Source organism: Sesamum indicum, linkage group LG11 (genome assembly GCF_026168435.1).
Source record: "Sesamum indicum cultivar Baizhima isolate 11 linkage group LG11, ASM2616843v1, whole genome shotgun sequence".
Lineage (NCBI taxonomy): Eukaryota > Viridiplantae > Streptophyta > Magnoliopsida > Lamiales > Pedaliaceae > Sesamum > Sesamum indicum.
This window is the reverse complement of record NC_142667.1, coordinates 11,219,801-11,361,679: the sequence shown is the minus strand read 5'-3', so window position 1 is coordinate 11,361,679 and position 141,879 is coordinate 11,219,801. Positions and strand designations below refer to the sequence as shown.

At 34.9% G+C, this 141,879-nt stretch overlaps 15 protein-coding genes, 1 long non-coding RNA gene and 2 other non-coding genes across 31 annotated transcripts; 10 read left to right on the top strand and 8 right to left on the bottom strand.

Annotated features, from left to right (window-relative positions):
- Positions 1-6,893: 6,893 nt before the first annotated feature.
- On the bottom strand, positions 6,894-12,854 carry LOC105173688 (uncharacterized). Of its 7 annotated transcripts, XR_016062867.1 has the most exons (8): positions 12,549-12,852; positions 12,288-12,426; positions 11,945-12,180; positions 11,655-11,867; positions 9,127-9,306; positions 8,624-8,695; positions 8,388-8,505; positions 6,894-7,487 (listed from the first exon to the last, which is right to left on the bottom strand). XR_016062867.1 is itself a non-coding variant. In XM_088875719.1 (6 exons), the coding sequence occupies exons 3-6, from the start codon at positions 11,975-11,977 to the stop codon at positions 7,434-7,436; spliced, it is 372 nt and encodes a 123-aa protein (XP_088731845.1). In that variant the 5' UTR covers positions 11,978-12,180; positions 12,288-12,426; positions 12,549-12,852; the 3' UTR covers positions 6,894-7,433. The 7 variants fall into 7 exon arrangements, 3 of the variants coding, with proteins under 3 accessions (XP_088731845.1, XP_088731847.1, XP_088731846.1); XR_016062865.1 differs by lacking the exon at positions 9,127-9,306 and having other exon boundaries at positions 11,681-11,867; positions 12,549-12,854; XR_016062864.1 differs by lacking the exon at positions 9,127-9,306 and having other exon boundaries at positions 12,549-12,853.
- Positions 12,855-15,037: 2,183 nt separating this feature from the next.
- LOC105173687 (uncharacterized) lies at positions 15,038-18,678 on the top strand. 5 transcript variants are annotated; one of them, XR_848779.3, is made up of 4 exons: positions 15,038-17,165; positions 17,239-17,337; positions 17,696-17,824; positions 17,905-18,678. It is a non-coding gene; the product is annotated as an uncharacterized LOC105173687 (long non-coding RNA). The 5 variants fall into 5 exon arrangements; XR_016062710.1 differs by having other exon boundaries at positions 17,239-17,824; XR_016062709.1 differs by having other exon boundaries at positions 15,038-17,337.
- Positions 18,679-24,979: 6,301 nt separating this feature from the next.
- LOC148785099 (uncharacterized) lies at positions 24,980-25,432 on the top strand. Its single transcript, XM_088875223.1, has one exon. It carries the CDS (start codon positions 24,980-24,982, stop codon positions 25,430-25,432), a length of 453 nt encoding a protein of 150 aa, XP_088731349.1.
- An 11,144-nt stretch (positions 25,433-36,576) lies between these two features.
- Positions 36,577-39,239, top strand: LOC105173685 (guanine nucleotide-binding protein subunit gamma 3). 2 transcript variants are annotated; one of them, XM_011095532.3, is made up of 5 exons: positions 36,577-37,710; positions 38,140-38,192; positions 38,355-38,399; positions 38,482-38,529; positions 38,885-39,239. In XM_011095532.3, exons 1-5 carry the CDS (start codon positions 37,567-37,569, stop codon positions 39,207-39,209), a joined length of 615 nt encoding a protein of 204 aa, XP_011093834.2. In that variant the 5' UTR covers positions 36,577-37,566; the 3' UTR covers positions 39,210-39,239. The 2 variants fall into 2 exon arrangements, with proteins under 2 accessions (XP_011093834.2, XP_011093835.2); XM_011095533.3 differs by having other exon boundaries at positions 36,579-37,710; positions 38,485-38,529.
- A 326-nt stretch (positions 39,240-39,565) lies between these two features.
- Positions 39,566-43,324, bottom strand: LOC105173686 (subtilisin-like protease SBT1.8). Its single transcript, XM_011095536.3, has 2 exons — positions 41,568-43,324; positions 39,566-40,480 (listed from the first exon to the last, which is right to left on the bottom strand). Exons 1-2 carry the CDS (start codon positions 43,180-43,182, stop codon positions 39,819-39,821), a joined length of 2,277 nt encoding a protein of 758 aa, XP_011093838.2. The 5' UTR covers positions 43,183-43,324; the 3' UTR covers positions 39,566-39,818.
- An 8,398-nt stretch (positions 43,325-51,722) lies between these two features.
- TRNAS-GCU (transfer RNA serine (anticodon GCU)) lies at positions 51,723-51,804 on the top strand. The gene has a single exon. It is a non-coding gene; the product is annotated as a tRNA-Ser (tRNA).
- Positions 51,805-52,609: 805 nt separating this feature from the next.
- On the bottom strand, positions 52,610-55,467 carry LOC105173683 (RING-box protein 1a). The gene is made up of 5 exons (XM_011095531.3): positions 55,201-55,467; positions 55,016-55,066; positions 54,882-54,941; positions 53,070-53,141; positions 52,610-52,985 (listed from the first exon to the last, which is right to left on the bottom strand). The coding sequence occupies exons 1-5, from the start codon at positions 55,355-55,357 to the stop codon at positions 52,948-52,950; spliced, it is 378 nt and encodes a 125-aa protein (XP_011093833.1). The 5' UTR covers positions 55,358-55,467; the 3' UTR covers positions 52,610-52,947.
- A 2,354-nt stretch (positions 55,468-57,821) lies between these two features.
- LOC105173830 (serine/threonine-protein kinase RIPK) lies at positions 57,822-60,834 on the bottom strand. Its single transcript, XM_011095710.3, has 5 exons — positions 60,254-60,834; positions 60,005-60,140; positions 58,945-59,081; positions 58,733-58,856; positions 57,822-58,547 (listed from the first exon to the last, which is right to left on the bottom strand). Exons 1-5 carry the CDS (start codon positions 60,650-60,652, stop codon positions 58,021-58,023), a joined length of 1,323 nt encoding a protein of 440 aa, XP_011094012.2. The 5' UTR covers positions 60,653-60,834; the 3' UTR covers positions 57,822-58,020.
- Positions 60,835-68,695: 7,861 nt separating this feature from the next.
- On the top strand, positions 68,696-68,802 carry LOC148785098 (U6 spliceosomal RNA). The gene has a single exon (XR_016062965.1). It is a non-coding gene; the product is annotated as a U6 spliceosomal RNA (small nuclear RNA).
- Positions 68,803-76,799: 7,997 nt separating this feature from the next.
- Positions 76,800-80,360, top strand: LOC105173682 (vanillin synthase, chloroplastic). The gene is made up of 8 exons (XM_011095530.3): positions 76,800-77,059; positions 77,158-77,279; positions 78,131-78,246; positions 78,521-78,594; positions 78,708-78,972; positions 79,394-79,525; positions 79,734-79,869; positions 80,067-80,360. The coding sequence occupies exons 1-8, from the start codon at positions 76,863-76,865 to the stop codon at positions 80,102-80,104; spliced, it is 1,080 nt and encodes a 359-aa protein (XP_011093832.1). The 5' UTR covers positions 76,800-76,862; the 3' UTR covers positions 80,105-80,360.
- A 1,472-nt stretch (positions 80,361-81,832) lies between these two features.
- FIP1 (FRIGIDA interacting protein 1) lies at positions 81,833-96,719 on the top strand. The gene is made up of 14 exons (XM_088875528.1): positions 81,833-82,216; positions 83,351-83,442; positions 83,530-83,634; positions 85,722-85,771; positions 86,709-86,775; positions 88,995-89,067; positions 89,877-89,932; positions 90,330-90,426; positions 91,948-92,032; positions 92,316-92,378; positions 94,812-94,871; positions 95,816-95,908; positions 96,222-96,284; positions 96,365-96,719. Exons 1-14 carry the CDS (start codon positions 82,161-82,163, stop codon positions 96,482-96,484), a joined length of 1,080 nt encoding a protein of 359 aa, XP_088731654.1. The 5' UTR covers positions 81,833-82,160; the 3' UTR covers positions 96,485-96,719.
- Positions 96,720-98,091: 1,372 nt separating this feature from the next.
- Positions 98,092-107,311, bottom strand: LOC105173680 (tubulin-tyrosine ligase). 2 transcript variants are annotated; one of them, XM_011095527.3, is made up of 15 exons: positions 106,943-107,311; positions 106,453-106,698; positions 105,934-106,058; positions 105,614-105,830; positions 105,372-105,497; positions 105,042-105,298; positions 101,474-101,581; positions 101,089-101,230; positions 100,841-101,006; positions 100,337-100,494; positions 99,909-100,232; positions 99,679-99,753; positions 99,270-99,339; positions 99,011-99,168; positions 98,092-98,328 (listed from the first exon to the last, which is right to left on the bottom strand). In XM_011095527.3, the coding sequence occupies exons 1-15, from the start codon at positions 107,216-107,218 to the stop codon at positions 98,179-98,181; spliced, it is 2,598 nt and encodes an 865-aa protein (XP_011093829.1). In that variant the 5' UTR covers positions 107,219-107,311; the 3' UTR covers positions 98,092-98,178. The 2 variants fall into 2 exon arrangements, with proteins under 2 accessions (XP_011093829.1, XP_011093830.1); XM_011095528.3 differs by having other exon boundaries at positions 106,894-107,034.
- A 1,336-nt stretch (positions 107,312-108,647) lies between these two features.
- LOC105173679 (uncharacterized) lies at positions 108,648-110,869 on the top strand. Of its 2 annotated transcripts, none has more exons than XM_011095525.2 (2): positions 108,648-108,738; positions 109,680-110,869. In XM_011095525.2, exon 2 carries the CDS (start codon positions 109,708-109,710, stop codon positions 110,581-110,583), a length of 876 nt encoding a protein of 291 aa, XP_011093827.1. In that variant the 5' UTR covers positions 108,648-108,738; positions 109,680-109,707; the 3' UTR covers positions 110,584-110,869. The 2 variants fall into 2 exon arrangements, with proteins under 2 accessions (XP_011093827.1, XP_088731911.1); XM_088875785.1 differs by having other exon boundaries at positions 108,667-108,738; positions 109,687-110,869.
- A 1,918-nt stretch (positions 110,870-112,787) lies between these two features.
- On the top strand, positions 112,788-113,830 carry LOC105173678 (Putative membrane lipoprotein). The gene has a single exon (XM_011095524.3). The coding sequence runs from the start codon at positions 112,982-112,984 to the stop codon at positions 113,600-113,602; it is 621 nt and encodes a 206-aa protein (XP_011093826.1). The 5' UTR covers positions 112,788-112,981; the 3' UTR covers positions 113,603-113,830.
- A 4,509-nt stretch (positions 113,831-118,339) lies between these two features.
- On the top strand, positions 118,340-126,190 carry LOC105173829 (O-fucosyltransferase family protein). Its single transcript, XM_020697881.2, has 9 exons — positions 118,340-119,069; positions 120,509-120,694; positions 120,789-120,861; positions 120,947-121,017; positions 121,107-121,195; positions 121,498-121,630; positions 121,887-122,119; positions 124,925-125,401; positions 125,528-126,190. Exons 1-9 carry the CDS (start codon positions 118,554-118,556, stop codon positions 125,727-125,729), a joined length of 1,980 nt encoding a protein of 659 aa, XP_020553540.1. The 5' UTR covers positions 118,340-118,553; the 3' UTR covers positions 125,730-126,190.
- A 1,163-nt stretch (positions 126,191-127,353) lies between these two features.
- Positions 127,354-130,540, bottom strand: LOC105173677 (MOB kinase activator-like 1A). The gene is made up of 7 exons (XM_011095522.3): positions 130,378-130,540; positions 129,917-129,965; positions 129,572-129,680; positions 128,615-128,708; positions 128,074-128,207; positions 127,825-127,988; positions 127,354-127,637 (listed from the first exon to the last, which is right to left on the bottom strand). Exons 1-7 carry the CDS (start codon positions 130,401-130,403, stop codon positions 127,566-127,568), a joined length of 648 nt encoding a protein of 215 aa, XP_011093824.1. The 5' UTR covers positions 130,404-130,540; the 3' UTR covers positions 127,354-127,565.
- A 3,218-nt stretch (positions 130,541-133,758) lies between these two features.
- On the bottom strand, positions 133,759-134,247 carry LOC148785097 (uncharacterized). Its single transcript, XM_088875222.1, has one exon. The coding sequence runs from the start codon at positions 134,245-134,247 to the stop codon at positions 133,759-133,761; it is 489 nt and encodes a 162-aa protein (XP_088731348.1).
- A 2,402-nt stretch (positions 134,248-136,649) lies between these two features.
- LOC105173676 (MOB kinase activator-like 1A) lies at positions 136,650-139,638 on the bottom strand. Its single transcript, XM_088875261.1, has 7 exons — positions 139,393-139,638; positions 138,961-139,013; positions 138,671-138,779; positions 138,004-138,097; positions 137,576-137,709; positions 137,320-137,483; positions 136,650-137,092 (listed from the first exon to the last, which is right to left on the bottom strand). The coding sequence occupies exons 1-7, from the start codon at positions 139,412-139,414 to the stop codon at positions 137,021-137,023; spliced, it is 648 nt and encodes a 215-aa protein (XP_088731387.1). The 5' UTR covers positions 139,415-139,638; the 3' UTR covers positions 136,650-137,020.
- Between the last annotated feature and the right edge of the window lie 2,241 nt (positions 139,639-141,879).

Sequence of the window (141,879 nt, the reverse complement as noted above, 5' to 3'; positions counted from 1 at the left end):
CCATAATTCCCTTCAACATGCCCCAACTTAATGGAGACGTGAGCATCAAGTGGTCATTTTTATCAAATGTTTAACGACAAGACGAAAAGTGAGAAATATCGTAAGTTGACCTTAAAATGAGAATCTTATAATTATTGGACCCAAAAGTGAACAAAGGCTAAATTATGGAACAGAAAGTAAGATTTCATGTGAGAGGCACATTCCTCTTTTCCCTCCAAAATGAGCACTTAATGGCCACGGCCCACGTGAGTCTCACGTGGCCATTTACTCAATTATTTAACAACAATACTAAAAGTAAGAAAAAATATAAGATATTGTCCTTAAAGTGATGTTTTTGTAATCATTGAGATTAAAAGTAAGCATGACCTAAGTTATGGGACTGCAACTAACATTATTTCTTAGGTTAGTTTTTGGAAAAATGTGAAATCACTAAACTACAAAAATACATAAATTTAATTTTTTTATGGTAAATTAATACTATATTTATATTTGTTACTTAATATAAAAATACTAATATTAATTTTAGGGCAAAAGACAATTTTCGTCCCACAGTTATAGGCCATTTTCGTTTTAGTCCCGTAAGTATCTAGGGTTTCAATTTGGTCCCGTAAAACTGAAAAATTCGCAATTTCAGTCCAAATTTCGCCGGAAAATTTTGTGGGTCGCCGAAAAAAGTCACATGCGATGCATGTGACTTTTAAAATTGGGGGCTCGATCCTGATTGGCTGGAGAAACTGATGTGGCGCATACGTGCAAATTAAAAAAAAAACGACTGACGTGGATTTTTAATCCACGTCAGCTGCTGACTCGGATTTAAACACAACATCTGGCAAAGATTTTCCCTAATTCTCCTAATTCTTTGAAACCCGCCCCCTAATTCCTTCAAACCCGATTCCTAATTCACCCAATTCTTTCGAACTCGAGCCCTAATTTCCCTAATCTCCTTTGAACCCAAGCTGCGAAAACCTATCTACTCCCCACCATTTGTGAAGACGAACAAGATCAAGCCACTTTGGAGTGAAAATGGTGTTCGTTCGGCAGGATAGGCATATGAATATGCCTCCTCATCAATACCGTAAGTATTCTCCATTTTCACTCCTCGTTTTTTATAGAGATAAATTGACCCTTGCCGGGTTTTGTTAATTGTTGTTTATGTGGACCCTTGCCAGGTTATTTTTGTTTATTATCTTTTTTGTGGACCCTTATCGGGTTTTTTATTATTGGTGTTTTGTCATTGTCGGCCGACTGTCGAGCATGGTGCTTTTATTTGTTTGTTTTATGCTTTTAATGGTGTGGTCCCCTACAACTGAACCTGCTTTTGTTGCTTTGTGTTTTTTTTGTGCTTAAACAGACCCCGACACTGATTCCATAACACTATCTCTACATTATAATGGTGTGGCTAGACATATACCTGAAGCTGTGTATGTGGGGGGTAGGGTGTCTAAATACGATTATGTATCACCCCAAGAGATCAATATTGAAACTCTAAACCTGTTTTGTGATAGTCTTGGGTTAGGGAAGGATAGGGCATTTTACATAATTGTGAATAAAGGCTTTAAGTTGTTGATTGATAATAATGATATGAAGAGGGCATGGAGGAGAATTAGGAAGAATGATAGAGAGATGATGATTTATGTTGAAGTTATGGTGGGTGAAGGGGCTGTTGAGATGGTTGAGGAGGGTGAAGGGGTTGCACAGATGGTTGAGAAGGGAACAGGGGTTGCTGAAACTGAAATGGGGGAGGGGGGTGAGGAGCCCTTTACTTTTTTGGGGGCTGAAGTGAATGAAGGTGAGGGTGAGGGTGCTGAAGGTGAGGGTGCGGGTGCTGAAGGTGAGGGTGAGGGTGTTGAGGGAGATGACTTGGTAGATAGCGATTATGAGGGGGTTGAGGGTGAATTAGAAGTTGGTGGTGAAAATGTGGGGGTTGAAAGGGAAAGTGGGAGGGTGGAAGGGGAAAATGATAGTGATGAAGATGATGGGGAGTCTAGTGAAGAAGTTGATGTGGTGGATAATGACAGGGAATTAGATGAGAAAAGGGATTCAGATGGGGATGGTGAGGGACCTTCACATCCACTTTTCAATGTAGATGAAACATATAACCCCACATTTGAAATTGGCATGTTGTTTAGCACTAAAAAAGAATGCAAAAAGGCCTTGCAATCACATGCAATCAAGTCAAAAAGAACATTGAAATTTACAAAAAATGATAAAAGAAGGATCTATGCTGAATGTGGGGATGCTGATTGTCAATGGAAGCTGCATGCAATTAAAGTAAAGGATGAGGAGACTTTTCAAATCAATCTACTACAATCTCACCACTCATGCCCACAAATCTTTGATGTGAAAAATATGAAGAGCAATTGGTTGAAGGATAGGTATTTGTAGAAATTTAAATCAGATCCAAAAAGAAATGTGAAAGGGTGGAGAGTGGATGTAATAAATGAACTAAGGGTTAATGTGTCAAAATCTCAAGCATATAGAGCAAAAAAGGCTGCATTGAAAGAAATTGAGGGTGCTCCTGAATGGCAATATAGTAGATTGTGGGATTATGCTGAGGAGATAAGAAGAACAAATCCTGGTTCTACAGTTGTTTTGGGGACAGAAGATAATATGACGGAAACAAGGTTTAGCAGGATTTATGTAGGTTTTGCGGCCTTAAAAAGAGGGTGGAAAGCTGGTTGTAGGCCTATAATTGGGGTGGATGGGTGTCAATTGAAGGGGCCTCATGGGGGTATTTTGCTCACTACAGTTGGAGTAGATCCGAACAACAACCTGTTCCCTATTTGTTATGCAGTTGTGGATAAAGAGTGTAGGGAGACTTGGGAATGGTTCTTAATAATTCTGAAGCATGATTTGAACATAGTTAGAGATTTTGAATACACTTTCATGTCGGATAAACAGAAGGGACTTATGCAAGCTTTGGGAGATGTCTTTGCTGGGAGTGACCACAGATTTTGTGTACGACACCTTAATAACAATTTTAAGAATGCTGGTTTTAGGGGACAGAGACTGAAAAATGCTTTATGGAATGCTGCTAGAGCTTGTACCGTAACTGAGTGGAAGAAATGTATGGAAGACCTGAAAAAATTGTCTGAAGCTGCACATGATTGGTTGAATGATAAACCTCCAACACAATGGTCTAGATCTCATTTCAGTGAAATTAACACGTGTGACATGCTTTTGAATAATGTGTGTGAGGCATTTAATGGTTGTATAATTGATGCAAGAGAAAAACCCATTCTAACTATGTTAGAATGGATAAGAGAATATCTCATGCGGCGGATGCAAGAGAACAGAAATAAGTGTGCTGCTAAGTGGAAGAAAAGATTGTGCCCAAAAATTCAGAAAATCCTACAAAAACAAATAAATAAGATTTCTGATTGTATACTAATTAAGGCCGATGATCAACATTATCAAGTTTCTTGTTTTGATGGGAGTCAACATGCCGTGGACTTGGGGTCTAGAAGTTGCAGCTGTAGGAGATGGCAATTGTCGGGCATTCCTTGCAAACATGGTTGTTGTGCTATATACTTTCAGAAGCTTGATCCTGTAGACTATGTAAATGAATGCTATAGTGTTGAAACTTACAAGAAAGTTTATGCACCTGCAATACTACCAATGAGCCATGAAACACTATGGCATGAGACTAGCATCATACCACCTCTACCCCCAAATTTTGGTAGAGGTCCAGGGAGACCGAAAAAGGCTAGAAGAAGAGAGAGCGATGAGCCTCCATCCAAAAAGAAAAAGAAGACAGCACAGGTGCAGAAGATAAGAAGGAATCAAAAGATGGTGCATTGTAGGACATGCGGGGGGCTGGACACAACAGTACCAACTGTCCTCAAAGAATGCAAACTGAGAGTCAACAGGTACTTTATTTGTTTTTTTATTTGTAACTATTTCATTTTACACACATGTATTCTAATTTTCAGCTTTGCATGACAGGATCAAGCTTCTCATGAGGTTGGACATACTCAAACTGAACAGCACGAAAGAGCGACGAAAAAGGTACTTTCTATTATTTGTATTTAATGCTGTATCATCAAGTTTATATTACATATAATAATGCTGCTGGTACTTTGTATTAGGCTGGAAAAAGAAAGGCAACTGAACCTACAACTGAACCTGAAATTGAACAACTGGGACAGGCTACATCAAGTGTAAGTGCACTTTTACATGAAGTTATATTGTTACAATTAAAGAAAATGAATTTACATGTAAGTGCAGTTTTACATGATGATTATAGGGATCTCGACATACAAATATTCTCCCACCATTGCAAGTGCAAGATGAAGATGAGCAACCTGAAGCATGCTTGACTCAAGATCAGATGCAACCTGCACCTGCATCTGTACCCCCTCTACCAGTGTTCATGCCTGGACCATCGATGTTTGAGCAATTACACATGAACAATCCAGGGACAACTTTGCAATCAAGAGTCACAATCCGTGCACCTCCATCTTTTAGAGGAAGACAAATATTGCCGTCATTTTCTACGAGGCCACAAACTGAAACAAGTGAAGCAATATTGAAAGAAGGAGGACAAAAGTTTCTAAAGTTAAACAAGTGATGTATATGACGATGTTTTGTTGTCTAGTGGTGTATATGACGATGTTTTTGACAATGGTTGTATTTTGTTCAACGTTATATACAATTTCAGATTTTTGCTTGCGACAATGTCAGTATTTTGTTGTCTAGTGGTGTATATGACGATGTTTTTGACAATCCAATTATCGCAATGACAATGACAATGACAGTATTTTCATTATGTCCATTTCGTACAATTTTGCTATCGCAATGTTTTGATGTTTTGATGTTTTCGCTATCGCAATTTTAATTAGGAAATTAAAATTGGAGAAATTGCATTTTCAACAGACAGGCCTTTTTCAGCCTTTTCATTTCATTCCAAAACAAAAGCTTACATTTCATTACAAACTTTACAACCAAACTAAACCAAAAAAAAAAAAAAAAAATTAAAAAACAACAGAGAGAGCCCATCATCATCAACTTTCTCATAAATCGGTTGCTCGTGCGCAAGGCTTCAACATCTCCTTCCAAAGCGTTGATTTTTCTTAACAATCCGGGAATAATCACCCTAGCTCTTTCACACATTGGTGGGTCCTCCCATAAAAAAAACCTACACCCTCCTCTCTGCCAAAATGGAAAACCAAAATATTATTTTCAAAACTAAAACTTTAAATTAAATTAGGAAATTTACCTTGTAATTTCGACATGAAAGAAACCTCCTCCCCGGATTGCCGTTCGTCCATGACATGCGCATCACAGCTGCCACTCCACAGTTGCATTCCGTCGATCTTGTTACAGTAGACATTGCTCTTCAATTTTGTTGGGTGTTTTAGGGTTCTTCTTGATTTTGGGGGAAATGGGTGAAAATGGTGAAGACGCTGCAATGTAAGAGAGAAATCCCGTCTGTTTGTGTTGTTCTTGTGTTTAAATCCGAGTCAGCAGCTGACGTGGATTAAAAATCCACGTCAGTCTTTTTTTTTTTTAATTTACACGTATGCGCCACATATGCGCCACATCAGTTTCTCCAACCAATCAGGATCGAGCCCCCAATTTTAAAAGTCACATGCATCGCATGTGACTTTTTCCGGCAACCCACAAAATTTTCCGGCGAAATTTGGACTGAAATTACGAATTTTTCAGTTTTACGGGACCAAATTGAAAACCTAGATACTTACGGGACTAAAACGAAAATGGCCTATAACTGTGGGACGAAAATTGTCTTTTGCCCTTAATTTTATATAAATAGTACGTATATATATATCATTATATATTATGTATATATATCAAATAAAATAATAAAATACTCAGAAATGTCTACTTTTAAAATAAAAAAACATTACATCATTAGTTGTCAATGACAAATTATACAGAATTATACTAGTTTCAAGATTGTGTCGGTTGGGAATATTTAATCAAAATTGAGACAAAATATTTGGTAACAACAAGAGGCATTCTGCATTCATTGTTCTCCCCAAAACAAGAACCTGTTTCGATGCCTTCACAGCGTATACGCGAAAGCAAAATCTACCCAAAATTTTTTGCCCAATACTGTGATAAACGAGGATGATAGTACCCTTGAATTGTAAATTGGTAAAATTGAAATATTACTTTATCAAATTGTGATTAACGTGATTTCATAAGTGATCATTGTTTCCAACAATAGCATCCATAAAAAATTTCAATATGCAAAGAGCTTAAGAAGAAATAACGATATATAGTTGTTTTATGTTTTTTTGTTCCCCAATTTTCGCAACTGGTCCATAGATACAAAAAAATAACATTAACAGAATAAATTTTAAATTTAAAAAAGAAAAAAAAACACAAATAGGCATAGGACAATTTTATCTTCAACAGCTGTTGGCAAATGGGGTTGGCGGGAAATTAGTTGCAAACTTGGAATAACAGCTATCACATGTCTAGCAGATATTTTTAGATTCTTTTGAAAGATTTTTTGTCCATAAAAAGCCTCAAAGATCCATTGATATTTTAGGTAATATTAGTGCCTTCTGCATCTGTCCTTTTCACTGCTACTTCCTCAAGCAGAAACCATCATCTGTTATGCTTTGCTTTCAATCATTTCTCCAACCATTCCCATTCCTCCCCCCCCCCCCCCCCCCACTCCAAGTTTGGGGGGTTGGGGAGGTGATTGGTGGTGTATGGTTTGAACATGAAGCAACTACAGAATCCTTAAATCAGCTAAGTGTTTGAAGTGCATGTACCCTATGTATTGCAAGTTTGTGTTGGCTGCAGAATTTCTACAACCAAAAAAAGAAGAGAAATTCTATGCTACTTGCTTGGGTATTGAACAAGTAGCTACATAAGCTGTTGTATGCGTTCCTGAGAATATATTAAATGAGGTACTGAAATTACAACAAATATATATATATATATATATTTTAAATCTAATAATACACAACTTCGAACATGACAATAGGTTCAATAGAGTACATATCACCACATATGATTCAATAACACACAACTCCGGTGGACAATGTTAGTACCTGATAGTCATAAAACAACTTTAATAAATGTCATGTATTTAGTTATTCTCCATACTTATTCGCCCGAACCATTTGGTACTATCAGAAGATCTCATAATACATGAACTCAACAATCTTCCACAGGATAAACAACATGCATACCATCTGATGCTTTCAGGCTTTCATATATCTTGGCTCATACTTAGATATCAGTATCTGGAGATTGTAGATGACAATATTTGCATTTAAAGTTAGTCTGCCACTGGAAAAGCAATCCAATTTTGTTGCCGAGACGATAGCACTTGATATTTACAAGGTAGGGACCAAGCTCAACATGGTTGTCTTCCCCTCCCACATAGAAGCAGAGAGTATAAATTGCAATTTCAAACTAAGGGCTCACTCCAATCAATGTGCTTGAGACAGATTTCAGAAACCATTCCATTCAAACTGAATAGTAAGTACTTGTGTCTCTGAATCGGGCTGCAAGAGTAAGAGAAAATTGAATTCAAAAGCTCACATGAGTACTAAAGTTAGCAAGGGAGAAGATGAAAACATTAAGGTAATATCCTCAGTTTAACACCTCATTTGCAGAAAAAGAAAGAAGCAAGAATTAGAGCCTTGGATGATACTAGACATAAAGTACATGGAATAGGTATAGTTCATTTCAGAGATTGAAATAAGGCCAGCTACTGGATAAAGATAACATTTCAACTACTAATTACAGGAACATTTCAAAGCAGTACCAGACAGTCACCTGGAATGCATGGAGTCTAGAAACCGAGAAATGCAAAACACAACAGAACAGAGCTTCTCCAAAGAACAAAAGGAATAAAAAATGTTGAATTTAAATTTTCAGACAAGTTCAACTTTTATGAGGATGCAAATAGGTCTCTATACTAATGCATGAAAGTGTATTTCAAATTGATTTATATCAACTGGTTTTCCATTTTTTAGTAAAGAACTACCCAGTATAAAATCTGAAAAGTATTAATTCGTTACAGGTTATTTAAGAAAAAAGCCACAATTCTTTCCAAATAGGTTGAAGATTGTACAAGTACAAGTCAAAACCTTGAGTGAATCAAGCAGTATGCATAGGAAAAGCAAAATACAATTTTCCTTCATATTTGTCTCAAGTAGAATGCTGAGAAAATAAATTACTTGTCTAAAGTTGAATGCTCCAATCTTCTATATGGGATGCCCATAAATTGTTGTCCGATTTCCAAAAATGACAATTTTCTTTACCAAGCACCTATCACTAACTTTTGAGGGAAGAAATGGTAAAGATAACCAAAACTTCCTCTTCTTCAATTCCATACAAATTAAAAGTGAGAGGCCGCATTCTGATAGAGTAGGATAGAGGATGACTGGAACACCAAATACCTCGAGAAGATTTCTTCCATATGTGTGGCCGATACCAGATCAAAATCTGGAAATCCTAAAATTTGTCATACGTCGTATTATTTGAGTACTTTAAGTGACTTGGTTAAATTGTAAATTGCTGCATTATAAGGGAAAAGATGTTATGTATCAAGAGGACACTAAATTGGAGATGGTTCCACCGTATCCATGACCTACTTAAGCAAACAAATTTGGCAAGTGCAAGTAAAGTCACTAACCATAACGCCACGCCTTGGAGGAAAAACATAGCCTTGATAGTCCACCCTCCCCTTTGCCTCTTCTAGATAGAACTGCAAAAAATGTACATACCAGTAATTAATTGCTAAAAAGGGTCTGGGATTCCGCACATAAAGCAACAGAAATTAGAACAATGAGAAACCAAATGGAACTAGGAAATGTTGCATGCAATTTGCTCATTGATACTGGACTTATATTTGGTGTAAAGCGTGGATCAAACACTAATCTTTAACTTGAAATGGTGAAATGAAATAATTTTGGTTACAGCATTCATGCGTTACATGGGTTAATGTTAACAAAGTGTAACTCAGGGAATTTAAAAATCAACTATTAGCAGCAAATAGAAATTAATAGTCTTTCATGTCTTTTGCCGCAACAACAGAAACTTATATATCCGACTCTTCAGAAACTAGGAAATCAGTGACATATTTCTCCACATTTACTACGCATTCAGGATACTCGTTGCATTAGGGTTAAGTTTTACCTTGTAAATCCATTTGCATCCAGTGGCCTTTTTGTTTGGAGGTAATTCTATAATCTTCTTCCAGGTTTTGTTCCTTTCAAGAGCATTGATTTCATCCTTCATGGCTTCCTCCATTGTGGTAGGTTTTTAGCTTCTGTGAAGTCCTTAGCACAGAATAGATGATCTCGATGCAACTCAAAACTACAGGGATTTGTGGGTTCAATGCGAAAATTGTTATGGATTAAATTATAAGAAATTTTTGAAATCAAAAATGAATATTTGTGAACAATGTGGATATCATTTGAAAATGAGTAGTTCAGAAAGAATCGAAGTTTCGATCGACCCCGGTACTTGGGATCCTATGGATGAAGACATGGTCTCTCTGGATCCCATTGAATTTCATTCGGAGGAGGAGCCTTATAAAGATCGTATTGATTCTTATCAAAGCAAGACAGGATTAACTGAGGCTGTTCAAACAGGCGTAGGTCAACTAAATGGTATTCCCGTAGCAATTGCGGTTATGGATTTTGAGTTTATGGGGGGTAGTATGGGATCCGTAGTCAGGGAGAAAATTACCCGTTTGATTGAGTACGCTACCAATCAATTTCTACCTCTTATTATAGTGTGCGCTTCGGGGGGGGCGCGCATGCAAGAAGGAAGTTTGAGCTTGATGCAAATGGCTAAAATATCGTCTGCCTTATATGATTATCAATCAAATAAAAAGTTATTTTATGTATCAATCCTTACATCTCCTACTACTGGTGGGGTAACTGCTAGTTTTGGTATGTTGGGAGATATCATTATTGCCGAACCCAATTCCTACATTGCATTTGCGGGTAAAAGAGTAATTGAACAAACATTGAATAAAACAGTACCCGAAGGTTTACAAGCGGCTGAATATTTATTCGAGAAGGGCTTATTTGACCTAATCGTACCACGTAATCTTTTAAAAAGCATTCTGAGTGAGTTATTTAATCTCCACGCCTTCTTTCCTTTGAATTCCAATTCAAGTAGAGCACACTAAGTTCAATTATTTTATTTGTAGCAAACAAGTAGTTAGCTTATCGGAATCAAAGTAAATAAGAATGGAGTTTTCTTTGGTGACCTAAGATCTAATTGTAGAAAGAATCAAAAGTTGCGGATAACTCTTTTTTTTTTACCTAGATTCCCGATTACTAATTAAGAGATCTCTATCAACAAGATAAAAGCGTGAGTTCTTCCTTTCGTGAAAGTAGGCAAATAAAACGAATTTCGTCTTACGTATATGATTATAATCAAATTTAAATATAGAAAAGATAGATATATAGTTTTGTATTTTTCTCCATCTCCCGAAAATCCCATTTTCACTCAAAATCCCGGTTGTGTCGCATTCTAACGAATCTTTCGATAATTTGTAAGAAACTCTTTCTTTATTAAATTAGAAGACAAGAACAAAACAGAAAGAAATGAAGAAAAATAATAAAGTTGATTATCATACGTATCTTTCATGTAGAAAGATGAATAAGTCCATTTATTTAGTTCTACATTCCTTGGACTTATTCTATATACTCACTTAGATATATAGATACTTATATCTCTAATAAGAATTTTCAAATTGAATTAATTAATAATAACTACGAATTCATAATAATTACAATTCTTAATTATAATTAGTATAAAATATTAAAAAAAAATAATAACAGGTACAAATAGTAAATCGAGGTACCCATTTTATGACAACTTTCAATTTTCCCTCTATTTTTGTGCCTTTAGTAGGCCTAGTATTTCCGGCAATTGCAATGGCTTCTTTATTTCTTCATGTTCAAAAAAACAAGATTGTTTAGATCTGAGAGGACCCAATCTCATCCGTTTTTTTGAAACTTAGACTTATAGCATAACACAGATATTTATTTCGGGAAATGAAATATGGTATAACATGTGATTTCCGCCGAACATAAAGGAAAAAGCTCTTATGCCTGCAGAAAATGATCTATGGGTAAATGAATTCTAGCTAGTTTCAAATAGATCAGGATCGCTGGATGCCTAGAAAATGTAAAGTTGGTGGATCTATATGTATATCAATATGTATATTGGGATCATATGAAGGGTATGTTATTATTTTAGATCTAACCAATTGGATGAATTACTCCTAAAGGTTCACATCAAACTAGTGCTAGTTCACATCAAACTAGTGCTAGTTGATGATAGTTCCTTCGGAAACAAAAAAAGTAAAGTCAAAATAATTTGGGGTATTCTCTCAATTCCAATAAAATGCAATCGGATCAAGTATGAGTTGGCGATCAGAACATATATGGATAGAACTTATAAAGGGGTCTCGAAAACTAAGTAATTTTTGCTGGGCCCTTATCGTTTTTTTAGGTTCATTAGGATTCTTATTGGTTGGAACTTCCAGTTATCTTGGTAGAAATTTGATATCTTTCGTTCCGTCTCAGCAAATCATTTTTTTTCCACAAGGGATCGTGATGTCTTTCTACGGGATCGCGGGTATATATATATATATATATATATATATATATATATATACACACACACAAACTAAACGCCCTCACCTGTTTTCGGCACAGTGTGCACCGACCTTTTGATTCTCTGTCGCTGCTCCAAATCCTTGCAAAATTAATACTGTGTTCTACAAGTCTCTGCTCATTGGAGACAGAACCTGAAGAAGAAATCGTTGTTGATGTGATAATGGCTCTGTGCTGCTTATGAGATTCTGTTGCATCAACTTCATTCAAAGAAGATACATGTCTTTGGCCTGAGGGAACCTGTGGAAACAACAAATTCACATGGCACAATGTAGTGCTTTATCAAATCAAACAGTAATTTGTTGGGATCTACAGACCTGTTTCATATAGGTCTGGTGTGCTTTCCACATCTTACGCACAACTGAGCAGACTCTAACTGCTTGTGGCTGTCCTTCCTCTGATACTTGTTCTGTATTGCACTTTATCACTCAAACAAAGCTTTCACCTCTCCTAAAGCTTTTCAGATGGATAATTAAATGAGAAGGGCTTCTTCCCATGGCACATCCCACATTATCTTGCAGGGCTTCTTATCCATCTTATCAGGGGCCACACACTACCCCATACAAGAAAGAACGCATCTCAATGTGAAATTAGAAACTATTATTCTAAGCAAAGGAGAGGATATGCTAAAGAATGAACAGAAATGCATCCAGCGATTACCTGCAGCAGCATGGCTCACCATTAGTCACTAAGACAATCCGGTGATAGGATACAATAAAATGCTCTTCATAGCAATCTGACCAGGCAAATTTTGATGGCTCTTTGAATATTTCGGTACATCCAAAATTCCGACTTGCTTCTGCAAGGTAAAGTATCATCTGAAACAGAAATTCCGACTCGCCAAGAGCCTTTTTTGTTTTTTTTTTTTTTCTAATGGGCTTTTCTTCTATTCGAATATGAAGCAAGAGTACATATAATTACCTTCAATATACAAATCTCATGAAAAGACGATCAAATGGATAGAGGACAACATTCGGAGTCTCCAGCTTTTGTTGCCGGCGGGTTTCGTAGATCTTGAGCTCAAGTCTCGAATAAGCATGGGGTCGTGGCCAGGAACAGCCTGCAACTAGTCGAGGCGATCGCGCAGCTCCATGATTTCGCCGACGCAGCCACCGTCTTCTATGACGGTGAGGCTGTGGAACTAGAGTTAGAGTTTGGATGGGAGGAACAACATGATTATGATTTTTCTTTAACGATTGTTCGAGCGACAGAGAATTGAGAATTAGGGTTTGGAAGTTGGGTAAATTGGGGATTGCTGACTCATCCAGACACATCATCCTGACTGCTGACTCACAACCAACACGTCATCCCTTTTCTTGACTCACCTACGACACGTCATCCTATATGCTGACTCATCCATGCCACGTACTCCTCCACGATCACTCTTCCACACTAGTGACTCACCACAGACACGTCATCCCTGCTGACTCATCACCGACACAGCATCCGCCAAGCTGCCTCACCACCGACACGTCATCCAATTTGCTCACTCACCGGCAACACGTCATCCTCAGCGAAGACACGTCATCCGTAAAGCTGACTCATCAAGGACTCGTCATCCGCTTTGCTGAGTCAGTACTGGCACGTCATCTTCATTGCTGACTCATCAGGGAAACGTCATCACAAATGCTGACTCATCGTGCGACACGTCATGGCTCCTGCTGACTCGTCAAGGACACGTCATCGAAGCCGCTGACTCATCTGTAGCACGTCATTGTGCCTGCTGACTCGGAGAGGACACGTCATAAGCCTTGCAGACACGTCATACGAAGTGCTGACTCATCAGAGGAACGTCATCATGCACACGTCATCCCGTCTGCTGAGTCATCAGGACAAGTCATACCACGTGCTGACTCATCACGCACACGTCATCAACAATGCTGACTCGTCCGGGACACATCATCCCCGCGACGACACGTCATCCGCACTGCGGACACGTCATCCACCGTGCTGACTCATCAAGAACACGTCATCAGCGATGCTGACTCATCAAGACCACGGCATCCACGATGCTGACTCATTGACGACACGTCATCCACGATGCTGACTCATCAGGACCACGTCATCCACGATGCAGACTCACTGTCGACACGTCACCCGAGGTGCTGACTCATTGTCGACACGTCATCCAAGGTGCTGACTCATTATGCACACATCATCCACACTGCTGACTCATCTTTACACATCACCCACAAGGCTGACTCATCATTACACGTCATCCATGGTGCTGACTCATCATGCACACGTCATCCACACTGCTGACTCATCTTCACACATCATCCACAACGCTGACTCGTCATGTACACGTCATCCAAGGTGCTGACTCATCAACACCACGTCATCCACGATGCAGACTCATTATCGACACGTCATCCATGGTGCTGACTCATCATGCACACGTCATCCACACTGCTGACTCATCTTCACACATCATCCACAATGCTGACTCGTCGTGTACATGTCATCAGGAATGCTGACTCATCACGAACACGTCATCCACGATGCTGACTTATCAAGGACACGTCATCCACGATGCTGACTCATTGACGACACGTCATCCAAGGTGCTGACTCATCATGCACACGTCATCCACACTGCTGACTCATCATACACACGTCATCCACACCGCTGACTCATCTTTAAATGTCATCCAGTGATGCTGACTCATCATGTACACGTCATCCACGATGCTGACTCGTTGCTGACACGTCATCCACGGTGCTGACTCATTACCCACACGTCATCCACAGTGCTGACTCATCACGAACACGTCATCCACACTGCTGACTCATCATGCACACGTCATCCACACTGCTGACTCGTCTTTACACATCATCGACAACGCTGACTCATCTTTACACGTCATCCACGCTGCTGACTCATCATGAACACGTGTTCCACCTCGATGACTCATTTGTGACACGTCATCCTTCCTGCTGAGTCATCATGGACACGTCATACTCGCTTCTGACACATCATGCATATGTCATCGGCGTAGCTGACTCGTCTTGACACGTCATCCTCCCTACTGAGTCATCAATGACACGTCGTACGTGCTGATGAGTCACCATGGACTCGTCACCCATCCTGCTGACACATCCGCACACGTCATGCTCCCTGCTGACTCGTCATGGACACGTCATTTGGGGTGCTGACTCATCGGCAATGAGTCATCAGCTGCGGTGACTCATCCGTCACACGTCATTCTGCCTGCTGACTAACCTGAGACACGTCATCCGCAGTGTTGACTCACCAGGGACACGTCTTCTTTCCTGATGACTCACTAGTGACACGTCATCCGTACTGCTGACTCACCCACTACACGGCATCCTGACTGCTGACTGATAAATGACACGTCATCTGATGTTGAGTCATCAGCCACGTCAAAGGCATTTGAAGAGTCTCCGGCCACTTCATTTCTACGCGGCTGAAACAATCAGCCTCCTCACCTTCTTGGTCGTCGCAGCCTCCACATAGCCGGCGGCTTTCGACGATCTTGAGTTGTGATTCGCCGAGAACGACAGTGTCATGTCAGCAGTCGAGGCCGATCGCGTTGCTTGGAGATGTTGTGGAAGAAGTCAAACCGTAGAATGATTTTCTCTGCAGGTATCCTTTTCGCTTGCGGGTGGAAAAATCAGGGATGGTGGGGAATTGGAATTTTCATCATTCTGTATTCTCAATTCTGCTTCGTGGTCTGAGAACGAATTAGGTTTGAAGTTTGGGGAAATTGGAGTATATGCTTTTTCCGGCAGTCTCGAAGTTTGCCTCAACTTATATTTCCTACTCAAAGCTCTTGTCACACCTATCTCGAACCAAATCCATAAACCAAGGCCTACAAATCCATGCCCATCTAATCAAACTTCGATTGTCCCATGACCTGAAGCATAGGAACCATTTGATAAATTTCTATTCCAAGTGTACAGTTTTTTCTGATGCCCGCAAGCTGATTGAAGAAAGTCACAACCAGATTTGGTTTCTTGGTCCTCTTGATATCTGGGTATGCTCAGAATGGACTTGGGGAAGAGGCCCTTTTGGCTTTTCAGGAGATGCATGTATTGGGTGTTAAGTGTATGACTTTACCTTCCCCAGCGTGCTCAAGGCCTGCTCGAGTAGAAAGAATTTTATGCTAGGGACACAAGTTCATGGGATTATAGTGGTAACTGGATTTCAGTCTGATGTTTTTGTTGCAAATACTTTGGTGGTTATGTACGCAAAATGTGGTCATTTTCCAGACTCGAGGAGGTGGTTTGAGGATATCCCAGAAAGGGATGTGAGCTTTCTTCAAAAGTTTAGGGGTTGTGGTACCATTTTTTTGTTTTGTTTTGGTTAAAAAGGTTTTGATGTCTATTAATGTTTTCATTGTGGGGTAAAATGCAATTAGCCCCTGCTAATTAGAGAGTAATGTAGAAAGTGAAGGAGCTGCATAGGCTATATTTTCTTGCAGATTTTGTAGATAATCACCATATGAGAAAGTGTGATTGAGTTTGCTAAACACTGGATCTAAGGCAACTATAATTCTTCAAATCGAAGAGCAACATAAAATTTGGTATGAACTGAGTGAAGACATTTGATTTCAATTTTAACTTTTATGTAAATTCAGTATTCAGTTCAATTTTGCTTTTTAGTTGTACTCAGTTTTATTTGGTTCTATACAGTATTTTGTATTGAGTTGGTTGCAAAATTCTAGATTCACTTAATGTATGCATGTGAACATCATTTAAGTCATCTTTAAAACTTGTGCTAGAAGGGAAAAATATGTGAGAGATGACTCATATGGAGACATCTCCAGGGTGATTGTAGACATGGTCTGCTAGATATCAAATTCAAGCTCATACTCCTGCCTGAGTTCATAAAAGGATCTATGAATTTTCAAAGCAAATGCCTAAAATATTTCATTTTCAATAGCTTCCCCACAAATGCCTAAAGAACATCCTCGCAGTATTTGACATTGATTGGGAGCCTCACACTTCAAGCTACCACTTAAATGGTGAACTATTCTTTCTTACATTTTTGCTTCACTTCTCAACCATTTAGTTCGGATGATAACCTTTCAATCCCTAAGACGACAAACAAAGGGGGATATGATCCTTCTAGCCACGGTTATCTGTGCAGAAGCTTTTGAGATCCTCCTAATTAAGTTGGTTGTATCCTATTAGACTGTGGCACTAGGGATATCCTTCTACTTAAACTGTCATCAAAGAGTAATCACTTCTTCCCTCCTCCACCTGAAGTGTGAATTGAAAGTGAAAATGACAAAATGTGGTCCGTGCTGTTATAATGTCCGTCCTCTCTTCCAGGTGCCTTCTTCAAGTGCTTGCCAATGTCCTGTTTGTTCAAAAGGAAAAATACTAGGGAAAAGATTGAACTTGCTGAAAAAATATATTATGTTCCTTGGTTTGAATTGCAAATAAATCCAAACCCATCTTTCGTGATAGATAAATGCTGAGATTTCAGTTTGAGGATTTCGCTAACCATAATGTGTTTGAGCTGCCGGCCAGATATGGCACTACCCATTTGGTCTTTAACTATGATATACAGGTAATGTGTAAGTTGACGCAGATATTGTTTCATGATTCTGCCTATGCTGTAACTATCGATCCTTCTTATGCAGGGGACAGCATCTATCGTGCTTGCTGGGCTTGTTGATTCGCTTACGCTGCTTGGCGGTACCTTGGCTGACCACAGATTCTTGTTCTTTGGTGCTGGAGAAGTACCTCTCTACTCTTGATTTTCTCTTTTTCGTCCTCTAACTTCTAGCGGCTATGGAAGGAGGAATAATCAACATGACATAGAGCGGGCTAACCTGTTGATGATCTGATGAATATCTTAGGCAAATGAGGCACTAATGACTAATAAGTTTGCTTCTCAGAAAGATGAAGATTGCACTCTCCTTCCTATCTCCTTATTTCTTGTAATATCCACTCTAAGACCGAAAATCCATAATAAGTTCCAACCAACTTGGGCAAACGAAAATCTAATAAATAAATATGTGGAAAAACACGACCCGTTTCCCCTAGATTGACATACCCTCATTTTAGTACTAATAATGACTGTTTTCTGCATAACAGTGGAAGCTTTGACTGGTCAATTAACACACGAACACTGTCATAAGGGAATGATTTATCCTCCTTTGTTCAATATAAGAAAGATCTCTGCTCATATTGCTGCAAATGTAGCTGGTAAAGCATATGAACTCGGTTTGTAGCCCACCCTTTTACTATATATTTATCGACTCAAGACGTTTATTTTCTTTCTGACAAGGTGTTTGTATCGTTAGGTCTGACAACACGGCTGCCTCAACCTGCTGACTTGGTTAAGTATGCTGAAAGCTGCACGTACACTCCAAGTTACAGAAGTTACCGATTAAGCTCCTGCTCATGATGTGCCTTGTTTTGAGCATGTTTGCTAACATTATGTATAATGTGTCTATATATGTGTGCCATAAGCTTCATCATGTTGTAAAATTTGTTCAGTAGGAATCCTGTTAGAGCATGTAGTTTTCCATATTGGTCGCAAAGAGTTGATAACGGCTGAAGAGTTGGTTGTGGTGTTTAGTTATAGTTTGCAAAACGAATGTTTTACATCTTTGCATGGGGTGGAGTCTTGCGCTGGATTGAAGAATACTGGAACAGGATAGGAAGGAAAGAAAACAGAAGAAGCATATGAATAATTTTGTATACCAAGAATTTCATTGTGTTCGTTTGACTTGTGAAGAAATTCTTGCTGAAGATCACTCTGCTTCAGCTCCAGCTACTCCTGCACCTTACACAGAAAGAAGACGCCTTTTCTCCGGCACGACATCACTTTTATATTTTCTGCTCTGTAAGTGAAATAGCAATTTCTTCCTGTGTAATTAGTGTTGTTCACCTTTTAGCACTTCTTGTAATAGTTTAACACTTTTTTTAGGTAGCAGCAGTTAGAAAGTAGTTAGCAAATTTGTTAACAGTGGTTAATTAGTTTTTCCTCATCTTCTCTGTAATTTAAAAGCAGAGATAAAAGCTGTACAGTGGCTCGTGAGTTCATTATCATAAATCAGTTTTATTCTCTGCAACTATGGCTTTCACTCTTCAAATTTTTGCTTCTATATTGGTCTTGCAACATGGTATCAGAGCCTTCACATGAAGGTCTCTGTATAATTTCTGAGTCTCTTACTCCAGATTTCACAAAATCAAGCAATGGCGACAGGCCAATTCAACACAGACCCAACAGGACGGGGGGAACAGGAGCTCCTGCAACTCCATGGAGGAGATCACCTTGGAACCGTTTTGGTGAATGCTCCTTTTGACCAAACGGATTTTTTGGCCTGGAAGAGGTCAATAGTGATTGCATTACGTGCGAGAATGAAGTTAAGCTTCATTGATGGTAGTTGCAGCGCACCAGACGTTTCTGCAGACAATTACGACGTGTGGATCAGGGTACACTCAATGGTAACATCCTGGATCCTCACTGACATCTCAAAGAAGATTTCGAAGGCTTTTTTGTACGCAAAAACTACGAGACAATTGTGGTTGGATCTCGAAGAAAGATACGGCGAAAACAATGGACCTATGGTTTATCAGTTGCAGCGAGCCATTGCCTCCATTGCACAGGGGACAATGAGTGTGGTTGATTACTTTAATAGTTTATCTACACTTTGGGACGAGCGAGATTGTCTAATGCCTATAAAAACTTCCACTTGTGGACTATGTACTTGTGGTTTTACCAGAATTGCAGCAGAGGAATATAACTTGACAAAGCTAGTACAATTCTTAATGGGACTAGATGATAGTTATGATAACATCCGCAATCAGATTCTCGTCATGGACCCTTTTCCGAGTGTGAACAAAAACCTACTCTATGGTGCTAAGGGTTGAGAGACAGAGATTGGTCAATACTCAGACTAACGGTAATTCGGATGGAGTGGCATTATACTCAAGGTGGAACAACCAAAGAGGGAGCACAGGCCTTAGAGGGAATACACCTATTTTGGAGAAATCTAGGCATAAAGGCAAAGGCTACATTGACAGGAAACCACGTTTGTCTTCACTGTGGGGACAAGGACAAACAAAGGATACATATTTTAAATTTCATGGATTTCCGAATTGGTACAAGACCCTTAAGGAGCAAAAGCGAAGGGAAGAAGCAACACCAAGAAGCTTTAATGTGGTTGTTGTTGAAGATAAGAAAATTGGAGAGTATACAAGGGACTTGGGCGAAGCTTTGAGACAAGTTTCAGAGTTGCTGGAAATAATGAAGGGGCAGATTCCAAATGAAGCAGCTTCAGACCCCTTATAAATTAACTTCGCACGTGGAGATGATTTTGCAGGTAATAGCATCCTTATTGATACACATGCTGATGATTTTGGTTCTTGGATAGTTGATACCGACGCCACTAACCACATGTGTGCAGATTCCTCCCTTTTAAAACGAAAACACTCCATTGTTCCTACCTCTCTTCTGCATCTACTAGATGGTCCTACACAGCCTGTTACTATCACTGGAGACATTCCCTTGCATAACAATCTCACCATTACTAATGTCCTATACATTCCAACCTTTAAATAAAACTTGCTCTCTGTCCATAAACTCTGTAATTCGAACTCCATTTCTGTACATTTCTCATCCTCTAAATGTTGGTTACAGGACCTGAAGACTAACGAGATCCTTGCCGTGGGTAATGTACTAAGAGGCCTATACATCATCAACAAGTATTCCTTTAGCCCTGTTGCTATAGAACAAAGTCTTGTTTCCTCTTCTTTCTGTAACATGTAATCTAATTCCAGCATTTCTTGGTTGTGGCATAAATGTCTTGGGCACCCCTCCTTTCCTGTACTTCAACATGTAAAATCAATCAAGAATCCACAATTTTAGGGAATTTGTGATACATGCCACATTGCTAAACAGCCTAGAAAACCATTCACTACACATGAAATTCGAAGCAATAACATTTTTGACATTGTTCACATGGATGTTTGGGGACCCTATATGATTGCTTCACTTATAAATTGCCATTATTTTTTAACTATCATGGATGATTGCAGTCGTGCCGTGTGGATTTTTCTCTTACAAAACAAAACACAGGTCACATCTATACTTGCTTCCTTTTTTGCCTCTATCTCGAACCAATTCAATGTCTCTGTTAAAATTGTTAGGTCTGATAATGGATTCGAATTTGTTAACGCTGATTGTCAAGCTCTTTTTTCTTCTTTAGGCATACTTCATCAGCGTTCTTGCACGTATACACCTCAGCAAAACGGTGTAGCCGAGCGCAAACATAGACACCTACTCAATGTCGCTCGATTGCTCCTACACCAAGCCTCTCTTCTAAAGAAATTTTGGGGAGAATGCATCCTCACTGCAGCATACCTTATCAATCGTCTTCCCTCTTCCCTCTTAGAATGGAAATCTCCTTAGGAAATCCTCCACGGTAAACCTCCTATACTCACTCATATTAAGACCTTCGGTTGTTTGTGCTTTGTGACCGACACCTCTCTACACAAAGACAAATTAGCTCCACGAGCATCAAAATGTTTGTTCCTTGGCTATAGCCAACTACATAAAGGATATAAAGTGTATCACCTCGACACTAAACAGTGTCAGTCTCCCGTGATGTTGAATTTTATGAAGACTACTTTCCCTTCTCTGGTGACTCCCTAGAATGCCCATCCTATCTTCCTGTCCCTGCACCTGATTCATCACTTCCAACTTCTACCAATGCTCCTCCTACTCAACCACTCTCTGTAAATTCCCCTTGCATTCTTCATCTTCTACACTGTGAAGGTCTCGACGAACTATCACATCTCCTAGTTGGCTTCAGGACTACATCTCCAATCACTCCTCTTCTACTCCGCATCTATGTAACTCACTTGTTTTTAGCACTGCACACATGTCGTTTTTGTCGCAGGTTGATGCTGCACAGAAGCCACAGTCATTTTTGGAGGCGAATAAACATGAATGCTGGAGACTAGCCATGAAAGAGGAACTTGATGCTTTGGACAAAAACCACACGTGGGATGTTACTCCTCTGCCGCAAGGGAAAAAGGCCATCGGTTGTTGATGGGTTTACAAAGTTAAGTTGAAGCCTGACGTATCCGTTGATAGATACAAGGCGCGACTCGTTGCAAAATGATACAACCAAATCGAAGGGGTCGATTACTTCGACAGTTTTCTCCGGTAGCCAAGACTTTCACAGTGCGCATTTTCATTGCCATAGCCTCTGCTTTTTCCTGGCCTCTTTTGCAGCTCGACGTCAATAACACATTCCTCCACGGACATCTTGTCGAGGAGGTTTATATGGTGACTCTTGCTGGTTATTCTAAAGCTGACGATGGCCTCGTGTGCAAATTGCAGCGCTCGCTCTACGGATTGAAACAGGCCTCCCGCCAATGGAAAATTGAATTCTCCACTCAACTACATCGTTATAGTTTTATTCAATCCTCTCATGATCATTGCTTGTTCATCCTCCGCACTGATGCAGTTTTTCTCGTACTACTTGTCTACGTCGATGACGTTCTTCTCACAGGTAACTCTTTAGAAGCTATGACTGATGTTAAACTTTACCTTGATAAACTTTTCACGATTACGGATTTGGGGCACGCCAAGTATTTTCTTAGCTTAGAGCTGGCGCACTCTTCTCATGGCACTTACATTTCCCAACAGAAGTATCTCTTGGACATTGTTCGTGATTGTCTACTGACTGAGGCCACCCCTACCGCCACACCTCTTCCTCCTGGAATCAAATTTGATGTCTCCTCTAGCGCTTTAATTGCTGCTCCTGATTGCTACAGAAGATTGGTTGGTTGCCTCCTTTATTTGGGTTTTTCTCGTCCTGACATTTCTTTTGCGGTGCAGCAATTGAGTCAATTTCTTCAACATCCTCGTGAACCTCATATTGCTGCTGCTCTTCACCTCGTCCGTTATCTCAAAGGAACTTCCACTTTGGGTCTGTTCTTCCCATCTGGAAACACATTATCTTTCTCTGCCTTCTCAGACTCGGAGTGGGCTTCTTGCATTGATTCTCGTCGCTCTATCACCGGTTACTGCATTTTTCTTGGTGGTTCCTTGGTCTCTTGGAAAACAAAGAAACAGACCATGTATCACGTTCATCCACCGAAGCCGAATATCGCAGCATGGGATCAACCGTTTTTGTGAACTGCTTTGGATCAGCTACCTGCTTCGCGGCTTCTCCATCCCTGCTACAGATCCCATTCCGTTCCATTGTGACAACAAGGCGGCAATCCACATCACTGAAAATCCTTTTTTTCACGAACGCACGAAACACCTCGACATTGACTGTCATCTCGTACGCGATCACTTCAAGCACGATCAATAGCCGACCTCTTCACTAAGTCTTTGCCCACTGTTCCCTTCACTCGTCTGTTCTCCAAGTTGGGTCTGCTCTCTCATGCGCCAACTTGAGGGGGGGATGAATTTGCTGAAGATCACTCTATTTCAGCTCCAGCTACTCCTGCACCTTACACAGAAAGAAGATGCATTTTCTCCAGCACGACATCACTTTTATATTTTCTGCTCTATAACTGAAATAGCAATTTCTTCCTGTGTAATTAGTGTTGTTCACCTTTTAGCACTTCTTGTAATAGTTTAACACTTTTGTTAGGTAGCAGCAGTTAGAAAGTAGTTAGCAGATTTGTTAACAGTGGTTAATTAGTTTTTCCTCATCTTCTCTGTAATTTAAAAGCACTGATAAAAGTTGTACAGTGGCTCGTAAGTTCATTATCAGAAATCAGTTCTATTCTCTGCAACTATGGCTTTCACTCTTCAAATTTCTGCTTCTATATTGGTCTTGCAAGTCGAGCATTCTAAGTAGTAAGTGTTGACCATTGTGAAGGAATTGAAACAGTTCCGGGACATCAATAAGTAACGGAGGTGATAAAACAAAATATAAAAGGGATGAAATTTTAAGTTAATTGGGATATTGATAAGATCACATTTTGTGCTTATTTCATATAATATTTTGGCCTATTTTGTGACCAAATGCTTCTAATTAAATATTATTTTGCAGCATTAGAACAAATGAAATGGAAAATGAAGAAAAGCACTAAAATGAAAATTCAGACAAGACTCAAACTCAATTTTGGGCAAGAGTTTGGAGCTGCTTGGACTACATTTGATGAAGTAGGAGTTTAACTAGGATTATAATTCTATTTCTATAAGTCTTTTAGTTCAATTAGAAATCTACTCGTAATCCTAGTAGAATTAGGTATCTAGCTATTATATATAGGTGATGTAATTCACTTTAGAAGACAACTTTTAAACTCTTCTATTTCTCTAGTTTTTATGATATTTTCCTACTTTGCTTTTCATGTGTTCTTCCATTAATATGTCCGGCTAAATTCCTTATTTTCTGGTTAAGGTATGGTGATTGCTTAATTCGTAATATGTTGTGAGATCTAATCTGCTCCTTTTACACTTGTTAAACAAATATTCATGCTATTCTCTGTGTTTTTATTACAAACGTCTCATTTATGAATGATGCGGTCGGTTATTCATTATCAAGAAGGTTTGCTTAGCTAATTGGACTTTATAAATCTGTGTAATTGTTTATTTAGTTCAATGCTTAGTAGCAAACTGGCATGATTAATTATGTCCTAGTAATTAGTTGTGCTATGGGGAATGTATGATTTAGTTTAAACGAATTATTCTCGTAGGAGTTTGTTGATTAGAATTAGGCCTTACTAATTTTTAATGTTGTTAATAGATTAAATCTTGTTAACATTCCCAGGGTTGTCTATTAATTAGAGATCTAGTCAACGATCGTACCTTGGCTGACGAAAAGGTAAGGAAAGGTAAGGTGTTAGGTCGTACCAACACTATAACTGATTTATTCATTTATACATGTGTTATTCCTGTATCAATGATCAACACACAAGAATCAAGCATGATCCTAACTTTAACTGGAAAATCTCTCTCTCGTATCTTCATCAGGTAGTTTCAGTCAGTTTATTTAGTTTTAATTATTTTTTTTTCCATCAAATCTCCCCTCTTTTATTTTATTTTTTCTCAAAGAAATCAACTTAAAGCCGGTCTCTATGGAATCGACCCTACTCCCACTTTCACAAGTGTTGTAGGAATTATTTTTTGTGGTCTCGACACCCACCAAATTTTGGCGTCGTTGCCGGGGACTGGCGTTTTTAATTAGATTTCTTTAATTTTTGTTACTTGATTTTTTTATCACCATTAATTCCAAGGTCTTCTCGTACAGGTAAATTGGAATACGATCCCAAAATTGAAAAGATCGCACGAAGACTTCGTTGGGAAACTAAGCAACAATTGAAAGGAACATCTGACCCCTACGAAGATGGAAAATAACTTTGGAATTTGAGGAATCCTCGAGTGAATCCGGAGAAGAAATAATGGCTTTGATTCCTGAAAGATTGATCAAAGACATGACATCGCTTGATCTGAACCAGCAGCCATTGAGCATTGAGTGCCCTAACTTGGAGGTAAATTTTGAACTGAAATTTGGATTAATTTATTTACTTCCCACTTTCCGTGGTCTCACAGGTGAAAATCCACACAAGCATCTGAAGAAATTTCATGTGGTATGCTCCGGAATGCAACCACAAGGCATAAGCGAAGAACAAGTCAAACTGAGAGCATTCCCATTCTCTCTTGCCGACCAAGCGAAGGATTGGTTGTACTTTCTACCTTCAGGATCCATTACAAGATGGAATGACCTCAAGAGGCAGTTTCTCGAGAAATATTTTCCTGCCTCAAGAGCTACAACAATCCGGAAGGAGATCAGCGGGATTCGTCAATTCGCGGAAGAGAGTCTTCTCAAATATTGGGGAAGTTCAATCAACTAGTAGAAAGTTGCCCCTATCATCAGATGCCGGACCACTTGTTGATCCAGTACTTCTACGAATGTCTATCAAGCATGGATAGAAAATTGATAGACGCGGCAATTGGACGAGCACTGTTCAATAAAACCCCTACCGAAGCGCATAACCTGATTTCGATCATGGCGTCCAACACGCAACAGTTCGGGGTTAGATACAATGATCCACCAAAGAGAAGTAATGAGGTAAGTAATCTTGAAGATAGTTTAAATCAACTCATATTCATTGTTCAAAAAGTTGTTGCAGACAAACATCAACAAGTCAAAGTGTGTGGTATTTGCACTTTAATGGGGCATGCCACCAACATGTGCCCCACTCTTTAAGAGTCAACCACCGAGCATGCCGACGTCGTAGGAGGATTCGTCGGACAACAACAGAGAAGATCATTTCTCCAACACATACAACCCCGGATGGAGGGATCATCGAATCTGAGTTACAGTAACCAACACCAAAATTTTCAAAAACCCCAATATAGACCACCTCCGCAGCCTAATCCCACGCCCAACCCATCTCTCGAAGACATGGTAAAAGCACTAGTGACCAACACACAGCAGTTCCAGCAACAGACACAGACGAGCATTCAACAATTCCAGCAACAGACACAGACGAGCATTCAACAATTCCAACAACAGACCCAGACGAGTATTCAAAACCTAGAATCTCAAATCAGTCAACTGACGTCGTCTGTTAGCAAGCTAGAGTCTCAAGATAAGCTGCCTTCTCAATTTATCATTAACCCTAGACAAAATAGTAGTGCTATTGTGCTTCGTAGTGGAAAAGAATTGCAGGAAAATGTGAACAAAGATGGCATTGAACGTGAGCACGCTGCGAAAAGAAAGTGGGAAATAGAAGTGGAGGTCCAACAAGAACAGGCCGAACCCGAAGAGGATCATCCAAAGCCTTTGGTGACTAGACCGCCCTTCCCTGAAAGATTCACCAAGGCAAAGAAAGAAGAGGAAGAAAAAGAGATCATTGAAACGTTCCGCAAAGTGGAGGTAAACATCCCGCTGCTCGATTCCATCAAGCAAATACCCCGCTACGCGAAATTCCTCAAAGAATTGTGCACTAGCAAATGAAAACTCAAGGAAAATGAACAGGTAAGTATGGGAGAGAATTAATCTGCAATTCTCCAACAAAAACTACCCCCAAAATGTAAGGACCCAGGTACATTCTCTATACCTTGTAAAATTGGTGTGATTGGAATAAAAAGTGCTATGTGTGACCTTGGAGCATCTATAAATGTTATGCCCCTCACCATTTTTGAGTCCTTAAATGTTGGTCCTTTAAAGGAAACAGGCATAGTCATCCAACTTGCGGATCGCTCTGTAGTCTACTCGGAAGGAGTCTTAGAAGATGGTCTCGTACAAGTAAACGAATTGGTGTTTCCCGCTGATTTCTACGTGTTGGATATGAGGGAGGACAACTTCCCGAATTCCACATCAATCCTGCTAGGAAGATCGTTCCTCAAGACAGCTAGAACAAAAATCAATGTGCACAGTGGAAGCCTCACCATGGAATTCGACGGTGAAATCATAAGATTCAACATTTGCGAATCCATGAGGTATCCAACTAATTTACCTGCCGCCCTCCTTGTAGATATCTTTGACCTTCTCGTGCAGGATTCCATAACAATGAGTAGCGAGGACCATGTGAAATACGCATTGGAAGAAAGCCTTATGCTAGAGAAAGCAAAAAGTTTTGGAGAACCGATGATCATAGATCCGAACATCGGTGACACCATTTTTGAACTCGAAGCTCTTCGAATTTTACCTCCCAATGCTGCTTCCATCGAATTACTGTAGTCTCATACTAAAATTATTCCCTCCATATTGCAGACACCCGCATTGGAATTGAAGGAGTTGCCAAAATACCTTAAGTACGCATTCTTGGGGAAGAACAAAACATTACCAGTGATCATTTCAAGCAAGCTCACTAATCTTGAGGAGGAGAAGCTGATTCGAGTGCTTCGCGAGTTCCGAGAAGCCATTGGATGGACTATCACTGACATTAAAGGTTTAAGTCTTTCGACCTGCATGCACAGAATACTCCTAAAGGAAGGCACTAAACCTTCAAGGGATGCCCAACGTCGACTGAATCCTTTGATGATGGAAGTGGTAAAGAAGGAGATTTTGAAACTCCTCGATGCAGGTATGATCTTTCCAATTTCTGATAGCGAATGGGTAAGTTCGACTCAAGTGGTGCCTAAGAAAACGGGCATCAATGTAGTCGAAAACTCAGTTGGAAATTTAGTACCCACACGTGTTCAAAATGGATGGCGAGTTTGTATTGACTATAGAAAGCTTAATGCCGCTACTAGGAAAGATCATTTCCCACTTCCATTTATAGATCAAATGTTAGAGAGGTTAGCCAGTCAATCTCATTATTATTGTCTTGATGGATATTCAGGTTTCCATCAAATTCCAGTGGCGCCGAAAGATCAAGAGAAAACAACATTCACATGTCCATTTGGAACTTTCGCCTATAGAATAGTGCCCTTTAGTCTATAGAACGCACCCGCTACCTTCCAAAGATGTATGGTTAGTATTTTTTTCTGACTTTGTTGAACAATTTATTGAAGTTTTTATGGATGATTTTACTGTCTATGGAAACTCATTTGAAGATTGTTTGGAAAAATTGACTAAAGTACTTGAAAGGTGCATAGAAAAAAATCTCGTTCTAAATTATGAAAATGTCATTTTATGGTAGACCAAGGTTTAATTCTAGGGCATATCGTGTCTTCTAGGGGGATAGAAGTAGATAGGTCTAAAATAGACGTCATAAAATCCTTGCCTTACTCCGCCAACGTGCGGGAGATTCGTTCTTTTCTTGGACATGCAGGGTTTTATCGACGATTTATAAAGGACTTCTCAAAAATCGCCCAACCATTGTGTGTGCTGCTGCAAAAAGACATAAATTTTGAATTTGATGAGGTTTGCGCGAAGGCATTTGACAAATTAAAGGACTCCCTAACATCAGCACCGGTGATTCGGCCCCCTGACTGGAACTACCCTTTTGAGATAATGTGTGACGCCAGCAATCACGCCATTGGAGCAGTCCTAGGCCAAAAGATTGGAAAAGATCCCCATGTGATATACTATGCCTCACGGATGTTGGACAACGCTCAAAACAATTACACAACAACGGAAAAAGAACTTTTAGCTATTGTTTTTGCTTTAGAAAAATTTCGCCATTATTTGCTTGAGACTAAAATTATTGTGTATTCTGATCATGCAGCCTCGAGATACCTGTTGTCTAAGAAAGAGGCAAAACCACGACTTATAAGATGGATATTGCTGCTGCAAGATTTTGACCTGATGATTAAAGACAAGAAAGGAGCGAAAAACCTTGTAGCTGACCATCTTAGCCAATAGATTGGTCACCGACGAAAACCCACCACCTCTAAATGATGAATTCCCGGATGAACATCTCCATAGCATTCAAAAAATCACCCCATGGTACGTTGATATAGTCAATTTCTTAGTCACCGGCATTTTGCCACGAGATTTGACTAGAGCAAGAAAAGACAAAATCAAAAGCATTGCTAAATACTATGTGTGGGATGAGCCTTATCTATGGAAATTTTGTTCAGATCAAATCATTCAAATGTGCATTCCTGAAACTGAAATCCCCTCCATTCTTGAGTTTTGTCATTCGTATACATGTGGAGGTCATTTTCGACCAAAAAGGACAGCACGAAAGGTCCTAGAATGCGGTTTGTTTTGGCCAAGTATGTTCAAATATGCATATCTATTTTGTAAATCTTGTGAAAATTGCCAAAAAGTAAGGAACCTTGGCCATCGTGATCAAATGCCCCTTTCCCGGATACTTGTGTGTGAAGTTTTTGATGTGTGGGGAATCAATTTTATGGGCCCCTTCCCATCTTCTTTTGGGAAAACTTACATCATCTTAGGAGTAGATTATGTGTCTAAATGGGTAGAGGCAAAGGCCACTCGAGCCGATGATCCTAAAACCGTTGTGGAATTTGTCAAGGCTAACATTTTCTTTAGGTTTGGTATGCCAAGAGCGATTATAAGCGACCGAGGGACACATTTTTGCAACAAAGTGGTCGAGACATTGTTCAATAAGTACAACATCACTCATCGAATCTCGACTGCCTACCACCCTCAAACGAATGGCCAAGTGGAAATCTCTAACCGGGAGATCAAATCCATACTCGAGAAAAAGGTGAATCCTAACCGAAAATATTGGAGTACACGTTTGAATGACGCACTTTGGGCTTATCCTACGGCGTACAAAACCCCCATAGGTATGTCCCCATATCGTTTGGTTTATGGTAAATCTTGTCACCTCCCTGTTGAACTTGAGCATAGGGCATATTGGGCAATCAAGCAATTCAATTTGGCAATGGATGAAGCGGGAGGGCAAAGGAAGTTGCAAATATAAGAGCTTGAGGAGTTAGAATTCGTTGTTAGGCAAAAATCTCCTCTTTCATTCTAAGCTCAAGTTATTCCCGGGTAAGTTGCGTTCTCGATGGATTGGACCTTTTATTGTTACTAATGTTTTCCCTCATGGTGCAGTCGAAATCAAGAGTCCCATGACTCATAAGGTGTTCAAGGTGAATGGACACCGGCTCAAGCCTTTCTACGAGGACTTTCAAGCACCAACAATTGAGAAAATTCAACTTGTTGAGCCCGCCTTCACCTGAACGCACCTCTCTCAGTCTGGCTAAAGACGTTAAAGAAAGGCGCTGCATGGGAGGCAACCAATGAGATCTCTGTCCTTCTCCTTTCTCTTTCGTTTGATTTTAATTTTAGTGTTTTTATTCAAGTTTTGCGATGCGTGCCACGCTTAATGAATCTTCCAAATCTGTTTTGGTGAGGTAAAAAGTTATGAGCATCCACAAGGGACTCTCCCTCTCATTCAAGGTCTCACAATTCTCGAGCTCTTGCAGTTCCACCACTTACCCCCGAATCACTAAAGGACGTTCTCTTTCTCCTTTCTCTTATTTTATCATCCTAGATATGCATGCTTACACATTGAAGACAATGTGGAATTAAGTGGAGGGAGGGTGTTTTGATAGAAAAATGAGTCTTCGTGGATTAATTATTTTGATTGATGCTTGCTACCCCTTCCATATTTGTTGAACCCAATATTTGTTTTTTCTTGCCCTCATGTTAACTTTATGATCAAAGACTTAGGCTAATCAAGTAATAATTTGGTAATGTGTGATAAGGGTGTGCATCTAATGACTCTTGACAAATTACGGTTAAGAACTTATCTTTGCAAATGGTGATTTGATTTGAAAATTGAATGTGAAAAATTGATGGACATAACTTACCTAGAGAGGAATTTTGAGCCTATACACTCATGAAAATATACAATTTTTCTTGTCTTGAAAGATAATCATAATGTTTGGATTCATTTTTTGAGTGTTTTGTTGTGTTTTGTGGAAATAGAGAGAGAAAAACAAAGATAAACAAGTGTGTGTAGAGATAGTATGTATGTTTGGATTTATTTTTGGAGATAATTTAAAATAAGTATTATATATTTAATGTTGTATTTTGGGAGACAAAAATTACTATTTATTGTCAAATCATGTTTTTGGAGATAATTTAAAATAAGTATTATATGTTTAATGTTGTATTTTGAGAGACAAAAATTACTATTCATTGTCAAATCATGCCTTTTTTATATATATTTATATATATATGTGTGTATATATATATGTATGTTTTTATTCTAAAACAGTTAAAAACACCTACATAAGGTGTTTTTGAATGATGGCAAACATTGGGTATGTTTTGACTTGTCTCGAAAATAAGTTGAAAATGAAAACAAACATAGTGAATGCTTCATGATTTTGTCTTCCTAGAACTTGCTTTGAACCATATCAAGGTCACATCTTTATTCATACACTTGAAAATGATAAAGGCACTAGGATAAAAAACCCCTTTAGCTTAAAAAGACGACCCACATACAATTCCCCTTAGTAAGCCCATTTGAGCCTTATAAGCCTTAATTCCTTGTTATGAAATCCAAAGTATAAACAAACTCTACCGTCTTTTTATTACCCTTGTTTGGCCCTTCCAGTGACTAGTAGAGCATCAAAGAAACAAAGATGTATTCTAAGTATGTGTTTTGACATTAAATGTGGGGATATCTCAATTATTGTAAAGGAGGTTTATGAGCTAACATGTCACGTGACAATCTTGTTCTATGCCTTAATAGACAAAAAAAAAAAAGAGCCTTCGAAAAAAAAAATTATTCTCTCTCTTTGAATGAAAGGCATAGCGCAAGTCAAAGAAAGTGGGACATGAAAGAGTATGAGATAAATCAATTTTGAGAAGGTTGGATTCTTACATCTATCACTCGGTGCTCTAATTTAGTTTCTTGCATTTTCACCTTATTTTTCCTTATTCTTCCTACCCCTAAACCAAAGCCCCATTACAACCAAAATATAAGACCTCTTAATTCAAGTGTGTGCATATTTATAAGAGGTGGAGATTTTGGTGCATAATCAAGCCTATGGTGAAGCTTTTTTCATAGCAAACATTTGAGTGAAATACTCAACCAAAAACACTTGAGAGATTGGGAGATATGAGAGCATAGTCCACTTGTTTCCCATGTTTAGTTTTTGATTAAAATCATCTTGTGAAAACTTATTTGTAGCTTGTTCAGTTGTCTTTTATCATATAGTGTTCCATTCTTTGAACACTGAACTAGATTCTTGCTTGGGTACTTTCATCTGCGATCCATAAAGTTTGGAATGAACTTCTTCAACTATTTTATCTCTATTTCTTTGCATCGAGGACGAGCAAAGGGTTAAGTGAGGGATATTTGATAGGATCACATTTTGTGCTTATTTCATGTAATATTTTGGCCTATTTTGTGATCAAATGCTCCTAATTAAATATTATTTTGCAGCATTAGGACAAATGAAATAGAAAATAAAGAAAAGCACCAAAATAGAAATTCAGACAAGACTCAAACTCAATTTTTGGCAAGAGTTTGGAGCTGCTTGGACTACATTTGATGAAGTAGGAGTTTAACTAGGATTATAATTCTATTTCTATAAGTCTTTTAGTTCAATTAGAAATCTACTACAAATCCTAGTAGAATTAGGTATCTAGCTATTATATATAGGTGATGTAATTCACTTTAGAAAACAACTTTTGAACTCTTCTACTTCTCTAGTTTTTATGATATTTTCCTACTTTGCTTTTCATGTGTTCTTCCATTAACATGTCCGGCTAAATTTCTTATTTTCTGGTTAAGGTATGGTGATTGCTTGATTCGTAATATGTTGTGAGATTTAATCTGCTCCTTTTACACTTGTTAAACAAATATTCATGCTATTCTCTGTGTTTTTATTACAAACGTCTCATTTATGAATGATTCGGTCGGTTATTCATTATCAAGAAGGTTTGCTTAGCTAATTGGACTTTATAAATCTGTGTAATTGTTTATTTAGTTCAATGCTTAGTAGCAAAGTGGCATGATTAATTATGTCGTAGTAATTAGTTGTGTTATGGAAAATGTATGATCTAGTTTAAACGAATTATCCTCGTAGGAGTTTGTTGATTAGAATCAGGCCTTTCTAATTCTTAATGTTGTTAATAGATTAAATCTTGTGGACGTTCTCAGGGTTGTCTATTAATTAGAGATCTAGTCAACGGTCGTACCTAGCTGACGAAAAGGTAAGGAAATGTTAAGGTGTTAGGTCGTACCAACGCTATAACTGATTTATTCATTTATACATGTGTTATTCCTGCATCAATGATCAACTCACAAGAATCAAGCATGATCCTAACTTTTACCGAAAAATCTCTCTTTCGTATCTTCGTCAGGTAGTTTCAATCAAAAGTTTTAATTATTTCTTTTTATCATCAAATCTCCCCTCTTTTATTTTATTTTTCTCAAAGAAATCAACTTAAAGCCGGTCTCTGTGGAATCGACCCTACTGCCACTTTCACAAGTGTTGTAGAAATTATTTTTTGTGGTCTCTACACCCACCAGATATTCGTGTATTTGCACAATAAATTAATTAATGTACGTCAAGTAGTGAAATGCTTCTTTGGCGAATGGCTTCAGAAAGCTCACCCTCCAAATATACTCGGATGTTTTATCCACACAAGAGTAAAACAAATATTTTTTATAGCACTTTCATACAGAGCACCAGCTTGTGTTGCTTTAAGTCTTATTAGAAATTCAAAAGAGTGGAACTAGAAAAACACTTTTGAAGTAGAGAGTGTTCTTTAGTAAATCCTTGAATCTATTTCAAATTTTTAAGAAGAATGCAAAAAGAAAAATATTCTTGAAAAGGAAAAGAGAAATAAGAGAATGGGGGAGAGAAATGACGACACACATCTTGCCAAAGGCTTGTTAATTGCCAACCATTCTCTCTATAGAATGAATCTTGGCTGGCTAAACATTCATCATGTCTTAGACAAGCTCTAGTCAAATACTTCATTATGTGATAGGACCTGGTGGTTCCTTGAGCTTTATAATAATTTGAATTAAATACATTTTAACTTTAGATGAGTAATTAATTAATCCAATCAATTAATTTTAAATCCGCATCAATTTATGGTTCTAATATTAATTAATCTAAAATTTGAATATTTATTAATTCAATTAATTAACCCTTTTCGTTTTCAATTAAATAGGATCACAATAATAATTCAATTATTTAAGTGATTATGTTAAATTCCTTTAAACTAATCCCCTCTCTCTTCTGGAATTAATTTAAAAATTAATTTTTCAATATTGTTCGTATTTTGTATATGGGTTTGATTGGTTCACCTTCAACTAGTGTTGGGCTTGCTTATATACTATTTAATTCGACAACGAATTTGCTCTAAGTTAATCAAATTATATTCAATTAATCACTATTTGGTTGACTCATCAATTCAAGAGTACCCATCACCATAGATGTCCGTCTAGCAACAGTCTACGGTATTAATTAATAGGTGAAAACGACGTGAACCTTCAACCGTACAGACTTTCTATCAAGCTATCTCCCAGTCGAAGTCTATGGCTCGAAATTCTAAATCGATTCTCATAATTGACTTTGATATCTGTGTATCGTTTTTGAATATATTTTTTATCTTTTTAAAACTATATAAATATTATATTTCTAGATTAATATATTTTCATTGTAATTCTGGTAACTAGTAACTTATTGCTTTTCAAGAGTGATCGTTCTGTAAAATCAAATTGAAGGAATCGGATTGAGATTTCAATAGATTAAAAAAAGAATTGGTGCAATATTGAGAGAAACAATTACAGAAAGGATAGCAATTTATTATTATATTTGATATCGTAACGACACTACTTGCTAAAAATTAGTAGACGAGATTTGGAAATAGTTCAAAATTCTATTCCAAAAAAGAATATCTTATTATATTGAACCCATTCAAATTTCCAACTCAACCTATATATGACCATACATTTGAATTCGATCCATTTCAACCCATTATAAAGACATTCTCATTTCCTGATTTTTTTCATTAGTGTTAATTTAGAAATTTGGAATCGGGTTGGATCAAATTAATCTATGAATCGTGACATGATGAAATTTATAAATTTTTTAACATAGTAATATTTGAATTTTTGTCCAAAAAACAGGATAATATTAACATATTTTCCTTGATATTGCTATATTATTTCATCCGATCTTACTCTAATTTGTTGTCCAATATTAGAATAAAATCATAGCCTATGTTTGGTTTTGTAATTTGCACACCTGCACTAGGTGTGCAAATTTAATTTTAAATATTTTTAATTATTTATTATTCTTTTCTCTCTCTTCTTTTATGTCCGTCAGCCTTCTTATCTCTCTTTCTTTTCTTCTTTCTTTTCTCTTTCCTTTTTTTCTTTTCTTTCCTTTTCTTTTAACTAAACTTTATTTATATATAAATAAATCTAATAAACAGAAAATAAATATGACCTTTAGAAAAGAATAAAATATGATTCAGTAATTTAGGAATAAGTATGGAAAAAAATTAAAAATACAATTTACATATTACTTTTAGTTAAATATATTTTAAGAATATCTATTATTTTATATTCAATATGATACAATTAATATATAATCAATTATTTCTTTATATTTTAATGTGATATAAATATTTATTTTCTATTTTTCCAAATATTATTTAACCCGTAGCATTGTTTAAATTATTTAACATACTAGTGTTGTTTAAGCTTTTTATACTTCAACAACTATATAAAAAAAGAAAGCATCAGTAGAAAAATTAATTTGGTCCATAAATTAAATAACCATTAATTGAAATGATTTAATTGTTTTTTTTTAAAATTATTTGTATTATATATTATTTAACATATAATATATGTGAAATGTAATCAATAATTACTACTAAAAAATAATTAACTTATGAAACCATTGATATTAAAGATATTTACTATCAATGCCACTTAGTTAAAATATTTAACAACAAGATATTTATTAACTTATCAAATGTTTAACAACAAGACGAAAAGTGAGAAATATCATAAGTTGTTGATCTTAAAATGAAAATCTTATAATTGTTGGAACCAAAAGTGAATAAGAGCTAAATTATGGAACAGTAAAATTTCATGTGAGAGGCACATTCCTCTTTTCCCTTCAAAACACTCATTTAATGACCACGGCTCACGTGAGTCTCACGTGGCCATTTACTCAATTATTTAACAACAGTACTAAAAGTGAAAAAATATAAGATATTGTCCTTAAAATAAGGTTTTTGTAATCATTGAGATTAAAAATAAGCATGACCTAAGCTATGGGACTGCAACTAACATTATTTCTTAGGTTAGTTTTTGGAAAAATGTGAAATCACTAAACTACAAAATACATAAATTCAATTTTTTTAAGTAAATTAATACTATATTTATATTTGTTACTTAATATAAAAATACTAATATTAATTTTATATAAATAGTATATATATATATCATTATATAATATGTATATATATATCAAATAAAATACTAAACATACTCAGAATTGTCTACTTTTAAAATGAAAAAACATTACATCATTAGTTGTCAATGACAAATTATACAGAATTATACTGTAAAATAATCTAAAATAAAATTAACTCTAGTTTCAAGATTGTGTCAGTTGGGAATATTTAATCAAAATTGAGACAAAACATTTGCTAACAACAAGAGGCATTCTGCATTCATTGTTCTCCCCAAAACAAGAACCTGTCTCGATGCCTTCACAGCGTATACGCCGAAAGCAAAATCTACCCAAAAATTTTTGCCCAATACTGTGATAAACGAGGATGATAGTACCCTTGAATTGAACAACTCACTGTTTTCATTTTCATCTCTACATCCCACACATCAGTCACGTGTGCTCTGCTGCGGCGTCGAGCTCTTCGCCGCTCCTACCCCCCCTGCCACCACCTGCAACACCATTGAAATCCGCACTATTTACACGCACAAACAAGCTCCACTGCGTGAGAGTGGAGTGCCCACTCTGTTCTTTTTCTTTTACTTTGCTGCCATTTTACAACCTTCGTTGTATTAGCATCGTAGTCGTTGTTGTAAAAGAAGTCCCTTGTCGGGGGGGTGTACTGCCATTGTAGCCCACTTTTTACTATTTGTGGCGGTGGAGAAATCGTGGACTGTGATTATCTTTTCTGAAAGTTTGAATCTTTGCAGTTTCTTCATTAAAACCATGCAGGCTTTATTTATTTGTTCTGCGCGTAATGTGGTTGTTGTGGGTGTATAGGTGAAACAGTAACGCTGGTATATTTGATTTTTCTGGGAATGGTTCTGGTGATAGTAGTTGTGTGACAGAAGGGTCAGGTCCCTCTGTAGTTTCCCAAGACTCAGAAGCCTCAGTAATTATTTCCTCCGTTTCTAACATTTTCGTTTCTTCAATCCCATACCTAACCCATCTCTCTCTCTCTCTCTCTCTCTCTCTCTCTCTCTCTCTCTCTCTCTCTCTCTCTCTCTCTATATATATATATATATATATATATATATCCGGGGTATATGTTGCTTATTATGTTATACTGGTAGACTGAATAAGTTCTTGAATTATGGCACTATTCTAGTGCCAGTTTGGTTGTGTGGATACAGCATGTTCACACTTTGAAATTTAGGAGGTAGAAAATCTTGGAGAGATGACTGGTTTAAAGGGCAATGGTTCACCGCCATCATTGCCACTGCCGCGGCCTAAGTCGCCGCCGGAGTATGCTGATTTGTACAGGAAGCGCCGTGAAATGGCCAAGGTTCAGGTGCTGGAGAGGGAAATTGGTTTTCTTGAGGTGAGGTTAAGAGTCTCGATTAAGTTCAATAATGCTGGCAACTTTATGTGCAAATTGTATATGTCTCAATACTGTTCTTGTTTAAATACTTTATCTTTTAGTTCAGGTGTACTTGAAAATTTTAAAGTCTACACTTAAACATCTGGATAAAGGCCGTTGTTTTTTGGACATGATTTGGCCAATTTTTGTTTGAAATTCGGTATTGTGTTGAGCAACTTGAATTTATATGTTGGTACCACTTCCATCAAGCAATTTTCTTGTGAAGATTGATGATTTCAAACTTCCAACAAGGGCTTATCCCTATCTGGCTGATTACCAAGGATTCATATTCTTGTGACTGTTTCTTGCCCTGTTATATTCATGCGGTTAAACATGTATTTTGAGTTGAAATAAAGTTGTGATAACTCCATCGAGCATTGCTGTAAGCAGGAAGAATTGAAATCTATTGCAGGCCTTCAACCAGCTTCAAGACCCTGTAAAGAGTATGTTTACTTTTCAGGATGTAATAAATTTGGATACCTCAGTATCTATCGAATATAATTAGAAAGAACATATACAATGACTTCGATATAGATTCATGCAAATCATGTATCTATCTTTCTTACTTAGTTTGTGTCTAAATGAATATTTCAACATCATTGCAGGCTTGCAGAGTTCGTGACGTGCAATGCAGATCCTCTTATACCTGTGTAAGAAACATCGCTGATTGTTCTATCTGTTACGCTGTGGGTGCCGTCATTTTTCTTACCTCTATTTTCTTGTCCTTAAAAGCAGAACCAAGAAGATTCGCAGATCATGTTGCCTCTGGAAATGGCTCTGGTACTCGATGAACTCTTTTTTTTACTCATTTTCACTGAGTTTCTAGGAACTAAGATGAGAGAAGCAGTGAGTTGAGGGATAAATTCTGCTCTTATGGGGAAACGAGTTTATGTTATGGATTCTTCTTGAAGAACTAATGGCCAAAGAAGAATTTGTAATACAAAACATGATCAGGAAGGTGTTAGTGAAATTTTCAATGATCGATGCTTGTAACATGCTCAAATTTCAGGAGGTTCTAGTCTTGAGACATACTACAGAGTTTCCTTAGACTTATGGTGTCATCCCAATTAAGTTAAAACCGTTTGTGGTCAAATATATACTTCCATTGCATAACATGCATTGTCTTTTGGTGCAGCGGAGCATCCTGTTTCAACGTTTCCTCAATTTGCTGTTGCTGTTGCCAGTCTCATCTTGAGAGGACACGGTCCCATGACTGCACTACATGCAGTTGCAGCAACCCATGCAAGGGCTGCCCGACGCCTAAATGCAACCATTGCTTCTGCTGCAGCAGCCGATGCTCTAACAAGCCTACGTGCAGCTGGACTTGCTGCATACCCAAGTGTCCTTCCTGCTTAACTTGCCCCAGCACAAGGTGTGTGTGTAATGTTAAGTGCCTTGAGGGAAATATGTGCTCATGTTGTACCAAAAGCTGCTGCAACTCTTGCCTCTTTTGTTATTAGTATAACTTTTGAGTTATTTTTTCGGGTGAATCTTCACTTGCCATAATCAAGTATATGCATGTAAAGCTTTGCCCGCTCGAACTTCGAAAATCCTACCACTTTGCTGAGATAGGATGCTGAAAATAAGTTGATATAACAATTTAGATAGTCTGATAACAAAGCTCCGCGGCGGAACGAACCAGATTTTTCCAATTGCCATAAGACTAACACTGATCATTCATGGCTCACAGTGGCCTTTCTCCAGCCACTGCTCCCTTTTTTCAGATTGATGTAGTAGGCCGACCTCAACTAAGCGCTGGTCAAGGTTCCGGCTGTAATCAGTTGAAATTTTAGGTTGATTTCCAGAAAGAAGGGACTTATTTCTGTTTGGGCAGAAATGTAGTTAAACTCCCATTAAATAAAACAGCAGGCCAGTTCTGGCATGCCACATGCCTAGTTCCACTACATTAACATCACTAACACACAGACACCATTCTTTGAGGACATATAGTCCTCTACTTTTCTCACCACACTTGTATAAAACACTGTCAAACATTGCAAATAGTCATTTGGTCACTACCTGTAATGACTGAAGTTCAGAAAGTTGAAGCCTAACAGTGCATTGGTTGGTTACTGCCTACTCCACGAGAACGCGACGGGGCTTCTCACTTGATGTTGCTCATTCTTCCAAGTGATGGAGCCAAATCCATTATGCAATGGATCTACGCCCTTTTGTGAGACAAAAGTAACTGTATACCGTTGCCTATCCCCAACATTTCTGAAAACAAGGTTTGAGGGTTTCACGCTCACCACCACATTAGGGGGTGCTTCCACAGAAACTCGGTAAACGGATCCTGCAGCACCCACGTTGGTCAGCCTTCGGGTGTACCGCACAACCCTAGACTTCCCAAACACCACAGAGAACGACGGATAGTTGAGCTGGCCAGGATCACGGAATTTTGCAGCACAAGTGACGTTTGGGTGCTTCACGATAGCCTGTATCATCTCCATGGTGTAGTCCAAAGAGCAAAGGAAAGCGATGTAATCTTCAGGCTTGGCATCATATACAAGTCCAGGAGAGAGTGCTTTCTGGGGATCAACATGGCCTGCTCCATGAGCCCACGGGGTCGAAATCGAGTAGTCAGCAGCGTCCTTAAGAGGCGAGTTGGTGTTATCGAGCGTGTAGGCCGTTGTCATCAATGCTGACTTGATTGCGCTCGGGCTCCACTCCGGATGTGCTGCCTTCAACAAAGCTGCTAAACCACTAATATGTGGGCAGGACATTGATGTACCTGGAAATATCATCAAACATGGAGTAGTGAATAGAGAAACAAGAAGGTGCATTTTCAAAGATTAGGCAAAGCATGGTCTATTCAGGACCTTTTTGTCAGAAAACGACCAACAAGAAATGTCCTTTTCAAAATCCAACATTTTGTTACTGTTGGGAGTGTTCTTTTACAGCTCATTCTGCTCTATGATTAAGATACTTTCCTGTAGGTCCTGTCCTACCCACTAACATTTGCAAAGGATACTATCCAATTTAGTTCATTAAACAATTCAAATCGAAATCTTGGGAGAAAGAACTGGGAATCCTGTTTCTGCGCTAGTATTCATTATTCTATGTGGAACACATCATCATGCACCATAAAGCAACAAAGGCAAAAATTCAAAGGGTAGGTTCAATGGTTTATTCATCATTATAGCATATTCAAATTAAGACCCTATTATAGGGCAGATATAATTATTCGTGCTATGTTTTGATTGATTTTTTTTAATTATATATCAATTACATAATTCAAATCCAATCTTGCCGGTACCGCAATCGGTACTAGTCTTTTACTCAAGATAGGACGAGAACAAAAAATATAACAGGATAGAAAGAAAAAAGGGCACCCCACCACAATCTTTTCAAGCATGCCCAAATCCATAAAGTAGATCAAAAGGAGGCATGCTGCTGTTAGCATCCTTATTTTGATCATAAATGTAATGAAACAGAACAATTCGTCACTACCTTAGAGAAGTCCTTCCACCTTTATCTTCAAAAGATAAAGAAAAGGCTATTTTCAATTGAAATATGTACATTGATTAAATTTAATTGAATTTGACAGAATTTGAACCAATTTAGTTCGGGTGAGATCAAAACTTGTAATATTTTTTTTTTAACACATGTTAGTAGTTTTCACTTCTCTATAGGCAATTAATTAATACCCGCAGAACGAGAAGCGTAAGCGTTAATTGCGTTCGTGTTTCCTAAAATTTGGACTAAATTTGACTTATTGACTCACAACAAATGATTATATATCTATGTAATAAAGATGAGTTGAGCATCAGGAAATGGAATAATTGAAATATAGCCGTTATTTAGAATTGGAGGGTTACCTGACATGATATTGAACTGAGTCTTGCGGGTGTCCTTCTCGAGGCCAGTGGGCCCCACATCCTGCGACCATGCTGCCAAGATATTCACACCTGGCCCGATCACGTCCGGCTTCAAGATCTGTGGCGTCACCGTGTTCGGCCCTCTCGAGCTGAACGCCGCCACCACCGGCGACGGCTTCACGTTCACCACCGTCCCTCCGAAGCTCAATACTGCCGTCGGGTTCTGGGTCGTCTTCACGTACTGCCTTATCATGTCACCTACTTTTCTCCCTACGGCCACCGCAGGCAACAGGTGGCTGTCCGCTACCAATTCCTCGCCGCTGGCGGCCGTGTTCGCCAAAATCATCCCTACCCCACCAGCGTCCCTCACCACCGCACCCTTCTCCACCCTCGCGCTGATCCCTCTGTCACACAATACAACTTTTCCACGCACAATGGCGGGATCAAGCGAACCGGCTAAGCATAAATTGCTAGAACTGTTGCCGCCTTGATTGTATACCAATTCCACTGACCTGCTCCCCATGCCTGCTCCACTGTACAACGAGACCCCAGCATATTTCTGGCCATTGCCGAGAGTAGCGAAGGCAGGGAAGTCTCTGTCGATTGTGCCAGCACCAACAGTCATTATCCATGGAGCGACATTTGCGAGTGAAGATTTAGCAGGTCCGCTATTTCCTGCTGAACATGAAACCACAATTCCTTTCTCCATCGCCGCATAAGCTCCGACAGCGATGGGATCACGAGCATAAGGGGCAGATCCACCACCCAGAGATAGGGACAAGACATCGACACCATCTTGAATTGCACGATCCATTGCCGCTAGTATATCGGACCCAAGACAGCCGGATTTCCAGCAAACTCTGTAAGTTGCCAATCGGGCATGGGTTGCCATTCCTCGGGCATTCCCACTGGCGTAGCCTAAGAGGCTGGCGTTCTCCACTTGAGCCCCCGCGGCAGTGCTCGCCGTATGCGTGCCGTGTCCATCGCTATCGCGTGGGGATTCGGACTCATTCGACCCGGATGCCATGTTGTATCCCCTGGAGAAGAATCGGGCACCTATTAACTTCTTGTTGCAATGAATTTTGGGATCGAAATCATCGGCAGCCTCACACTCGCCTTGCCACCGGGCAGGCACATCAGCCATGTCCTTATCGCTGAAAGACTTAGATTCAGGCCAGACCCCGGTGTCCAAAACCCCAATTATCACCTCCTGAGAGGCCTGATTCAGTTCTTGCAGGCTGTGCCCGACCGACGGGGCAAGCTCGGTATCAAGGCCCAGAAACTCAGGAGTGCGGGTGGTGTGAAGGGTGTAGACTGGGTCCTCGTATACATCGAGCACGGAGTCAGATTGGCGGAGGGACTCAACCTCCTCATCGGACAAAGCGGCAGCAAAGCCATTGTAGGCCGAACCATAGGTGTATAGGATGGACTCGGGGGCGGCGGAAGTGAGCGTCTGCAAGTGGTCGGAGTACCATTGGCCGTGTGTGGCGTAGGATGGCGGCTTCTGTTGGTGGTTCATTTGGACAATGTAAGTTTTCTTGGCAGATACCGGGAAGAGAGATGAGTGGAGAAGAAAGACGGCGGCGCAGAGGCAGACGACATAGGGCAACCCCATTGTTGCAGAGCTTGAAAGTATCAAAAATCAACAAGAAAGAAAAAAGAAAATGTTATGTATAAGAATAGGAATAGGAATCGGAGGAGTGGAGAATGAAGGAGACAGTCGGGTGAGACTGTCAGTGGATGGAAGGGAATGGGCTGTAGGTTGTCGGATTTTAAAAGGGAACATGCTATTAACAAGGCTCCGGATTTCTATTTATTACGAAAAATGCCACCCTCACTCAGTGTTCGTTACCGCTCGTTCTGCCTACGTGCCTAGCCCAGTGCTCCACTGCCCCCCCCCCCCCCCCACCCCGCCCCACTACTACGCTCCTGATTTTTGTTTTGCTAAGACAGTAATTCATAATAACTGGTCCTGACAAAAATATTTCAACTTAATAATTTATATAAATTAAGATAAATTTTATTCACATATTTAATGAGATTTAATATAATTTTAAATTTAATTATGAGACACAGTCTTAACCTTAATCACCGAATTATATTGGTCTTCACTCCTAAGTTTACACTTAATATTTATATTATACTAATCGTTATAGCACGTCATTTCTGTGTATATACGATAAATAACGATTCTTTTCTATTTATATTAATTTACTATTATAATTTAATATTTTTTTATTTTATTTGAATGTATTTATCATGATCTAAATTATTTATGTATTAAGTCAATATTTTAATTTAAATGCATAAATTAATGTTATTAATTCAAATGACAGTAAGATTTGAGTTTCTGTATTATCTTAAATTTAGTATCACGATGATTATTTCAGTATCACAATTAAATTCGTAATGTTTATAAAATAATTATTTAAAATGAGATTACGGCAACTTTTTGACATACACCAAATATTCTATATTTCCCATATAAACTTTTTGAATTAAAACATAATTTTATGAATAGTGTAAACTTCTCGTACTTGAAATTCTTTGAATTTATATATATTTTGACAGTTCATTTCCAAGAATTTTTTAGTTCAGTGGTCAAAATTGAAGTCACATATTTATTTATTTATATGAATTTTATCGTAATTTATTTTTGTTGTTCTTTATTATATTAAGCAAATTAATATATTGCTTAATTTAATAAAATACACCGTCTTTTTTTTTTGTGTATAAAAAGACATGATACGATAGAAATACGTTTGAATTAGGATATTTCTATTTTATACTTTATACTGTACACATACGTAGAGTGTGCCAAAATAATTGATATTTTTATAATTAAAAAGTTGAATTTGCTCTAACTTTAGTTTAAGCTCCACTTATTTGTATGAGTTTGGTAATGAAGCACTTCATTATAAATGACGTATTTGGTCACTTCATTCAAATAGAAAAGGGAAATTAGGCTCTTTCTCTTTTTAAATTTGATATAATTACATGTCACCATTTTATAATTCAAAAAATTATATCTGATACTCTTAAAGTTTGCTTCAATTTAACAAATAAGTATCCCGTTAATTAAATCTTATCAAATTTATTGATATTAATAAAATAAATTAAAAAAATCTATATTTTACATTCAATTGACTTATTACTGATGTATTACATGTCAAATAAATATTTTTATGATCAAATTAGTCTTGTATATTTTCACGCTTTAATATATGAGAAGAAGTATATCTTCACCGATATAAGGGAAGTTTAGTCGAAAAAAAATTATTTGACATGTAATAAGCTAGTAATACGTTAGTCGAGGGTAAACATCAATTTTCATTCATTTTTTTTATTATTAATATCAGCAAATTTGATGAGTTTTAATCAACCGAGAAACTTATTCGTTAGGCGGAAGCAAACTTCAGCGGTACTAGATGCAATTTCTCAAATTATAGGAGTTTATGTGTCATTATACCAAATTTCAGAGAAGGAGAGTGTAATTATCCGAAAAGAAAAATATAGTAAATTACAATGGTCTTCCCTCAAATTTGTCATAGTTATAAAATTCTCTTCATTGTTTGAAAAATTACAAATATTTTTTAAAAATTAATGATCATCTGACAAATACCTCTTATGATAGCTCATCATAAGATGTATTTGTTAAACAATTATTAATTCCAAAAAATATTTATAATTTTTTAAAATAATTAAAAGTTATTTATAATTATGACAAATCATTCAAAATGTCGTTGAATTTCTAAAAACATGAGTTGTCAATGGATTGGATATAGGTGGAATTATGGGAGTCTGGATCTAAATTCAGATCTGATTCCAAAAGTTATTGCCGATAAATATTGAGTTCGTGGTACTTTAATCACACGCAATCTATTAATTATATGTGCTCAATTTCTTGTTAATTTACATAAGCCAAATCTCACTTTTGATTTTATTAGAAAGGGCCATTATCATTTTTAGTCCTGATCAACGGGCTCAATAATTTTGGTATCAAAACCCTAACTGTTTATTTAAGTTTTTACGAAACCGTTAGTCAATGGTGAGGATCCAAAAAAAAAAAAAGTCGTTCAAGCGTTTATTCAGCTTCTTGGAGGGAAAAAATGGCGCCAATAAATACTTTCTGCCTATTTATACATGTAAATAACCTACAAGCACTTCTAACCTATTTACACAATATTTTTATTTTTATTTTTTGTCACTTTAGCTTGAGAGCGATAGACCAAAAGATATCACAAACATCTCAAAATACTTCAAATATTGAATATTATACTCACAAAGTTGTTCGATATTATAACTAATAGATAATAATTCAAAATAATTTATGTAGTTTATATAAATTATATTAGAATTAGTAAAATAAATAATTTATTTATTAAAAAATATATTAATTATTAAATTATTTTTTTTAAATTATTCCTTCTTCCCAATCCTACCATCATTCCCACCCTCAACTCCTGCTTGTGGCCTCGCTCCCACCGCCCCATTGCGGCCTACAACCTCGACATCTAACAAATAAGTCCCTTAATTAGTCAAAATTCATTAAATTTGTTGATATTAACAAATAAATATATTTAATATTAATATTTACCGGTAATTGATTAATTAAATGTGAAATAATTTTTTCCTAAGAAGAAGAAGAACATAAAATTAAATTTAAAATGCTATCAACTAATTAATTAAGTTGTCGTCACTCTTCTCAAAAAAAGAGAAGAACTTGTGTTCAAATCTAGGTGTTCACAACCCCCATTCCCATTGTACTCGGAAAAAAAAAAGAAAAAACGAAAAAACCAAACACTTTGTTGCATGGAGCGCCCCCCCCCCCCCCCACCCCAAAAGAAGAACAGTAGAAGGAGCTTTTAAATACTTTCAATAAAGTTATGAGTTTAATTTTCTATATTTTTAAATAGATAATTTTGAATTTAATTTTATTGATGCACTGATATGAGGGTTGTGTCGATGGATAATTTTTAAGTGTTCCTATAAATAATTTAAACTATGTTTACTTTGTGATATGACTTATTGAGATGTCAGAATAATAAAAATCTATTTTTATTCACAAATAACAGTTATTATATCGCATCACTAATTTTTTGAACTATAAAAAATATCCTTATGTATTTTTAATTACCCCTATTTAAATTCTTTTTTTGATCTATATATCTATACTAATATGAAATTTTCACTCACAAATGATAATTTGTGAAACACCGATACCAAATTTTTTTTTATGTTGATAATATTACTAAATTAGTTTATTTTTATTTATTTGTTTAAAATATGATATATCAATTTATATATTTTATTTTTATTTATAGTATATTTAAAAATATAAATAATTATTTATTATATGTACACAAAAACAGCGTGTAATAAATAATAGTGTATAATAAATGAAGGAATTGTGGCGACAGAGCTCCTGATTCAAGACAATTGAAGCATGATGCATGATGAGACAGAAGAAGTAGCAATTTACAAAGTCAAGGGATGGACACAAGTTTGAGCAAAACGATATATATTGCATTCCTTTTTTTTTTTAATTAATATTTCACTCAGAAAAATAGCATTCCATTTTCCCCAAGTTCCTTATTTATAAGATGAAGAGTTTAGTTATGCAGATTGCATATCGGGATTATTTACAATTTTGTTAAGTTGTATCAACAACTCATGAGATTAAGCCCAAACAAACAAACAACTCTTACATTTTAGAAAATCGTAATAACATTCTTTGATATTGTAGTTGTAATTACAAATGCATTTTTATTTTAGAGTAAAAGTTTACACAAAAACTATCTAATGTACATTATACTAACGTCCTTTGAGGTGATGTACTTGTAATTTTGCAAAAAGCAAAGGGCACCTCCTGCATCCGCAACCCAACACAAATGACCCATTGCGGAAGTCATTGATCTACATGCCATCACGCAAGCGGACTATTTGGACAGGCAAGTGGACCATCCACACACTATAAATACCCGGACCATCCACACACTATAAATACCCCATTTGCAGCACATTTATGGTAAAATATTATTACACTGAATCCATATCAGATCGCTTGATATTGCATTTAGATCGTTTATTCTATCTCGAACTCCTTCACTGATTTAAGTATCGGAGAGTTTTAATTAGGGACCTTCCAACAAACCTAACAATCTGTTCTATTTTCTCATGTTTCAAACTTTTTTGAGAAAGCAAGATAGCTAATGATCTGCGATCCAAATCATAAATTAAAATTAAAAATATGCAAAAATAATTAATGAGGGGCTCACAAATTACAACTCCGTTTCATATATCTCAGGACAAATGGGAAAAGAGAGTAGTGGCATAAGTTGTTGAAAAAGAAGTCCGGCAAGGGCATTTATGGCACTATCAGATATCCTCTTCTCTGCTCACTCATTGGGAAAGACAACATTCAGAGAGTACTTTCATCAACAGCAACAGATATATTTGGCTTGATGCTATCTTTGACCGGAACTCAGAAACACAAAAATTAAAATTTGATTGATTTATAGTAAATTAATAATAAATTAAATAATAGTAAATATAACAAATTCGTTATATTTTAAAAAATAAAAAAATTATTTATTAGGTGAAAATAAATATTAAGAATATAATATGTAATTTTCTAAATTACAAAAGATTTACGTATAATTATACCAACTCTCATGAGAGGACAGTGTAATCATTACTATATCATATTAATATTTATATCATGTTGATATGATATAATCCATATTGATTAGGAATAACATGTAAAAATGTTAAAATACCCTCATAATTGAGACAAACATTGAAATAGAACGAGATCTATCAATTAATTTTTATGTGGATCGTGTCCTAATCGATCCAATCTGAATTATAAACCCTTGATGTGTTGCCATGTGGAAACATCCAGGAAAGCCACACCAAGATCATATAATGAGCAAAAATAAGAGCAGAACATATATTACGTATTTACTAAAAACGATCCAAATCTTTTAGTGTCCCGACATTCTACAAATTTGATCATTAGAGTTTCTTTCTCTGAGAATGCCCTGACATCCCCAACAATCTAATCCGGACGACGAGAGCTTCAAACCTCATCTAGGCTTGATCCCATTTGAATGCGACCCGATCACTTACGATTTGTTGGCTTTATATTTTTTTTTATCTATATTTAAATTTTTAGTAATATAATGATAATTAAGCCACCACATGCTACTGGTATATCAATACTTTATTATTAAAGGAGAATACTCTTTTTTTGTCCCACATTTTTTTTCTTTTTTTCTTAATTTATTTAGTTTTAACATTTATAATTATTAATTAAAATAAAAATTAGTGTCTAATAATAATAAAAAAATTAGGTATATATATACACACACCGACATTCTTTACAAACTCGGTATTAAATTAGAGAATAATTGAGAGTCTCCAGTCAAATTAATTAAACATAAAAAACTATTTAAATAAACTTATCTAATTTTAACACATCAATTGGAGGGTGGGGGGGGGGGGGTTTAATTAAATAAGACGAGGTTTGTTTACGATTGAGAAGTTGTGAATTTGGTATTTAGTCTATTTTTAATAGTTGGATGTTGTTATTTGAGATCATATATTCGAGTCCCACTAGAAATGTACATATTTGTCCCACTTTATGAGAATTTTATTGTAATTTATTTTATATTATTTAGTTATATTAATGTATTGATCGAATTGATATATTACTTAATTACTCAATTGATTGAAATATTGACGTAATTTTATATCTATAGCTTCTATAAAAAAAACAAAAATGTAGTATGTGGTTTCTTTGTTTATTTTGAATGTATTGGTTGATTTAAAATAGCTGATCTATTGAACATTGTAATATTAGCATGTCGATTAATTTAAAAATACCAATACATTTTAATAAAAAAAATAAATCAAATGAATAAATTACAAATTACGTTCCTGTGTCATTCAAAATGTTCGCATAAGTCCCCGTAAAAAATAAAATACCATTTTATCCTATTGTATTTTCTAAAAAGGAGTAGACTGCCTCCCTGATGAAAAGGGTAACTTGCTTATTTAAAAAAAGAATGAATAAATTATTTTTTAAAGAAATATATATGAATATTTCGAAAATAATTTGTACTTTATCAAAAATCAAATGGACATACATGTGGGAGAAGGTGGGAATTGAAGCGCAGATGGTGGCGCCAGTTAGCAGGAGCAGCGCAATCTTGCTATAATTTTCACGCGTTCTCATCTGCCATAAAATGCGCACGCCCACATTTCTGATTCCTCTGTCATTATTTGCTGTGCCCTGTCTGTTTCTTCTTTAGATCTTGACTTCTTTTGCAGCCCACGCCGTTCCCTACCGCCCCCCCCCCCCCCCTCCTCACTATTATGTAAGGTAAAATACAACTTTGCTCCTAAACTATTCTTAATGTAATATATATTTACAAATTAAGTGTTAATTTTTAATTTAATTTGAGTAAAATATGTATTGATAATTCATGCATTAAAAAAAAATTACCATAAAGTATTGTGTGAGGTTGTAAGGCAATGTCAAATTTTAATATAAAAGAACAAATTATAAATTTTAATAAAATAAAAATATTACTATAAATTTTGTGTGTAGGTATTGCGTGCCACCATATATAATTATTATTATTATTCACTTTACATTTTCGAGGTTCCTCATCTTTTCACCACCTTTCTTTGGTTTGGGAATAAAATTTGAGGTTAATTACACAAAGAATCCATTTGAAAATATGAAATTACAATTTTCTTCAGACAATTTTTAAAATTATACTTACACTTAATTCGAAAATTCTCTATTTACCATCATCTATTTTTCATTAGCGTTTGGATGAAAAATGCTGATGTTAATTTTTTATTTTGCTCTCTAATCATTCATGCCTTTTGCGTAATTAAAGAAACACATCCGGCAGCCAAAAAATAGGAATGTTCGTGTAATGATGCTAACGTATTTATGTGTATGTATAATTTTATGTTGACATTTCTAGTGGACTTGTGTGTTACTTTTAAAAAAAACAAATGCAGAGATATTTTTGTGAATAGACTATAGATAAAAATATCGGTCAGCATTATATAATGTTAGGAAATATTTTGAAAAGCTTATAAATTGCTTTTAAACGGAGTATTGAAATTTGTTACAGACTTACCAAAAATAAAAATAAAAAATGCAAATGATTAAATCCTGCAATTGGGGGGTCATGTGATGTTTCATAGCTGTTCATGAATGGGGGCTCAAAATCATTAAGAAGAATCAAATATCAAATCCATTCACTAGAAATGGCCATTTGGACCTAACTATATATATGTGTGTGTGTGTGTGCAACAAAGACATGAAAGCCCTTTGGGGAATAGTTCCAGGCAAAAGGTATATATATATTAAAGGCAAGCGATGATGGGAATGGTCCCAAGCAATAATGATTGTGTGTGTGTGTGTGCGTGAAATGTTAATAAAGGGATGGAAAAAATAATAGTGAAGAGTAGTAGTAGGATAATATTTGAAATTGGAAGGTTACCATCCACATGATTTGTTGGGGTCAGAATTGGAAGTGGTGCTTATTGTTGTTGTTATGGTAATAATTGGTATTCAAGTTATGTATTTTTATTTTTGATTTTATTGATTATAAAATTTTTATTTTTAATTTTGTAACTTCTAAAAAATAAAAATTTTAATCATGTGGCACATTTTCATTAGGTTTGTTAACAGAAAATATTGTGTGTCATGTTAGGATCTTTATACTTTTGGTCTCGTTGGATAGAGAATTCTTGGTCCTATAAATAAATAACACTCTTTGTCTCATGCACTTAACGATCATGTGGTGTTTCTCGTAAAGTATTTAATGGAAAAGTACAATTGAATTGAAAGTGTTATATTTTTTAAAATTATGGAACTAAAAATGAGAATTTCATAATCAATAAAATAAAAAATAAAAAAATATATTATGAGACAAAAAATGTGTTTCCAATCTATCTGTGTATAGTGCTCCACTGGGCCACATCTGATTGTTGTATACAGAATGTGACAGACATGAAGATTACTATGAAATGGCCCAAATGGGATTCCATGATGTCATGGTGACCTGAACAATGATCATCATTCATAATCATATACAAATTTCTCATCTTCACGAGGTTATCAACAGCGTCGCTTTGGCCGAGTGGTTAAGGCGTGTGCCTGCTAAGTACATGGGGTTTCCCCGCGAGAGTTCGAATCTCTCAGGCGACGACGTTTCATTCTTTTTAAAATATCTGTTTTGGACGTTGTTCTTCCAGTGGTGTGGTCACTCTCTCTCCTCTTACTCCAAACCTACTCTTTTCATTGTTTGGCATCAGACCTCATTTCAAAAGCGCAAAGTAAAGAGGGCAAATGCCTTCCACAGATTCTTTAATACATATATTTAATTTAAGAATAGATAAAAATGTAATAATAATACTTGACATGATATGCAAAAAACTATTTAGTGGTAAAAAGGTACGCTAGAAATAACAAACTGAAGCGTCTCACAAAAATCAGAGTATTTATAAATGAGACATGAAGAAAAATTTATCGAGCAAGCATGACCCATCATACACTTTCTTTTTACTGAGTTCTTTTCTCTCTCAGAATCCCAGACAACTTCAAAACCATTACAACAAAACATTGGACAGTCGGTCTTTTGATGGTTAATGCTGAATCTGCTATTGCACAGTTCAAACAAGAACCATCCTTGAACCCGAGATTGTAGAAATATCGAATATACAACGTTGTCCCACCCAGCCAACTTGGATGGACAACAGAAGGACAAAATAAAATCGATGATAGGCTCAATTCTTATGTGCAAAGCCCCCGAAGTAAAACCCCTGATGTGTAACTGATAAATATCATGGTTTTATAGCATTATATTAAGTTAATAATGAAGGAAAATATTCTGTTTTCAAGTTACTCCAAGACATCATTTGATACTATCTTCAGTTTGCCAGATAAGTAATGTTTTAGTTTTCAATTAAAACACAAAGGGCTTTTGGCAAATTTAAGAACAAGTGACTCAAGGTTAATCAGTCTTGCCAATGGAAATCACAATAGTTGCACTAAAAAAGCCTCACTCGGCAATAACAGGTTACAAACTACATAACATTTGGCATCAACATTAGAAAAATTCTGAATAATGTTTCAGGCGTTGAGACAACAAATAACTGGTAAAGATGTCTCAATGATGCAGACGGATTCAAATCCTGAAATATACATATACATAAATATGTATTCAGGCTTTTCAGGTCTTCCGATATTTGCCTCAGTAGACAAATAGGAACTCCATAAAGCAGCAAAGTAATCTGTCCAACTATTTTCTTCACACAACGAGGATGCCTCATGTCTCTACCTCGAAAGATTCTAGTGACCATACTTCTGAAACTCCCATTCGCTGTTATCTGTAAAACTCATCAATGTCAGATATAAAAACCATATGATATTGAAACGATTGTAGTAACTCTACAACATGGAAGAACCCTTACCCAGAGGGCAAACTTGACGAGTCTTGAGCCACCTACTAATGCAATGGAAGTGGAAGGCATGGTTGCAAACTCCTATAGTAACAATTGCAGGAGAAAATCTCAATTAAAGAGAAATTATTTGCAGAACAAACACATGCACGAACAAACAGCTTTACAAATATGACCCACTAGAAAGATCGTATGGCAGATAGTACATAGTGAAGGCACCACTCAGACTCCTTTTTAAGCCTACAACTTTCTGAAAACTTCATCTCAGCTGGGACCAAAATTGTCATTGAAGCGTAGAACCTACCCTGTTTGCAATTTCATGCAGCAAAATCCATATTTTCTTTCTCATATTTTTTATCATCTGAAGAGCCTGCTCTTAAGCCAAGTTGTGCTAAAACTCCAAGGTGAGTTAACAAAAAAACTAAGATAGCTACTGACTTTTAAGATGGTGATCGGTAAGTTGCATAGTATTATGCAACAAAAGATACCTGAACAGTCATACAATACAATACATAGTTTCCAAATACTCACTAATGAAATCATCATTACCATCAAGCACCAAAAGTCAAAATGAAAGCTTATTTAGTTTAAGCAAACCATAGATTAGGTAAAAATTGTACACAAATCAGGAAGGTAATGAAAAATGGAAGTGATATCCCCGGAATAATAAGAGCACCCCACTAATAAGGGTTCACCAAGAGAGCTTAAGAGACCAGTGTGAAAATAGGTTCTATCAGTTCTCTGGCATACCAAAATATCTGTTGAGTTCCCATAACCTCCAGGAATCTATTAGCAGGAGGGTTCAACTAAAGAGGTTTCTACGGGAGACAAAATGTGAAAACAAAAGACAACATGCCTGAAACATCAAGTTTAGCACCTAATTTAGTGTCACAAGATTTACTTGTCAATTTCTAGCAAGAGGTGCAATAAGAACTATGAAGGTCACTAGTCAATAAGCAAGAATCAATCAAGAATCCTCGCTGGAAGCTGTGAGAGGTTTCAAACACAAACTCAGCTAATTGTGATCAATTTATGCATTAGTCGCATCAAGTTTTTATGCTTATTATTGAAAATGTTGTCGAGTGAATACATAGGGACAACCATTCTAATGTTGGCTGATACATTTCGTATATGGAACTTTTCGGACAATATTTCCAAGTTAATGTGAATTCCGAAAATTACTATCTACACATAGTTTGTAATATTCTTCAAGTGAATAAAAGTAAAACCAACAACAGAATATTAGAAAAGTTGGAAAGGCAATGGTAAAAAATATAGCTGAAGTTCGGAATTAAGTAGATAAAAGAGCACCTATTAGGTCTAACTTGTTTTGGGCTAAGGCCTCACTTATATCATCTTAGATATGAAGTTATCAGTATTGGTGAGAACAATCAAGTGAAAAAACATAAACATTAGTTTATTAATTATGGTTGCATATCACAATATAAAATAACTTAGGGAAAAAACTATATAGTTTATATTTAGTTTCCGGCACTGAAATTCCATTTATACAAGCAGAGGTCATTATGCACTTTGCCCAAAAGAGTAAAGGATTAACCATACTGCAGTTATTCACATGATTGACATTACAAATTTCCTGCAGAAAAATATTCCTCCTTATATATACAATATAAAAGAGCAGCTTTTCCTGATCCCAATACAGTGATACCTATATTAAGACTAGACGAGTGGCCAATACGATCCTAGCTTGACTTGAATTATATACAACCAAATCCAATCACATCAAAACCCAAACAACATATTATGGAAACAAAGCAATTAAAAGAATAAAAATATTATCAAGAATACAGCTTAGCAACATACCCCAGGCAACCGTGCACTCCTCGCTTGTTGCACTAGCTTGATTAGCCTGGCACTCAATGCCTAATTACAGTGTCGCAAAATCAAACAAACAAATTGAACCCAGAAAAAATAAATAAATAAGAAAAGAAACTTACAGAGATCCATGATATGGTTCCGGCAAATAGCACAATTATCGACCACAATATCTGCAGATTAAGAGTTAGGGCTAGGGTCTCAACCAATCATAGAAATCCCAACGCATTGGTACTCTCATATACGCATATTCACGTGTACGGAAGAAAAAGAGAAGTAGATACAAGATTGTAGCACATAATAATACCCCAAGCCCAGAGCGCGACGGCATTCCACTTCTTGATCTCGAATCGCTTCGCTTTCTTAGCTGATTGCGTCGCCGGCGGGGCCGGATTAGAAGGTCCAGCATCGGAGGAGACCTCTCCGGCGGGAACCATATTCACATCGGTGTCGAGCGATGCCATCTTCGGTTTGTCAAAGGAAACGGTTTTCGCGTGCTTCCCTGTTGTTGGAGCTGTGAATGAGTAGCAGCTCTGCCTCTGGGAGCTACAAAAGAGCAAAACAGTGAGTGATGAACAGTGAAACCAAATTGCTGTTTAAGGATTCGGCCTAGGCCCATTAGGCTCAGGCCCAAATCAATTTGGACTATGAGGGGTGATTCAAAGGATGCTTACATGAACTTATAATGGCCCATTTATTTTTTGGCATTTAAAAAGTCAACATGACATGACAACACTGTGATTCGAGATATGTGTTTCCAATAGACCTAGGCTGCAAAATTTGGACTAAACAAACAAGTTTTGAAAATATTGAAATAGTGTAAAACTAAAAATTAGCTCTTGGAAATAAAAACAAACACCACATTTAAGAGGGTGTTCGGCTAAAAAAAATTATAAGCTTATATATCTTATTAGATGTTTTTAGAGCTTATAAAATGTTATATCAGATTTTAAATCAAGCTCTTGAAGTATTTAGTTAAATAAGATGATAAAACTTATAAGATTCAATAATGAACAAATTATAATTAATGGAGATCTGGTGAAATATTAATAATAAAAATTTGTAATTATTTTGAAAGAGTTTGTTAAGATTTTAAAAAAATATGTTAAGAACTCTTTACCATTTACAAAGAACTTATACACTCATAGTATTTTATTTTTGGAGCTTATAAGCTTTCTAAAAGTTTTACCAAACTCTTTGTAACATCTTGTAAGATGTTTTGAGTTAAAAATTCCTTATTTTTCTCAAAAGAGCTTATAAACTCATAGTATCTTATTTTTGGATTTTATTACACTAACAATAATAATTACTTTCTATATTATAATCAGTATTGCTTTAAAATCATAATAAATTAATATTATCTACCAAAGTTAAATAAAATTGATGAAAAAATTTAAATTTTTATAAAATTAATTAATATTCGTCATAATTTTATTTATTACCAAAATATTTATTACAGTGTATAACTATAGCAAATACCGACTAATAGTCGTTACTATATGTTGACGCAATCACCCTCTAAGTTGAATGAAACTAAGGCTAAGGGACCCAACCCAGCTCTAATGTTCATTTCTTAATTATATTTGGATTGACGGCCGGTTCTTTCTATCATTGACTTTGTTTAAGATATCATCTCATTTTCACCAAAAAAAATAAGATGAAATGGGTCTGGTTGAGTGAGTTTCTTTCTTTCTTTCTTTTTTTTTTTTTTAAGTATGTGATTGATTGTGAGATAAAAGTGTAATAATAATAGTTAACGTGATGTATAAAATGTCTTAGGTAAAAAACAAAATGAAATGATTATAATTGAAATTATCCCAGCAGTAATTCTTTGAATTAATTCGGATAAATTATAAATTCAAAAAATTTCAAATACTTTACCTCTAAATCTAAATTATGTTTCGCATTGATGTATTTCAAATTCTTCAAATATGAAGTCATTTGATATCATTCTCCGTATCCTTCCATCAAATTTAAATATTATATCAATCCAACTGTCGTCTTACACAGAATTGCGAGTCTTATCAAGTAAAATCTTGTAACTCGAACATTAGACAATCAAATCTTATCAAGAAAAAATTTAGGTTATTAAAAAGGGAAAATTACAACGAGTTCCCCTTAGATCTGACATGATTATAAATACACTTTATTGTTTGAAAAATTCTAAATGCTTTCTTAGTGTTTGATGAAATCATATAATCTTTGGATGGAGGTTTAGAATTATCAATTATGTCCTTGTCGTATATTTTTCTTTTTCAAAAAAAATATATAACTTTATAAAAGTATCAGACGAGGTGGATGGAAAAATTATAAAAAGATTATCCGATTGGCCCAAAAAGTATTTTTTTTTTCAAAAATAAGTCCATAAAGACATTTTAGTCCGTTCACTATAAATAATAGATGAAAGCCTAATGGAGACCAATAGATTGATTAGTTATTGACCAATTATTAAAATCAGATGTGCTGATAATTTTTCAAATAATAAAAAAAAATACTTTAAATAATTATACCAAACATCAAGAATCTCGTTGTAATTTACCCGTTTAAAAATCGCAAAAGAAATGTGATGTTGGAGACGATGATCTCGTTTCTTACATTTGCTATAGGCCTGCCTGATTAACAAGTATATATATATTGTTCTTCCAGCACAAGATATACTTCTTTAATGGTAGTGATGAATTTTTGTTTGTGCTTGGTTCAGTACTGAATTGTGACTCCCACAAAAGTCAAAAATACCAAACTTGGGAATACTTTATTTGATCTCCAGCTTCTGGAGATCACTTAAGAAAATAAAGAATTTTCTTGGTGGGATTTTGTGCTATTTGCTTAGCTGTATAATCTGTATGTATTATACACTATAATTCTTGAATGTTCAGTTCTTGTTCACACATCAAAGTTTGAAAAAAATTAATCAATCATTCCTGCTCATGATCAATGGATTCTCTGTTTATGATTCGTTCCAATTACAGTTGAAAAAAGAAAGACAAATGTGTATATGAACCAAAACCGAAACGAAACCAAAAAATGCGCCTATAGCGAAACGTTGTCGCTCTACACGACCAGAACCAATGCTGGTCGAATCTTTGTGTGTGTATATACAGCAGTTTGGATTTACAGTTTTATCCGTTTATGCCCTCTTCAATCCGTGGTGCACCGGTGAATTCAGAGCGTTTTCTGTGAAAGAGTGTGGGGATTTTGGAGATTTGGCCCGGTGCTTATGGCCCTCATGGAGTCTATGCCTCTGGTGGTACTGACCGTTGCTCTCTTTTCTAGATTCCCTTGAAAATTCCTTCTGCGAATCGCTGTCTGTTGAAACTGCAAACACGAATGTGCCTACTTGAATGTCGTTAAGGTCCTTCAAGGGCTCCAAGACTTTGATCACTTCATTCATCGTCGGCCTGAGTTTAGGCCGATGGCTTAAGCATTGATATGCCAATGCTGCTGCATTTTGAGCCCCTATTTCAGGGTATTGGCCCTCAAGTCTTGGATCCATTACCCGGCTCAGCTTCCGGGGATTCTTCAGCATCGGCCTCGCCCACTCCACAAGGTTCTGCTCTCTGTGGGGACGGCTCTTGTCTACTGATTTTCGGCCCGTTAGAAGCTCCAAGAGTACCACTCCAAAGCTGTATACATCGCTTGCCGCTGTCAAATGCCCTGCACAATGCATTTGATCATGTTAAATAAGAAGGAAATTGCACTTTACCCCCTGTAAAAACGCTAATAAAATAAAGCCACCTAAACAAAGACAATGCGACCCTTCAACCTTTAAAAAAAAAGTCTTTTCTTTTCTCACAAGTACTTGATCAAAATCTAAATTTCACGAGTATTATAAAATTCACCTGTCATGACGTACTCGGGTGCAGCATAACCATGCGTGCCCATAACTCGTGTGGAGACGTGCGTGTCGTCTCCTTCTGGGCCGTCTTTAGCTAGGCCAAAGTCGGACAGCTTGGCCGTGTAATCCTGAAAACAAGTAGAGAAGAGTTAAGACTTACACAAAACTAACAGTCAGAGATGGAGATGAAGTGGACGGACACATATAGACATTTACCGAGTCGAGCAGAATGTTTGAACCCTTAAAATCGCGATATATTACAGGCTTTTCAGCTTCGTGGAGGAATGCAAGCCCTTTCGCTGCTCCAAGAGCAATCTTCATCCTTGCTGCCCATGGAAGTGAAACTGAAAATCCTGTGTCCAATAAGAAAAAGCTACTATATCAGTTGAATTATCTTAAGATATAGAGCCATCGATCCCATGGTCAAATTTAACAGGGAAAAAGGTAATTTTAGTCGCGTAAATTATGGGTCATAGTTTTGATTGTATTCAAATTAAATCGTATTTTAATTTTATTCGAACAAAATTCACATTTTGATCACAATTCAGGTATTGACATGACTGATGATAGAAAATTTTCAGACCAAATTAACCGAGCAGGTTTAGATTTATTATCCCTTATGTTACTAGACTAAACTTATACTTTTTGCGATTTAACAAGCTTCCAAATGGTGGTACCATTTGCGCCAATCAAAACTCACGACTTTGTTTGAAATTCGTTGGCAGTGGTCAATTCATTCACCAAGAAATTATTAAAATCGATTTGTTCAAAGTGACAGTTTCACATACAGATTAATACCAAGTCTTTGTCTTGCCAAGATTCTAGTTTTTTGTTTAACAAAGTTGTTGACTACAAAAAAGTGGCACATCGAATGTCAACTTCCGACCAGAAACACAACCAATTTGACTTTTTTCAAACACTTTTTATATTAAATATTTAAACTCCTCAGACAAGTTGATGCAATTGCATAGAAAAACAATTGCTTTCGTGATAACAACTCCACACAGATGCACTGATTTTTATTTTTTAAAATCTTTTTATATAAAAATTGCTTCAATCATTTCATTTAAAGAAAAGAACATTACCCACCGTTTGTATATATTAAACGAAATAAAAAATTCAAATCGACTACTCCAAAACATGTATTTTTTTTACATATCAACGGCCCTGATAATTATACCAGTTGAGAAGCCACGTCGTGAGAATAGCTACCGTAATTTGTAAGAATCTGATGTTTGAAAGGCGTAACATAGGATGATGGATGAGAGAGACTTACTTCTGAAGAGCTGATTTTCGAGGCTGCCTCTGGGCATGTATTCATATACCAGAAGCCTGTGTTCTTCTTCGCAACAGTACCCAATCAGCTTCACCAAATGCGCGTGTCTTAATTGACCAAGAAATATCACTTCCGTCTGTTGTTGATTCAAGAAATCCGACATAAGAAAAACAAGAGTGATCAGTTATATATATTACATGATCAATTTTAATGTAAGAAAAGCAGAAAAAAGAGATGATCGATCCTTACCAGCCATTCTCTGTGCCCTTGTGAGCCATCCAAATCCAGGAGCTTGACAGCGACGGGCTGAGCCTTCAACCCGGGTCTGAGCTTGTCGTCAATGAATCCCTTGTGAACAGGCCCGAACCCACCTTCTCCTAAAAAGTTAGAGGACGAAAAGTGCTGAGTTATCACCTTCAGCTCCTGGAGAGTAAAAACATGCAGATTGGAACCTGCCAAAGAAATGGACAGATCCTCAGAAAGGGTTGAACTGCTCAAGTCGGACAACGAAATCCTCGGGATGGAAGATGATTGGTTCGATACGGGCTTCTTCTGGTCCGGGATCGGGATCGGGCCGGGCCCGGGACCGTCGGCCCTGAAACAGTTGGGAAAGTATTGCTGCCATCTCATCTTCTTCTTGACCGCCATGGGGGTTTTGTGTGTGGATGAGAAAGTGTAATGGTTTCGGAGAGGTTCACGTGGAGAGAAAATGAGAGTGTAAGAATGTTCAAATGTGCAACTGCTCTATCTACCAGTTATGGAGATTGAGGTTTGCATCTCCTTTTATAAGACTTAGTATAATGATGATGCCCTCGGTTATTTATGCATACTAATCAAGCAATTATAACATATATATATATATTTAGAATGAGTACCCCTTCCTACCCAACATTATTTATTCCATTTGACTAACACGAAATACTTAATCCAAACTAAATTTCTTTTAAAAAGTTGAGTGGTTTAATAATAATGCGCTCGGAAAAGTGAAATTTTTTTCAGAAAATTAGATCTAGTTGAATCAAATCAATTAGATAATAAGTGTGATTTATTTGTCATGTGATTTATCACTTTTCTTCAACTGCATATCAATAATATAAACAAACGTGTCGCATTTATTATATAATTGGTTCAGGTCTTAATTATCGAACCTTTTACTGAAAAGGTGGATCATGAGAACTAATGGTCTAATGTCAATACTTTAATTTGAAATTGTTGCAAAGAGAGATAGGAACACTATGAGGAAACTGGGTATTTATCTGTATTATAAATGACTATATATACGACTTAAAAATCATGATAAATCAATACTCAACTAACGTGAAAACTTAAATTTTGACATCGATTAATCAACATTTGTCATAATTTTAACAATAGCCAAAATATTTGCCATAGATTTTAGCTGGTAAAAAGACTAATTTATATGAGCGAAATTACATTTTTTGTCCCTTAGGATAGGGGTTTTAATATATTTAATCGTCTTTACGAAATTTTCAAAATGGTTATAAAATTAAAAAAATTAGATATATTTAGTCCCGTAAATCCCATAAAACAGAATGCTAAACGTTTTCGTATTTTTTCAATTTTAAAAATCCCGTAAAACAGAGAACTAAATGTATTTAATCCTATGATACGGGATAAAAAGTATAATTTGGCGAATACTTGTATTTATATTTGGTAGGGCTGCTCACCCATTACCATGACCTTCTCAAAAGGTGGTTTGGACACTTTTATTTAAATATAAGTCTATATAGTGACTGTAGTGTTATTTTTGTGGTATTTAATATAAATAAATTGTTGTTAGGCCATTTCTCCTCCGTGTTTCTGCTACGCGGGATCTTTGATTGTTCAACACATTTATACAGCTAGCCTTTGAAAACACAGACCAAAACAACAAAGTACTGGCGTTCGTGTAACACTATGAGCTTAGTTCAGTAAACCAAAGACAAATTCTAACTCATAAAATAAAACATCGACCGGATGGTCTTTTTTCCCTTTCTGGTTTACCTGAAATTATATAATTGAAAAAAATTTATAAATAATTGCTTTCTATATAATTTGTGCGTGTATAATTAATTAGCATTCGCTTTGATTTTTACTCTATAGTAATTTAGAGGGTAGTATTTTTTGTCCTATAAGAATTGATTTTCGGACAAGTTAATCATGTAATTTTAAAATTTTGACAAGTTTTTTTTGGCCGAAAACCTACATATGACCTAATTAAATTGTAATTTTAGTCTTGTAACTTAGGGGCACTGGCATTTTTTACCCTGTACGAATCGACTTTCACTCAAGTTAATCTTGTAACTTTAAGTTTTGGCAGTTTTCGTCATTTTTCACCAAAAATCTATGCACGACTTTGCACATGACCTAATTAAATAGCAATTTTAATCTTGTAAAATAGGAGCAATGACATTTTTTATTTTGCAGATTCGATTTTTAAAATTTTTGACAATTTTAGTCGTTTTTGGCCGATAACCTACATATGACTTGCACATGATGACCTAATTAATTGTAATTTTATTTTTATAATTTAGGGGTGTTTTTAGTCCTACACGAATTGATTCAATTACAATTGCAATTTATTTGAGTCATATGCAAGTCACATGCAATATTCCAAGTAAATTGGCTAGAAAATGATTAAAATTGATGAAATTTGTAAGTTACATGATTAAACGACCAAAATTAATTTGTTTAGTATAAAAAATATCACCCCTAAAATTATAGGATTAAAACTGCACTTTTTTCACCCAATATGTACATTCTTCTCCAAATTTCATCCCTACTACGCATATACATACATATATATATATAGATATGCAATAGTTTCTGAAGAGTGTAGCAACACAAACTCAACCTCAAATGAATCGAAAGAAAAGCATAATTCCATATATTGGGAGTGTAGTTAACTTGTTTGACACACTTAATTTTAATTCAAATTAGAATTAAAATACATTGTTAGTGGGTGTCGAAATGAAGTAAAGAATCTTGGGCTGATTAGTCATAATTAATTAATGCTTAAATTCATAAATTATGTGCTGCTGTTGAACTCTGATCATCTTGCTCTATGTACTACTACCTACCTACTTCATTCAATTCTAATGCGTCCACCCTAAAATTAAAACTTTTGATTAATCTTAATTAGCTTTTTCCCCAAGTAATTAAACTATATATATATACTTTTGGGCTCAACACGCTAATTATTTGGTCGCATAAGGTTAGCAAAGGTCAAATGCTTAACTAACCTTAATTACTACTAATAATTCTTAGCCTGGAGAAGGCGAGGCCCCACGATCGAGAGTTCGTGAATTTAAATCCTATAAATATAGGTATTTTAATTTATGAATGTGTATGTGGTTCTTTTGTTTGCTTGGCATATTAAATATTGTCTTTAATTAGAGATATTAATGTATAGACGAAATTATATTTTTAATCCCATACGATAGAGGTTTAAATTTTTAGTCTTCTACGTTATGAAATTTTTAAAATAGTCCTAAAATTGGAAAAACTAAACACATTTAGTACTATATTTTATGGCATTTCAAAATAGTCCCAAAATTAAAAAAAAAAACATCAGTATATTTAATCCCATAAATCTCGTAAAGTAGAGGATTAAATGTGTCGAATTTTCTCAATTTTGACAAACCAATTTGAAAATCGATCCCATAAAATAGATGACTAAATGTGTTGAATTTTCTCAATTTTGAAATCATTTTGAAAATTTTTAATTAAAGCAGAGGATTAAAAATATTGAACCCGGTGTATTTTTGTCCAATATATATGTTTTTTTTTTTAAAAAAGAAAAACACACTAACCTTAATTATGAAGAGTACGTAAGAAGATGCTACATTTTCTTGCAAAGTTGCTCATCTTCTAGAACTTCCATCATACATCTCATTTACTCTATATGTATCATAAACCAAGAAATTTCCAAATCAAGAACGTAAAAAACATGTTAAGATCAAAGCATGCATGCATGTATATATGCACGGATGCATGCACTTGAACTCCATTAATTATTACTTCAATCATTAATCTGTGTATGATTGAGATATAGATGATATGGATGATTAACTGATGATGGATGAACAAGATATCTGGGTATGGGACCGGAAGGTAGTAGGTAAGGCATCATGCCAACATCTTGTTCTATTGTAGTCATATACTAATGTATGTATGTACACATACATGCATTCTGATCAGAAGCTTCTTCAACCATGCATGCATGGGAATAACTCATCCATCAACATGCCTTCGGAATTCAAAGGTCTGTAGTAGGTAGGAGGGCCCGGCCGGCATATATATGGTATATAATAAATGGTCGCCAAAAGGGGTATTATGGTAATTTTATTATCTAATATCCACAAATTTTCTTGATTCTTATCGTATATTTATATATAATTTAATTGTTTATTGGTCAACTGTACGTGTAACAGTATTTTTTTGTGGATAAATTATATTTTGTTATTTGAATTATACTCGTTTTTTATACTTTGGCATTTAATTTTTTTTTTTTGTCAACTTCTCATCTTAACTTTGCGAAATTTGTACTTTACCATATATGATCGTTTTTTACTGTTTTTTTTTTCCCCGAAAAACATCACATGCTGTGCATATGTGCAAACACGTTTCATAACCCTTAAATATCACATGTGCGTACTGCATGTAATGTTTTTTGACAAAAAACTTGATGGCAAAATAGTTATAAATGACAAAGTGCAAAATTTTATAAAGTTGAGATGGTATCAACACTAAAAAAAATTTAATCATCAAATTGTAAAAACGACTATAGTTGGAATGTAATTTATCATTTTTTTTTATTGAAAACTAAGAAAACCGCATAGGAAGAAGATGGGTTGATTTAGTTTTCTAGGGGCTTACAGGATAGCTACTTATGAAGACTTTCTACACGTAACTAATTAATTAATATTTAAATTAATGATTAGTTTGGTCATTTACCAGCTCGATTTTGATTTTTAGTGTTGGTTTATGCCGAATATATACCAGCATATTATTTTTATATATACATGTTTTTAATATATTAATTAATTATTTTAAACCACTTTTGTTGATTTAGTTACTTAAAATTAAAAAATAAATAAATAGTATAATTAATACATTTAATTTTTAATTTTTAACTATTTTTTATCTTTTTAATAAAAAGTTCAGTTTATTGGATACCAAACCAAAAATAATTCTCTAATTACCAAAATAGAACCAACTAATTCGACTCGATATCCGGTATAGTTTTTTTGTATTACCATATTTTTTATTTAATCACAAAACAACGCACACCTAAAAAAGAATGGTGTCTTAAAACTTATAAATCATTCGAAATTATTATTTGCAATTGATATAAAATGCGCGTTAATATTATAAAATTGAAATATCTAAATTGAAAAAAAAAAAAAAGGTATTATTTTATGTCAACAAATCTTATCATGTCGATGAATGCACGAGGAAAAAACACTTCTGTTTCTTTTCAATTGAAGGTACAAAGTTTAGGAAACGTGCCTACAGATAGAATTTAAAGTTTTAATTTATTTATTTATCCCAATTTTAATTTCATTAACTATATTTTCTTTTCTTGTATTTCAGTATTTGATATTGTCTTGCTCAAGACGATCTAGTGATACTTTCTAAGTTGTGTATTTTTATTAAATGAAATAAAATTTAGAACTCTTTATTTTATTTTTTTAACCAAAAAACATTTAATATACTGAAGTAATTAATTACTGGATAAAACTTTATTAGTTACACAACCTTAGTAATTAAGAAAGCTAACTAAACCAAAGTCACGAGTACTAAAACTAGTCAAGATCATGGTTGTCTTAATTTTGAACATCACAAAATGAGAAAAGTTTGGGAAACTTGATGGTTACACTAATGCAATTGCCCCCTTGTAAGATTTTAATGGGCAATCAGTATTTTATTTTTTTTATTTGATAAATTATAATGTACTTTTTTTAAAAAATTTATAATTATAAATATTTTTTTATTATGAAAAATTATAAACATATCTGGAATCAACGACCGTCTAACAAATTTATAGCGGGTTGTCATGGGAAAGTATTTATTAAATGGATGTTAATTTTAGAGGGTATTTGTAATTATGATAAGTCTCAAGAGAGCTCGATGTAATTTACCCTTTTTTTATGTGTATGATGTCTGTTTTGATCCCACTTTTTAGGATAAAGAATATTTTGCCTTTTGAACTATGAACGATATTTTTTGTATTTTGCCATCTAATTCTTTTTTTTGTTTTAATTTGTTATACCAACTACACGAGTTTTACAATTTATCACCTCAGACCTCTTTCCCTTGCAATTTTCCACCAAAAAATAATCACCTGCAGCGCATTTTGCCATATAATTTTTTTTTTGTTTCAATTTTGATCAAGCTCGAAATAAGCAATCGCTACTGTAGACCGTACCCGGCCACGTATCCTCACTTGACCTAGTGTTTGGGCCCTAAGAATAAAAATACGAACATAAAGCTCGTTGGGTGGATCCCTGACTATGACCCTCCGACGCTCAAGTTAGGTTGATCGAGGTAAAAATGTGCGAACTCAAATAGTAGATCGCAAGTAAATAGATAATAGTTACCTCTGAAAATGACGCGTCGGGGTATTTATAGTTCCATGTGTGTACGGTGAGTTGGGCCACGCGTCATCATCTGGGCGCTCGCGTCTCCCATCGAACGGTTATCGTCATGTCAGGTCTTTGATTTTGCGGGGCGGGTTCAGTCCGCTCCGTTTCAGCAGAAGACGGGTCATACATGATAAAATTTCTGAACTGCCCCTCGTTAAGGATATTTTTGTCAAATTGGGGTTTCCCCATCAAATTATCATACCAACTACTTTTACAATTTATCACCTCATACCTCTTGGCCATTTGGATTAGTTAACTTATGGATTACACACGCACATATGGATTAGATAACTTGATGAATACACAATAGCCCACTTGGCCATTTGTCAAGACTTCATAAAAAGTCTTGAAAAAGACAATTGAATTTATTTCAAGTTTAAACAAAATTCTAATGTTAATCTTCTGTCAAATTATACTTTTTGTTTATAGGGCTGAAGTTCAATATTTTTAGTAATTTATTCTATAATTTTTTAAAATGGTATTAGAAATAGGAAAATTTTAATAAATTAAAATTTTAAAATGATTCCAAAATTGAGAAACTCAGCATATTTAGTCCCATATTCAAGTTTCCATAGAAAAAAATATAGACGGCAAGAATACATGCATGCGCTTGTCCGTTAGCTTCGTTCTCAAACAACTGATGGGCACACGCATTGTATATGTCTTAATTTTTCGTCTATTAATTTTTGGACCATTTTGAATATCTTGTCAGGGAGATGAGTAAATATGTCATCTTTTTTATTTAGGGATTATTTTGAAAATTTCGTAAAACAGAAGACTAGAAGTATTGAACCCCCTACCCTATGGGACTGAAAGTGTAATTTAGTTGTTGATCTTTCCATTTCTTAATATGTGTAGTTATGTTGAAATTTATCAGTGATGTCTTATCCTAATAATTAAAGTCGAATGTTCACAAATTAGTTCAAACCTTAGGTTTGAGTCCCACCAGACGTGCAAATCATTGTTTCATTTAATGTGAATTTACTGTAATTTATTTATCAATTTATTGTAATCCAAATTTACTGGTCGAATCGATGTATTGATAAGTTGTACAGGATATTTGTAAAAAAAAACAAAAAAAAGACCAAAAAGTTACATTGAAATTTATAATTAAACATAGTCGAATTTCTGGTTGCAAAAAGGTCAAACAAATTAGGATGAAGATTTAAATCAAACTGCAACTACCTTTCACCTTAAAATTCTCAGTGGAGTTTAACCAAACCGCTTACAATTCCCTTCAAAATTAAAAAGAAAATTTGAATAAGTGAAGTCGCATGTTGACCGCAATCAAAACCTTAGCAGCTGATAATAGAAGAAGTCGTCAGTGCGTCTTTAATTGTCGCGGCGTTTTACTGAATCACGGAAATTTACATATATGTAACTCAGAAAATTATTGTTTTCATACTATTGATGGATCATTTTATTTCCATTTGGATATATACGGCCCAGTCGCCATTCATTATTTTGAGTGAAACGATATACAAATAAAAAATAATATTAATGATAAAATATTAATTAATTTTGAAATTCTTTTGACAGATATATATTTCCTTTGATGTTATTACGATAAAATTATTAATTAACGACAAGAAATATGAATTTTTATCATGGTCATTCGTCGCGACCAACAGTGAAAAACCCTAATGAATACTTATTCACTGCAGCGATTCAATGTCTGTTAGTCATTATTTTTACTATGGGTAAAACTAAAAAATTAAAAATTATGGTAAATCCTCTGATCATAGCTAATAACCCAAGATAAATACCTTGAATGTCGACTATGACAAATGGTGACTAATCGTGGTCAGAACTTAAATTTTCACGTTGGTTTATTTCACTGCACATAGATAATAGTATCTGATGCTCATTGGAGTCCAACAACATCATAAAATGTCGAAGAATCAGTTGAGGATTCTAATATTTTTTTGAGGACTAACCTGCAAAATAGAGACTAGCACTCTGACATTTAAGTGACTAGTGGTTTTAGTGAAGATTAAAGCAAAAATATATAGAAAATATACGAAAATCAGTTGAGTTAAGAGTTATTTCATTCTTCGGGGACATCCGATAAAATTGGAACGATACAGATAAGATTAGCATGGTCCCTGCGCAAGAATGACACGCATAAATCGAAAAATAATATTCAAAATTCCAAATCAAATAATTAGGACCTCAATTTTATCATTCGAAGTTACGTCCTAGATTATAATGCACGACTGTTTGAGTGTTCATTTACCACATTTTTTTGACATTAATTGCTTGACATGTAATGTACCAATGGTCCCTAGCCTCTTTTAACATTATAAACATTATATATATCGATTCAATTAATACATTAATATATAAAAATAATTTATAATAATTTTTATTCAATCAAACAAATTACGATAACTCTTAATTCAATTAATACATCAATACGAATGTAAATAAATTACAAATATTCATATAAAATGGAACAAATCGCTCGACATGTTATAGACCGAAAATAACATACATGCATACGAGCAAAAGAAAATTAAGGTTGGAATTCAACCTGCATTTTTAATTTAACCACGTTTTTTTCCCAATAATTGTCGCTAAAGAAGCCTTAATTGACTTAAATTACAAGAAAGTGGTAACGTTGTACATTTACCATTGTCTTAAAACCCATAGTTTGTTCTCAGAAGCTTCGTAATTAATCACATTCAAAATGTTAATTAAATTAGTTAATTAACCCGTGATCCTACATAATTTCAGCACTATAAGTATAGTATAAAAAATGAATTATTTTTTTATATATCATACATTTCTAACATTTAAAAACATGGTAATACATCACTATAAATAAAATAAATACAAAAATTTAAATGATATTGACTATAATTACTCAATATTTGCCATTGTTCCTATCTATAAAATTAGAACAAATGTTCTGGTCCCGCACGTAGAAAAAATTGCTATTTAATTAAATTATGATTAATTATTAATTAGTATTCATCATGATTAATTACTTTTAAAGCTAGTAATTGACAATCGCACAAAATCATATATAGTTATTCTATTTCAACAATCGATCCTGGACATGTCTCATGATTATGGACTGTATATGCTTTCCGCCATTTTCGAATTATTATTTGAAGTTTTAATAAAGTAAGATGAGATTTGGTATAATTGAGAAAATAATACCAAGTCAGTTTATCTACCAAAGACCACAATTGTATATTAGCACCAAAAACCTCATACGGAATTTCTACGCCGTATATACGAAAAAAATCTTTTCACAATTCAAGATCTTGATATATTATATGAGAAAACATTGAATTTTTTGCGTCATATGTTCGTTTTTTTTTTTAATATAATCCTATTTGCTATGATTTTTTTCACTATATTCCATAAATTGAAAAAAATTTCAATGTTAGTCCTCACGCACATTTTTCCATCCAATAACTAACGATAAATGCTAACGGCATCATTAAATATTGGATAGAGAATGTACGTGAGGACTAAAATTTTAAAAAAAACTAAAATAAAAGAACTTTTAATGTATGGGACCAAAAATACGATTTTTTGATTGAAAGACACCTATCCCTCTTCCGAGACGGATTCACATATGTATGTATGTGTTTATGTAAGCATGGGTGTATGTATGTGGACTGGGTCCAAAGTGTTTTGGTCTATGGAGAAATATAAAGTACATATGATGTGAATATTAGACCAATCCACTAAAACATTAGGGTTAAAATGATGGATGAGGAAGCAAGAATTGTAGTTCCAATTGGAAGATTTTCTCTTTCATATGTATGTATGTATATAGTGTAGTCCACCCATTTATACTTAGAAATTGGAAAATATCAGACACGTGATCTCATTTTTTGTGTGTATATCTATATATGCACCGATTCATTAATGATTCACCAAACAAGACCTTATCCTACAATTGGAAATTTTGTGTTGAGTGATATGATTTTCTGCTTCCTTGAACTGTCTGTTGATTTTGATGTGATTGGAATTATGTCATTTACATGTAACTATAAGTAATGCCAATATTTGCCGATAACGCAGAACGATAAGATTAAGGCGTCACAATTAATAAGTTTTGAGTTCGACTCTTATAAATATATTGTGTTTATTTTTATAATAATTTTTTTTTATCCATTTCAACGCATTTGTCGATGTGAATTATAAATGTATTGAATTAATTTTTGAATTTTTTTTGTTTTTTGATTTTTTACCAAAAGTTAGTTTTTGAAGTTGAATATATTGAATGATGTAACGCACCACATGCTCTTAAAATTAGAATCATATAACTAGGTATTTATACTTTCACAGGAAAAAAAAAACAGTCAATTATATGAAATATAAAAATAAAATACTGACAAAACAATAAAAGTGTTTTTGTCTATTAAGTATTAAAATTACATAGTTCAATTCAAAAATCTTATTAAGAGCTTATTTTGGGGTCTTATAAATCCTACACAAGAAAAAAGTAGTATTAAACAACAATTTTAGAAGGGTTAATTACATCTTTTCATTCGAATTATGTCTGCTTTTACATTTTGTCATCTTAATTTTTTTTTTATCAACTTACTATTTCAATTTCGTGAAAATTTGTACTTTGTCATATATGGCCTTTTACCAATCGATTTTTTTGCCGGAAACACACCACATGCAGGCACATGTGATATTAAGGGCAATGTGATGTGATATTCTTTACATGTGCGTGTGCGCTACACATAAAGTTTTTTCAACAGAAAAAAATGATTATGTATGTGCAAAGTGCAAATTTCACAAGATTGGGATGGTAAGTTGACATTAAAAATAAATAAATTATAGATGAAAAATATAAAAAAAGCATAGTTCGAATAACAAAATATAATTTATTCATTTAAAAAATTTATAAACTCTTAAATATCTTATGAAAACTTTTGAAAGCCTATCCTAGAACAAGTTAAGCACAATTAGTTTTAAGATGTGGAACATGTCAAGTGTCCTGCACAACTACAAGCAGCTTATTGATGTCCATAATTAAAACTCACTACTCCAACCTTATAATTGATGATGACTTCCAAGACCTCGCTAGTTTCTTCCTCAACAAGCAGCTTATGAATTTAAAGAACAGGCTAAATTACAATCACCATTTATAAAATTCCGCATAATTATGATTATTTTTTTATTATTTAAAAAATTATAAATATTTTTTATATTTAATAAAATTATAAAATCCTTAAATAAAGGTATGAAATTATTAATTTTACCCTTATTGTATTTTTTTTCTTTGTTTATAAATAATTAAAAAAAATCAGACAGAATAGATGTAAAAATTTGAAAACTTATAAAAAAAAATAGTCATTTAGTCCATAGGAAAAATTTAAAAAAATTGAAAAATAAATAAAATTCTAGTTCTTAATCGACAATGACATTTTGGTCAGTTTACCACAAAAATAGATAAGAACCTAATGAAAACTAACAGATTGAACCAATTATTAGACAAATGTTAAAATTAAGGGGTATTAGTAATTTTTAAACAATGAGGATTGTTCTTAATTATGCCTAAAACTCAGGGGAGATTGTTGTAATTTAACCTTAAAATAAAGAGCAACTTTTTTCTTGGGTTCCACACTTGTCATTTAACTTTATTATAAGGTTATATACATTTTACACCCTTACAAATATGTCATCCTCATCAATTACCCCTTAAATTAAAGAAATCTTCACTTACTCTCTATCTCTGAGATAATTCTTTGAATTGTAGATAAATGGACAAAAATGCCATTGCTATTAATAATATGATATATTCATTTTAACGTCCTCTATAATAAAATATATCAATCCATATGACTTCAAATTTTATTTAACTATGTTGTTAATAATTAATATCGGATTGCCAATGAGGCCTAATTCAGTTGGCATAGCTGAAGCCCCATAGTCTTAGAGATCATAAGTTCGAACCCCACCATGTGTGTAGGAAGTTGTCTATTGCAATAGTAGGTGTTGTTGAGCGGGATATGATGATTGTAATAGTCTTAGACTCTTTGTTAGACATTGATATCAACAGGAATACTTGTAATTGTAATCAATTTATTTTAATTAATAATAATTCATCGCTCTTACTTCAAAAATTAATATTAGATTAATATAAATTAATTAGGTACAAAATAATTATTTCATTTGATTGTATAAGTAGTTGTATTAAAATTAGGAAAATGAACAATATTTTTGTCGTTTTTAAAATTGTGTTTCCTAACGAACAATATTAAATTCATTTATGTTAAAATTTGCTCGACTGTTCATTTAACGTTAATTAGGCAATTTTGCGAGAGATTGTTCGTTTTTTCATTTCAATATGGATATTTATACAATCAAATTTTACATAATTATTTCGTAATTAATAAATTTATACTAATTTAGTATTAATTTATTAACAATGTAATTGAATAAAATTTAAAAGTTAAAATGAATTATATATTTTACTGTCAAGGAATTTAAAATGAATATATTATATTATCAATAATCAGGGGTATTTTTGTCCATTTTCATTGAACTTAAATGATTATCACAAAGACATGGTGTAAGTGAAGATTTTTTTAATTTAAGGTGGTAATTGACGATGGTGACATACTTCAGGGGTCTAAAATGTTATTAATCATTATATGATACTACAAATCAGGCTTGAATAAATTTTGGATCATGTAATTTTGGTACTTTAATTTTTTTATCCTTTATCTTTCTAGGTTTGGAAAATAATCCTGTAATTTTTTGATACTTTGTGATTTTGGTCCTTTCGGTACTAGATTTTGTAAAAGTTATCGGAATAAATAATGTTCCTCCCTCGATTTTGACATTTTTATCCTTCATCTTTATAGCAGTTACAAAAGAGTCTTATAATTTTTCGACATTTCACAATTTTGGTATTTCGGTGCCAGATTTTGCAAAGTTATCGGAACAAATCGTGTGCCATATTATTTTCTTTAAAAAAAAAATCGTCTATATTGACAAAAGCGAACTAATCAAAATAAATGCCTCAATTTAAATATGAGGTACACATAATTTATTCAAATAATTTTTGTAAAATCCGACATCAAAATAATCAAAATTACGAAATATTAAAAAATTATAGAATTTTTTTACAATTCTAAAAACTAAAAAATAAAAATATCAAAATACCAAAACCATTCGACCAAAAATATATTTAAGCCCGACAAAATAATTAAGAATTGGAATTCAGAGGACTCTTGTGGCTTTGTCAATTCCTTCAAATGCTAAAATGTGGGGGGTATGATATATACTTTGGGATCTGAAGTTGACTATTTCCAAGTCCTACACTTCACCCTCATTTTTTCCCCTCGCAATTGACCTTCAAAATCATGCCAAAAAAAAGTCAATTTCAAGTTTTAACAAACTGTTGAAATCTATTTTTTGTCCTCAATTAAAAGGGCAGAGTTAAAACATTCTAATCCTGTTTATTTTATAATTTGGGATGAATATACGATGAGTGGATGATAAATTATTTGTGGGATGAGAGTGCGTTGTAAAAATTATAAATTATATTTAACTTTAAATTATTGAATTATGAATAAAAGTATGATTCTTGAATATAAAATAATAAGGATGGCGACCAGGTGAATCTGACATATTCAAGACATGTCCCACTTAATTTTAATCAAATTTGAAACTCGTTCCATTCTTTCACGACTCATTTCTACTATACTTGGATTCAAAATTCACTCTATCCATCTTAAAATTCATACTGGACCTGTCGAACTCTGGTCCCAAATTTGTAAAATTCGATTATTTATTTATTTTGCTTCCATTTATTTATATATATGTATTAAAAAAGGAATCATTGTTTAAAATTTAATAAGATATTATTATGTTAAAATTATTTTACAAATGAATAAAAATTAAAATTTTTAAATAAATGAATTGTATTTATAAATATTATACAACGGGTCCAAAAAGAATTTTGGGTAAAACTGGAGACTGACCTCAAATCAGACCAAGTCTGTAAAACTGAAGCCCAAAATCAGACCCATTTGAGACAACCTGGTTTGTCCAATTTTGATGACAAATGAGTAACTGGAATTGGATGTCCAAATTTGAGTTGATCCAACGGCTGCGATTCAAATTATTAGTGACATAGTGCTGGATTGGATTGGACTCATCAAGCAAAGGAGACTGGAATGCAAAACTCAATTTTTAATGGAGACTGGAATTGGTAAGAGCATTTGCGACTGTTAAAGCTTTTTTGCAACTTTTGACATGCGAAAATATTCAAATTAACCCCTGTTTTTAATATAAATAACATAAATGGCATTTAACTTCAACAATCAAATTCCACTTTAAATAAATTATAATATTTAAACTTTTATTATATTTTTTAAAATTAAAATACATTTATTACTATTTATTTTATAATAATTATATATTATCAATTAATATTATTATTTATTTTCACAAAATTTTTAGTATACTGTTACTTGATTTATATAAATAAATAATTATTTTTAAATATCAATATTTAAATATAAATAAAATAAATAATTTTTTTTAGTTTTAATATAATATATATAGACGATGACAATCGCTATCGTCGCATATAGATGGCGACGACGATCGTCACACCGAGAAAGGAGAAGGGGGCAATGACCCTTCTCTTCCATTGCCCAAATATGTGGATGACGCCTCCTTCTCATTATCTGGGCAACGACGATGTTGTTCCATTGCTTGAATTAGGGGGCAACGTCGTGCCCCCTTTTGTTTCTTGGAGAGATGGCCGTGGTCGCTATCTAGATGAGACGGTGGCGATTATCGTCGTCTGTAAATATAGATATATTATATTTATCTATTTATTATTATTTTTTATATATAATGTTATAAATATATATTATTTGTTTTTATAAATTTATTTAATATGAAATTATAAATTCAAAATAATTTAATATGAATTTTTTATCTTAAAGAATTTATGCTCCGAAGTTGCATTCATCTAACACTGATCAAACGGTTATGAAAATAAGTAAGGGCATAATGGTTCAATCGTTCAAAAGTTCACAATATTTTAGTATCATTTAACAGGGGTGAGTGTGCAATATTTTTTAAGACATGAGGGAGTGTTTAGCTTATTTTCTTATCATAAAAGATTTCTTTTTACTTTTTTCGCAAAAACAAAGGGAGGGGTTTTGCATTTTACCCACTTCTTTTTTTAGTACAATGGGGATAGGGGATGACGATACCTGAGTTTGAATCCAGAACTCCCTCGTTCAACGAAAAAAGTAATGTCAACTCAACTAAATAATTAATTTAAATCCAAACATGATATATTGCCAATAGGATTAATTGCAATTGCACAACTAAAAAATAAGTCTCAATCTTTCTTATAGTGTGATTTTAATGCATGTTAAAGTTTCTAACTGGCGAAACCAATCTTTAACTAAGTTGAAACCTCAATCAACTCCGAATTGCCACTGAATATGTCACATAACCTGATCAAAATATGGGACTGCTTTATGCGTAACAATGGTGTCAGGTGACGCTCACACCACCGAGAATTACCTCAATCTCAATTTAAACGAATCGAAATAATATTTGGCGTCTGCCTCCTATTACCATGTATATCGAGTAGTTTTTGCTTTAATTTGTGACAAATCATGCTTACGAAGTCGAGTTAAATTTTTATTTTAGAGTTGATTGAACCTGACAGCATACATCCCTAATTCAAATTATAATTGGAATTAAAAGATAATTGATAAATTGGGAATAAAAAAAGTATGGGGATGAACTTGTGATCAAGGTCCAGTGCAAAGTTTAAAGTTTATGAAAAAAAAATTATGAATTTAAGTCCTATGAATAATGAATATTAATATATTTTAATAGTAATTATTAATTTATTTTAATTAAGGGAAAAAAAAAGTAAACAGAAAAAACAGATTCAATCCAAACCATAACTATCCTTCCATGTCATCTCCTACGTCATTTCCAACAATTTGTGCAAACTCCTCTCTTACTCCCATTCGTCAATCTCTACATTCTTTACCTGTTCCACTCTACAACGCGACAACGTCAAACAGATTGCAATCACACATCTCGCGATCCCAGGGCCAAGGGAGCAATACTAGTGGGGCACTGGGGCCCTCCCCCTCGACAAAACGTAATAGGATAAAATATCTCGTTTTCCACCAATATCTTTTTGCACTGTTGTTCTGCACTCTGCAGTCCCCAGGAAGAGAAGAAAGATGATGGCTCCGGTTCGGCTGCTGCTGGTCGGCGTCATAATCGCCTTCGCTGCGGGCACACGAGCTGGATCGGAGTTCCTCGCTGGTGATAATCCGATCAGGCAGGTTGTCGATGGTTTGCACGAGCTCGAGGCTTCTATTCTGCGGATCGTCGGCGACTCGAGGCGTGCTTTGTCCTTCGCTCGTTTTGCTCACAAGTAAATTTATTTCTTAATTTGTATATATATATTTTAGTTTTCTAATTTTTCATTCTGTACTGTTTTGGTATTCATGATGATTTTTTGGGTGTGGAAAGGTATGGGAAGGGGTACGAGAGTGCTGAGGAGATAAGGAGGAGGTTCGAGATTTTCTCGGAGAATTTGAGGATGATAAGGTCGCATAACAAGAAAGGACTCTCCTACACTATGGGAATTAATGGTAAATTTGTCTTTCGTTAGTGTTGTTTTATCGATCATCTTTTAGGTTCTTCATTTTTATACAGTAACTATAGTGATGATTGCTCTTGTCCTATGGTTGACTTTCGGAAGGTTGATTTTTAGATGAACCAGACCTCTGTAACTTTTGATATTTTAGCTGAAATAGTGGTCGGTCATTGATTTCTTGATGTAATTTGCTACTCCCTCCATTTACAATTAGACAGCCAGTTGTTGCCGTTGACCAATCAACTTGATTGTTTGGAATAGCGAACACTTTTGTTAAATTAAAGAGTATTTGATTAGTGAACACTAGAGTTTGAAAGTTTTATTATGTCACAAATAATCAAAAATCAATATGATTGGCTAGTTGAAGAATTCAGTGTGCTGGTTTCGTATTGTCCGATGGAGCACTGATTTGTGGATGAAGTCAGTCCTAACTTAGGCAGATTCAGGTTTGTAGTTATATGTGTATATATGTATTGCTTCACTTCTTTGTACCTTTGAATTAACAGAAGTACAAAAATGAACAGTAGTATGCGATGAAGGGGTGCTTAGAAAGTTTTCTATAAATGAATTATCTTTTTTTACTCGAGTTTGTGAATGAATATGTGATTTTCGCATGCTTGTTGCTCGAAGATAAATTTTCTTGTTCACCAATATCAATATATGCTAATGAATGCAGAAGGCATGCAAACTTGAGTAGTTGTAATTGATCAGAGCATGTCCATCTTCTCGAATCATGCTGAATACAATTAGTAATTTCTTGATTATTAAAGACATCAAGTTAATATATAAGCTCTTTGAAATGTTAAGTTCCTCTCTGTCCTTGACAATGGTCATAAAATGAAACAGAGTTTACGGACATGACATGGGACGAGTTCCGGAGGCATAGGCTGGGTGCTGCTCAAAACTGCTCTGCCACCACAAGGGGCAATCATCAGCTCACTGATGCCCCCCTTCCAAAATCGGTACTTATGGTTTTATCCTCAACTTAGTTCTTGCTGCTTAATATGTTGAAACATGTACGGTGTACCTCTTAGTTTCTTTTCATGCTGCAAATATTCATAGGGTTTTGTAATTTCTAGCATATATAATCTTGTTCATCCACTTGATCTTTACACAGAATTTTAAGAAGATTCTATTTTTTTTTTAAATAATACTTTTGAACCTACTATGAGGTATTGTTGACCCAAAATGCTGTTCAGTTACTATTAGTATCTGACTTTTTACGGTGGATTTCAGAAAGACTGGAGGGAAGCGGATATTGTTAGCCCAGTAAAAAATCAAGGTCATTGTGGTTCTTGCTGGACATTCAGGTATGATCAATTTGGTTGCACTAGTGGAGATGAGAACTTATATCATATAATATTGCTCGTATCCAGATGTCAGAAGAACCATGCATGGATCCTAATGCTTGTGATGTTTACAGCACAACTGGAGCACTAGAGGCAGCTTATGCACAAGCTTTCGGTAAGGGAATTTCCTTGTCCGAGCAGCAGCTTGTTGATTGTGCCGGTGCATTCAACAACTTTGGCTGCCATGGTGGCTTGCCATCTCAAGCCTTTGAGTACATCAAGTATAATGGTGGGCTTGAGACTGAGGAAGCATATCCATATACTGCCAAAAATGGTGTTTGCAAATTCTCATCTGAAAATGTTGGTGTCCAAGTACTAGATTCTGTCAATATCACCCTGGTAAGATGCTTGACTTTATTGATTTCCAGTCTCAACCTAGAATTGGTATTTCTTTGCATCTCCCATGGCTTTGCATGAATTGCATAGTACTGTACAAAAGGAAGCAGGTCATGTATTGTTTCTTCCAACTTGTCAAAGTTAACTTGCAAATCCCAACTTGTTCAAAATTCAAGATATTGTATATAGCATATTTTTGTACCGCATTGCTTTCAATTTAGCCTATAACAGCTGAATTTGTCAATATAATTGATGTTTTGTGCTTAAAAGTGATGTTCTATGGAAAAACTAAAGAAATTCTCTCAGTAATTTTGTTTACGAGATTAAAAACATTGTTCTTTAAGACAATAGAAAAAACAAGGGAATATAATAGCCGTGTACACAAAGCTGAGATAGTTTTGTTTGTTTGCTCATGAAATCACAGGGTGCTGAGGATGAACTTAAGCATGCTGTAGGATTTGTTCGACCTGTAAGTGTGGCTTTTGAGGTGGTTAGTGGATTTAGAGCATACAAAAGTGGAGTTTATACCAGCACTACTTGTGGCAGCTCTCCAATGGTGAGTTTTGCCATATTACTCTCTCTAGTGCTGGAAAATGACCGACTCGTGCAAATAAAACTTGCAGAGCCGCTTTAGCATCTAGTGTTTAGCATCTGGGGAAAAGGGAAAAAAGGAAAAGAAAATGTTTATAAAGAGAATAAAGATAAAAGTATAAAAACTCTTCTTCATGATGATGATTTTCTCACATTTGCTGGCATGTTTGCAGGACGTAAACCATGCTGTTCTTGCTGTTGGTTATGGAGTTGAAAATGGTATCCCATATTGGCTCATCAAGAATTCATGGGGAGCTGATTGGGGTGACAAGGGATACTTCAAAATGGAGATGGGCAAGAACATGTGTGGTAAGTTTTCTCAAAGTTCTAATTTTCACTTGTAATGTCATTTTAAACATCATACGTAATCGATCAGCCTGAAAAACTCTAGTAATTTTCTCCGACGAATGTCTATTTATCTTAGATGGCTGACCAACTTCATTGGTGGGTCCAAATAATGTACACCATTGTTCAGTGAACTCATAGGCATAAGTTTATTATTGCAGGTGTTGCAACCTGTGCGTCATACCCCATAGTTGCTTAAGATTTCTTGAAAGAAGTTAGAGTCTCTCAGGGGAATACGTGGTACCAAACCCCCGTCCTCCAGTTTCAAATGCAGTAGTCGTCAAAGGTTTCCTTCAATGGCCATGTTGTGCAAAAGTGGTTCAAGATTGTTGTACACAATAAGATCTAGGTTGAAGCTATCCACACGGTTCACGTGTATACCAAAAGCCCTTGTAAATTAGCTTATTAATTGTCTGAGGTAACATCTTTCAAGTTATAATAAATATTCTTCAGTCTCTTGTTGTTGCTGGTTTTCTGTTTGATTGTGATCCTAAAAAAGAACGTTCTTCTGTAATCCTGCCCTGTTGGCTCATCCTCTTTTTTTCAAGTCTTGTTAATTTGCATGCCAAAACTTAGAAATTCATTGACTATTGCACTATACAATTATCAAGCAATTGTCGCTCTTACAAAATGAACAAAAATACCAAGGACTTGTGTTTGAATTTTGTCTTCTTGATTCTCAACTATTGATTGCTTCTCTTGCTAGTTATTGAGTTGTATCTGTTGTTCCAAAAAAAATAGAACCAGCATTTTTTAAATTATTAGTTGAAATAGATATGCTGTAAATACAAGATCTGCAAAACATACAATTATCAGAATCATACTAAGAAAATTTCACCAATAGTTGGAGATGATAATGCATGTATTAAATAAAGAGTGAGGTAGCAAATCTCGACCTGCAACATGAAGGGCTAATATTTATACGAAATACCTAAAGATTTTATGTGCAACTTTTACCTAATGTATGATCTATCTAGTAAGCAACAGTAATTTGTACATATTAGAGTTTTTAAAAACTTTCAAGACCTAGATAAATATTCCCACTTCAATATTCATGTTAAACACACCAGACTAATAGAACTTTAAAATTAAAAAATGATTAACAAACGGGGAATGGATGATAAGGTTATCCAGAATAGTGGTTCAGTCCTAGGATTAGAATACCAAATGTTGAACAATTGCAGAATCTTAATTTAGCACAAAAGTCATCAGCCAGTGTCCAGCTTTGTTTCCTTATTTTAGTGAAAAGTTCAGCCCCACCACTGCATTTTGAAATACTGATAAACTACTAAATAAAATAATTAACAATTAACTAAAAATACGTACCAATAATCAACAATTATGAAGCAAACAAACACTATTCCTCATGACTTGACTTTTAATTTCTTTAAATACTATTTTTTGGGCCATTGACGAGGAATGTTCCATAATTAATGTTGTTTTATGTTTTCCGTGGTCGTCTTTTTTCTTTCCACCCCATTATTTTGTTTTTCTTTATAAAAAAATTGAGTGATTTTAACTTCAATTACTACTACTAATTATCATCTACTTTGTAATCTACGAGATATAATATCATTTTGTAGTAAAATATTTGTATAATTTTGGGAATAATTGACGATTGATGAAATCTAGTAAAATACCCATACTTATATTAATTTATACTAATATAGAAAAACTATATTTTTAAACAATGATTTGTAATATAATTGCATTAAATCTTTTGTTGTATAATAATACTCTTATTTTAGTTTTATTTCTTCTTTATTTTATTTGAAATATGATGTAATAAGTTATATGTTTTATTTTTATTTATAGTATAAAAATAGGGACGAAGTGCCTTTCAAATTGAAATTGGGGGTACAAATATGTTAAGAGATGAATCGTGTTATGCAATACAAATAAATTTACGTTAAAAGTAAATAAACAAACTTTATTGGACAAAATTAATCAATCAGTTCTTGATCTAAATCCCCTGTTGAAGACAAGGGAGAAATGCGAGAGTTAACTGATTCCGAATTCTGCCAAACACGGTCTGGGACTTGAAGAGAGAGAGAGAGAGAGAGAGAGAGAGAGAGAGAGAGAGAGAGAGAGAGAGAGAGAGAGAGAGAGAATAGTTTCCGCCTGGGAAGAAACCGAGAAGTGTGTCGAGGTAAACAGTGGGCTGACCGCAAATGAGCTTGAAATCCGCTGAGGAACCATGAATCAGCTAAACAAGTGAAGAGAAGAAAGGGAACGAAAGGAATCTCTCTTGAAAAATGTCAACTGATAGACCCTCTTCTTCGTTCGCTGCATCCCCGGATGAAACCAATCTGTGAGATTTCTTCTCTTTGGTGATCGTAGGTGGAAATATATACGTAATTCTCTGGTGAATTTATCTTATAACTTTATTTTAAGTCTTTGGGAAGTTTTTTGTTGTTTTATGTTGCACTAGATTTTCGCTAAGTTTGCTGGGGTGGGGTGGGGTGGAGTTGATGAATTGTGGTTTAGTTGGGATTAGGATTATCTAGGTATGGTTTTTGGTCTATGGAGTTTGTGTTGAATTACTTAGTTGTTGGATGCTACCGAGAATGTGTAAAATTGTGTAGACTGGGATGCTTGATTCTTGAGCTTTTGCAGCAGTTTTGATTGAACTCTGATGTCAAAATGATAATTTTGCATGCCTGGGTATATTTTTATCTATGGTATTTCTGAAAGTGCCTGATAATTTTGCGAGAGTGAATTTGAAAATATAACCTGGAATTAACTCAAAATTGCATTCATTTATTTCCATATGTGGCTTAGCTGGGTGATTCGGTGGAAGATCTCCTGAAAGTTAAATTAGGTTGCATCGAATTTTCATTTTCAACATCATTTTTGTCTTTTTTAGTCTTTGTTTATGAGTCCGAATGTTCTCTCCAAGAATGTTTTACATCTCAGAAAGCCAAGAGTTCTCTATCTCTATCTTTTGCCAGGAAAGTATATATATTGTACATAGCACAAACATAATCAACAAGTACCGAAACTACACATCTTTTAAGTTGGTGGGCTTGTCTTCCTTTAGTAGTAACTTTGTCATTGTTAAGTTGAAAATTGCCTATTCTTGAGAACTTGATATAGTCTGGGGAGTTGACCTTTGGGGTATAGTTTCTGATCCACTCTTGGGTTAAGAATTGTGATCTTAAACAAAAACAATGTCAAGTGAGTGCTTTTGGATTTGCTGGACTATGTGGACGGATGCCTCTCACACTTTCAACTATGTGGAGAAGCTTACTATATGGTTTAGACCATGTTGTCAATGCTCCTTCACCTCAGAATTTTGTTTTTGATTCCTGTTTTTAACATTGTGCTCATTCACATGTTTAATGTCTTTTGGAGTGGGCTGCAAAAGTCTGTGCAATTATGTTTTGCACAATTAGTCTGTTTTTAGTCTCTGTTTCTTATGATGATTTTGCTACCTTCTATGTAGTTTCCTTGACATACTGCAAGAGGCTCCTTTGTTTGGTCATCGGAAGCGTACAAGGATCATTGGGAGTATCTTTTATTGTCTTTTATTGGCACGTCTTTTTTTCCCTTTAGTTGTATCTTTCGGCCATCATACTGGCAACATAATTTGGTGAAAGCTGATTGTTATTTGACTCTAGGCAGGTTATGCGATTTTAGCTGTGGGAGCTACATGGATACTTCATACCTTTCAAGAATTAATCATTCTGCTACTCTGTACCTGTGATGTCATTCTTTTGGTTGCCACAGGTACTCTATTCACATTTTTTAATCTCTTTAGCTCTTTCTGCTTTCATATTTTCTCTTAAATTCTTATGAGGTTTAGATCATACCTGATCTCTGTCGAAACTTTTGCACATAGCATAAAGTTGGGCATTGGTGATCTTTGTAGAGTACCAAGGTTGTTTGGGTTTAAGTTTATGTGCATGATGAAGGCCGACAATGATAAAATCAAGTTGATGAATTGATTTATAATGAGACAGGAATTCAGTTGTTTTCTGTGATTCTGAACAGTAGAATAATATTATTCAGTTTTGGAGCTTGTTAGGATGCGCGCTCGACAATACAAATTTTTTGTCGAACAAAGAATTAGAGTGCTGACGTTTTAGTAGAATGAACTGCATTTCTAGCTGGTCAAGAACAGTGAAAACTGATGAGAAGTGACTGCTTGACCCTCACAAGAGCTGGAATATTTTTAAGGGTTAATTTCATCTTGCCCTTTGTTGTAACACACTTGTAACACACATTAGGAGGGTATCTCCTTCGTGGTTTAATTGCGTCACTTTTCCCCTTGTTCATTATGCCTGAATTACAACATCTTCTGAAACATGCCTTTATTTAAAAATCATCCAAAAAGAAAGAGAGAGAGAGAGAGAGAGAGAGAGAGAGAGAGAGAGAGAAATAAAAACTAGAATCCCCTTGTTACAGCCACTGCACTTGACAAGAATTTAAAATGTGAAGAAGATTTCTTATATGTTGGGGTTGAAGTAACTTTTCCTTCCTTTATTTCCTTTTCTTTTTCTCTCATCCTCTTCATTCTTGTACAAGGGGAAGATTTCATAACTCAATCATCATTTACTGTAAAATACTTAAATTGAACAAATGGAGGAGCCAAAGTGACGCAATAGATAGATGAAGGGATTACTCTCCAAATTCAAGTGGGAAAGTGGATTAACCTGATTCTGAATCAAAATATAAATTTGTGTTATGATCAATCTTCAATTCTAATAAGATAAGACATGTATGTGATCTCCCACAGGAAATAAGTTTAAAATTCTAAAATTATATTTTCCATAAGTCAGTTCTAAGACTTATTATAACCTTTCGATAAATTAATTCTAGGAGACTAGGACCTATCTTGATGGCTAAGAACAGTAAATACTACTTAAATGACAACTAAAATTCTAATTCAAGACTTATGAGCTGCTCTCAAATACCGAAGTAAACCCTAACCTAAATTATCTTGACGAGCACAGATTATAAAGCCTTAGTTAAAAATGATTATGGTGTTGGACGTTGTATTTACTTTTCATTAGTGTTCACCTGCTATGACAAACTAGTGTTAATTTATCCACAACAGCTGGTAGCAACTTGTAGATACTTTTGAAATCTAACTCTCAATTTTCGGTTGGTCTTGGCACCAAATTTGTTGAATACCTTAGAGTGACAATTGGTGAAGTGCGAAGGTGTCTTGCTGTGAGTTGGTTTAATTAACAGCTAAGGTAGTTGATCTGACAGGATATCCTAGTTAATGCAATCAAAGTATGTTGCATGCATATGGCTGGCAAAGTTGCAGAAACTATATGATACAAACATGATAGACAATTATAAAAAAAATGAATAAATTGATGATTGACCTATCTAGAATTTCCAGTGATTCAAATTAAGAATATATGATATTAATTTGGATAACAGAAAACCAATAAAAGTTCAATTTTCTAAAAGAGAAGTATACTAATTGGATCACTATCCCATGGTTCTGGTTAAGCGTAAAATTAAGTAACATGAGCAAATTCTAGTATATTTACCTAATTAATAAATTCTTTAACACCTGCAGACATGATGTTCTATGGGATGTTTGTGTGCAAACACGTTTTTCGGCAGATGTGATGTATGTATAGCAATAGCCGTAGTGTCTGATTTATTAGACATGTTTTTATGTATATTGCTTGGGACATAAGAGTGAATAGATATGGTTGTGTTATCTTGATGCAGGTAAAGATAGAACAGCGCACTAGTTTTTTATTTGTTAACGAGAAAACTGTGATGTGCATATAATTGTAGCTGGACTTTGATGAACTGTTATTCTTACTAATGACAGCTAGTACCATTTACAGGCATATTTCAACAGTATCTTGTTTACCAAGTCAAGAAGATACGGCTACAGGTATTTAGTTGCTCTCTTTTCATTAAAGTAATATCATTATCCTCTTTGCTGTGAGGGATCTTGTTAACATCCGTTTATCATTATTTGGAAATAGAATTTTGAAATTGAAGATTGAATGTTCTTCATTGTAATGCTCTAGAGCAGAAAATACAAAGTTCTTGTTCAATCCTTTTAGCAGTTGAGTGTGCAGTCTGTACCAACAGAAATCAAAGAATTACTTCCATGAACAAGTTTTCTGATATGCATCTGTGCAATGCTATATTATCCAAGAAAAGTAAAGTTTCCAGAAGCTTCTCTTTACTATTTTGGAGTTCCTTGTAGGTATCACAATATTTAGATGCTGAATGTACAAAAATTTGATTTGGAGTCTTTGTTATGGATGCATAAACGTATGCATTTAACATCACATGAATGAATTCCCCTGAAGTGGTGAATTGACTTGCTCTGCGTTGTGTGCTATTGTATGACTGAAGTTTGAATGTCTATTGATTGAGGATGTTGTTGGAGAGGGCTGGAGATTCTGACACATGCATTTGCTTAATTGAAAGAATTGTACAGTTTTAAGATGTTAGGGTTGACAAAACAGTTTGCTGAAATATATGAAAAGCAATGTCAAGGAATGATATAGTTGAACTTTGACTGCGCATCATAGACAAAAATAGCAATTATGTTTGAGATATGGGTTTTGGCTTCCTAGTCAGATCCCATTTTTCAAAGAACAGTATAAAACCTAATGTAGCTACTTATGGTAGTAAGGCATGAGAAAGTAAATACTGAAAACCTTGGTTATGAATTTTGACTTCATCATGCAATGCATTGCCAAGGCTTAGCGAGGAAGAAGCACGTTACCTTTCATATATTTTTTTTTTTACTTTACTGTGTTTATGATTTATGATATCAGTGTGTTGGAAAATGATATACACTTTTGATTTTGTAGGGTTACTATGGTTTCAGCCAAAAGTTGAAGCATATAATTCGCCTACCATTTGCTACTATTGCATATGGTATGCATATTTCCTGCCTGTGCATTTTTACATAGAATTATTAATTTGCAGTCAATTGTTGTAGTTTATATTATAAATCATCAGGTAGTCAATAAAACATATCAGTAATTAATTTCTAACTCTATTAAGTATAATTTAGTATCTTAATATTAAAATTCTTTTTGGAAGATGTCCTTATAGTAATGAAGGCAGTGTTTTTGAATTTCCTGCTTTTATGTGTAAAAATACTGAAGCTAATCTTGTTGTGCCAAATTCTTCTTTAATTAAACCCCAGACTTACTATAAGTCTCTTTGTCTGTCGTCCTTGCCCTTTTGGTCTTCTAGCGAAAGTTCTCTTTTCCTTTAAGCTCCATAGCACCAAAGCTTGCTGAAAATATTTTTGTTGCCATGTGGTTTTCTGTTCTTGTATAAAGAAACAGCAAGATGGTCAAAGAAAGAAACTGTAACTTGAAGTTGAGCTTAAAATTATGGCAACAGTTAATTGTTTGGCTGTTCCATCTTAGAATGGCTAGATATTTCTGCACTCAAGAAATTTTGGGGCTATCTGTAAGAATGTACTTGTTTACCCACCCTCTTAGCTTTTTGCAGATGCAGAATATGGATGAAATAAGAAGTTACCTTTGATTTATGAACTTGGTCTAGCACACTTCAGTTTAAGAAGTTAATATCCTGTTAGTTGTACTCACCACGAAGTACTATCATGCCTATCTGTTTCCTCTTATGTTTTCTTTTCCACTTTACTGTCTTCTCCCTCCTTCTGTCATTGCTACAAGCCACTTCATTGCTGTTGTTGTCGTTGTTGTCTCATAAACTGTGAACCATTGCATTACATTACACATTATCTATTTTGCAGATATAATTGCCAAACAAGGACCTATGACAGAATTAGATATTTCTAAATCCCTCTTCAAAATCAAAACATCAAAAAGGCAGAAATAAAATCAAACTTTTGGAAAGTGCTTTGAGACAGGCCCTAAGAACTCAAGATGTCATGTGTTGAACAATAGACACGCACAGTGTATAATGGTATTGTTCTCAGTGATGCAAATGTTGCGCTTAGGAATCGCTTCTTTATGGTATCATCATATTACTTATAAATTAAGGTGAAACGGGAGATGGTGACATTTATAGGAAATTTGTGGTTTCTTTCTAACCTGGAGAAAATTTTTGAAAAGCAGAAAATTGTCCTTTTAAGTCTTAAGTTTCTGTTTCGCACTTTGTAGCATGTATGATTTAGAGAGAAAACAATATGCAAATCTAGTTCATGGTAAATCTTTACACTACATTACTTGGAAAACTCTAGAGAACATCCCTTATAATTTGTTTTCCCATTTCCAAACTTTATCCCTTATAATAAGTTTTACCATTTCCAATCATTATTTTTATAGGGGAGCTTACATGATCTAAACTTTCTTTGACTACGCTAATTGGTCATTCCTTTCTATGAATACACCTTTCAACATGTTGAGATTTTGCTGTGAAATTACCTTTCGTTTTTTCATGTGGAGCATTTCAAACGAGTAGTGCTATGTGCTCAAGATGAGTTAGGTCACCAGGTGCCTTTTGTTGGCTTCTCGTATTATACTACTAGTATCATGTAAGATGCACTAAGTTAATCTGCTTCTATGTTATATTTCTTTGTTAAGGTTTTCATCAACTTGTATTTGTTGCAAGGGTGTCTATTAATCTTTTAGCAGGACTATGGTGAAGAACTGAATCTGAGAAAGCAGCCTTGTCTACCATAGAACTTTTTTTTCTCTACTCACAACTTTTTCTTGTCTACCATATAACAAATTTGTATCAGCTTGCTTGTTGAACCATTTAGTAGCTCTGCTCCTAAGATGGAATATCCTAATATCCTCCAGAAATTTTGTAGTTAGTCCATTATATTTGTTCCGAGCCTAAAATGGAAAATATCTTCTGTTTAGTTGACTATGCTCTATATCTTGAGTTTAGTTGACTATATTATTCGGGATAATTTTTTGACTTCACCGGAAATAGAGTTGATACATTCCATTAGATATTATTTTATGCTACAGCTTCATGCATACAACATTATACTAATGTTTTGTATCTAAATTGCTCTACATTTATGGTTTTACAAAGTTCCATGCATCTCTTGCTGGGTTTATGGTTTCCTATGCTTATTATGCTGTCTACAGACTAAGAGAAGTACAAGAACTTCATTGAATTAGGATGAACTGAACTCTTTAATGCAGGAACTGCTGCGATGCTGCTTGTGATGTCGTGGAAACCCCATATCAGTATTCTATCAATTGCTATGATGCTCAGGTCAACATAGTAAAATCTATTCTTGGCTGGTATCTACTGTGGAACAATTTGCATGAGGTCACCTACAAATATATTTGTTCTGGTGATCTGGATATAGGGAGTTTCTCACCGCTCTAGGCCCTGAAGAGTTTCTGATATATCCTAAGAAGTGCTCTGACTTTAGTTAACATCATGTTTTGCTCACTGCCTCTATGCCCAATATGCTAGAGTCATTTTTTATTAGACGTAGATGGATAAGCTTCAAGTAAAGTTGCACATTCACATGTGTTGAAGCTGATAGTGTTTGGTCAGTCTTAACTGTCAAAGATAACCCAACTTTTCCTATGGAATTCCCTGGAGTTTCTGGATTTAGACCTTGTGGAGTCTGCCATCTTTAGATGAGGAAACACTGTCATTCTTCAATATGACCGCACAAGACTTCAGCAAATCTTACACTGACTTATGTCATGTTTCTGCAGTGAAAATGGTAGTTGAGCTTAGGCTCCAAAGAAGGAGATCAAGTGTATGGAGCATGCACAGTTGAATTAGCTTTGGTTCATTTCCTCGCATGAATTGCTTCAGCATTTTTTGTTGCTGCAACTGAATTTAATTCACTATGAATAATACTTGTCTTGTTGTCTAATCATGATTAAGCCAGCAAACGACAAAGCTTAAATTATTTGAGCTTTCTGCATCATTTGATGCCAAATTTGTTTAAGGATGTCTTTGAGAAATTAGTTTAGTCTGCATCTGATGTTCGAAGCTATTATTTGATCATTATAAGGTGATTGTGATCTCATGACTTTGTGGGCCCCTGTCGATTTCTGCAGAATTATTATGCTGGTTGAAGCAATATGTGCTGGTTTCTTTATGAGTGTCTATATCGGTGAGTTTTATTGTCAAATTATATTGTGGAACTGAACACTGCATTATCTTAGAAAGTATTTCAGAAATGGGGATACTTCTGAAAAGTTTAAGTTGTTACCATTTCTTGTCTCTTTTAGCCTTTGAGAATAAAATTTTTATTGTGGTTTATTGTAATTTGAATAGAAGTTTACCCATCATAGTTTGAGAATGTGAGTATTTGGTCAAGCATTCACATCTGAGAATAGCCACTTCATGCAATAATTAAAATATTTTAACATAATAATGTAGTGATAGCTTGCATTTTTTTGGACTGTAGCTTCTGAATCTAATATTGGTGATTCAAAAAGTTCCAATTTGTTACTTGAGAGACTATGAATATGGATTATGGAAATCTGAAAAAGCATTTTGGATTGCAGGTTATGTGCACCAGTACAATTCATTGGATTCACAGCCTGACGTTTTGAACTCGCTGTACTCTCCACTGCAACAGTCAAGTTCTTTAGAAGGATTAAGGTAGTAACTTCTCATGATTTGCATATCAGTGATACTGGTTTAGAATCAAAGCTCAGCGTTATTGGACTTCTCCTCCTGTGAGCTCATTTTATTATCAAAAAGTGTACTGGTGATATCAATGCAGTAACTAGTTCAATTTCTTTTTAGTGTTGTACCTCTCTTTTGGGATGTTTGAAAGGAAGACAATGTTTGAATGGCCAAAATTCTATACAATCACTATAAAATTACTAGGACCTATGGTGTTAGAGACCGGGGATGGATCCAGGATTGGAGTTCTGGGGGGGACCCGAATAGTTACTAAAAGTTGAATTCTTTTTAAAATTGATGTTAAATAAATAATAAGGTCTGTACATAATTAAAGTTCAATTATACATTTAAGAGCAAAACTTATAACATAAACCAAATTAAGAGAATTTAAAACTTGATATAAAGTTTTTTAAAAGATTTTCACCAAACACTCTGTTAAGATATAAAGGATTAACAAGCTTAACTAGAGATGAAAGATAACAATTTAGGCATTGATACCTAGCAACACATAAAAAAAGACAATAATATTTTAGTTTTCATGTATCTGGTAAAATTGGGTACTTAATTTGCTGAATAGTATTTGCAGAAGCTCACACTCACACATATATACATACATATTTAATTAATAAAAAGAAGAAGACAAATCGTCCAAACTAGTTTTTTAATTAATTTAAATCGACAATGATAATTATACTTCATTATTTATTTTATTTTGCACTAGCAACTTGATTGTCACTTTGGAGGGCCATGGCCCCCTCTAGATCCGTCCCTGTTACAGACGCAACAAAAGTGGGTCGTTTGGAAATGCACCTTGATCATGCATCAGACAATGGCCTTATTAAACGATTTTAACTTTGTTGGGTGAAGCCTTTGAGAAACATGGATAGAATGTTTCTCATGATACTTGCAGCTAGAAGGACAGTCATATAACGTAGGATGGAGCTATTCAATTGCTGAGTAATGTTGCCTGCCTTGTATTTCATTCAAATTCACCAGGTTAAGTGCCTTGGTTGAGTTGAGAACATATGAGAGGCTGACCCCAATTCATTCCTACATAAAAGTAAATGTTACCAAGAGTAAGGAAAGATAAAACTTGCAATCATGTTTCCTTCACAAGATTTCACTTGGAATTTCAATTGATTCCCTATGATATATCAGTGATGGTGACTTTATGTGTTGGAGTGTATTTGTTTTACGATTTCAACAAAGTGAAGATCATTGTTCGTTTTGCTTTACTTTTATTGCATAAATGAAGTTAATTTTTCTTTGTGCTGGTATATAATTTACATTCTATTTCAAGATACCAGAATTTGATGTCATACTTGTCTAGAAGGATATTCTTTGTAAGTGAACTCCTATTCTTTGTAAGCAAAAAATTGGTTTTCTATCGAGCAGAATTACTGATTATCCTGATTAGTAATCATAGCACTTTGTAAGTGAACTCCTATAGTGATTCTTTTATATGGATGTGCTGACATTTTTCTTTTATACTAGGTACCATGATGGTGGGCGGCTGTCTGATCAACAGATGGCCTTGTTGCAATATCAGAGGGAAAACCTCCACTTTCTCAGTGAGGAGGTATCTCATGACTAAAAACTTCTAAAAATTCTTGTGGGAAATTCCGTTACTTTGTTTTTAATCTAGAGACAGGGAGGACACAAGTTTTGGTGGTTCATTTTGTGTAGGATGTAGCTTTTGCTTGCTTAGTTAAGATTTCATGCAAGTCCCTAATGGCCAAGTGCATCATACTTTTATCCAATCTTGATTGGGTAAAATGGATGGATGATATGTAGCACTTGGTAGCAAAATAAGTAATTAGGACATTCTCTGTATAACTTCGATCCTTGTGCTTTTCTTGTAGATTCTTAGATTGCAGGAATGCTTAAGCAAATATGAGAGATCTGATGATGGGAGCACACCTCAGGTAATCATCCTCCTTGCTAAATATAATTGTGTGTGACAAGTTCTTGGCACCTTCTGGGCTGAATGAAGAGAATGTTGATTCTGTTATGTGCATTTGCGCTGTATGGTATATAAGAGAATAAAGTTTGGCAAATACTCGGGGTTTCTAATTATATCGAATATCTTAGTGAAATTTCATAAGAAATTAAAGATTTAATCAAGTGAATATATGAATATTTCTACAACGGGCTTTTAGTTGTATCTGATCCTATGCCAGGCAGTCTGAATACAAATGATTGGGTTTTGATACTTAACGCAGTTTCCCTTGACTGGCCATTATGTTTTGATAATAGTACTCTAACTAAATATTCCCGGCTGAGACTTATGATTGGAACACCGAGTCAGAGACTACTGGAGCAGCGGGCCTGGGTGCTGGCCCCGCCCTCAATCTTCTTTTAGAATTACATAATCCTGCCAGTGAGCTTTACATAGAAGCAACCAGACTCCTGTTGTCATGGTTCTATGGCTCTCAGGTTGGATGGTTGCACGTTTAAAATGTGTGCAGCCTCTTTGAAGGCCTATGCTGGCGATAAGGTGAAACCTGCAAACTCGTGCCTCTGTCTCTCACTAGGAGCGGTTACCCTCGTAGCATCCCATCTTCCGATGAGAAGGGTTGCTATAAGTGGTGTGATGAGATCTGTATTTCAACTTGGTTGATCATCCAGAAAGATATCCAAAAGGCTGAATGGGTGGCAATTTTTGTCCAACACGAATTGATTTTTGCAATTTATTTGTGTTATTTTAAGAAATTTTAGTTATTTTTCGGCCAATTTGGCCGCAAAATTGCATGTGAATTGCACATGGCCCAATTAAATTAGGGATTCTAGCTGGAAAATGACTAAAATTGCCAAAATTTTTAAAGTTACAAGACTAAATTGCAAAAATCAATCCGTGTCGGACCAAAAACGCCACCGCCAAAGTTACAATACTAAAATTGCATTTTTCCCACTAATGAGTATTTTATGTTAATTGCACTTGATTTAGTAATTTTATTAAAATTTTAGAGCTTTTTAGCATCCTATATAGGCATATCCATAATTGGATGGGTTCATGCTGATTGATAATATCTACCAATACATATTATTCTCCGAGTATATATGTATTGCCAATGATATGAAATGATATTGTCGAGATATGATTGGTTGTATTGGGATGTCATCAGTGACATAACATCATATTATCACGAATACTATATACATTAATGAAATTTAGACTTCTTTTTAAACTCTTAGTGATATGATTTCCTTAATGCATTATTACATGTACAACGAATACTCTCTGATTTCATTTGCTAATTAAAGAACAATGTTTCATTAATTTTATTCTAAAACTTCTTCATATGTGCTAATTCATGGGGAAAATGCAATTTTTTTAATCTTGTAACTTAGGGGGGCGGCATTTTTGTCCCCTGAGAATTGAATTTCGCAATTTAGTGCTGTAATTCCGCCGAATCCCCAATTTAATTAGGTCATGTGCAAGTCACATGCAATTTTCTGGCCAATTTAAACAAAGAAAAAGACTAATTTGCCAGAATTTTTAAAGTTACATGACTAGATGACTAAATTGCAAAAATCAATTCATCCAACATAAAATATAACCCCCTGCCCCCAAAAGTTTCTGGACTAAAAAATTGCATTTTCCCAATTACTCAGATATGCTGAGTTCTTTTTATTGCCACTTCAAATATTATTGTTGTTCATACATAATATATGATTGTCAAGTTAAAAATTAGAAGAAATAGAATCACATAAAGGAACATCCTAAAGCAGCCACATTAGGTGTTAAATTTTCAACTTTCGTCTTATAAACAGCCTCCCAACCCTGAAGGCCAGGTTTTGGTTATGTGGCATCTCTCAAAAGGTTTATTGTTTCATTATGCCGAACAAATTACTGCATTTAATTCTTTTTTGCAATTAGATCAGGTCCCATTGGTGTTTACAAAATTGGTGAGCGTGAAGTTTGGAGAATAGATTAGCTTTTATTTGGTTATCTCAAATGTTGGGTTCCATGCGTAAAGGAGACTAGTTGCTTCAAGATTTTTTATAACTCGTGGATCTATTTTGTTTTTCTGCATAGTTGGGAATAGTGATGTTTGTTACTTTCACAAAGGTATTGTTGGATAGCCTTCCCTTTTAATATTTGAACTCTTGAAATCTCAAAGTCGTTGATGACTGGACTTTGAGCCATTGATAGGATAGATACACAAGCATCCGTTTCCCTCTTTGCTGTTTTACTGATGATGCTTCTGTGTATCCAAGAAGATATATATTATGCAAAACATTACTGATGATGTTTCTGTTTATGCCATCATTCTCTGTTTTGCGTCCTTTGAGCCATGGGCTTTTTTGACACAGATTTGAAAAATAAATAATAGTAGATTTGTTTGATCTTCTAGGTTGATCTTGCACATTTGTTAGCGGCTCGTGACCAAGAATTACGCACACTTTCAGCAGAGGTGATACCTGCTCTCTTATTCCTGTCAGGTGGTGTTTAAAGTGTCGTTTTCTTCTGACTAATGCATGCAAAGGTTTTCAACTTTTGAACTATTTCGTGCTATGTTGTTCCACGTTTCCTAATGTTTCTATGTATATATGTCTAGCCTATGTCCGTCTTGATGGCAAGTGTTGGATTGTTATTTGTGTCGCTTATAAAGTAAGCTAATTCTGTTGGTGGGCCTTTCTGAAATGATTTTTATGGAAGTCCTGGCGATTGTTTCTTGTCATGTTTTTCTAAGTTGTCCCCATAAATACCAACTGGTTTTTCAGATTTCCAGACTATTTGTTTGTGTAGAAAAATTCCCCTGGATAAGCCTGATTTATTTTTTCTAGCTGGCCTCAAAGTATCATGATCAATTCAGTTTTGTGTTGATGGAGGTTGATGAACTTAGTTCTTGCATTTATATCTTCAGAAAGAGTGTCTAGCATTCACGTAGACCTCCTATTTAAGAATGTGCATATAATGCTATATGTCCTTGAATGAAATTTAAACAGGTGACACATCTCATCTGCTACTTTAGGCTCAGATATTCAAGTCTGGGTACTTCGAACAACTTCTTCTTTTGGTAATAGACTTTAGGAAGTCACCATTCTAATTTGGTGTGCAAAAAACTTATGGAGAGAATGTAAAGTTCTTTGACCTTCTTGTCCTATGTGTAGTGTAGATTGTTGTTTTGTAAAACTTTTCTTCTCTTTGCATTAGTGTTCTTGAGCATTTAAACTTTGGGTACCTAAAAGATTTGAGTATAACTCAAGAATCAAACCTGATGTATTGTGCTCATGACATGTTGTTTTAGACTCTCAGATCATCTGATAAGTCTCTCAACTTTTCAGTAGATCTTGATATTCTTGGAGTTTTGGCCTTCAGTTTCTCCAAAGATGCTGAAAAGTTTTCATGTTGCAGATGAATCAGTTGCAGTCTGAACTAAGGCTTGCTCGATCTTTGATTGCTGAGAAGGACTCAGAAATTCAACGAGTTCGCAATACTAACAATCAGGTAAATTTGGCTGATTACATTAACATCCGTAAGTTAAACCAGAGGTGAAAGCAGAAAGGTGAGGTGTACGAACAAGGCTTTTAAAGACATTAAAAGGTGCATCTTACTAGGAACATACCATTATCTTGGAACCATCTATCATAAGGGTCAGATTGATACTAGAGCATAGCATAATCTTGCCTCCATCTATTTTAAGGATCATATTAGCTTCAGGTTAGCTGCCCCCAAATAGTTGCCTCAAGGCAAAGAGCGCACATTGCTTCACAATGTATGTATACAAGTTCTTAAGTCATGATTGTCAATGATGAAACAGTATGTTGAGGAGAACGAAAGGCTTAGAGCTATATTAGGCGAGTGGAGTACCACGGCAGCCAAGGTAGTTTATCATGTTTTCTTGCTTCAGTTTTTGGAAATACATCTCTCACAATTATACTGACTTATTTTGCCGGATTAAAGCTGGAGCGTGCCTTGGAGGCTGAACGCATTTCAAATTTGGAACTTCAGAAGAAAATTACAATATTGAAGTCTCAAACAACACAAGAACAAGTCGATCCCACGCTGCAGATGGACCAGTAATTTCCCAGTGACTAGGAAGTTTGCATCTTGTTTCTTCGGCTCTGAGGTGCATTTGATTCTGGATTTCCATTCTTTGTATATTTTCCTGCTATAGAAGCACGTAGATGAAGACAGATAGATAATTATTATGGAAAGAGTTGGTGAAAAGAAATTGTACAGGAATTGAGCTAAAACTTGCCTTCAAAGTCCTTGATAGCTGCTTTTGGTACTAAATCAAAGAAATGATTTGTCTAAATACGTATAAGGATGGTGTTCGGCCACTAGTTTGCTGTAGGGAGCTAAGAGTGGAAGCTTCATCATTTAGATTCATAGCGTTCTTAGACCACATATTGAAAATTAACAATATATTTCAGAAGATGGTAAGTGCAATCATTTTATAAAGAATTATCTGTACCTGCAAGAAAAACATAATGCCCAAATTGGATTTAGTCAACACTTGAACTAATTATATGGTAAGTGCGACATACTTAAGAGTAATTAATGTATAATTAAGAAAAAATGACCAATTATATTATATATATATATATATATCACATGTTATGATTAATTTGATTTGATCAAACATGATTTGAATAAGAAGTTTTTGAACGAAGAAATGAGTTAAGACGGCAGGACTGATGAATATGAGATAGGGTAAATCGATAAGAATAGAAGTAGGAGATATGAAGGGTTAAATTGTGAATTCTATCAAATGGTGTTTGGATGTCTTCTTTAATATCTCTTGGTATTTTTTCTTCAACCAGAATAATATGCCATTAATATTAACATGTTTTTGTACTCTATTATTATTGTAATGGGGTTGTTGGTGTCCTCTTGTAGTGTTTATATATTGTTTTATTTTCTATATTACACTATTCCAGTTTGTATTTTTCTTATGCTACTATTTTTAATAATATTATATTTTTCAAATAATAACTTTATAAGTTATCATGAACTATAAAAAATTCATAAAGCAAAAGAAACAATCCATCTCATTTAAAAATAATTTAATTTGATAAATCATTAGTCTTATTAAGAATAATAATAATAATAATAATAATAATAATAATAATAATAATAATCACTTGTACATAGCCTAGGAACAACACATGGACCAAGGACATCTCCTCGCTGAATTTGGATCGACTCCCCGTTTGTTCAAGTTGAAGACGCTTCTGTTGCATTGCTCTCGAAGTTGACACTATGAGATGTTTGGTTTCTAAGTTGTTGTCATTTTTTACTTTTTAAGTGTGTTGGGATGTTAATGGTATCACACATTAATCTATTTTTCATTATTTCACTATGAATTTTTTTAACAATGTCGCCATACTAAGAAAAACAGATGAGCAAGTACATGTGCTTTTCTTTTTTTGCCAAAAATACATAATAACAAGCATTTTCACATTTGCAAATTTAACAAAAAATAAAAATAAGAATTGAAAAGTGAAGATAAAAACTAAAATCGACTCTGGCGACTGCTAGTAATTTTTCCCGCTCAGTCAATTCTGTCGGCAGGTTGCTTAATGATTTACAACAAATGAAGTCCAAACAATGGAGAGTGGAGAGATGGGGAGCTTAAATGACACCTGAAACATTGAAATCGTGCATAACTGTACGAAACCCAAGCAAAGACAAACAGAAGTATGTCATTGAACATTATCTTTCCCAGTTCACGTTTGCAAAATCATCACAAACAACCTGTCACTATAGTTCAATTATAATGGGGATACATGAGTGGTCTCATTTAAGAAGAGACAACCAAATACATAGTTGTAAAAGTCACTTCCTTTGACAATGCCGCCTCCCCCAGTAATGGCCTCGGTATCATATTTGCATGCACGAGTACAGTCAGGGCAATATGTTATCTACAAATAAACAGAATATACTTGTAACATGTGAAGAGAAGTACAATTATTTCTAACATCTGTTCTAGCACACAGTAGTTTTGAGCATCCGACTATACCAAAACACACACAGAAGGTAAAGCAGTTTTGCAGATCACTAATGCAATGGATCCCAAGACTGATACAAAACCGAAGATTATGATTAACAACTCATAGAGAGAAGCGGTAAATGTAAGGATATTATTAGTAGGAAAGAGATGTTCGGTTCATCCAAGGAACTAAGGAAGAGAATTCTTCTACAGACCTGTTAGCTAAAGCAAATGAAGATGGATTTGGAGGCTTCATAATTTGACAACTAATCCAAGTTAATACATGATTAAATCCCGTGATTGGATATGCTTGGTAAACAAATGAGCCTTCCTTCATGCCCAAGACCAACAACATGCATTTTGGAATTTGTGAAGGTTAGTTTCATGACCATGCTTGGGGACAAAATTCAACAGTTAGATACAGAGAAGATTGCCTGTGTCATCATCCATTATGCAATGTGAAGCAGATGCACTTGTATAAACATTAATATGCACGTCCATGTATGATGCATGTAGTCCTAGGTCAACTATCAGAATTTCTGAAGTTTGCCTTTTCATCAATAAATATCGCTCAATCTTGTTTCCAGAAGTAACACAAAAAAGGTTTCTCATACCTCCAATAATTTAGGCTGATAATGGCAGTCAAGCATGACATCAACACCATACATGGCTCTAGACATTGGACTATGCATTTCCGGATGCACTGTGGCAGCTGCCTCAAAAACAGATCTGATCATCTGTTTAATTCTCAGATGGATATCCATCCATTGAACTGAAAAAATAAGCATGTGCATCTTATGAGTTAAGAAAACAACCAACAACTAGTAGCCTCCCGGGGCAGCAGAACATGTGGAAATAGGAAGCAATCAGTACCCTGATGTTCTTGCTCAAATTCCTTAACAAACTCAGCTGTGTGCATGTGATTTAATCTTCCCCTGTAATTCTGAAGATGCGGAAAAATCATAACCATAAATACATGACTGTACCAATGAAGTGATGGAGCTTCTATGTGAAAGCAAGTAGTAATTGACTATTTGACTAGGGTTCTTTATCCAGGTTCCAATCCCCTTCACAGACTAGGTCACACAAAACTTACCCTTCAGAGCTGAGTTTGCAGTTACGGTATTGAATTTACTGATAGGGTTGTAATAGAAGTCCAAAGAGTTAGTTTTATTACATATTTTGTCCAAAAGCTCAAGCGCGAGTTATAAAGCAAGCTTGTCTACTCTAGTCGTGGTTGGCACCTCAATTGAACCCCAAGAAGTAATTAAACACAACTTACCATAACTGTGAAATGTGTCTCGTATTCGAAAAAACTATGTTTCTCCAAAGAGTAAGTGTTGTTGGCCAATCTAACCTGAAAAAGAAACATGAAGAAATAATAACATCCATGGGCCAAAAAAAGGAAAATAACCATTTTTGAGATAGAGACCTGCCACAACGTTTTTAAGTTATTCACCACATGCATAGCAATGCCTTGAAAGAAGTAGATAAATTTTACATAATGCATACCCAGAAAATATCTGCAAGGAATATCTCTAATGGTCTCATGCTGCGAACCAAAACAATGTAACGGAGATCAAACTTTCTCCCTCTAAATAAGGCAGGGTGTTCAATATACTTCTGACATATCTTTGGACCAGTCTCCATGAGACGGATGATTGCTGATAAACTTTGAGTAACAGTAGTATCGATAGTTCTCGCCATGTTCCATGGTTTTAAGATCCACAAGTTGTCAACTCCATCCTTTTCACGTGTGTAATAGTCTCCTATAAGTTGAGTGAGATGTGTTTCAAGATTGTAGGTTGGCTGGAGCCACTTGGGAGCACCATGTGCCTGTTACAAAAGGGGGACGAATCCAGTAAACATGAGTTGTTGAAGAATACATATTGAAGTTGGAACCTTATAGATTATGCATTACATTAGAAAATAAAGAAAACCTTCTGAACAGTTTCAGCTAAATGATGTTTCATCACAAGGCAAGCCTCAAAAGGAAATTGATTTATGTATTGCTGATCATTCAGTCCAACTTCCTTCTTCATCTCCTCATCCACTTGCACACTGGTCCATATTATTTTTGCATTCTTTGGTTCAGTTGCTGCATATAGAGCAATTGAAAGAGAATAGTTACCAAAAATAAGCCAATGCGCATGACATGTCAAGAACTTGCCTGAGGGACTTAAAATGGGACCAGCTAATGCACAAAATATGTAAAGCCTCATGCTTGATAGTAAATACTCTACTACAGCACTAAAACAGTAGCTCAAACAATCTACATGTGCTCAGCATAAACAGTGAGATGTTACAAAGATAACTTGGTTAAACAGATTGAACTTGAATATCCAGAATATAACACACTGCATATAAAATCCAACATGGCAAGAAATAGCATATCATAATCAGAAGTCAAATAAAATCCTGGTGGCTACCAACCGGTCACTTACTGATTACAAATTCTGGGCGTGTCAAAAGCTCCTCCACTTGCGGTATATCAGTGTAAACATGCAACACACTTTCATTATTATGAAGCAGGCTATTGGTAACAGATGGCATCACAGGCGGTGGAGAAAACTTTCTTGACTGCAATTTCATGCTGTATTTTTCATGCTCCTGAGAGAGAATAAGAAAGCTTTAAACGAACAGCACTAATCATGGACTGGCCAGACCAAAAATAGCAATCAGAAGGACATACTTTAACAAAATAATTTTGAGGGGTGTGGAACCAGGCAGTAAGCCTAGCAGATCGTTGTCTGTCCTCCCCAATGCCAAACAGGTAATCCCGGGTGCACTCATCACCTCTTTGGACATTCTTTGTAGGCCAAAGAATGGAGTAACTGAAAATTTTCAATCAAGTGAACAACTGTTTGCAAAATGTACAAATGAGATTGGGACCCTAAGTTCTCTAATATTTTCTGTCTTCACCCACTTCAACAAATAAACTAAGAAGCACGATCCCAAAGGGAGATCCCTGATTATCAGTGGTGTAATACAGACTTTTGAGGAAAAAACATATAGTAACTATGATGATGCTCTCAAAATAAAAGGAGGCGATACAAGATATGGTTCGAGGAGAGAACCTCACAGCTGACTCTAGTTTGCCATCTGGCATGTAGAGAAAAGGTGAAACTCTGAAATTGGCTTCATCACTGTGCCGCAAAGCTGAACCTAGTTCATCCATCACATACCTGTGAACAATGCCAAAAGAAAAGTTATGACATGTACTAGAGATGACTAATTGGAGAACGCTTATCACTATATCATTTTTCCAGTGTATGAGACCATAATATCAGACCAATCTTGTAAATGAGATCGTTAAGTAATATAGTTGTTTTTTCACCGAAGTCCTCTTGCAGTATCTGTTACTTTATATTAAGCAGTTCAACTGAAATTCATACACCAGATAGGATGTAGGATGGCCGAATGTATATTGTGCAAATGCATAACCATTTAGACGAGTCCCATTGAGTTCTTTGAAAAGCACAACGAGCATCCTGAAAGACACCTGGGGCATGTCCTTAAGCGATGCTGAAGGGTGGATTCAAGGAAGGGAGGGATCCAGCAGGTCTACAGTTACAAGCATCTCCTTCCTATTTCGGGAGGAAGGAAAAATGGAGGGGAAAACACCACCTACTTTGTATGTGTCCGACCATCCTAATACAGAGAAGTTGGAGGAATGATTGGCTGTGAAACACGAAAGGCTTCCATACTACTGTGTTTTTATGATATTCAGCAAAGAACTAGGTTTTTGTATCCTCAGCCTACATGATAGCGAACAACATGAAGGACCAACAATTACTCCTCAAATAGGTGAAGGATTCGAAAACCCCTTTTTCCCTTCACATACCTAACTTTTGTCGATACTAAACATGCCTTAATGAGCAAAGTTCACATCCTCATAACACCACAGCCTTACCGGCTGTATACGTCATTTCTATCCAACAGCATACACATTTACTTCTAATTGTTCACCTACAGAGTGATTGAGTGAAAGACAACCATTGGTCATTTAAGGAGACTGGAGCACATTGTGTAACATCTCATGGCAACAAAAATGGACAAATAAGGTATTTTAGGTATTTCTGGATATGAAGAGCCTCACATCTATTTACCTTCTTCCCAAGCTATAATGTCCATTTGGCTTTTAAGGAGACTAGAGTGCTTTCTACGTCTCATGGAAAAAACACAATGTAGAAACAAGGCACTTAGGCATTTTGTATGTGAAGAATCTCCCATCTATTTGCCTTCTTCCCAAGCTACCATTGAAGATTCTACACCAAGTAAAATATATTTTTGAGTAAAAAAAAAAGCTTCCCCCAATCCATTACTCTTTACTCGAAGAATATCTAATGAGAACATTTCCCGCTTATACCAACAACAGATCCAGTAGCTTTCAGAGTTATAAACGTTTAGCTTATGCAGTCCAACACACATGCTTGCCACAGTGTATCTTTGTTGAATAACATATCCAAGTTAATATAGAAGATATGCAAAGAAGAGTTCACCCATTTCCCTATCCTGGGGACAAAACAATTATCAAAGGGTTGGAGAGAAAAAGAAATAGTAGGATCAACTCTTTGGGCATGAAGTCTTCAGTGAAAATTGTGTGTAAGCTTATCAAGGGTGTTTGCATCTCTACTTGGGGATCTGCGCTCGCCACTATCCCCACGCCATAATATAAGGATCTACTGAAGATACAACTTCAGTCATCCACCCAAGACTTTTACCACAGCCATCGCCATTGCTTGAGAAACTGGAACTTTACAGGTAAAATGGTACACTGAGGATTTCCTATTCCATATCATAGTACCTTAGGACAGCTGAAGGATGGACCAACACGTATAACTGGTAAGCTAGATGAGTTGTTGGTTGTCCAACTCAGATAGCAAAATGCAGACTGGGCCGAAGAGCATGTGGAATCTGTTACCACCTTGTAAGGTCATTGAGTTCATACCAATACTATATCAAAATTGCTTCTTCCTCCACCTGCAAAGATAGTAACTCCCTATATGGTGGTGTCATAGGAGATGGGCAAACTGGCACCTGCTGGTCCATGAACCGAAGTTGTCTTCTGGCCAATTTTCCATTCATATAAATGCAAAAGGCATCAGATCCACCTAATGCATGCTTCTGTTATGCTTCCTGGTTAGGAGGAACAAACAGGACAAGGTTCATGTCAGACTCACGGCAGCATCAGAGCACAGAACTTAAGAAGTCTCTAGACAATGGAAACAAATAAAATATATTGGTAGCCAAAAAAATTGGGACTTATATTCATGAGACCCAACTATGTAAGAGCTGCCTAAAAGTAAAACCATATTCGCCCAAGTAGGACTGCCCCTGTCCTCTTCCTTTCTTCCTCTGCCTTCTTTGATTTGTTGCAGTAGAGACTCAAGGAAAGCGGTTCTATCAGCAAGTAGGAGGCAGAAACATAAACGACTAACAGACTATGCTTTTACCTCAAAGCCTTTTTCAGTTCAGCTGCTTCAGCAGTATAAAGCACCCTCTCTTTGTCCTCCTTCAGGCCATTGTAACTATTATGTGGGCTTTCACTACCATTTCCAATATTCCAACTCCAGGAAGCCCAGCAGACTACATTAGAAAGGAACAAGTCCATGTAGAAAGTGTGCTTGCTCCCATCTTATCAGTGGGGCACAGCAAGTTGCTATTTTGAAAATAAAAATAAAGTAGAAGATTTCTTGCACTTCGACATTAGTATTACATATAATAAGGACCTAAACAAAATCCCACCTGGCATTCCAAGCATTAAGGACGAGTAGAGGCTATTCTTCAATATTCACAAAATACAGGGATGCTAAAAAATGTTGCTAGACCAAGAAGGTGCTTTTTAAAATCCCAATCCTACAAATGCTTCAAATTTTAAAGTACCAAATAATGCCTCTGTTTCCTATGATTTTTGGTTATATCTTTAGTCCTTGCAAACCCCAATGTGACGGTTCATATCCCATTAATCAGCCAATTATCGACCTATCAGCAAGGTCATTCTAGTCTCAACTAAAGTCAGGCAAAAGAAATGTGGCGGACGGTGGACCCAAAGGAATCACTCTCATAAAAGCCAAGATCTTTCCTCACTGGCAATCACCCCAATCATATAGGCTCAGTAGTAAGCTCAAGAAGGTCCAACTAAGTAATTCTCAAGACAAATCCTCCAAGGAAGATTACATATCCTGCATCCTCGCATAAAACCAGTACTATTACCTTTCCTAGAGGGAAAAAGGCAACAGAGGAGAAAAAGTAAATTTCCATTCATCATGATGCAAATTCTATCCTGGAATTATCATTTTCACCAGTACCTCATGCAAAGTTCAGAAGGCAAGATAAGTTTTTTTGCAACAAGTTTTGGAGCATCACATAGTATACCAACACATCTTTTTCATAGTTTTAGAAGAACTTTAACAACGATTAATTAATCTGACCAGAGCTGTTATTACTAAATTGTATGATTCTACTCAGTTTCATGCTCTTCTTATGAACTAACTAACCGCCCATACACAAACAGGTAATCAAATGAAACTTCTTTTCCCTGTAATCAAATCAATATTTGTTACTTACTCCACAGACGGAAATTTCATAAGACCCACGTCAAACTCCAAGAGAACACTTGCATAATAAGAACTGAATGCCTACCAAACAGAGGTTTCATCTATCTTCTCTTCATCCGCAAGCCGATATGTCATTAAGTACAACCACATAGCACTGATAACACGATCTGTGAGAGATTCTCCAGCATTCAGCTCAGGGAGACGAGGTTTTAACATTGAATCAACTATGCTCTTCTCTGCAACCAAGATTTTTGAAGTACTAAGCCCGTTCAACAGAGAGAGGGTAGGTAGAGCTTCAATGATATCAACAGCATTGTCTCCAAGAGGTCCAGGAATATCCACCTATTTTGTGCTCATGTCAGCATAATCGCAAGTTCAGAGTGAAATGTAAATAGTTTACATTTGACTAGGTTACCTCCAGTGCAGTTAAGTTGATGAATCCTCTAAGATATTTTAGCAGTTCACCACTTGAGTTTTCATTCAATGGATTTCCACGAAGATTCAAGTATGAAAGCATAGGCAATTCAGAAGGAGAAAACGCCTGGAATAAAATGAAGAAGGTCTAGGTCAAGAATTAGTATAAATCTTGAGATAAATTAGGGTGACGTTGGAGCTAAAGTAAAGAAGAGAAATTTGCAGTTAAAAGATTACTCTGACCTTCGTGATAAGATTACGAATACTCCTATTTGAAAGATCGAGAGATGCAACACTCTGCAATAGGTGATCACTTTCATGAGAACCTCCAGGATTGTCTTTCTCATATAATCCTCCACAGAATCCTAAGGCCCACTTGCCATACTTAGGGGTAAAACAGGAGTTGTAGATTTCCAATTCAGGACAGTTTAGTAGAATAGCATCTTCCAAGTAATTATCACTGCAAAAGAAAGCTTTTGTTGAGAGTCCCTAACCCTTGAGAAAATTGAAGTATCAGCATAAGTACATCTTCGTATCAGTTTTTTAAACACTTAACGACTCACCCAATTTGCAGCATTGGGTTATAGTTCAGCCATAGAGCTCTAAGAGATTTGAATTGAGCTACCACCTTTACCACATTTTCTGAGTTGTTGAGCTTGTTGCCACGGAGGCTTAGTGCGATCAAATGCTGATGCAAAATAACACCTTGAGTTCATGCTCACTATGATTCAAGGCAATCAGACCAACTAGTTCTGTCACCAGCCATTATGATGAATAACAAACATGGAGGATATCACCAGAGAATATATAAAAAATGAACAGAGAAAAGTGGAAGTTTGGCATAGTTTCAAAGAGAGATCATACTGCGGTTAAATCCCAATGCTATATCAAGGTTAAGAACGACAACACAATTAGTTCTTAAATCATTACATACCACTATGTAGTCCATGTTTTAAACTAAACATCATCAATTATTGTGACTTAATGGGAAAATATTAAAGAGTAATGTTTCAAGATCATTTTAACTCCAATCCACTGACCACCACCATCACCCCAATAGTCCATGCAAAAGAATAACTTACAGGAAATTTACTGGGCAAATCAAGGGAAACTAGCACAGCATCATCAATTTCAAGATCTTCAAGCTCCAACCACCTCACAGAATGAATCCCTTCTTCTTTAACTTTACAGAATTCTCTCTCAACTATCTCTGCAGCACTTAATTTAGTATCATCTTCATCACCTGTCTCCTCAGCATCCGAAGTCAAATCAGCATCCACACACATTAATGACGCCATCCTTTCTACCAAGCCTGGAACCTCCTGCAACTGTAATATTACCAAAATAGATATCAGAAACTTAATGCAAAATACAATGAAACAGATCAAGGGCGTGAAACGAACGAATAAGAAAAACAAGATAAATCCTATTCCGGCTAAACCTAACAAATTATGTCTATTTTCTTATTCCTCTAGAAGCAATCCAGGTGAAGAAAAGAAAAGCACGAGAGCAGCATATTTAACTGAAAATCAATAAACACGGTGCTACGTCCCTCATTCTGTTTGTCTACACCTGCTTGTAAGCATCTGGAAGTCGAAAAGTCCAGGCATGGTCAACTAGAAAAACATCAGAATCTTTGCCGAGAAAATCCGCAGTGAGAACAAGCCTCCTCTGCCTGCCGTCCTCCACGGGCTCCACCTGGAAATAATTCCCGCCATCAAAAGCCTCAGCCGTGAGCTTCTGGAAGAGCTTCTGATGCAGTGACTGTGGCAGGCCAGACGCCACCAGGAGGACGCCATGGACCTTTACGAAATCTTCGTAGGTTCCAATTCCGGCGGCGGCGGACATGTTGTAGGTGAGTGGTACCGGGTTGTACGATTGAAAGCTCAGGGGTTTGTGTGGGCTGGAAAGATGAAGGGGTTTTACAAAGGGTTTAACGACAATTAATTAATCGAACCAGCCTAAAACCGATTAAGGAAATAAATTCATACTCTCACCCCTTCTTTTATTTTTTTTAATAATTATATTTACAATTTTAATTTATAATCTATTTACACAAATTATTTATATATTTTTTTATAATAATATCCTTGACGGTTAAAAATATAAATAATTTATGTAAAAATATTAATTTCTTAGAAAAATGTACCTATAATTTTTCCAAAAACATTAATGATTCGTATAAATAATATTTATATTTTTGTAGGCAAGGAAGAAGAATTTAGTGTTAAGACATTGAGGTTATAATTAAGCACTTTTAATACACAAGTTCCTATTGTTATGGAGTATATGACAAGTTAAACTTCTTTTAAGACATCATCATGACTGAATCTTGAAATTTAGTATAATTGAGAATACTTTTTTCGTTATTTAAATAATTATGAATACCTTTTTTAAAATAAAAAATAATTATATAATTATATAAAAAATAATTATATAATTATATTTCACCTTTGCTGAAAAAAATTTCTCCAAAAAAAAATGTTTGAAGAAAATGGAAGAAAACTTGATGGTAAATAAATGATTTATAGGACATATTTGTCCAAAAAAAAAAGTATTCCATAAAATTTTAAGAAAATATATAATAAATTATTATTCAATAATTCGAAAGCATATTTTGGTCAATTAACCGTAAAAGAATAAATGAAAATCTGATCGAACAACAAAATGGGCTTATTATCAAACAAACGAGAATATATTTTTAATTATGCGTAAACTTAAAAAGATTATTGTAATTTACTCTTTAAACTTTTATGTCATGCGTAACTATGTATATTAAATAAATTATATATAAAATAAAATTTATAATAAAAAATCTAATCCAGAATAAGATTACCATTTACACAATAATGCCTTTAGATTGTTATAACACTCAGAATCCACTCAGGTTGCCCAATAAAAGGGATAAATGAGACATGTCCTGAATTTGGGGTGCTCAACCTTACAACTTTCAACTCTTATTACAATACTCCGATTCTTGCAATGCTTGTAATCAAGACCATTTAGGGACGCAACTAGACCGTGGTTTTAGGTTTTATCACCTTTATTCATTTCTAATAATGTATGTCCTTTATAGACAGATAGATTGAACATAAAATTCATGAAATTTCAAGACTAATTAATTACTGAAATCCCAATTGTAACATTAATTACTACCTACCAACATGATTCCCTGTTGAGGTAATTCCACATAATCATAATTATTGCTTTTCATTTTGTACAACAGTGATAAGAACAACTTCATGACCTCATTTCACATTTAGACTAGCGTTCCACATTGGCTATATAAATCGAGAGTTTGAGTCTGTAAAATTCATTCATACTCCAAAATTCTTCCTGTAAATTTGTCTCAGATCAGTCTCCTTCAGGTAAAGTTTTTCTGATCTGTGTTGAAATGTGCTTATAATTTTTACTTTAGAGAGTTTGGAATAGGTTGTAAATGAATGTCATTTTCTTTTTTTACACTCACACGCCCAACTCATAGGAGTGTGGCGCTTAATCATTTGGTCTCTGAGTACAGCTTAATGGTTCCGGCACAATGAATTTTCTATCAGTCATTTTAATTTATTTTTCCATTAATGATGTTTTTCCTTTTTTTTTTTCTTTATCTTTTTTCTTCTCTTATATAGATACATATATATGTCTCTATGTGTGTCTGTGTATACATTTATATATGTATAAATAAAAAGATATATTTGTTTTTTTCTTTTTCCTTTAATTTTTTTTTGTTTTTTTTTTTTTAAATTTTTTTGGTTGATTTCTATTTTTGCTATTATCTGTTGTAATAGTGAAGCGCTTACGGGACAAATTATAATTTTAGTCCGACAAATATAAGGAGGTGGTAATTTAGCTCTATTGAAATCAATTTTAACAATTTGGTTCTACAATTAAAAAAAATGACAAATGGAGGACAACTAAAAATTCATAAATTGGTTGGAAAAGTGGACGTGACATACTAATTTATAAATTTCAGACTAGAATTGTCTTTAAATTGCCGACTCTCTTTAATTGTAGGAATAAATTATCAAAATTAATTTGAATAAAACCAAAATTATCACCCTAGGTACTTAAGGGACAAAAGTTACAATTTTCCACACTCTCAAAAGATAATGCAATTTGTTTCTGTCAATAAATTTTCGAAATTTACCATATACAAGAATTCAATGTTTTTTGTGGTTGTTTCATGTACTCATATAATCAACTCCATAATTTGATAGCCCAAATTTACCTCATTTTATCAATTATATTTCATTAATCTATATTCATTTGGTAACCTTAGTTTTTGACTAATTCTTTGAATTATTTCTAGCACGTAGCTCCCAGATCTGCATATTCTCATGGATGGTACACAATATACAGTGACACTAGATGAGTTCAAGCTCTTTCATGGGATTGATCGAACACTGTACGCTGTTCTTGTAAGGGATCTTGGGCGTGATACCCTCGAATGCCTCCACATTATGGGCTTGTGGTTGTGGTTAGAACGAGGAGGGTTTTGTAATTTCGTAAGTAAAATCTTGTCTCTTCCTCCATTCTTGATCAATGAACTTGCCGACGAGGCTGTAATATGCCTCAAGTGTATAAACACTCAGTTGTCGGAAGTAGCCGAAATCCCACTGACCCATAGCCTTGCAAAGAAAGATATATCCCTGCAGTTCTTCCAAGAAAACAGGCGCACTGCTCGTCACGAAATCCAAAGTTTGATTACCGGAGTCTGCATACCTTCACTATCTGACATAATGGAGAAAACGCTGCACAACGAGAGCCCGACCCATAGTCAAATCATGCTACTTAGTCATGCAGCATCGACGACTTCTCCCCTAAACCAAATCCCGGCAGGATCTTTCGTTGACAGTTCGTCCATGATCTCTAACTTGAGAACCGCTGCAAACACTAAAGCACGGGCTAACGAGACGTCAAGGAACGAGAGGACGATGTTCGTCACATTCTCAAAAGGCTATCCGGTGACTGAAACTGAAGTCAGGCAGTTCTTCACAAGGCTGTTTGGGAACTGCATAGAATCATTCCACATGCAAGAGGTAGTAAGCCCTAATGAGCAAGCGCTTTACGCTAAAATCGTCTTCCTTAGATCGTCGTTCATTCGGGCGATTCTCAGTGGAGTTAGCAAGGCCAAGTTCACCATCAATGGGAAACATGTTTGGATGAGGAAGTTTGTGCCCAAGAATGAGAGACCGCTGCCTATGTATCTGTAGGAAGCTGGAAGTACGTAGTCTTTGGTTTTGTTTCTTTCACTAGTAGTTCTTGCTTGTTTGTTGGTACGTATCAGAGTCCGGTAGCATCACAGTTGTGTTAATAGTCAGTACGTAGCCACACAAGTCCCGCTAATAGGCCAGCATTGCATCAAAATTGTTTTTCTATAGTAATGTATCATGCATGACGATCAGTTTCTGATTGAATCTCTTTCGAATGTGAATGTAATTATCTTTCAATCACAACTTATTTATGCAAACTGTTGATTGTTTATCCACATTTGTAGAAAAGAGTGTGGTTCTGTCCATCTTATCATTTGTTGATAAGATAATAGAGTCCAAATGAGAGTTTGAGACGGGTTACAAATTAATTTTCATGAGATTAGTATTCCGCTGTACACATGAATCTGTTTGATGCGTACGTTTTGGATTGATACATAAAAGTTAAAATTATTACCTAAAGTTGATTATCACAACTTACATATTACCAAAAGTTTTCTACATCTAATTTGGTGAAATTCGAACTAATTTTGTAAATGGCAATTTACACCATTTTTTTACATAAGTGGACTTTTTGTTAATCTATACGTCAAGTACAATTCTTTTAGATAGAACTTGATTCAAGTTGAATCAAATTTAATCTAAATTAAATTTGCTGTTGAGTTAATCCTTTTGAGGATTATCAAATCCAGGTTGGAGTCTCAATCTTGGGATCATATTCTCGAATCCAATTGGATGTTGATCAATGTTAGAGCTAAATCGCACAAAATTAAAATCCATTTACTGGAATAAGAGGATCATGTATAAGGTAATTCATGTTAAAACTATGGTAGGTAATTTTATCACAAGTACTCTCCACGTTTGAAGATGAAACTAATCATAATGAGAGCAAAAGCCAAAAAGTTAAATGTCTCCCCCTACAACAATCAAAAAGAAGAAAACGTGAATTATTTTTTTAAAGTAAGAACGGTGAAATATTATTAAGTAAAATAAATTTATTACAATAGAAATACCACTTATTTTTTAGGAATTATAAATCTACTATTCAACAGAAACTACATTCACTGATAAGACGGGACTCGAACCCATAACCTCGAAGGTGAGAAAGAAAATCAGATTATTTCCTACAGTATAAATCACTACAATTTAATTAAAAATCATGTCAATCAATATTGTGTACCGTATTCAAATAAAATTGATGTAAAAACTTATTAACTGACCAAAGTTAATTAATCAACATTCACCGTGATTTTATTCATGATCAACTCATTTACTATAATTTTTTTAAGTGCGATTGATGTTTTGGCCAAATAATAGCTAATATCCATTGTGTGGCCGTGGCCCACCCAGGGGATAGCCCAACGATTTGGGCTCAAGAGTTCTTGTGTTTGAACCTAGGGTGGGGATGGATTAGGTGTATGCGTTTGACAAAAAAGAAAAAGAAAAAACCATAGTGCAATCATGATTTAATTAGTATCTATCGTAATTTTAAATTTTTAATCATGATTAATCATAAAATATATATTTGTCCTAGCATCTTAACAAGTGTGACTCTAAAATCTTGAACATACTTATTGATGAAAATCATTTTAAAATTTAAATTGTTTATCAATGGATCAACAACGTGTCGGGCCTCTAGCTAGTTGATGATATGGGTATAGAGTTTATCGACTATAGTCGGAACCCAATACCATTAGTTTTGGGTTGAGTTGAGGAGTAGTTAGATATATATTTTGCATAGTTTAACTTAAATGCATTTTGATCCTATAATTATGGTTTTTTTAGTAATTTGATCTTATAACTTATAAGGATAGTAATTCAGTCATATATGTTTTTATTTTCTCATTTTCAGGATAAACTTGGCCAGAATTTTTAAAATAACTGAGAAATAATGTCTATTTCTGGCCAATTTTCATTATTTTGCAGTCAATTTTGTTCTGAAATTACAAAACTAAAAAATGTACAAGATTATATTGCTACTCTAATAAGATATAAAACCAAAATGTTTACAAAACTAATAATACAAATCATAAAAAAATAAAATACAATGGATTTGAAATCATAGTATATAATTATATATATGATTCATTATTAATTAATGCATTCATAATTAGATTGGTGGTGCATGCGGAAAGGGCCCATGAATCACCCCTACACTTCAAACACCAAACGAGGGAACAAAGTTACAATACAAACACAGTACTCGATGCTTTTCAGAGTGACCACCCCCCCACCCCAATATAGCCGTTGTGAACTCAAGTGCCCCTCCCAATCCCATGAAACGGCCGGATTTCTACTTGCCTATATAACTTGAGAAATTCTCTTCTCCAATTACCTCTCAAATTAACATCAAGATTCAACACACACATTTTCAAGAAACAGAGACTCTCGACTCCTTGAAATGGCATCCTCCAAGCTCAGAAGTTCCTCCTGCTCTTTCCTCAATCTCCTCCTCTCCTTCTTCAACTTCATCCTCTTCCTTCTCTCCGCCGCCTCTTTCGCCCCCATCCTCCTCCTCAAAAACCCCCCGACTTCTCTCGGTTGGGCGTTTCTCTTGATCTCTTCCCTCTCCCTCCTCTCCTCCTTCACCGGCTTCTACTCTCACTTCTGCTGCATAACCCACGTCTCCCTCCTCCTCGCCTCCTCCGCCGCCCAGCTCCTCGGCATCTTAGCCCTCTTCACCAAGGAGAAATCCAGCCTCTCCATGCTGAAATCGCCCAGGGATCCCAGAGAAGCCAAGCTTCTCGTCAGGCTGGAGTGTGGGGTTCTCATGGCCATGTTCGTCATGCAATTGGCGGTTGCGCTGCTGTGTTGCGTCGTGCACAGCTGTTGGGTGAGGGAGTACCGAGGGCTGGAGGCGGAGCGGGACGCGACGGCGGAGAAACGGCGGCGGAAGATTGCGAGGGTGCAGGAGGAATCGATGGCTAATGCAGCGAGAATTGCGGAAGTGAGAGGGATGGAGTTGGAGGAGAAGATGAAGAGCAAGTATGGAGCATGGGGGAAGAATGATGTTGAAGGCTGATAAATCAGTCTTAGCAATTATGAATACAGCTTGCTTGCTGTTTATGATGATGATGATGATGCGATTGTTGATCATTTGTTGTTAATTTGTCACTATAGGGTGGCAATATCATTTGTTCACCCTTCATAAATTAAAATGTACGAATATCAAATTCCAAATCATTAGATTTATTTGAATTATTTTTAAATTTAAAAATTTAAAATTAATTTAAATTATATTTTTACTGAATATTGATTGATTTTAAAATTTTCTCATATTGAGTCATTTATTTGAGGTTTCATTTCAATTCATGGATTTTGAATTTTTAATACAAATCTTTGGATTTAAATTTGAACTATGTTTATATTAAAGAGTAAAGGATTTCAAATTCTTTTAGGGTGTGTTTGGATTAATAGATTTGTATTTGAAGTAAGGATTTGGAGAAATTATCTCAAATGATTCCAGAAATTTGAAATTCATCCATATTTATTTAAACTTAATTTAAAATTAAAATAAAAGGATCTATATTATTTATATTTAGAATTATTCAAACATATTCAAATGATTTGTTACGAATAATTTAAAATTCATGATTTTATATACTTTAATCTAAAATAGTACTAGCATAATTTAAAAAAATATTATATTTTTTTTGAATTATAATATTAATTTTGATAGAGTTAAAGATGATCTAAATTATATAAGATAAAATAAGATAATATATATATATATATATATAAGATAGAAATACATGAGAAAAGAACAAACTACCAAAAGGTAGTTATGAAAGATCATGGTACATGGCGAAGTTAAAATTAATTGAAAATAAATATGAAATTCACATACCAAAATAATTAAGAGGCACTAATTCATTATTCACCCCTCCTCAATTATATATAGTATAGATAAAGTCATTGAAATTTTTTATCCAAATCATTTCCTCAAACTCAATTTGATTAATTCAAATGTGACCTAAACTCCTTTTTTTAAATAATTTCCTCAAACTCGAATTCATTCAAGAGTAGTCTCAATGTGTATTTTGATTGATAAATTTGAATTTCAAAAAAAGATTTAAAAAAATGATTTTAAATGACTCCATTTGAAAATTTTCTGAAATTCATTTATATTTATCAGAATATGGATCAAAATTAGAATGAAAATAATTCAAAAAAATTTAAATTTAAAATTATCCAAATATATTCAAATAATTTGTTATCATCCTTCAATCTAAATATAATCCAGATGAACTACGCATATTCCCAATGTTTGTTTACAAAATTCATGACATGATCGTTATGATACTTACAAATTTTTTTTTTAGTAATTATAATAATAATATACAGAGCACACTCGATTTAAATTATAATAATAGTAACACATTGTTTTGTATATATTTTATAATTAATATACCAAATCTTTTATTTATAAAAAAATTAAGTCAATTCGATTTTATTGAATGAACATTCAATAGTGGAATTGAGCAATAGATCTTTTTTGATGTTGTGGAAAAAAAAATATATATATATATATATATATATATTTGTATATCTTAGTGAGGACTGGCACGTGATAGGGAGGACTGGGACCCATATAGCGCGTGGAAACTGTGAAGCCCACATGCTTCGTCACTAATGTTGGCGGTATTGATACTAACCCATCATTGCTGCCTGTCCCTTCTATCATCAAAGAACAAAATGTACAAATTTTTGCAATGAGGTCCCTAGTTTTTTCAATTATTGCATTTTTATTTAATTTTCATTAATTTTACTCTAAATTTGACTTTTTGATATGTATGGATTTTAGATATCAAATAAACCTGGAATTTTATCTACTGAGAAGTATGAGAAATAACAATGATATATCCACTATAAAAAGACTGTCTCATTGACACAGATTTTTGCAATGAATTTCATATAAAGTTGTTGCAAAAATTAATTTGTCATGGACTTTTGCAATAATTTTTTTTTGTTACTGCAGGTGACAATATTATGTTATTACGAATTTTTTTATTGTGGCAAAACTCAGTTGCAAATTACATTGTAAAAAACTTTGACATTTCATACCTTGTATTGACTTTACGATGTATCCGTAGTAAAGTCTACGACAATTTTGTTAAAAAATTATTATTTTTTTTGCAACGGAAGTCGTAGTAAAGTTACAGCAAGAATCCGTTGCCAAGACAATGAAATATTTTGCTAATCCATTACAAATTTTTATTATAAAATTTGCTATGAAAAATTCTATAATTCTAGTTTTACAATAGTTTTTGTTTCAGAATTTTCAAATTTAATAGTTAAAAAAAAATATTTTGCTACTAACAAGATGTAAAATTCAAATATGACAAATCATTTAATTAGAAGTAAATATATAAAAGATAATTCAATACATCATATATTGGATACATGACAAAAAAAGAATAATGGACTCCCGCGCAAATTTCATAACATCTAGTCACTTTTATATTACTTTTGATTTGTTACTTAATGTAAATTTTGCTAAAATGAGTAACAAATCAAAACTAATAAATCCAAAACAAACTTAAAATTAGACCTACAACAGAAAACATGTCCAAAAAATTCCAACAGTATCACATTAGCGCAACATTAACATTAGTCTAACGGTTTTATTAAGGTGTTAATACTAGTGAGTAGGAATTACACACTCGATGCTTGTGCAAATAAAATAATATTCCTATTAAACTAATAATTATTATCAAAATGCAATTGAGTAAGATAAAAGAGAGAGAATAAATGAATTAAAAAAACCCATATCTAAAGAAAAATATGTATGAGTGGGATAATAAGTGGGGAAAAAGTAATTACTTGAACACGGAAATATGAAAATAAGAATAAATAATAAATTTGAAATAAAAATAAAAATAATGGATAAAAAAACTATAAGACACTACAACCACCCTCTTCAATTATACTCGTAAGTGATATGTGCATAATTGTTTAAAATATTTAATGAATTTAAAATTTTAATGAATTATTAGATAAAAGTTAACTTGAATATCGGAAGGGTCTCTCTGATAATATATAGTAGAAATAAGGAAAGAGTCGAAAATTATAATATAATAGTACAAAAAGGTTTTTGCATTCAAAGTAAATATAGTAATTTTTCCAATTAATTATTTTTTCCTTAAAATACTGAAGAATCTTTTCTGAATGGGCTTTGTTGTCGAAATATCAACCAGGGAGCATTGTGCAAAAAAAGTAAGTTTGAGGATACAATGTACTATTTTTAAAATTTTAGGATGCAATGTGCAAAAGAGTCTAATTTGAAGGTGCATATATGATATTTAATTATGGACTGTAAAATGGGAAATATTACGTAAGGAGCATTTTTCGGGTCTGATGACACCGACAAAAAACGACTCTCTCTCTCCTCTTTCTCTCTCTCTCTCTCTCTCTATATATGAATGCAATTTAGAGAAATATAATACAAACTGGAAACATCAAATACACTATAAACCCATATAGTAATATGAATTTTTATATAGAGTTGGACTGCTTCCCAAAATATTATTTTAATGTGAGAATTAATAATATGTTTGTCCATGAAATTGACCTCAAATTAACTCTCACCTCTCCCAAAAAAATATATATTATTACAAGTCAAAAATATAACAGCAATTCAATCATATTCGGACACGTGTGTATAATTTAATTTTTTTATTATAATTTTTATTAAATAAAATAAATAATTCATAAAAATTAATTAATTTCAAAATGAACAAAAATGAATGAATTAATTAAAAATATAGTTATTTGTGAAAAATATAAATATGTTTAAGGGTATTTTAATCGGACCATATTTACGAACCAAATGTAGTTATGCTAAGGACTTTAGCTTTAATATATAATAAAGATATAACTGTGATTTCGTTGTCAAATACAACAATTATACATTTTATAAGTGCAATAAATTCCAAAAGAATAAGACTAAAGTCTTATATATTATATTATAGTTAAAATAATATTTGATATTATTAATTGGTGCATAGATGAAAATGATCACTATACTAATAAATTATTATGATGATTTAAAAGTATCATAATATTAAAATTTCGACCGAAAAAAGGAAAATTAGTCGAATGAGAAATAAGCTCGACTCATATACTTTTGATGTTTTAGTCTAATAATTAAAATTAAAATTTTATTAATAATCGAAAATTCCGTTCGACAATTAAGTAAAGTCTTGTCTTATGAAAAATGAAAAAAATAATCAAACCAAGTCCAGGTATTTTTTTTTTCCTTCTCTACAATGTATACTTTCATTCAAAAACCATAATTATTCCTTTTTTAATTAATAATTTTTCCTTCAAAAATTTCATTAAAATTTTAGTAATTTATAATTTGGGAATATGAGTAAACATCAATATTTAATATTATAGTGGTGTATTGAAATAACTTCTGCTTTTATGGTGAAATATAAAAAAAATAGTAAGCAGTGGAAAATATATTTAGAGTGCGAAAAAAAGTTGAAATCGAATTATTTGAAAAAATAATTTAATATTTATAATTTTATTAATAAATTTTTAATTTAGAATAACTTAATTTAATCAACTTAAAATAAAAATAATAAAATAAAAAAACTTTTTTGGACGATAATGAGAGAGTAGTTTAGGAGGGTGGATGTGTTTGCATCTTATTTTGATGGGGTGTAATGCAAAACTCCCGTACGTATTTGAAGAGTAGTTTACAGCGCCATCTCTCTCTCTCTTGGAAGTACAGTTAACCAAACAAAATACGGAAACTGATTTGTACAGTTGGAATAAAAGATTGTTTGAAGTATTTTCTTTACATTCTCACTCGCTCGCTCATCTACCCCTCTTCATTCCCCTCCCTCTCAATCCAAACCACTCTTCTCATTAATAATTACCCCAAGCACACACATAGAGAAGAGAAGCACGATCAATACAAACTTGTTTGTCGGTTGCTTATATTTATGTGATGTACGTAGGAAGAGATGGGCCACCATCATAACAGTCACCACCACCATCACGCCACCCCCACCGATGGGGGCGGCGGTTTGTCACAGCGTGTCAACAGCCCAAGATTCTCCGGCCCAATGACCCGCAGAGCACACTCTTTCAAGCGCAACAACAACCAGAACAATAATAACAACACTAGTAACTCTTTGCAGAACACTCACAATAGCAGCAGTAACAGCAGCGGTCATCACCATGAGGTCATTGATCTCCAACTCAACTCCCCCAGATCTGAAACCCCGGTTTCTGGTGATGGGTCTGATTCTTTGAGGCCGACCCACGTGAGCAGCGTGGCACAGAGAGTGCATTTGAGGAGAAAGATTTCATCTTTGAGTGTGGACTTGGGAGGATTTGGGTTGGAGCTCAAAGGAAGGAAAAAATTGGGGCAGTGGATGTTTCTGATGTTTTGTGGGGTGTGTTTGTTTCTGGGTGTTTTCAAGATTTGTGCTACTGGTTGGTTTGGATCTGCCATGGATAGACTTGGAAGCAATCAGGTAGTTGCTTAGCTTTGGAGTAAAGTTATGTACTTGTTCATTCTATTTGTGGTTTAGATTTTCCTGGGAAATAATTTTGGTTGCTGGTAACTTGCTGATTGGCAAAGATTTAGTTAGAAACAATGATATAGTTAAATCTGGTGTTGCTGTTAGTTTTTTATCATGTTTCTTGAAATAGATATACTTTCACTGTCACAGTGACTTTATGGGCATTTTTGCTTTTTTATTTACTTCTTTGTTTTTGGGGGGTCAGTATGATAATTTTGTATAGAATCATATAATAGCTCATTTGGGATCGTAAGTAAATGTAGAGTTGCTTCTAAGTTTGCGATTTCCATGTGTATCCGGTGTATTATGATATATGTACTGCTCTCTAATTGTAACTGAGTGATTATATTGGGAGGCTACGTCAGGAAGATTGAGAATAAAAGGGAAGAAGTGCTTTCCCAATCCATGTTATATTCTTGTGCATAAATGGTATGGATCCATAAATGGTTAGTGAGGAAGAAATACCAGATATTTCTCTTTGTTCTATTATTTCTTCATCCAGATGCCATTCCCCTCTCTCAAGTTGATTTTGCCTAATTGAATGGCATTCTTTCGTGTTGATGAATGACTTATTATGGTGGCTATTGTGCACAGTTGAGCACAAATGCAGTTATTTTTTTGTGATGTATATTGAAAAAGTCTGCAGAAACTTCTGTGCTTTTGAAAAAGTGTTACTTTGTGGAGAAGGCTGTACAAACAGTGGAAGTTTGGCTGAGAATGTAGCTGAAACAACCTTTTGCTCCTTAGTACAAACTATCAAATAGAAATTTACTTTGTTGATATTTTTGAATTAATTGTGACCATGTCTGCTAATTTTACTTTGCCCACAAGTTGATGCAAATGTAAATATGCCTGCAACATAATACATGTATAAAACATTTGACTGAATTAACTATGATCCCCATAATTATCCAATTATGAAAAAAGCTTAGATTTTCTAGTTATTTAATTCTAACTCTCTTTTCTTGCCACCACATAAATGTGTCTCCAGCTAATGAGTTTAGTATATATTGTCTTACATTGTATAGAGCTACCTGACAAATATTTTTTGGAGTGACATACTTTCCTTTTGAACTTAGTAAGTAAATGTTCTTATGTTTTTGCTGGAATATACTTACTTTTATTTACTTAGTTTATTTGGAGAAGCATATGAATAGGTTGTTTCAAGAATATGATTTAGTGCTGTGTATGGGAAGCCCTACCCATGCTCAGAATTTGTTCCAACTCTTTTTTTTTCTTTTTTCTTAATCTCAGGAAACAATTCTGTAATTACATTATGTTAGTGTATATTATAACCAGCTGTCCACATGGCTCTTGTTAATACACTCAACATGTTAGTATGTTCTCGTTGAATGCTTATTGCCTGTTCTCTTTTCTTGTAACTCAACCAGGATATGTATGACTCCACAGCAAGTCATCTAGATCGACAAGATCAAGAATCTCTCCACTTTAGATATATGGAGAAAGGAACTGATGAGAGAAGAGAAATTAAAGTGGAACAAACATTCAGTATGGTATCCTCAAGTGTGGTTGGTGATCATAATAGTGTGGCCGGTTATCACAAGAGTGTGGCTGATGTAAGTCTTGCATCGTAATTTTAACTAATAATTAACGGTTATATTAAAGAATACAACCTCTTCTTCTAGTCTTTTGATGAGATTCTTTTTTCAGCATGCAGAGATATGGTCTGATCCTAATAGCGAGAATTTCACTCAGTGCATTGATCGACCAAAAAGTCATAAAAGTAAGAGCTGTGGGTCTACCGTTGCTGATTTCTTATATGTTTATTGTCCTCCACTCACTTCTTTTGCTTTTTCATTTTTTGTCAGAGCTGGATTTGAACACGAATGGTTACCTTCTGACGAATGCAAATGGTGGTTTAAATCAGATGAGATTTGGGGTCTGGTTGTCATAAATTTTGATGACTGAATAGGTCACTAGGAGATTGTTTTAAATTTAATCTGATGAACAGATAATTTTAGAGTGCAGATCTGCGATATGGTTGCTGTTGCTAAAGTCATGAAGGCCACTCTCGTTCTCCCCTCTCTTGATCACACTTCATATTGGGCTGATGAGAGGTGATCATCTACTTTTTCCATCGATGGTGTTGTGGTAACAAACTATGTTTCTTTTCTAGAATATGCAACCTCTATGTTCACTCTGTTTTTGTTACGCAAGAGCTGCATTATGCTAGTGATGTTATTAAAATTTATAAGAAGTTAACACAATTCAGAAGGGCTGTTTTGAGTACTCACCTCAAAATCGAACACTTGCTGATGTAACTAGTATAATAAAATGCTCTTGTTAAAATGATTTAGTGCTGTCTTTCTTGACTCCATAACTATTTAGTTCTTATATTTCTCTTTTGTGATATATGTAGTGGTTTCAAAGATCTGTTTGATTGGCAATACTTCATTGAGTCACTACAAGGTGATGTTCACATAATTGACGCATTACCACCTGAATATGCCGGAATTGAACCTTTCTCCAAAACACCAATATCTTGGTCTAAGGTATGGATCTTTTCGACAGTTTAGCTGCAAATTAACGTCAAATCTATTAATTCAAATGTAGCCTGAGAGAAATGCTCGACCCTATAAGTAATAGTGACATTTTAGGGCTGTGGCATCATTTTTAGTTGATCTGCAACAATGTGGACTGGCATCTCAGTAACCTTTCTCCAATTCTGGTTCTGAACCTGCATTGCACATTGCTGATCTGATGTTCTCATACCTCCTGCTAATTTATACAATGTTTTCCTTTCATCAGGTTAGTTACTACAAAACAGAGATCCTTCCCCTTTTGAAGCAGCATAAAGTGATGTACTTTACTCATACTGATTCGCGGCTCGCCAATAATGGACTTCCTCCTTCTATCCAGAAGTTAAGATGCCGTGTAAACTACAGGGCATTGAGGTATTCTGCTCCTATTGAAGATCTTGGGAAAATTTTGGTATCAAGAATGCGACAAGATGGCAGTCCGTATCTTGCACTCCATTTGAGGTCAGTTCTGGTCATCCTATAACTTCAATGGGTTTCAAAAGATTATAATCTTTTTTCCTTTTAACTTCAGGCTCTCCATATTACTTATAAGTCATTATTGCATGTTTAAATATTTAAACAAAGTTCAACATTCTTTCAGTTGCTGGAACTTGGTCCACCTGTTTGCTTAATGAACATGATTTAGAAAGAAAAAGAGAAAATAATTAAATGTGAATCTCTTGGTTGCTCTTACTTGTTGATGATCACATGGTCAAAGGATGACATACCAATAGTTGGTTTTTGGGAAGGTGAGAGCTATATAAGTGTTTAATGAGCTCGATAATGATGTCTCTAGATACAGGTCTGGGATCTGAATTCATTACTTTAGTGAAAAATACAGTTTCAATGGAGTGCACCTCTACAGAGAGTCAGTCAGTTGCATTAGAAGTCATACTGTTGGATTTCCAAAAACTATCGTGATTTAAACCCTAGTGGTCATTGTCAAAGGTGTATGGTGCGAGGACGCTCTGGAACCATGGTGCACAATGCATGGTGTGGCGTGCGCCTTTTTGAAGCACAACACATATATACAAATTATTTTATATTATAGCAAGAAAATGAAGTTATGACATTATATTATAACAATGAATTACAGATAGAAAAAGTAATCAGCAATTTACCAAAGTTTCAGGGGGGGGGGGAAGAAAAAGACAAATAAGGAGTGGAATAGTAGGCCTTGACAGAAAAGAAAAGAAGAAAGGAGAAAGAAAGAAGAGAATAAAGAGAGAAGACACCACACCGTCTGGGAAGAAACATAAAAAAGAAGAAATTACTTGAAAGGCTGAAAGAGAAATGTTACAGCTCGAGAGACAAACCGGAGAAATGTTAAGCTCAATATATGCCATATAATTCAAAAATATTTTGCTTATTGTGATAAAAAATATTTGCTTGTTTTTTCTTTTTTTTTTTTTTTTCGATGAATACCTTGCTTGTTAATTTTTGTACCAATATTCCAAATTTTATAAGTTAAATTCAACTATTTTTTCAATTTTTCAAAAATAATTTAGATAATTCTAATGCAAGAAACTTATTGTCACATTTTATTAAAATAATTTTTGAGGAAATTGTTTTCCTCACAAATATATATGTGAAATTTCGTCACATCGGATTGATGTGAGGGTTTATTTGTGAGGAGCTCCTAAGATTTTTTTTCTCACATCAATCTAATGTGAATTTATGATTTCATGCAAGGAGATAGTTCTTTGCAAAGCATAATTTTTTTTTAGAAAGTTTTGTAGTATTGTTGATTAAGTATATACACTTTTTTAATTAATTCATTTAGAAAAATACTTAGGAATTTAGTCATTGTATAAAATATTTTTATATAATTCAATGAACACTTAAAACTTATCACAAATAAAACTTTAATTTCAATATTTCGAGTAATACAAATAACATAAAATATAATCAAAATTTTAAAATTTAAAATTATAATACTAACTTACATAAATAGTTAAATATTATTCAGATACGATATTATTATAGGGAAATCAAAAATTTAAAACTGCATTCATGCTTCTATAGTAGTAAAATCAGAGATAGAGATATAATAACTATAGAGTAAAAGTTTTGGTGCGTCCTTTCTATTTCTCTGAATTTTTCTAATTATTTCATATTCTACTAAGGGCAATTATAGTAAGTACATATTACAGTGTGAATACAATGTGACAGATAATTAGTAAGTGTTAATAAATATAAAAAGTAATTAATAGGAGGTAATAAATACAAAATGTAATTAATATGAGGTAATAAATACAAAAATTAATTAATACGAGGTAATAAATATAAAAGGTAATTAATAAGAGGTAATAAATATAAAAAGTAATTATAAGAGGTAATAAATATAAAACGTAATTAATAAGAGGTAATAAATATAAAACGTAATTAATATGAGGTATTATTTAAACACCTAATTATAGCTAATAAATATGTAAAATAATTAATAGGAGCTAATATCTATATTTTTGTACATTCTTATCCTTAAAATTATTCTATTATAAGGTTGATTTATTCAAACCGAAATATGAAAGAAACTTTTAGAGCTATTCACACTTTTCATTTAGTATACATATAGAAAATTTGCTCTAAGTAGAGTCATAAAAAATGGTTAAAATTATATCTTGACCCAACTTCACCCAATTTTATCAAGTTATACCATGCACTTGTTGTTCACGTATATACCAGACAGGTATATTAATAATATACAACTAAATATTAACATAAACACACACACAGAGGCTCTGGCTGTGGCCTTCAATAGTTCCTAGGCTCGAGCATAAGCCCCAAGGCACGAGCCGCATGAGGCATGCCCCAAGTTTTGATATTTTATACATTGAAAAATCATAAATTATTTTAAAAATTCAAACAATGAGCTAAATATTTAAAAAATTATAGGAAAAATTTGTTTATAGAATTAAAGATAGAAAATGCATAAATAACACATATCCGACCATTATATTATAGTTAGTCTGATTGAAACCAAATGACCAACCTATAGAATATGTCAATGGGTTAATTATTTAAATAATATTAAAAAAAACAAATTATATAAATATAATTTATTTTTTTAATATTATTTAATTAATTAACCCATATGTCAATAGTGGTCCGGTTCTCGATGCAATATTACACAAGATTGGCTTTTCTTGTCCTTGCAAAAGTATATACATTGTTGTACACTATATCTGTATAAGACATTTTGCAATTTATGCACTAGCAAGATTCTGACCTAAATTTCTTCTGATCTCTTTATTTATTTCCTTGCAGGTATGAGAAGGACATGCTTGCTTTTACAGGATGCAGCCATAATTTGACAAGTGAAGAAGATGATGAACTCCGGCAGATGCGGTATGAGGTCAGCCATTGGAAGGAGAAAGAGATTGATGGTGCAGAAAGAAGAAAGCTTGGCGGCTGCCCTTTGACTCCTAGAGAGACTGCTCTCTTGCTTCAAGGGCTGGGTTTCCCATCCACCACTAGAATTTACTTGGTGGCTGGTGAAGCTTATGGTAACGGAAGCATGCAATATCTTACTGAGAGTTTCCCGAATATATTTTCCCACCTGACTCTCTCGACAGAGGAAGAGCTAAATCCATTTAGAAATCATCAAAACATGCTAGCCGGTTTGGATTATGTTGTTGCTCTTCAGAGTGATGTTTTTGTTTATACTTATGATGGCAACATGGCGAAGGCAGTACAAGGTCATAGACGCTTTGAGGGTTTCAAGAAAACTATTAATCCAGACAGGTATGCATCAAATTCGAGTATTTTCTCTTTCTTTCATACCAAAATAATTTAATAAGTTGCTTATACATGAGTTATACTCATCTGAATTGGAACGTGGGATAATCTTTCTGTTTTTCCAACATGCAGGATGAATTTTGTGAAACTGGTTGATCAGCTTGACGAGGGGAAAATAACTTGGAAGAAATTTAGCTCCAAAGTAAAAAAGCTTCACAAGGACCGTATAGGAGGGCCTTATGTGAGGGAGCCCGGCGAGTTCCCCAAGCTGGAAGAGAGTTTCTATGCAAATCCCCTCCCTGGCTGTATTTGTGAGAAAACCCCTGAAGATTGAAGCTCAAACTAGTTAGGTTTTAAATGCTTTGACCGACAATTAAGGCTTCGACTGCATGGGAAATTTAAGGATCTGTTCTGAAATTTCAGTTGACAATCAAAAGTTAGTCAACTGGATTTCACCAAATACGTTCACTGGTTGGTAGTCGGACGAGCCTGCCATATCTAAAAGGGTTCAACCGGCATATTATAAGCAGAACTCATGACGTCTTGACTCTTAAACTGCTGCACAGACTGGGTTGCTGCAGATTGGTGAAGTATACTCATTTTAAACGACGGACCGACCTATACTGCATTTAATTTATTGGACATTTTCCACTGATTTAGCTCTTAGAAGTGAGATTGAAGTGGTTTAACAGGTCTATACTCCATATATGTATTACCACCATATACTATGGAAGATGAAATACTTGAACGAACATAAAATAGTATTCAAGTATAAAGCGATCTTAGATTTTACAACTTGATGAAGCTGTTTTATCTGTCAAGATTTGCTCTCTTTATCCCCTTATATTCACCTGGCTATTGATTATTCCGTGGATCTTCCAATGTGGTTATTGCTGAAAATTTGTGACGCCATCCAGTTCTGCATCTACTCTGAGTAGGAAAATTTGCCAGGTTATGCAGAAAGATCAGAAATGACTGTTATTGATGAAATTCACATCCTAATGTAAAAAATCCTCTTGTTGTATAGCAACACTAGAAGGTTGTGTACTTCGTTGGATGGGATAAACGCGTAACTAGATACTAGATGTGATTTGAAATTGGTAAGAACGAGGGCAATGTTTTGTTTTCACTCATCTTCAGGACAGAAAACACAAAAGAGGCCATCATCGAGAGTTACTTTTGAGTCTGTGATGGTGAAGTATCCCAACAAGTGACCTAGTACGATAAAGTATCCCACCTACCCGAGTTGGATAGTCATCATTCATTAGTTCATTTGATCCCGAATTTCAACCGTTATCCTGGGCCAACCAGATGAACCTAAATTGGGGATGAGGCCGAATAAGCTGGGGTATCAACCCAATGCCACGTAGTAAACACACCAATGTTTATAGAGCCGAAGCTTCACTTGCATATAAGCTACTACTTATTTCATATAGAAGGTATATGGATAATATCAGTAGTAATATGATTCCAGTGAAGAACCTAAAAGTTAGCTTATGGGACTCAGCATGCATCTATATCAGAAATGGTAGTAATGAAATTTACCTGAATTATCCCTCCCACATTTACTCTTTCCATGTTGATAGATGAAGCATTGACACTCTCTTTTGGTGCAGGGATTTTGGTGAAAAAATGTAAAGAAAATGCAGAAAACACAATGCTGTTTGTTGTGCTAAAAATAACACCAGGAAGGTAAGGTTGGGTTGGGGGGTGGGGTGGGGGAAGGAGGGAATGAGCTTTCCTCACAAAAGGCTCTCAGTGTTGACCGCAGAAACCAAATCTTGTACTTTCTGTGAGTTTTACTTTTTTTCCTAAATATAAACAAAGGATAATAGTTGTAAAAGCATACCTATATCAATCTACCCTTTACACCAGAACGAGTTAAAACTCAATTGCAGAAGCTTCAGCAAAGTGAGATCAAAACTAAAGCACAACACTCACATCTATGACACCACAGATGACGGCAAAAATACAATATACAAGCATAAAATGAGTGCAAGAGAGGTGTAGCATGTCACACACAACATTCATTCAACCAAATGATAGTCATAATAGTTGCTGGTTCAGCATTAAAAACAATAATAATGATAAGACTTAAACAAGCCAACACACTTCCAACTAGTTGATACAGCGCTAAATCCTTCCTTCTACCACTTTGTCATTGGCTCATCTAGCGTTGTAAGATAGACTCGATGATTTCCTCAAGAGGTGCGAGCTCCACCTTCTCAATTAAGCCAAATTCCTGCATTAGATGCAAACAAAGAATTCGTTAACCAGATTTGAATATGTTGGAAGCAAGAGTGTTGCTAATGGTTGTCTTAGCAAAGACAAAGATCAACTTAAGTGGGAAACAAATATATAAAAACGTTGGGGAAGAAAGTTAAGATGTATCAGAAATGTATTGGTTATGCGATTCTAGTATTAAGCACCTTTGTAAACAGAACGAAATGCTTGAAGCAAGTATTGAGATGAGCTTCCTCTTTCAGACTCACAACCTTCTGGAAGTGCGAGAGGTAGATATGAGCATACACACGGAACAACCGCTTCAGTATGGTCTTGACGACATCCTGAAAGTTGGGTGGAAATGGCACTCCTGCAGCAAATCAATGAAGTAAAACTATGTGGTAATTTGATCAGCAAAATAATGTCAAATTGAAGCAAAACAAACCATGACATACCGAACTTCTGGGGGAAAATGGCCTCGTTCTCAAGCTGAGCCTCAATCCAGTCCATTAAATACTCCACATATTGTGGAGCAGAAACCACTAGGGGTTTCTTTATGGTGACTCCATCAGCCCATCTGTATTCATACCTGTAGAAAGCAGACTCAAATCTCACACAATGTTATAGAATAAAGAGTGTTTTTTGCTAGAAGTAAGCTGGATTTTTTGTGTTTTGTTTTTCAACTGAGAAACATAGGTAGACCGGCTACAAACACTGTGTTCAGCATCAACCCAATGTAGGAAACTTAAGTCGTCTTTGCTTGCTCAAATGCCAATATGTGAAACATAGTACATATTTGAAAAGATACCACATCAACTCACATTCACAACCTAATTAACTTTCATGACCAATCAACAGAAACTGAGAGAATAAGCACCAAACTGCAGTGGGGCAGGGGGAGAGGATATGAAGTCATTACGTGTTACATTAGCCATAAGCCGTTATCTGATCTGTAATTAAGAACAACGCACGATGATAAAGAATAGAAGAACGTACTTTGGCCCTGCCGTCATCGTTGGACAAGTGGATGGTGTGCAGAATTCAGTCAGAGTTGCATAAAGAATGTTTACTTGATTGAAAAAGTCGACAGCTGCAACAAAGTAACATAACAGACGTACGGAATCAATTATGACAGAATCGCAAGATATGCATTGCTGTTTACTAGATCAGGGACTAAAGCAGATGATTCATTCAACGACCACAATAATTGCTCAGAGGAAAACCGACAGAAAGGAGACAACAACGGTAAGTAATGAAGAAAACGACAACTTCCATAGCAACTTTCTTTAAATGGAGAAAAGCATTAATATAGATCATGAGTAGCTATCCACAAAACCTAGGAGAATCGCTGCTCGTGCAGTTTAGCAACTTTCTTTAAATGGAGAAAAGCATTAATATAGATCATGAGTAGCTATCCACAAAACCTAGGAGAATCGCTGCTCGCGCTGAAAGAAACTGCACAGAGATAAAATGGACTTGCAGTTACATATGAAATAGCATATGATCAGGGGCTTGAATTTGCTATCAATTCTAGAACCATAATATAGAAACTTAGTAGTTCATTCATCCCTTCTAAAACAATTAGCTTCTGGAAGGGAAAAGAGAAGGATGTTGCACGCTTGTGCTTCATTCCAATTGTTTTCTTGAAATTTTTTAGCATCTGGGATAATTTTAATATCTTTGAAGGAAGCAAAATCTCTATGTACTCAGACGTCTTCTCAAGAACACCTTTTTCCCTCTATGACCAACATCAGATTTTAGTAACTGGAAACTAGTTGTACTACTTGTTTTAGATTTCAATGAGTCCATCCTTCAAATATAGTTGAATAAATCTGTAAATTCTCATGTCATTAGCATATCATGGCCTTAGAACCATAAAATTGTTACCATTCTGAACAAACCAGACGAACATGAGGAATCATGGACGAGCAAACCATTGAAGGAAGATCTTACTATTTACTGCCAGCCACTCATTGAGATCCTCCCCAATAGGAAGTTTTACAGCTTCCCTCAAGTTGCCGGCGCCCAAGGTGGCATCAATGTGCTTCTTAAGTTGCACTCCCTGCATAAATTGAAGCCTTGATGTTATTTATTTTCTGTTCCGGATAAAGAAACCACATACAACGATCAAACACCGTAATAAATACTTTTCCATTTCAAGTAACGAGCCCCAACATGCAAGTGATGGGATGATATTTCAGCTTAAAATTTTCAATTCATTTAGGGAATTTTTTGAGATATATAACTAAAGAATCAGAACCACAACTTTAGAACACAAGGAACTGATTAATAACACACCTTGCTTCCTGAAGGAGATCCCTTCTTCGGACGAAATGTTTTCTGGCTTCTGCAAGCATAGAAAGTCATGAAAAATCAACATGCATCGAAAATTAAACCAAGAATTTAAGAAAGTTGAGTAAAATTAAAAAGTTTTAACTGATATCATAGCAACATATTCAACTTGATTTGAACAAAGAATTTGTAAAATTGGCCATAAATGAAACTGCAAAATCTAATCAACCATTCAGCACAAAAATTCATATAAAAATTCACAGAGATCTGCAAAGCAAGAATGTTATGTGACACAATTCTGAACCTCAGTTGCACCAGTACCAAGAAGTATGCATGAACTAACCAAAATGAACTACAACAGAAACTCTGTGCAAATCAAGAAACAAAAATCAACATGCATGCAACAGAAAATCAGACAATTAAAGAACAACAACATATGAATCACAAACTGGAAGAAAGAAAATTACCTGCTTCCAAGTCCAAAAAGAGACATGATTTTGCTGAATTTTGAATAAAACCCCTTTACTCTAGTATCATAAGTTGCTGCTGCAATAGTTGATGAAGCGTTTGCATGTTTGCTTATATGGTATATATACACAGATGTGGAGGGGGAGGGGGGGGGGGGGGTGGCGTGGGGGAGGGGGTTAGGACAGTCTGGCGATGAAGAGTTCATGTAGTAGCCAAACTCCCCCTTCCCTCCCTTTCTCTCTTTCCACGTATGAATTCATACACGTATGAATCCATCCATACATCTATCTCTCTCTCTCTTTACATAAATTCATACAGGTGAGTATATATGTAAGCAGTGGGTAGAAGCAGACAAGAAAATTTGCCATTGCAAACTCATCTGCCGGAGTCCGTTACTCATTTCTGAGTTCCCTCCATTTATTACTACCTAGGAATCCATTCCAAACCTTGTTGGATTCTTGCCTTTTTCTCCCACTGTTTTTCTTTTTCCTTTTCCAGTATTATAACGAGCCACAGTCTAGTTGGTGAAATTGAGCCTCCGAGACGACTAAGTTGAGACCCATCGACCTGCACGACTGTGTCTCACACATATAAGGATTGGTCTAATTTAATAGTAATTATTGGTCTATTGTGGTCATACTTATTAATTAATTATATATATTTAATAAATATTGGCAATTTGTATATATGGATCACTGATAATTCAATGTAATCAATTCGCTAAAAAAGCAAAAAAGCAATAAAATATAAGGCACATTTACACAATATAATGCTCCTAATCTTATTGCATATTTTTACTATTTACCAATTATTGCACATTGTCATTTTTTGATTTAATTTTCTCAAGTCACTAATTAACCTGCTATATATTGAATCTTGCTAGCTAGTTGATTATTAATATTGTATTCACAACACTATTAAAAAAAATGAATTATTTCTTACATTATGAATTATCAATAATCAATACTTTTTATAATAATTAAACAGAATCAATGTGAAAATTTAAGTACAGACAATGATTAATTACCATTTACCTTGATTTTAGTTAGAACAAAAAAATTAAGCTTTCATATTGGTTTTGTATGATTGTGGTAGAAATCTGCCACAAGTTTTAAAACATGATCATTTATGGTGTAGAAAATAATTATTTTTTTTGTAATATATATTGTTTGTCAACTAATTTGTTTAATTGTACTGAAACTTTATTTAAAAGTTAAACAACTAAATCATCAATTAATTTACACAACTAACCATGAATTGGATCCATTTAAAATTGATTATTAATCCAAATAAGATCCATGCTACATTAAAATTTAATTAAATCTAATGAAATTTACCATTTCTAAAAGAAAAATTAATTAAATCCAACCCATCTGAACACATTTAAAAATATCTTAAAGTCAACCTAATCCAAAATTAGTTGGCTTGGATTGGACTATAGGTTGTAACCCAAATTGTCACATTTAATTCTAAATTTGATTATTAGTCATAATACTGGCATTTATTTATTTTTTGATTGCAATTTTCAATGTCATGTTTTTTTTTTGGGGGGGGGGGGTTCCTATAATTTTAAATTTCTATTCTTATTAACTGTTGTTCTACGGACATAAATTATGATTCTGAAAACTATTGATACATATGTACCGAAATAACAATGCACAAAATTAATCACCAATAACCCTCCCTCCACACCCCCCCCCCCCCCAAAAAAAAAAAAAATTGGAGCAATTAGGATTTTGCATGATTTGGATTTTTGATAAGTCGTTCTAATTTAATAAGATAGTTGATCTTTTATTTGCAGGACAGGCACAACATTATTAATTCTTATGATGGATTTTGATCGATAAATTTGATGGTAGGAATTTCAAACTATAAATTCTTCACCCTTGTTTGGATAATTTCATATTACAAAAAAAATTCAAATTGTTCATCTTTTATTTGAGGGTTAATTACATTAGACGAACAATGTTGATGTGAGCAAAAAAAAGTTACCTAAAATTTTAATTTTAGCCCTCATTTAATGTTTTTTTAAGATAAAGGTAATTTGCATTAATGAAATTAAAAACTAATGTACAACTACTGAGCTAGTTTTTGGAATCCATGGGATCGTCCAAAGTCAGTACAAAACTAAAAACTGCAAACTAAAAGGGACATTTGAGCTAAGAATACGCTGTTTCACATGTTCTAATATGAGTTCAGCAATTTCTGTAGGTGTCTACGATTTTTGTTGGAACCTTTGTGCATTTCGTTCTCTCCAAATGTGATAAACTATAGCCGCCAGTAGAGCCTTATAAGCAATATTAATGACCCATTCAGATGGAGAATGTTGTCGAGGTTACACATTTTTTGGTCCAGCCTATGAATTTGGGAGGAAAGTTAAAAAGTTCAAGAGCTGCCAGTAAGAAGTCTCATTCTACCATATCACAGTCTTATATAAATCCACTTTAACAACACAACGAGTAGGTAATTGCTTCTGCTTGTAAGTTGCAAACAGTTCTTGAGCCAGTAATATGTTAACAACAATTTTCCTTCCCAAAACTAATGCATTTTGAGAAATATGCACCAATACTCCAATAACCCCCCTGCATTCGTGTCACTAATATCTTGGCTGTGGGTTTATAGAGGACGTTGCAACAGGCTATCGATTGAAAATCTACCACAGTATTTGGGCTATGTACCTTGGGGATGAGGACCAACAAGGTAGCATTAATCTGCTTAAGCATTTTGCCCGTGAGAAAGAAGTCCAACAATGTGTCAGTAACATTTTCACTAATTAAAGACCATGGCAGTTTAAAGGAGCAAGCTGAGTATCCATTTGGCCCTGGAGCTTTGTCATCCGAGATGCTTAATAAAGCGTCATACACCTCTCTCCTCTGTATCGGCCTCATTAATTCATCAGCCTCATCAGTGGTAAGTATATGCTGAACCCAAGGTGCGAGATACAGTAGGTTAATATCTCATACGTAGCCTCACGCCCTAGTAATGTATGAAAGAAGTTCACAAAATCCTTTTGCACCCCAATTTTGTCAGTAAGAAGTTCAATTCCTCTTGCACACCAATGTTGTAAGTAAGGACCTCAACTTGGGGAGTTGTAATTTGAAAGACCCTTTGCATGATTCTTTTCTATTGTATCCTCTTAAAAAATTCCTGGAGCATTGATCCCCATCTTTTAGCCAATGCAGTTTAGCACGTTACTTAAGACTAGCTTGCTTCTGGCCCACCGTAGCTATATAGACCTTCCGACAAGTGTTAGCAAGATCTTGTAGTAGTGAGTTACAACTGAATTTTTTGCATAACTCCTGCGCGGTGGCAAGGAACTTTGCAGTCATTTGAACGTTTTGGGTAAGATCTCCCTTCTTTTTATGCAGAACTCGAAATGTTCATTTCAGCAACTGGAGCTTCTTCACCACCCCGTACATAGCTGCACCATGAATGTTATGTTGCCACATTTTTCCCAACTCTTGTAAGAATTTCGGGTGCTTCGCCAAGTAGTTATCAAATCGAAAAATGGTTGGCGCATGCAATACTTGGCCCCCTTGCAAGATGAGCAGTGAATGGTCAGAAGTTTTTGGGTTCGAGTTGATATAGTAGCTCTCCGGCCACCTGCTCAGCCAAGTCTCTTTCGCCATGACCCTATCCAGTCTCTTCCATAGTCCACGTGGTGCTTCACTTTGATTAAACCATGTGTACAAATAACCTCTCATGGGTAGAGTGGTAAAGCCTGCTGCTATCACACAATTATGAAATTCACCCATGGCTGAGGTGGACGTTGCATGATTTCCTTTGATTTTACTTTGATCGAGCACTATATTAAAATCATCCATGAGCAGCCATGGACTTTGATCTATGCCATCTGCACAATATACCATAGATTCCTTCGCACTCTTACTTCATTATCCCCATAGATGACCCCTATCAAACATGTAGAATTATTTTGTAGGGCCGTCAATTGGCACTGGATGAGTTGTCAATGCACCATCAAAATTTCAATCATTTGGGTCCCAAGCAACCAAAATCCGATTTCCCACCTCTCCCTGATCAATGAACCATTCCCAATTCTTCAATGTAGCAGCTTGCACACGATGGAAATTAGTGTCAGCTACTCTCGTTTCTAGTAAATCACAGAACTTCAGCCGAAACTTCTTCACGAGCTCTGCCACTACAATTTGATGTGCTCTGCGGTTTAGGCCTCTAACATTCCAAGTAGCAGCTAGAATCATGGCACACCCTCCTTAGGGTTGCTTTCATTAGGGCCCTTAATGATTCCCCTAACTCTCCGCCCTATAACAAGGGTTGAAAAGGATTGTATAGCACTATCTCCTTCACTTTCTCTAGGCGTGGGGAGTATGTAGGTGGGTTCGTTATATGATTGAGGTTGTCTGCCCCCCCGAGCACAGTGGTTACCTCAGTGGCTACTACAACATGGCTCTGACTTGAATCATCTATATTCACTTGTATGTTACTATTTCTTTTGTCATCCCTTATTGAACGAACCTTTTGCTCCTTCTTTGGGACATAGATATTAACAGGGGGTTTCTCTTGTCCCTTGATTAAGGGGCAGTTAACTTGGGGGTGCCCCAACGATCTACATTTGAGGCACTTACTAGGAATCCATTCATATTTCACATCCACTTTGCATGAAGCTAGCTGCCCCTTGTCGATACTTGGTATCATTACCACCAAATGTTTCGGCAATTTTGCATTGTACTCTAGCATGACGCATACTCTTGCATAGTCCAATCGAGTACACGTGTGCCTAATAGCACCCGGGTACAATGGTTTGCCCATCCCACTCTCCACAATGCTAAGTCCATCATCTGTCCACAATCCCACTGGTAGATGTTTGAACTTGATCCATATTGGAACCTGTGTATGACAATGTTTCTTAAGAGACAGTCCTAATTTCCATCGCTGTAGGACTATTGGTTGGTCTTGGAACAACCAAGGACCACCGTCTATGACTTCTTCCATAACACTTACCGTTTTGAATTGAAAAAAATAAAACCTATTGAAAGTGGGGATACCTCTATGACATCTGCCCAAATGGATTAGACATAGACATTAAGTTGGGGGAAGTATGGGTTGCGTCCAAGAAAGTAACCTACCGTCGTTGTACTCCATCTTTTTTATCCAGATTGCACCATCTTAGTCGTTGGATGGACCACCACTTCCCATTTTTGCACAGATGGGGAACGTACTTTAGCATTTTTTTGGAAGAGTTGTGTAACCCCTGGGCAAATCGGCTCCCCATTTCTTGTAATCGTATGTTTCTAATAAAGATTTATTGGGCTAACAACTGCTCCACTATCTTAATGCCAACATGCATAGCTGGAGTAGGCACATCAGACCTTCCCCTTCCCACTGTCGGAGGATTAGTGCTAGAAACCATCGTAGAAGTAAGGGTATTCTCCTGCATGGTCGTCATATATGGTTGTTGGGGGTCAGCCGCATCAGCCTTCGAGTCCATAAGTACATCATTCTTGGGGAACTGAGCTTCCCATTTAGATGATCCAGAATTGGAAACGTTTCAGCATCCCCATATTCAAAGACACGCTCCGCTAATCCTAGGAACTGTTTGAAGTGAAATATGGAGTGAAGTTCCTCATCTCCCGCTGATTCACCGTCCTCACCAGCTTCCTCCTCTGTCACCTATCTATGTCTGCTATCCCTAGGTTTAGGGTTAGACACCGCATATGTGTTCATGGTGTGTGAGAGAGAGATCAGAGCATTTAATAAAATATTTATACCTCTCAAACCACTACTCTATATTTCTCTCTCACATTCTCCTCCCATTCATTAAATATTCCCATATAATAATTTATTTCTTATAAGAAAAAAAATATAATGATGTTAATCTCACTTCATATATATATATATATATCACATTCATTCCTTTTTAAGTACGAATATATGCACGAGAATATTAAATGAGGGCAAAATTGAAAAGTTATATATTTTCTTTTTGCTCGCGGCATTTTTCGTTCTAACCCTAATGGAGAGGAGTTAGGTGTAAATGGATAATTTTTAGAGGGGTGTAAATTTAATTTTAATTTTTCTTTTAGAGAAAGTATAATTTCGTATTTTTAAAAGAAATCTAAGTGTAATTAATCCTTTATTTTAAAACATATTTCGTAAAGTATTGATAAATTTCATAAATTTTTTGATACGGAATCATTTGAAATCCTTTCAATGAAACCTTGCATCCAAATGACCAACCTAAAGAACTAGTCAAGAGAGTTTCTGGGATTTTTGATTGAATATTAGACTGTGCTTCACTTGTATGTAAACTTCAATTAGTAAGATGATCATAACAGTGATGAAACTTCTGTACCTCACGTAAACTTCAGCAAACAAAGATGATACCTAATGTCGAGCAACATTTACATCTGTAACACCAAAAAGATGGTAGATGAACTCGCACATAGAGCGCGAGAGAGGTTGTAGCACTTCGCATATGGCGTTTCGTGCAACCAAAGATTAGTCGAATTAGTTGCTGGTTTGCCATTGAAAACAGAACAAAGAGGAAGACATAAACAATCCATTGCGCTTGAAAATAGATAGCCGGTTGCCTGTTATGCACCACTAGCTCATCAGCTTTAAAACCTTCCTACTTCCGCTTTGTCACTGGCTCAACAAGGTTTTCTAGCGTTGTAAGATAGAGTCGATGATTTCATTGAGAGGTGCAAGCTCTGCCTTCTCAATTAAGCCAAATTCCTGCATCGGATGCAGTCAGAAAATCGATAACCCCCAAACACTTTAAGAGTCTATCTTTAAAATAAGATTTATCATCTTGTAAGTTCTAAAAATATCTTATAAGATGTATGATCTTATAAAATGTTTTAAATAAGCTTAGGCAAACACCTCTAAGTCTGAGATTGTCGGAGGAAAGAGTAGTGCCAATAGGTTGCATTAGGCAAAGACAAAGAAAGATGATAGCCTACCGATGTAAACAGAACAAAATGCTTAAAGCAAGTGTTGAGATGAGCTTCCTCTTTCAGACTCACAATCTTCTGGAAATGCGAGTGATAGATATGGGCGTACACACGAAACAACCGCTTCAATATGGTTTTGACAACATCCTGAAAGTTGGGTGGGAATGGTACTCCTGCAGGCAAATGAATGAAATTATAAAAATGTGGTCATTTGATCAGTAAAATAATGCGAAACATTAACAGATAGCAAAGATAACCACCATACCCAACTTCTGGGGAAAAATGGCCTCGTCGTCCAGCTGAGACTCAATCCAGTCCATTAAATACTCAGCGTATTGTGGAGCAGAAACGACTATGGGTTTCTTTATGGTCACTCCGTCTGCCCATCTGTACTCATACCTGTAAAACGCAGACTCAACTAAATAATGTATTGTTTGTGAAATATCAGCAGGCGTGCTATGCACATTACATTCTGTGTCTATCCAAAAAAATGTTGGAAGCTAAAAAACTTGTCTTTGCTTTGTAAAATGTCAATAGATGCTAAACAGATAGTATATCAGATCTTCAATTAGAGATTGAAAAGATATGTAATTTACACTACCAATCTGAATAAGCATCATACACAAACACATATGCAGTCATCTGATCTGTAATTAAGAACAACAGAGGATGATAAAGAATAGAAGAACATACTTTGGCCCAGCCATCATTGTTGGACAAGTTGAAGACGTGCAGAATTCAGTGAGAGTGCCATGGAGAATGTTTACTTGATTAAAGAAGTCCACAGCTGTACAAAGTAATGTAACAGATGTATGGAATCAATTACTACAAAATTCACAAGATATGCAGAGTTGTTTATTACATAAGGGATGAAAGCAGATGGTCCAAAATTCAACCACAACAATGATGGCACAGGGGAAACGAGCAGAAATAAGACAACAACGGTAAGTGCGAAGAAAGCAACAACATTACCAAAACCACTTCACAATACTCAATTTGGAGGAAGCAAAATCTCATTATACTTAGAAGTCTTAATATGGTGACTCCTCATAAGCATGCAATGAATACCATTCTTTTCCTTTTTCCATTGATCATGTCTTGTGACTATTGTTAGATCACAATACTGACTGGGACGTCCGCGCGAGAACATTTTCTCCTATTTACAAAACCCAAACTACTTATCCTACAAGCGTTGCATTTGAATAAGTCCGTCCTTCAAATAGAAGACAATAAAATTTTCAATTCCTTTTAAGTCATTTGTGTATCACAATCCCGGAACCATAAAGTGGCGCTGTTCTAAACAAAGTACACGAACAGCTGAGAAATCAAAGATGAGCAGATCATCTTAGAAACATCTTACTATTTACTGCCAACCACTCGTTAAGATCCTCCCCTGTGGGAAGTTTTACAGCTTCCCTCAAGTTACCACTGCCCAAGGTGGCATCTATGTGCTTCTTGAGTTGCACACCCTGCATAAATCAATACCGTGATGATTTTTAGTTTCCGTTCCAACTGAAAGAAACCACATACACAGATTAAACGCCTTCATAATATTTCCCATTTTCAATTCACCAGGGAATTTTTCAAGATACATAACCAAAGAATCGGCTATCGCAACTTTGAAACTCAAATGACTGATCAATGACAGACCTTGCTGCCGGAAGGAGAACCCTTCTTCGGACGGAATGTTTTCTGGTTTCTGCACTTATTCAATGTTATGAAAAATCAGCATATATTGCAAAATTACACCAAGAAATCAAGAAGGATATGTCAAATTCAAGTCCTTTAACTTATATCAAAACCATCTTAAAAAAAACTTCTTTAAATAAAAAATTGTAAAAGATAACCTAGACCACTATAGTCAAAATGATTCACAAAGATTTGCAGAGCAAGAATGTAATGCGACACAATCACAACATTACCAAGAAGTAAGCATGAACTGACCAATATGAATTAGAACAGAAACTCTGTGAAAATCAAGAAACAAAAAATCACATGCATGCAACAGGAAAAAACAATAGAATATCAGACAATTTAACAAACAACATATGATCATAAACTGGAAGAGAGAAAATTTCCTGCTTCCAAGAGCAAAAAGACTCATGATTATGCTGAGTGTGTTGAATATTGAATAAACCGCCCTTAGTCTAGTAGGCCTAGTATCATAAGTTGTTGCTGCTGCAGTAGTTGAAGGGCTTTACATGTTTGCTTATCTGGAATTTATATATACATATGTAGAGGAGGTGGGGTGGGGATTAGGACAGACTGGCATGAAGAGTTCAGGTAGTAGCCAAACTCCCCGAATCCCCCCCCCCCCTCCCTCCATAAATATATACAGGTGAGTATGTATAAATATGCATATGTAAGCAGTGGGTCAAAACAGACAAGAACTTCGCCATTGCTAACTCAGCTGCCTGATTCTGTTGCTAACTTCTCACTGAATGTTACTTCCCCTCTATTTATTACTACTCAGAAATGTGAGAATCCATTTCTAACCTTTGGATTTTGCATTTCTCCCACAATTCATTTACTATTATTATCCGTCATGACGTGTATTTTTTCATGCATATAATAAATAATTTTATATATTTTAAAATATATTATAAATAAAAATAAAATTAATAAATTACATTTAAAAATAAATAAATAAACAAAACCAATTTAAGTATTATCGGCATAATAAAAGAATTTGTACAGTATTATCAAAATAACGTGGAGCCGCTTTAATTAAAAAAAATGAGTGATTACAATTAATTTTTAAATGATCATATTAAGGGTGTAATTGTTATATTTTAAAATCAATGCAATGGGAATTTTACTTTTTTATATTAATATAGATATATAAGATTCCATTGGACTTTAATTGCAATGTTTGTTGCATATTTCATTTCAATTTATATATACACAAGTACAAAAAATTATATAATTAATTATATTAAAATAATATATATATGAAGTGAATAGAAAATACAACTAGAATTGTACCGAAAAATCCGATCTATTACTTCTTTCCTCATAGGGACACGGTCGTCATCACTCATCAACATCGCACCGTTGGAATCAATCAATCTTCAGCTTGGTGCAGCACACTGCATCCGCCCCCTTCCCTACTGGTCGGAGCACGTGCGAGGATGCACCTGTATATTCTGAATTTTTATTATATTTATTTAATTAAATATTTCAACAAAATTAATAAAATAAATTAACTTTAAATATGCATAAATAAAGATTTATTGATAAAATCAATGGGATAAACTAGTGGTTATTTAATAGAAGAATCAACATATTTTGAAAGGGTTTTTAGTTATTTCATGATCGACCAGCCAAAGTAGTTATTATTAACGGTATGCACAGTTTAATAAGTTGACCGTATTCTATGAAATTAATACGTATTGAATACAAAATTTAATTTTGGTTCAGTATTCAGTATTTAATTTTGGTTTAATTCGGCTTTGATATCGGTGTATCTGCCGTATCCTGTACCAAAAACTACATAAAAATATATATAAATATTAAATATCAAATTTATTTATAAAATATCTAAATTCACTTATTTAGCTAGCTAACAATTAAGTAATAAATAAAAACAATTATTTTAATGAACCGAAAAAATAACATTTTTCTTTAAAAAAATTCTGTTAATTTGGTAAAATCTCGATTAGATTAATAACCAAATCATATTCAAATAGAAATTTGCAAGCTCGACTCAAATAAGTTTGAACAATAATGTCCATTGGGTTATTCAGTAAAAGAGCCAACAAGGACAACTTTACCCCTGGGAAAGGTGGAGTTCACTAAAATGGGATGGGAGCCACGTGTATATTATACGGGTTGCCCTCAACCTGACGTGTCTAATCCGAATATCCAAAATCGTAGTTGTTGACGCATTTTCAATTGAGGAGCAGAAGGCTGACAAGTGGCCCAATACCAGTTCAATCAAATGGTTTTTATAAATAGGTTTTGTCCCCATTTATAAGGTTTGCATTAATTACACTAAGATCGCACCTCGCAATCCACAATTATTTTTCTATCCTTCCAGACTTATGTTTCGGAGGGTTTAATTGGAGGCCACCCTGCAAAACTAACCATGTTGCAGGTCAACCTATTATAAAGTCTAAACCGAAGAAGTTTGGGAAAAACACAAACGTCAGGACCACTTGGCCTCGAGGTCACATACTATCTCGCTCCAAATCAGATGTGTTTAATTCGAATCGAAATTTCCAACTCTAAAATTCACCAACCAAACAAGCCTTTAGTACCCATTAATGTTTGGTGGATTATCGCATAATCATTCAAGATCTTGAAAAAATTTAATGGTCAATCTAGTTTCAAATACCAGCAAGAATTATAAAGAAAAAATAAGGTTGTAGTATAATCAATGATTATTTGTGGAAATTAACAATATTAGTTGTGGGCAGCCATCATAGGGTTTTTGTTCTTTTTTCTTTTTAATTATTATTACTATTATCATAGGGTTTATGCACATGAGATAGTGTAAGATTTCTCGTGTTAATTATGTGGGTAGGGTCTTAAAATTATTACAATTAGCTGTATGAGCAAAGGAATTGA

Bases quoted from the DNA above. Each gene is read 5' to 3' on its own strand.
- LOC105173688 (XM_088875719.1), bottom strand. From the start codon at position 11,977: ATGTGGAAAGCACACCAGACCTATATGAAACAG. The intron at 11,868-11,944 runs GTCTGTAGATCC...TTGTTTCCACAG, and splicing joins ACCAGACCTATATGAAACAG to GTTCCCTCAGGCCAAAGACA. The intron at 8,696-11,654 runs GTGAGGGCGTTT...CATTTTTTGCAG, and splicing joins GCACACTGTGCCGAAAACAG to TTCTATCTAGAAGAGGCAAA.
- LOC148785099 (XM_088875223.1), top strand. From the start codon at position 24,980: ATGGCTTTGATTCCTGAAAGATTGATCAAAGACATGACATCGCTTGAT.
- LOC105173685 (XM_011095532.3), top strand. From the start codon at position 37,567: ATGACTGGTTTAAAGGGCAATGGTTCACCGCCATCATTGCCACTGCCG. The intron at 37,711-38,139 runs GTGAGGTTAAGA...TGCTGTAAGCAG, and splicing joins GGGAAATTGGTTTTCTTGAG to GAAGAATTGAAATCTATTGC. The intron at 38,400-38,481 runs GTAAGAAACATC...TGTCCTTAAAAG, and splicing joins GCAGATCCTCTTATACCTGT to CAGAACCAAGAAGATTCGCA.
- LOC105173686 (XM_011095536.3), bottom strand. From the start codon at position 43,182: ATGGGGTTGCCCTATGTCGTCTGCCTCTGCGCCGCCGTCTTTCTTCTC. The intron at 40,481-41,567 runs GTAACCCTCCAA...TGATATTTCCAG, and splicing joins TCAGTTCAATATCATGTCAG to GTACATCAATGTCCTGCCCA.
- LOC105173683 (XM_011095531.3), bottom strand. From the start codon at position 55,357: ATGGCATCGCTCGACACCGATGTGAATATGGTTCCCGCCGGAGAGGTC. The intron at 53,142-54,881 runs GTATGTTGCTAA...TTGTTACTATAG, and splicing joins GGAGTGCACGGTTGCCTGGG to GAGTTTGCAACCATGCCTTC. The intron at 52,986-53,069 runs GTAAGGGTTCTT...TGAGTTTTACAG, and splicing joins TCGTCAAGTTTGCCCTCTGG to ATAACAGCGAATGGGAGTTT.
- LOC105173830 (XM_011095710.3), bottom strand. From the start codon at position 60,652: ATGGCGGTCAAGAAGAAGATGAGATGGCAGCAATACTTTCCCAACTGT. The intron at 59,082-60,004 runs GTAAGTCTCTCT...TATTGGACACAG, and splicing joins CGAAAATCAGCTCTTCAGAA to GATTTTCAGTTTCACTTCCA. The intron at 58,857-58,944 runs GTAAATGTCTAT...ACTTGTTTTCAG, and splicing joins CAAACATTCTGCTCGACTCG to GATTACACGGCCAAGCTGTC.
- LOC105173682 (XM_011095530.3), top strand. From the start codon at position 76,863: ATGATGGCTCCGGTTCGGCTGCTGCTGGTCGGCGTCATAATCGCCTTC. The intron at 78,973-79,393 runs GTAAGATGCTTG...ATGAAATCACAG, and splicing joins ATTCTGTCAATATCACCCTG to GGTGCTGAGGATGAACTTAA. The intron at 79,870-80,066 runs GTAAGTTTTCTC...TTATTATTGCAG, and splicing joins GATGGGCAAGAACATGTGTG to GTGTTGCAACCTGTGCGTCA.
- FIP1 (XM_088875528.1), top strand. From the start codon at position 82,161: ATGTCAACTGATAGACCCTCTTCTTCGTTCGCTGCATCCCCGGATGAA. The intron at 86,776-88,994 runs GTATGCATATTT...TCTTTAATGCAG, and splicing joins ATTTGCTACTATTGCATATG to GAACTGCTGCGATGCTGCTT. The intron at 95,909-96,221 runs GTAAATTTGGCT...ATGATGAAACAG, and splicing joins TTCGCAATACTAACAATCAG to TATGTTGAGGAGAACGAAAG.
- LOC105173680 (XM_011095527.3), bottom strand. From the start codon at position 107,218: ATGTCCGCCGCCGCCGGAATTGGAACCTACGAAGATTTCGTAAAGGTC. The intron at 101,231-101,473 runs GTTCTCTCCTCG...GAAAATTTTCAG, and splicing joins AAACTAGAGTCAGCTGTGAG to TTACTCCATTCTTTGGCCTA. The intron at 100,233-100,336 runs GTTTTCTTTATT...CTTTTGTAACAG, and splicing joins TAGCTGAAACTGTTCAGAAG to GCACATGGTGCTCCCAAGTG.
- LOC105173679 (XM_011095525.2), top strand. From the start codon at position 109,708: ATGGATGGTACACAATATACAGTGACACTAGATGAGTTCAAGCTCTTT.
- LOC105173678 (XM_011095524.3), top strand. From the start codon at position 112,982: ATGGCATCCTCCAAGCTCAGAAGTTCCTCCTGCTCTTTCCTCAATCTC.
- LOC105173829 (XM_020697881.2), top strand. From the start codon at position 118,554: ATGGGCCACCATCATAACAGTCACCACCACCATCACGCCACCCCCACC. The intron at 121,196-121,497 runs GTGATCATCTAC...TGATATATGTAG, and splicing joins TCATATTGGGCTGATGAGAG to TGGTTTCAAAGATCTGTTTG. The intron at 125,402-125,527 runs GTATGCATCAAA...TCCAACATGCAG, and splicing joins AAAACTATTAATCCAGACAG to GATGAATTTTGTGAAACTGG.
- LOC105173677 (XM_011095522.3), bottom strand. From the start codon at position 130,403: ATGTCTCTTTTTGGACTTGGAAGCAG. The intron at 129,681-129,916 runs GTGTGTTATTAA...CAATTTATGCAG, and splicing joins GATCTCCTTCAGGAAGCAAG to GGAGTGCAACTTAAGAAGCA. The intron at 127,989-128,073 runs GTATGTCATGGT...GATTTGCTGCAG, and splicing joins CATTTTCCCCCAGAAGTTCG to GAGTGCCATTTCCACCCAAC.
- LOC148785097 (XM_088875222.1), bottom strand. From the start codon at position 134,247: ATGGTATATTGTGCAGATGGCATAGATCAAAGTCCATGGCTGCTCATG.
- LOC105173676 (XM_088875261.1), bottom strand. From the start codon at position 139,414: ATGAGTCTTTTTGCTCTTGGAA. The intron at 137,710-138,003 runs GTATGTTCTTCT...TGCGTTTTACAG, and splicing joins ACAATGATGGCTGGGCCAAA to GTATGAGTACAGATGGGCAG. The intron at 137,093-137,319 runs GTAGGCTATCAT...CATCCGATGCAG, and splicing joins ATTTTGTTCTGTTTACATCG to GAATTTGGCTTAATTGAGAA.